Here is a 144,179-nt window from a genome sequence, read left to right on the forward strand (position 1 = left end):
ATCTGTTTCAAGGTAAATGCCGTGATACAGCAATTTATTAAGTAAAAAATCCATCTTTATATTTTATCGGTATCTTCCATAAAAACTGAAGATAGTTAATCTTGTCTTGACAACGTGACAGTTTGCACAGCCAGACCAGGATTCGAACCTGGAACCTCCCCAAAACACAAATTACCATATATAATTTCCAGTGTTGGGTTGCTCTGCCAACTGAGCTATCTGGCCAGTGGAACTGCAATATGCTAGCAAAAACATAAGATTATATTTAGATTTCTGGTTTATACAGATAAAACGGAGCGTTAAGTTGGGAAAAGAAATTGGTATGGGGATTTTCAGTAATCATTCTACTAAATCAACTACGCATTAAAGTTGGTTTACCACCTTTTTCTAATTAACCCGCTGAAATTCTCACAAAAATATTACATAAAATCCTATTTTACTTTTTAACAAGCATGGTTATAAGCAATTACAAATAAGGCGTAGAAAAAAAAAATGTTTGTTTCCGGTACTGCGGTATCTTGAATTTCACCCACAGTTGAACCTCAACAGCCTTCAGATTTTACTGATGAGGAAGGCAGGGTGTACATTTCTCTTACCCATGAAGTGAAAGAAAAATAAAATCAAAGTGGCGTCACAATTGAAAAAAAAAATTTATGCTATAGAAGGTGACAGTGAAAATTGTCCTATTCAGAACTTGAAGGCTTGTATGCTCACTGTGACCCAAATGCTGAAAAGTATTTAGTAATTAAATTTAATTTAAGGCCACGCAAAATTTGCAAACAAAAATGTTCAATTTGTGGAGTTTTTCCACGTTTATTGATTTGTGAACTGTAGATACTTTTTATTGCAATAAACAGACATATAATTAATTAAATTCCTTACCTATCGCTATCATCCATTCAAAGTTTTTCCTTGCTCCAGTTTCCAAATATATAATTTCCAAATTCCAGCTGTCAGTGTCACCGACCACCTCTGACACGTGTTTTCTTCAATCATCCTTTCAAATGAATTTCTTGAACGTTATATTCATAACAATTGAATATCTTTGATAAGAGTTACTGTTGTTAAACCACAAATTCCATCTTAACAACCTCAAAAAATTCGATTTTAATTTAATCAAGCCTAAAATTCCAGACCGTCACGATCGCGACGTTGATGTCGGCCATCTTTCTTTTGCTTTATGCAAATGAGTCGTTCGCTTGCGTCCATGACGACGAAATTAATACGCGTAACCCCAAGTACTCTTAAAGCTTGCATTTCAGTATAAAAGTTTGCATTTTTCAAATAGGAAACAAATTGAAGAAGATTTGAAAGTTGTAATTATAAGAATTGAATGATGTTTTTCTGCGGTTCACCGATGGATGAACTGTTAGGAAGTTTACACCTAATTTGCATAAACACACTTTCAGGAAGTTTACACCTAATTTTTACATAACCATACATCGATGAACCGCAGAAAAACACCATTCAATTCTTAAATAAATGTTTAATAAAAGATTAAATGGGAGTAAATAAAAACAAATAAATCATATTATACATTTTATTTTTTGTTCCATGATTTATGGTCAGAAAATGTACTAAATCGGCGAACTGAAACTGAATGTGCGTGACCCAGAAACGAAAAAGTAGTCCGTAGAATTATGAATATTAATTAGATCTAATGAATACGTGACGGCTTCATTGATAAATGAAAGTTGGTCACGTGTGCTGAAGCAGCCAATCAGAAACGCGCAAATCTATGAATTGAGTAATAGTTGTAATTATAACTGAATATGGAAGTAAAATTGGAAGATGAGATAGATATGATATATATAACGTTGGCATTGATTGCATATAATTTGCGTTTCCATATGGAATATATGCTTGCTCTGGATGAAATAAAGTTTTAAGCCTTCGTGTGAGGAAGCCATCCAGCTGGCTTACGGAAGGTCAGCGGTTCTATCCAAGCCCGCCAGTGATGAAATAATGCACAGAGGGGCACCTGGGGTCTTCCTCCACCATAAAAGCTGGAAAGTCGCCATAAAATATGACCTATAATTGTATCGGTGCGACGTTAAACCCAACCCCCCAGAAAATAACGCAAACACTTATTTACAGAAAAAAATGTAGCAACTTTTCACAAATAAGAAATTTGAACAGTACGTGGAGTAAAACATTATGTTTCAAATTGAAAACAGAAAAATTACACTCAGTAGTAAAAAAACTAGAACTGTCCATCCTAACGACTGTACCAGTTTGGGGAATCACGTGACTTATAATGGGTGCTTTCACAGAATAATGGCCGATTATTTCTCCGATTTCTCAGGAAAATCAAGGTACTTCCATTGATAAACCTTTATATGATGTTCTAATTCATATCATATATACCAAGAAAAGCTGGAAAGGCGCCATGTGAGCTATAATTCTTTCGGAGTAATGTTGAATCCATCAAATATATCAAACAAAATAGTCAATATCATTTTCCTATATTTCAACTCATTTTGATTCATATAAAGTTTAAATATTTAACAAACAGATGTATATGAATACAGTATTTGGATACCTAGAACATTGTTTCGAAACAGTCGTTAAACTATTCATTTAACATGCCTGTAAACTGATAAATACAGTTCATGTATCGTGTTTTTTTAAGCATAATATTAAATTTAATGCATTTATAAACTGAAAGAAGTAATATAACTGAGAAAACTGAAGAATGAAGGGGGTTTGTTGACATAAATAAGAAGTCTGTGGTATTTACAGTTTGGGGCAACAAAAAGAAGCTGTAACGGTAAAAAAATTACAAACGGGTTGCTTCAAAAATATAGACAGAAGGGTAGGAAGGGGTAAGCGGTAGAAAGAGTGGGGGTCGGGATGGGGGAGGAGGTTGCAGGGGAAAATAGAACAAGGAATTTGTTTGTTTGTTTTGAGTTTAACGTCGTTTTTTCAACAGTATTTCAGTCATGTAACGGCGGGCAGTTAACCTAACCAGTGTTCCTGGATTCTGAACCAGTACAAACCTGTTCTCTGCAAGTAACTGCCAACTTCCCCACATGAATCAGAGGTGGAGGACTAATTATTTCAGACACAGTGTCGTTTATGTCTGCCGATATATGTTGGTAGTTTTTCTCTGTTTGATTTACATAAACAAAAAAGACCAAATGAATTGAAACATGTCATTTTAATAACAAATGACAATATTATTATATAACTGCATAATAGTGCAAAGAGATGAACATCAAACTTATAAAATAATATGGCACTTAATACACCCATTATTATATTGTCTGCAACTATTATGCATGTAAATCAAATGTTGGGTACAACTAATCCGCCACATATTGCAAACTGCAGACTCGTACTGCTATTAGTGTGTGCCTGAACTTAATGCCATAACCTGCATTTTACAATACCGCCCAACAAAAAAAAATTATTTACAATAAATAATATTTATCAAATAGTCACGGAGAACATACGCCCCGCCCGAGGATCGAACTCAGGACCCCGCAATCCGTTGACCGACGCTAAGCGGGCGGGATGAACAAGGATGAATCCTAATCACAGTTAAACGGAAACGTAAACCAAAATAGTGCAGACATCCAAGTATCAAAGATAAACAATTACGAAAACTTACCCATAGTAAAGCACAGCAATTTGACGTCAAAAGTTAGTGTATTTGAATTTAAGTATGTAATAATAAGACAATTTATAAGCAGCATCTCATTGTTGCGATATTTGTACAGGAGATTGCATTTAATTTACACAAACACTTTGGAACTGATTTGATTGGAAAGGAGTTATGGGTCAATACAAAAAAGTTCAAGTTTAGATAAAACTGTGGAATCAAGAATATAAAGCAATATCTTTAAAAATTTGATGCAGGAAGTCAAAGTAAAAGGAAAATGATGTTGTTATTTTTTCTAAATAAATTGTTTTAATTGTAGGTTCATATTATTACTGTTTTAAGTATACCTCAACTTCAACTCTGTGGTAAAAGGCATGGACGGAAGTCAGCATTTCCACTAGCGTCCAGACCAGTCTCAATCACATCGAATCTGCGGCATGTTCATTTTTGTCGTGTTTGGCGTCCTGTGTGGTTACCACATCTTCTGTTTCATACATTTGCTGTTCGATTAACTTACTACTGTGCACATTTCTACTTAAATCTACTTTAAACTATCATATTTCTTGAGAATAGCCGATGATGAATACTAGTTCTAAAAGCTGAGGCTTTCAAATATCTAAGGTTTTCATATTTTCATAGTTATTCTGTTAAATAACAAATTTGTTATTACCTTCTACGCGTGTTATTTATTGTTTAGTTTTTGCTTCAGTTGTAAATTCAAGTGATGAAGTACCATCCATTTGAATAAAGCTACTCAGATATCAAGCTTCTAAGATTCATTCTTTTACTGGCATCATTACGTATAGTACCATAAAAGATTCACTATTATTGTCTGAATTGATTGAAATTTTAGTCATCATCTTCTTCCATTAAAACATTAAAATCCTAATGACAAAATATGTTGTTCCTTTTCTGCGATTACCATCTTGTTATGGATTAATGTTTTGTTTTGCAAATTGATACAAACTAATGAAAAGCGTTCGTAATGAAAAGAGTTGGCGATAAAAATAATTTCAAATGTCATGTATATCAATAGCTTGAACCGATGAAATAAAAAAAAAGCATTTGAGAAAGATTTCAAATATTCTGTTGTGTCACTGACGTTCTGAATGGGACCAAGCAACATTTCGCTTTATTGCCACGGTTGCCAAAATCCACCATGTTGTATAGGGTCTGCACGCGAATCAATTCCAGGCATTTGACATGAAACTGAACCTCTCTCATAATCTTCAAGCCTTTGAAGCATATTTTGTACAATTTCGGGGAAATGTTCGGACAAATCGATCTGTTCAAATGGATCGCTGTCAATATTGAACAGGCAGACGTTTTTGAGATCACTAGACTGTTTCTTTTGTGAATCTGGACCTAAAATAAATATGGCTGTTGTATCTAATCATTGTTATCATCAATGAAAGAACATTTAAATGCATTATAATGACATCAAAAATGATATTCATTAGAATAACAAAATCAATCATAGAATCCCTGGAACTAAATAGCTCGTCAAACACAAACATACCTACACATGAATTTACGCTGTAAAAGATACAATATCAGACACAGCATTTCAAACACATGCAAGTAAGATACATTTAACAATTCATCTTTACGAGAAGTGCTCAACATGTCATTGAACAATATGAATTTTACATCCGCGAAGAATGTATGAGAATGTCGAACTATGTGCACTGCACTGTACTTTTATACAAAAAATGTACTCGCGTTAATTTGTGAAAAATAAGACAGGAGAGCAAATTGCTAAGGGGTAAGGTATTATTGGTTTTAATTGTATTTAAAATTGGATCTTTCAGAAGTTCTGCAGTATTTATTTTCACTGCTTTACAAAGCAATGGCAAATACATTTAACACTCACCCTTACCCTTGAAATGTAGACTGGACTGATGTCAGTCAAGTTTTCAGCTTCATCATCCTTGAACTTCACAATTCAGTAGATTGAAGAGTTACAGTAATATTACCGAAATATAGCATATTACTTGAGTGTCTTTTCATATTGAATTTATTCAACGTGTTGAATAAAATAATAAATTTTATCAATTTTATTTAACGAGTTGAATAAATTTAATGTGGAAAGTTACAAATGCAATATTCTTTTTATCACATGTTAGCCTTTTCTTTCGAAACATCAAACATTTTACCTTTTTTTTACTACATAAACAAGTCAGTTTGACCAACGTCTTCTGTACTATAGACGACGTCGACGTCAAGCTTTATTACACTAGTGTATTATCATTTTTATTTAATGGCTTTATTACACCCCCGCGGCGTCAAACATGTGATAATTTGGAATAATATATGGTCGCTTTAGTAACACAATATTGTTTGCACATTAGCATGACATGCTCTCCAAAAATGATATATGTTGGCCATAGCTAATTTAAGGATGACTACCCGTAATAGGCCTCAATTTCACCAAAAGCGTACATACAACTTGATAATGTAAGCTTTGCATATTGACAAGTTATATAGTGACAGAACTTCTCAAAAATTTCCTTTAGATTACCTCCTTTGATGTTTTGGTTTTTCATGAGTTATCTCCCTGAAAACTAAAAAAAATGTAATTTTCTCATTTTCCCTACGGGGAATTTTAGATTTCTTTTTGATATTTGTATCAGAATCATATAATGCAGCTTTCGATCGCAAAATTTTCTCGAAACTTAAGCTCAGATTCTCATAATAAAATAAATTAGATATTTCCCATAGGCATCAATGTTAACTTAAAAACTAATTTTCTCACCCCCCCCCCCCCCCCCCGACGCACCCACCAAAAAAATGATACAATTCGAATAGCAGAATCATATAGTGCAGCTTTCTACCGCAAAATTTTCTCGAAACTCAAGCTCAGATTCTCATAATAAAATAAATTATATATTTCCCATAGGCATCAATGTTAACTGCAATACTAATTTTCTCCCCCCAAAAATGATAAAATTCGAAAAATCTCTCGGTGATACGTTTTTAATTTTTAATGTCTTTAAAGTGACTAACAATGCTAACAATATATGTATAACACCTTCCTGCAATGATTTGTTAAATCCGTATAGCAGTTTCAGAGTCCGGTAAACCTACTGTGACAGGAAGACGCATGATCAATCAGACTGACAAACGGAGCAAAGTAGGTTATATGGCGCCAGACAGGAGAACCAAAATCAATAAAACATTTATTTATTTGGGTTTTACGGCGCACCAACACAGTATAGGTTATATGGCGCCAAACAGGAGAACCAAAATTTGTAGTCCTGTTTGGCGCCATATAACCTATACTGTGTTGGTGCGCCGTAAAACCCAAATAAATAAATAAATAAATGTTTTATTGATTTTTATCATGGACCTCCGTGGCTGTGTGGTAAAAGCCCCTCATCGATGTGGGTTCAAGCCTCACTCGGGGCGTTGAATTCTTCATGTGAGGAAGCCATCCAGCTGGCTTACGGATAGTCGGTGATTCTACACAAGATCCCGCTCGTGATGACATAATGCACGGAGAGGCACCTTGGGTCTTCCTCCATCATAGAAGCTGGAAAGTCGCTATATGACCTATAAATGTGTCTTTGCAACGATAAACCCAATAGATAAATAAATATAACTTTCATCAAATTGTATAATTACCAATCTTAAAAAAACTAAGAATTCATATTGATTTCAATATAATTTCTGGCTTTTCATTTGATAGATATTGTAATACTTCAAAAACCTAAGCCAAAAAACAAATGTTAAAGCTGCCTGTAGCTTCTATTTTCATTTACAATAAGAAAAGTCAGTTAAATGTGTGAACAAGAAAAATAAATTAAGAGAGATGCTGTTTATAAATGCTTATGCACCTCTTGCACATGCCATGCAGGGAAGATGTTAATCAGCTATACCCTTCTACATAATAGTCAGTTGTATCAGCTGTAATGTACCAGTCACAGTTAAAATCAAACGGTAAAATAAAATATGCTTTAGTTATTCTATATATATTACTTTTACTGATATTTGTGTATAACTCACCCCGATTCTTCTAAACTATTTTTCGATCAAACATACGGCATTAACATCAACAACTAGCTTCCAGCTGAATTGCGTAATGACATTCGGGATCATTTTAACTGTTCTAATGTTATAAAAAAAATCATTCAAAACATGTAGCAAAATACCTAGCTGTCCAATTATAATTTTCCATGCACCTATTCTCATAGAAGATCTTCTTGTATAAGATGTATTGTTATAGAAAGGGTCAATGTTATGAAGTATTTCCTGCCGTGAACTTCGAATACCATATCTGTAAACAAAACACCAAGTAGAAATACAGCTAATGATGATACATCATATATTATCATAATCATCGTCATACAAAAAATCTAATATCTATCAAAATGCTATAAAAACGTAAGTTATTGTCTTTATGCATCAATATGCACAAGCTTTCGCTCACTTAATAGTTTTCCATTGGTCGTATCCGTCTAAATGTTTAATGCCTTTCAAATCACCACCAGCCAGACTGACGAGTGTAGGAAACCAGTCAGTAACATGCATGAGCTCATTCGAAATATAGCCAGTTCTTTTGTTGCCTATGAGAGAGCTGTGAACGAATCCAACAGCACGTATTCCCCCTTCCCATAATGTACTTTTTGTTCCTTTAAGCGGCACGTTGCTTCCTCCAACGGTTGGGTTTCCACCATTGTCTGTAACAGCAAACAAACTGTAGTAAACAGTATGTAAGTGTAATATTCAAATGATAATCAGCATGAAAATCCACATTCAAAGAACGAAGCCGCCCAATGCATACAACATTCAAAATGGAAACAGTAGTATGTGAAACTGTATGAATACAGTGACTCAGCACATGTACACAGTACCACAAACGGATGCAGTTTTAACAATGTAGTAACAAACGGACAGAAACATTAATGAGAAAGAAACACAGTAGAGTACCGTTTTGATACGGTCACTGGCAAACATACTACTTGAGAGTTTAAACTACTTAACTGGCACAAAACTGAACTCCCCAAACTCTACATCAGACAGTTCGCTTAAGCCGTTGCTAGGGAACGTGAGGGGTGTTGCACCCTTTATTACTACTCATGAACAGACTCAATAAAAAACATGGAAGAATATCCAACAGGGAGAGCACGCTCTAAAAAGGCAACCTCACAACACGCAAACACAGCACGCGGATACGATCAACACACACCACACACAAAGCAAACAAGCAAGGACAAAACAACAAAAATAAAGGAACACAGTGGGGCACCGTCTTGGAACGGTCAGTGGCATAACCACCACTGTCCACGTCTGCGTGCTGTGGGTTTCGTTTCGGGGAGGCTGTGTTTTTGGAGCATGGCTTTCCCTGTTTGATATTTGTCTGGCACTAAACTAACTCTTACCCCACCTTGTTCCACAGTCACAGGACAGTGTACATAAAAGTTATCCCCGCCAGACAAAGGCAACAAAAAGCATGTAATGTAAAACACAAGAATGCTATTATATATATATATATAGTAGAAAGAATTTATACGAACTAAATCACCACCACAATATACCAGACCAATTACGGCAAAGCGCCTAGCAGTACAAACGAACTCGCATATGCCACAGCAAGTCCACTAACCCATTAAGATTAGTTTCGATGCTGCTTTATATACGAGCCCGAATTGTACTACACATTCGTACTGGTTCAACATTTGCATATATATACTCAAATCTCTGTTTTCATGTCTCATAAATCAGTAGTGACATTTTAGTCTTTTTAACTGATTGGGACCAGAGAAGCTATATTTTTTCTCTCTGAAAGTAAACTGGATCTCGTGGATACATTGAATATATATAGAGATAATTTGCATTAAGGGATATAACTATATTCAGAACAGTTGACTTTCCCATACGTGAGATCCGCTAGGATACAAGTTCGCATTATAAATTATTATATAGTAGAGAGAATTTATACGAACTAAATCACCACCACAATATACCAGACCAATTACGGCAAAGCGCCTAGCAGTACAAACGAACTCGCATATGCCACAGCAAGTCCACTAACCCATTAAGATTAGTTTCGATGCTGCTTTATATATGAGCCCGAATTGTACTACACATTCGTACTGGTTCAACATTTGCATATATATACTCAAATCTCTGTTTTTATGTCTCATAAATCAGTAGTGACATTTTAGTCTTTTTAACTGATTGGGACCAGAGAAGCTATATTTTTCTCTCTGAAAGTAAACTGGATCTCGTGGATACATTGCATATATATAGAGATAATTTGCATTAAGGGATATAACTATATTCAGAACAGTTCCTTAAGAATTGTCATATATATAATCCTTAAGAACCTAAAACGCATGTACACAATGCCTTTACAGAGGACAGAGCAACAAGGGAAGCACCCTTAGGGGCCCGACGAAACAGGCAAGAAGACGGTTCTGGTGGGACAGAGTCCTCCACCTGTTCCGTCAGATACAGTCAAAGAGGAAAGCGTAGCATCCAACTGTAAAAGGACTGAGCACCAAACAAGCGGTATGTCTCAAAACAATTGGGTCATAACCTCTTTTAATAAAACTTAACGATTTTACTAAATACAGTTGGAAAATTGTCATGACCCAAAATCTTACGAAGTTTGTGAACCAAATCCCCATAAAAACGGGCTTTGATAAACCTTCTCACAGAAGTGTTTTTGAATTGCTATTGTATTTTGTGACCAAATCTGAATTACAATAGTAAAATTGAGCAAAGTATTTACGTAATTTATAATAACAGTAGCCCTGTTCAAGAAGCTTATTTGTAATGTATTGGTTATGTTCATTGAAATCCTCAGCATGACTACACGCTCTTGCAAACTGAATCAAATGAGAAATATATATAACATAAGATGTAGCCTGGGGTACATCCCCATCCAAATTGAGGAAACTACAATACTAAAAATTAAAATCATCCCTCTTGTCATAAATGTTGGTATGTATAAAATTGTCAGTAGAGAGGTGTAAAAGCTTGAAATAAAGCAGTAGTATCCGAGCTGTTAGTTTTATTTAACTGCAGAAACCGAGTCTGCTACTTTTTTATTGCATTCTATTCTTCCTGGGGTTCTTTCTACAGATTTTATTGTAAATCTCTGAAGTCTGAAGTAATAAACATACAATACTAACTAAAACACAAAATCGATTTAAAAAAAAAAATGACCAATATGAATATTATAAATACTAAAGTATTTTCATCTGTTACGCGGATGGTACAGACGAAAGACAAAGAATGCCCGGGTGCACGCTGATGAACAACACACGTACAAAGCAAACACACGATGACACACACGAACACATTGGGGCACCGCCGTTTGAACGGTTAATGTCAAAAACAGCAACGGGAAGCTTAAACAGGTTTATGATGCCTTTAACCTCACTCTTACCGCCAACAAGTTCCAGAGTAAAAGGACAGCTTAAATAAAATGTATCCCCACCAGATGAAACCCCAGCACGACTAATGCACATTATCCCCGACAGAACTGGCCAAAAGACAGTAATCAAAATACTAGTAGCTCAATCCCGTAGGATTTTAACAACTTTTTATCATAGATCCGTCTACCTGTTCCGTCATAAAAAGAAAAAATTCTATTGTACAGATATCAAATTGATGAGCACTAGACATCGTTGTGTCTCATCACAGTTGGGTCTTCACCTAGTTTAATAAAAGGTTACAAAAACAATGAAAAATTGCCGTGATTATATGTTCTTGTTTTTTACGAAGTTTGTTAACCACTTCCCCATAAAAATCGAATTTTAATATACATTCTCGCTGAAGTGTCTTTAAATAAATATTACATTCTGAAACCAAACCGGAATTACGATAGTAAAATGTTTGTTTGTTTTGGGTTTAACGACATTTTTCAACAGTATTTCAGTCATGTAAATGTGGGCAGTTAATTAAACCAGTGTTCCCGGTTTCTGTATAAGTACAAACCTAAAATTATTTGTAGCCGAGCCCACGGCGTGCGTGATAAGTACTTCCCCAGCATCCTCCCGTTTAAAATATTAAAGTAATAAGTCATTAGTGCCATTTTAGTAATTGAACAATTATATATATATATACACAACATACTACAGCTAAAGACTTTTGACAATTATTAATAGTCTTTACAGCTAAACAGACATTTATTAAATACATACTAGAGACCTTTTTATAACAAATCAGAAATATACACACACAGATGACATTTACATCTGAGGCCCATTAACTGCTCGGCAGACTTTAACTAAACACCTGAAACAACATTGAAGCTAGGTAGACTTGAATATACTAATACTTGATACCGTTTTACAGATGGACATATCTTTACACGAGGGTTATTATAAAATAATGATAATCGTGTCTGGGTACAGACTTCAAATTTCGTTCATACATGTATTCGCTCTTGACTACATGTACTTTCGCAGATGAGAAATCTAAGTGACCGTTGCAGGGTAATCTCCTTAGTACGGTCATAAGGAACCAAGAAATTTATTTGATAATTATTTGCGCCCATCCATTATTTTTTTCAATCTTGGAAAGAGGTAAATGTCACAAGGTCTTAGGCCAGGTGAATAAGCTGGATGGTAGTTTGTACAATTTGTTTCCATATCCTGATAACTTTTAAGGTGACTCGTGGGTTTCCTACGAAAATTTCGAAGTAAGAGATATAAGAGTAATATTTGGTATGTATGTTCTATTATTTTATTGTCTTTCATTTGGAGAAAAAAATAAAACGTTCCAAGTCCATATTTTCTTTGAGGAGCGCCCCCTAGCAGCACATGCACTATTCAAGAGAAATTGCCGTTTTTCTGTCATAACATCATTAGAATCAATGTTATAACATTTTTCCAAACTCAAGAATACAGCTAAATTCAGTTTTATTGTTTACATGTTGCGTTTTGTGAATTATTTCATTTGGAAAATGTTTAAGTAAAGAGATATCTGTAGTAGGGGTGGGGGAAAATAGTGTAAAAATCAATGTATTTCATGGCCGTTTAGCCGATATAAAATATAACGGAAGTTCTGAATTTTCAAATTTAGTCTTCTTAAATCTTTTCTGGACAAGAAAAAAATAAAAAGGGGGTTCTTCACTGCAGATTTTGTTTTTGTAAATTTACTTTTCATTTCTGTTGGTAAGCTTGATATCGCGACGTTGATGGTTCATTTATGGTGTTAACGTCACACAAACGTTTTGTTCATTATGTCCTTTATAGATACATTTTTGTATATACAGGACAATGAAAATACACAATCAAAGCACTGAGAAGACTAGTTAAACTACTTTTGATAAAAAAGCATTTTCAACTTTTATTTACCAAATCAAGGGGTAAAACTCTGCTTTTACTCTGTTAAAGGGGATAAAATAATACAGACAGTTTGCAGACCAAACCATCATCAAACAATAATATTTACAATATACCTATCCTCCTTTGAAGGAGGGCAATTAATTTTTAAATTAAAAGATGCCCCTGTCTCCCCCAATGCAGTCGTAATAGGCAAGATTTCAATAGAGGATAGCAGCGAAAGACACTAATGGTTGGCATATTCAATCACCCTATGAAGTTACAAAATTCGGGGTCAAGTGGCTCTCAAGTAAACCATTTTCCATGTTAAGGCCCCTGTGACCTTGATCTCTGATCGAGTGCGCCCAAAATCAACAGGGGTCATTTACTCTGCATGTCCAATCATCCTATGAAGTTTCAATATTAAGGGTCGATTCTCAAGTTATTGATCTAAAAAGAGTTTTTCTATCTTCAGGCCTCTGTGACCTTTCCCTTAAGACAAGTGACTCCAGAAACATTACGTCATCGAATTTGTAATTCCTATCATTCTGGATCAAATGATTTTAAAGTTATTGGTTGGAAACTGTTTTCAAAGTTCTGGTTCATGTGACCTTAACTTTTAATTAAGTGATTCAAAAATCAATGGGGGTAATCTACTTTACATTTACAATCATCCTATAAAGTTTCAACATTATGGGTCAAGTGGTTCTCAAGTTATTGATCAGAAACGGGTTTCTATGTTTAGGCCCCTGTGACCTTGACAGGTGATTTTTTTTTCAAATGAGATCTCATCTTGGTAAAAGCAGACTATGAATGTATTATACATAGATTACATAGATAAGACACTTCAGAATAGATCTTAATTAAACTAAAAGCAGCCATAAAATAATATTTACAATGAAATTAAATGTTTCATTCAATTTTAAAACAACCAAAAACAACTACTACTGTCTCCAATATCACACATGATCTTTGGGTTGCATTTAGTCATCTTTAGCTGTAGATTAATGAAATAATTGCCTCATAATCATGACAACATGCATGTTTTAGTGTTGTTATATTTTGGGATCATGGAGTCCATTCAACATAAGGTAAATGTAAAGGTCTTGATTATTATAGTGTCACCCCTATTGAAAGGGCCAGCCAGTTTGGCTTATGAGACACCTTTATTGTCCGTACCAATTACCTCACAACTCCTACCACTATGCCAGGCGCCAGGCGGATAGAAGTTGGTAACCATTCATTTAACTAGCTCGCAGCTCATGAACCGGCCTTTTCGGAATGAGTCCCATGACAAACATCCCCCGGACGAACGCTCCCTATGGGCTCGAACCTTCGACCTCCCGATCCCGAGGCGGACGCCTTAACCACTGGGCCACGGTGACCGATTACATATGTGTAACAGAGTTCCGCTTAAGCCGGTGCTAGGGGGCGTAAGAGGTGTTGCACATTTCATTACCACTAATAAACAGACTCAATCGAACCGAGTCTTCTGCTGGTTGCATTCTATACTTCCAAAGAATTTTTTAAGAATTTTATTGTTAAAAATGCAAATATTGGAAATTGAAAATTTTCTAACGTATTTGAATTGTCTCAAATGATTTCATTGCAGTCTTCCGAATCCCGCTTTTATATATTTATGTCCGAGAAAAAATCATACGCCAGTACGTGAATATTTGAGGACAAAAACACCGCGAATCTACTGGTGATTAAAAGGCGAACTTGTTAAAAATAATGTTTCTTTCGAATTGATTATACCCTTTAATGATATGTCAATCACAAACACCAGCTAGAATGTAAAATGAATTCAAATTGAAGTGCATATGTTCGTATTTTCGGGAAAAAGGTACACATTTTTTGCCCCCACCCCTCCGTTACGGCTGCTATTATTTTCTAAAGTCGTGCAAAAAAAACTGTTTGCGTAAATATTATGAAATTATCGTATCTTTCTCTATGAAAAATAAATAAGATAACACATCTACTGTTGATCACATGCAATATATTTTTCCATAAACCCATTTCTATGCTACAAACTTCGACGGATACACGGGTGCAATTTTATCATTCAGTATCGTATCGAAAAAGAACGCTAGTTAGATGTTTTCTGAACATGTGACCAAAACAAACACTTTGGTGTAGTTATAATAATAAAATTTCGATTAACTTTTCTAGCAGGAGCTGAGTTTTACTTTAATTATAGATCTAAGCGGATGTACTGTACTATTTTTGTAGGTTAGTTATAGTTCATTTTGGTCACGCGATGAAGAATTGTTTTGGTCATGTGATCAAAGCAAGCATGCTCATATTCGTACGCTTTGTTTTTGTTACAAAAAAATAGATTACGACAAATATGTACTTAAGCAATGCTTTTTGATAACGTTGAATCTAAGAAGCTTTCTGAAAGTTAAACATACTTGAATTACGTAAATTTAGTGAGGACAGGGAACTACTTGTTGTTCGGTTTCGGATAAGCGTATCGACCGTAAAAGAAAAACTTTTTTCTCTGACACCCTGCCAGTTTCATTTGAAATTTACAAGAAACCTAAATGCATAAAAAAAAACACAAGGTTTCAGCTTGATTTCAACAGTTTCTAAGGTTTTATGGCATTTTCAGTACCATAAAAGGAAGCGTCAGATTTTGTCAAAAATCGCTGTTACGACATAATTTTGAAGCAGTTACCCTAAATGCAGCCTTGGTCTGCCCAGTTTTGACATTTTCTACTCTGATCTGCATACAAATTACACATATAAACTGTTAAGTACGTTCACTTTTACCTGTGATGGCCAAAAATTAGCAATCAGTAGGCTATAAATATGCAGTTTTGAAAAAAATACACTCAAAACAGTTAAAATGTGATATTTTTGGGTTTTATCCTCGTTTTCAATGAAATTGCAATTAATTTGTCATTTTCTATTAAATTCTAATCAAAATAGCCCATTTCCACCATCATCTGGCCAGATTTCAATTTCAATTTTTATTTTACCAATGTCATCTTATAGTTTATAACACACTAAATAGTTGTTCTTTATTCTATATAAAACTGACCTATTTCCAATGGCCACAGAACACATCAGGACCCATTTTAAATGTCTGTAACCTATATTTTCTTGAAGAATGTTGTCAGTTCTCAATAAAAATCCAAAATAAAGTTTGGGTCATGTTTGATGCAAGAAAAAATATTTCAGTCAAACACACAAACTGCAAAATCAGCTAAAACTGAGACCCCAAATTATACTGGTGGTGTATAATCTAAGTTTCCAAGTAAAATTTTGTTATGTGAAAATGCTACCTACATGTCAAGCATACATCTGTCATGTGATTTTAGCCAAAACAAATGCAAAGAAATTAAGGGAAATAGCTCTACAGAGCAAACAAACTGAGGACTATTTGTATCCGCCATTATGCGACTACCACTTTTTTTCGCGCTATTTTTAGCTCACCTGTCACACAGTGACAAGGTGAGCTTTTGTGATCGCGCGGCGTCCGTCGTCCATGCGTGCGTGCGTAAACTTTTGCTTGTGACCACTCTGGAGGTCACATTTTTCATGGGAACTTTATGAAAATTGGTCTAAATTCATCTTGATGATATCTAGTTCAACTTCGAAACTGGGTCACGTGCCATTAAAAAATTGGTCATTAGGTCAAATAATAGAAAAACCTTGTGACCTCTCTAGAGGCGATATTTTTCATGGGATCTGTATGAAGGTTGGTCTGAATGTTCATCTTGATAATATCTAGGTCAGGTTCAAAACTGGGTCAACTGCTGTCAAAGCCTAGGTCAGTAGGTCTAAAAATAGAAAAATCTTTTGACCTTGCTAGAGGCCATATTTTTCAATTGATCTTCATGAAAATTTGTCAGAATGTTCATCTTGATATATACAGATCAAGTTCGAAACTGGGTCTTGTGCGGTCAAAAATTAAGTCAGTAGGTCTAAAAATAGAAAAATCTTGTGAACTCTCTAGAGGCCATACTTTTCATGAGATCTTCATGAAAATTAGTGAGAATGTTGATGATATCTAGGTCAGATTCAAAACTGGGTCACGTGCCATCAAAAACTAGGTCAGTAGATTAAATAATAAAAAAACCCTGTGACCACTCTAGAGGCAACATTTTTCATGGGATCTGTATGAAAGTTGGTCTGAATATTTATCTTGATGATATCTAGGTCAAGTTCGAAACTGGGTCATGTGCGGTCAAAAACTAGGTCAGTAGGTCTAAAAATAGGAAAACCGTGTGACCTCCCTAGAGACCATATTTTTCGATTGATCTTCATGAAAATTGGTCAGAATTTCCACCTTGATGATATCTAGTTAAATTTCGAAACTGGGTCAACTGCGGTCCAAAACTAGGTCAGTAGGTCTAAAAATCGAAAAACCTCCCTAGAGGCCATATCTTTTAATGGATCTTCATGAAAATTGGTCAGAATGTTAACCTTGATGATATCTAGGTCAAGTTCCCGAGAGGTTACTCTTTATTAGCCAACCATCTACAGATGGTTGACTAGTCAAATCGCCTTTTGTCCATGGTCTGTCCTTCCGTCTGTTAACAATTTTTGTTATGGCATCTCTACTCTGAAACTACTTGGTGGTTTTCAATGAAATTTAGCCACAATGAACTTGGTTGCGTGTGGACAGGTGAGCGATCAGGACCAACATGGTCCTCTTGTTTCTATTTAGTGTCTGTATGCCTAGATTTGTGGTATGGTAATTCTGTGGACACGCTTCGCTGCCCACAAAAAAAATGAAACCTTTTTTACTTTAATAGATTCACATTATTTACAATGGTAATTAATTTACAATCTAAGTATATTATCTAGAAATATACTTCAGTATCAGTTAAACGATTTTCTGAAAGACGCTAATTTTATTTAATTATGTTAAAATGTTATTTACTAATGATGACTAGCTATGGGCACCCTTGCCTTTTCTGTCAGGTATTAAAATTTCAGGCTGTCTAAAATTCTATAAGTCTGTCTACAAGAACAGAGTGTACATTCACATGGATACTGGCATCGCAATTAGCATTGTGTGCAACCAATATGCATCTTCTAAATTGTTTTATTCATTTTTGAAACAGTTCTAGAGCTAATTTAATGTCTGTGGACTTCACTGTAATCAATGCATGGTACATTTGTAAGCGCCATGATCTCAGTAACTCTGTAAAGAATGTATCCAGTTGGTGGTTGCTTGTCGACTTCACCATAATCAAATTAGGCCACACCAAATTGAAAATTTGTTCATCGGATTTTCTTTCTGAATAATTTGAGGCGGCGAGCGAAAAAAGATTTTTTTTTTTTTTTTTTTTTTTTGGGTTTTTGAGAAAATCAGGAGCGAGCGAGGAGCGAAGAAATATATTTGTCTTGATTTCGCTCACTATTGACTAATAAAAACCTTAAAATAGAATGTACAGCCCTTTAACATTACAAATAATACACTAGGAATTGAGAAAATTTGACCTTCAAACGCACAACATAGCAAACCCGTGAAAAAAGGTACTAACATTGGCATACAGAACAGTGTAATCAAATATCAAATAATGTATGCTTTTGAAAATGCTGTCAGAAATTATGTAATTTTCAACGACAACAATGCATTTATAACTTTAAACCATAATCATGACATAGATAAGTAATGTGACTTGAATATTTACTGCTAAGTATATTTAGCATTTTTAGCTTGACATTTTGGTCAAATATATGTAACTATTAAAGCTTTTGACTTGAAACTTAACATAGTTATTAAAATTTAAACCAGGAGAAACAATCCCCATAACTCTGATTGAATTTTGACAGAGTTATGCTCCTTTTTAACTTAGTATATTTTGTTTAAGTTTTATATAATGCCAAATAGCTCTGTTACTTTCAAAGCTTTAGATTACTATGCCCTTTTTAGTGGCAAATCTCTAATTCAGAGTCAAGCACTTAGAAAAGCCGAGCGTGCATGCTGTCTTACATACAGCTTTTGTTCTAACTTGAAACTTTCTTAAGTGATTAAATTTGTTGAAACAAAGTCTCAATTAAGGCCTGAAATGTAGATTTACTTGCATTAACTTTTTTCTACTTGAGGATTGGAAAATGTGAAAATATAAACTGGTCTGAACACAATGCTTACTCCACCCACTTTCGTATACAAATGCTGATCATTTGAACAGGAAAAGACAGAAAACAGAAAAGTGACATGCATCAATACGTTTTTACACTTACCAAAATAATGTAGATTGGTGTTATCAAATAAATTAATAATTTTTGTCATCCAATTTTCAATGAAATAATCCAATTTTTGTAGCAATTCAATTTGGTAAACTTTTGAAGAAAATGGCGTAACTGCATAAAGGGGAAATAACTTAAATGCAACTAAACATGAGTATTATGATATATTATAGAGGATGTGTGCGTATTATGTATTTATTGTGATTAAAGTAAAGTCCATTTTCGAACAATCTTGGACTTGAATTAGGCATTTCCTACCTATCCGTATGCCGATGTCGACACCGTACATAGCATGGATATTTGGGGTCGTCTCATAATAATGTGTAAGGCATAATACAAACAAACTGTTTTCTTGATCCTTTTATTATTACATGGTATTATTAATGAAAAAAAGTGTGAAATGGAACCTTTATTGTAAAATAAGACGTTTTGAAAATAAAATTACATTAACTACCTAATCATCACTAGACGAATCAAGCCCGAAATGGGGCATAAATCGTTGCATTTCCTTTTTCATAAAATCATTATAAAGTTCATGATTTTCTTTAATTAAATCTGAAAGACGCCGACGGCGCCTCCGGGGTTCTGGTGCTACCGGTGCGCCATCCGATTCAGTGTCTGATACAGCAGCCGCCATAGCGTCCCTTCGATCTGCAGCATCAGGTTGGTGGTTGTTTTGCTGGTGGGCCTGGTCAGGTGGCTCATTGTCAGACACATCATCTGGCTATTCATTTACCTGTTCCCCTGCAGTTACTGCAAGCATATTTCTAACATTTCTTCGTACGTTCTCTCGAATCAGGTTAACTTCACGCCTGAAATGTCGATATTGAATTTCGAAATATGCGAGCGTTTTATTCATACAAAACATGATATTGATTTTAGGCGGCCATTTCTGCGCTTTATAATGTTCATGATGGCTCCGTGGTAGAGTGGTCAACTCGTTTCATTCAGTTGCCTCTCAGTGTGTTGGTTCGAAACTAGGGGCAAAGGGGTTTAGGTCTTCCTTTAATGTTGAAAGACAGAAAGTCAACTTATGAGCTAGAACTGTGTCGATGTTAGTCTGATTCAAAAGCACTTTATACATGTCCTACTACATATGACATAATATTGATTAATGCTTTTGGGTTTTTCAGAGACTTGGCGATTTTTTTTCAAAATATGATAAGAAAACAACTACGAGAATGCAAAAAGATCTGGCAGATATTTGTTACATTCAGTGTAAGATCGAAAATAATTCAGAGTGTGAAACAACATTTATTTCCGCACCAGTGAAAAAAAAAGATAAGAATTTTCATATCTACATTTATTTTACTGTTAAATTAACAGCTATATTCTATAACTAGATTTTAAAACCTAACTGAAAAAGATATCGTAAAACAACAAATATTTTTCAAGTAAAGTTTTATACCTAATATCTTCATCTTCTATCACTCCCCTCGTGGCCATCAGTTTGGACAACTTTGCCGACATCCTGTCTGTCAGCTTTCTTATCGAGCCATTTCTATACAGGTCCCTTGCTGCCTGAGCAAGATGGTCGAGATTTTCTTGTACATCTTCAAGTACATCCGCCCATCTAGCTGGGTGCTCTTTATAAGCTCCGTTGAAGTAATGTTTCTTCTGAAATATATTTTCAAAATTTAAGTGAAAACTTGTAAATAATTAAGGATAAGGGATACATTTGGCATCTTAATGTGTTTGGACTTTTTGAAAGTCGACACGAAGTACACGTAATTTTGATTCGTAAATGATACGAAGTAATTTGTATACACACATGTACAGTGGTACTTTTAAACGTAGTCATTTATAGCAATATAAACAGAACAAGACAAACAGGTAAGTGAAAATATTAATTTATAGTGATATCAATTTATTTATGAGTAAGAAACTAATGTATATAAAGATAAACTTACCGCCGCTCATTCTTTTCTTGTCGGTGTGTTATTACATATAAGGTAAATGTACAACTAAGTAGAACACGTGAAAATTATGACATAAGACATATAACTTATATACGGATGCAAAGACGTATTACTATTGACATATACTTTTACAGTTGTAATGAATAGAAGACAGCGGCGTGAGTTTGTGGCATTGTTACTTGAAGACAAGACACTAATACATATGAAGGTAGGGATGTCTTCCAAATATTTTCGAACAACAGATATCAGTTTTACCAAATAACTGGCGAGACACCGGAGACCTTTCCGGAATTGGAGAACTTACTTTCAATAAATGATGATAGGGAACATGCTTTATCGATTGAAAATAGAGCTCTTTTCTTTGCTATGTGGCTGAGGACATATCCTACTAATCACATTTTGTTTAACATCAGTAAATCGACAGTGAGTCTAGAAATCCGGCGACTTATCCCGATACTCTTTGAAAAGTTAAGACATCTTGTTGATTGGCCAAGTATTGATGAGTGGCAGGCGATGCGTGGTGTGTGATCTAAATTACCTGGTGCCGTTGGTGCCATTGACGGTACATCCCATGAAATTCAGAGACCAGAGACAGAGCCGCAAGAGGAATACTCTTCTGGTCATCGGGGATATCACTGTATACTCGTACATACATAGGTTGTAGTAGATGTGTATGGAGTCATCCGGTTTATTGAAAGTGGGTCTCTTTAGGGCATCAGAATGACGCGCAACAATTTGGGCTCATGCGTCAAATTGGGACACACCTTCTTTTTCCAGAACAATGCGTTCTTCTTGGTGACAAAATTTACTCAAACAGAGTCTCTCTTATAACACCATATAGGGCTACACAGCTTGCGAGGAAGAGAGGCCATGAACGCAGAAAATGTGTTAAACATAACCAACGCATTAGAAAGTACAGAGTTTCTGTAGAACATTCTAGATATTGCCGAGTTAAAATGTACAAAGTAATAGGTTCGTTATGGCGCTATCCAAGACAGTTGTTGTCATTTATTGCAAACACATATGGTGCACTTGTTTGCAGACGTAAACAGTTAGAACTTATTCTGTAATGTATGAATTTTTATTGCTCTCTTACACTGACTGAATAAAAGCAAACAACTGACTAGATGTATATGTATGTATACGCCCTTGGATTTTCCTATGATAATTATAAATAAAACGTTTGAGAAAACCCCTACATAAGCGTCGTAATCAGAGTTCGTATCGGCATCGGAGAAGGTAGGAAATGCCTATTATAAGCATTTGTACGCTGTTACGTCCGTAAAACAAACAAGTTTTAGCTTGATTTTTTCAATGGAGCGAGCGCAAGCCAAAAACAAACAAAAAAAGTTTGTTTTTTGCGTTTGTGAAAATATACGAGCGGCAAATCCGATGAACAACATTTTAATTTGGTGAGGCCTTATGGTACATTTTTGAGCCGTGATATGCAAAATGTTGAAAGAAAATCAACAGAAAAATCTGACACCGCGCATCAAAACGCATAAATGTAAAATCCAAATTTGATGTTTGCCTATCGCAACATCTGTTCACTTTTCGCTCATTGTCACGAATATTTTTAAGTGATGTTGCTCATTGCAGACTGCTAGAGCTGGAGCGGTCTACTGCGCATGTCCTTAAGTGATTATCAATCGGAGCGCATGGCAAAAATACGCACATTGTTGCATGACAGCATGCATTTAGTGTATAATATATATAATATACTGACTAAAGGTTATGGTTAGTATTAACATGGTCACAAAATATATACATTAAAGATTCTTTTCATTCGCATTGCTTAAATCCGGTTTATACTGGAGGCTGTAATTTATACAGACGCGCCAGGTCTGCAGTGAATCAATCTTCGTTAAGAAGTATTGCAGTCTGGAAATATCCGAATTAATTCGCATCTGCATCAAAATACACTTTAACACTAAATACCAGTAAAATACTTTGTTTTCAGCATTCTGGCGATCATGCACAATATCACAGTTTCTTACAACCCTTTGTAAGCAAAACAGACAAAACTGTGCTGTGGAAGGATTACCGTAGACAAGTATTTGCAAAAAAGCACTAATCATTTCAAGAGGTTTGGTACTCATCTTTTACTCAATTGAAACATTTCCCACACCGTCATAATTCTAGCACTTGAAAAATGTATAGACAAAGACCTTCGTCTAAGGACAGGTCACTGCGGCTTCCAGTTGATCCGTGACAACGCTGTGACTAAATAAGTGCCATTATTTAAGGTGGCTCGTGGATTTCCTACGAAAATATCGAAGCATGAGATATAAGACTAATATTCGGTCTGTATGTTCTGACATCTCCTGTCTTTCACTTGGAGAAAAATAAAAACGTTCCGAGTTCACATTTTCGTTGAGGAGCGCCCCCTTGGCGACACATGCATTATTCAAGGGAAATCGCCGCTTTTCTATCATAATCGCATTAGAATTAACGTTATAACATTTTTTTTTTCAAACTCAAGAATATAGCCAAATTCAATGTTATAGCGTTTTGTAAATTATTTCATTTGGAAAAATGCTTGAATAAATAGATATCCGTAGTAGGATGGGGAAAAATAGCGAAAAAATCAATGTATTTCAAATAGTGAAAAAAATCAATGTATTTCATGGCCCTACCATACCGTTTTATTTTATACTTCGAAATTTTCGTAGGAAACCCACGAGTCACCTGAAATAATGACACTTATGTAAGTCACAGCGTTGTCACGGATCAACTGGAAGCCGCAAAGACCTGTCCTTCTTTGTCTTTACATTTTTCAAGTGCTAGACTAATGACGGTGTGGGAAATGTTACAATTGAGTAAAAGATGAGTACAAAACCTCTTGAAATGTTAAGTGCTTTTTTGCAAATACTTGTCTACGGTAATCCTTCCACAGCAACTGTTAGAGAACGTTTTCAGTGTTTCCTTAGCACATTTGGTCCTATTGTTTTTTCCCCTCGGCAAACATGTGAGGCACCCATCGAGCACAAACATTTCTTAAACCCAAGTGCCTGGTGAGAATCTCATGATTTCTCACCGGCGACACGCCAAGAAAAGAGGCCTTTTCGGTCACCGTGTACCTGAGATTTCAGTTTAGAAATAATATATCCAAAACAGTGATTTATCGTTGGCTGCGCCCTCATGATGTAATTGCTTCGCATCTGAACTCCAAGCAATTATTTTATTCAGGAGCAAACCACTGCTTGAAACAGTTCAAAGTAAATGGCTCTTCTATTTATTTCTTAGTTTTGTCCGTCTTTAGTAAATTTTAAAACACCGAAATGCATGAGATGAAACCATAGTGGTATCTCTTTTCTGATATATTCAGCACTGGAATATCATACTTCGGTTTGGAGTAGAATTGAGAGGGACAAACTTTCATCAAATAAGAATGACTCCAATTTGCCGCCGAAATTCTACAATCTAGACTTCTTGTATGTACAACAGTGAACCATGTCGAAAATACGTTTCCTTGAAAACACCTGACAGGAACAGCGGGTCTGAACAATGAACGCATGCCTCTAAACTTTTCGCAAGCAGCCCCAGTTCAACCACAAATTTCAGCGTTTTCTTAGCACATTTTGTCCTGTTGCTATTTCCCTCGGCAAATATGTGAGGCACCAATTGAGCACAAACATTTCTTAAACCCAAGTGCCTTGTGAGAATCTCATGAGTTCTCACCGGTGACATGCCAAGAAAAGAGGCCTTTTCGGTCACCGTGTACCTGATGTATTCATATTCTTTGATGTCACTGCCAGTTACTTGCGTGTCAAATGTCTAAGGAAACGCACGATTGTCATTGTGTTTAGATTGGCCCTCGTAAAATAAATGAAAATGACTGAGGTCACTTTTAGGAGAAATAGACGGACAAAATAAATACCTACCTAAACCACTTGACTGCTAGGCAGACCTTTACACAATAAAATATATATAGGCCATTTTAGAACCAGGCAGACTTTTACACAATAAATCATTGAGGCAGATTGTAAAGTCAGAAGTTCAACACAATCGTAGACGATTGGTTCTTATCATACAATCGATTATATAAAATTATTAATAAGTAGATCATCAGTCACACTTCATATTTTTATGAGGGACATGCTTTTTCACAGGAGAATTTCACTCTTGCATAGGACACAACCAAACGTGTTTGGATGCATTCAGTACTTTTGAAAAGTAGTATCTTCAAAACCAAGTAGGAATTCCAATAGGTAAAACCACGTTCTCAAAACGCAACTCACAGCACCAAAGCTTGCACACGCATATGCACGCACGCACAAACACAAAGCAAACACATAATGACAAAACAAAGAAATAGACAAACACAGTTGGACACCGCCTATGAACGGCCAATAACTAAAACACCACTAAGGAACTTACACGGATTTACTAAACATTTTTGTTTGTTTTCTTTTTTTATACATATAATACCTGTGGTAAAGATAAACAGTGTGTTTTCCCACATCCCACGCTTCTTCATAGTATCCACTATCTCACCTATGGACTCATCCATACATGACACCATTCCTATTATAATTTAGAAAAAATAACACTTAAACTTACAAACTTTAACAAAATGTTTATAGTTTTCATAAGGCAGCTCTTAGTAAAAATATAAATTTCCAAAAAAAATATTACAATAGCAAAACAAACATAAACTATGAGTGTGCATATTGCTTAAAGACCGGGGCGGATACTTCGATATTGAAAATCAAAGCTGAACATTGTAGTAAATTATCTTTAAAATTTCGTCGACAGTAATGGAGTATGGGATGATATCCAGGCTTGCTAATGTTTTGCAGAGTTTATTTTATTAGAAATTAAAACGTATAGTATGACTGATTCCGGGCCATTTTTTTAAAAATTGTACATTTCTTAGAACACTTTAAAATAGGTTGTAAGTATTCCTTTGTATCAAAGCAATCAAGTTTGTTATAAGAGTAATCATGATAGTATTTAAACAATTTTGATTAAAGTTTACGAAATAATGACTGACATGATTATAACATTAAAGGTTGAGAGTAGATTACTTAAATATTGTAAAATTTATGTGACTCGTTATTTTAATTACGTTTTGCTAACAGGTTACTAAATTGACAAAATTCTATTAATGTTCAATTTTGGCTACATATTGGCTATTCTGAGACATCTTAAACCGTTTGTAAAATTTATGTTTATACTAGTGTCTTTAAATCATTTAATTAAAATTGTATTATATCGCAGCACATTGCTAAATCCATATATATAAACTTCTGGCTTATATTTGTTGCTGGCTTTGTCTTTGTTCGGCCATTAGTTATAAAATATCTAACAGTTTACAGAATAGAAATGAAGCTACTTCTCCTTTTCACTTCGTGACACAAACAGATTCACTATATCAGCTCTACCAGAAGCCTCACACACACACACACGTACGCACACACACACACACACACATAGAACATTTTGCACACTGTGAGACTACATCTGCGGATGTCTTAAGTTGTAATTTCATACTTTTAACATGTGCAAATATTGAGCATTTTTCAATCGAGGACTAGAGTCCGTGACAAGGAGCATGTATTTCCAAATGAACTGGTTAACCTTAACCGAGCCTGCAACATTTTCATTTTCGTCTTGATGGGCGACCTGTGAAAGATCTACTTTTTCTATTTTGAAGGAATTCATAATCTAACAATATATTACTAAAGTACTTCATTGTTAGTAAACAGTATACATTCTTATAACATGTAGTCAAAAGTGACCGATTACTGATAAATCATGATGATTTTACAGCCGATTACTGATACCGATAATGATTAAATCAGGTTTGCAGTCGGTGATGTGTAATGTCGTCAGTATTTTTTGTAAAACAATGCAGTAATCAAAAACTGCACTATGCATATAAAAACCACATGATAGATTTACATTTTGACGCGACGTTAAGTCTAAATGAATATAAACAGCTTAAATAAAGCTATTCAGTTTACCTGCATACTGCCTCCTGTTTGTATCCTTAATATGGCTATACTGTTTTACGTATTTTTCTGGAACTTGCAATGGTGCATGGACAGCTTGATATGATATGTAGATGAACATCGGCTATAATAGGAATTTTATAATTGTATTTTATTGAAGCATATCTACATGTTTCTAAAGTATTTATACATTGAATATGCTAATTTCCGTTCTTTGTTTTTTTCAATCAACACCTTTTTTCAGTTAACGCATTCAATCTGAATCCCGTCTACTATACTATACAATCGTGATACGGTGTTACGCATGACATGTCTTCTGAAGAAGGGGAACATTTAAGCCAAGTTAAATTGTAATCTTTTGAAGCATGACATAGTTCTGAACCGGACATCAAGGAATTTTACTTGGCATTCGTCAATTGATTTTACTTTTACTTGGCACAAATGTACCGCATGATAAGACGACGTGTCTCAACTAACTTAAACGTTGATGGTCACATTTAGATGGCAAAGGTCATGGCTTCTTCCAGTCCGGCCTGTAACTCACAATCCATGACGGGATTTTACCCATTATAAGACGATGTGTCATATACAGACCTCTAGCTTAAATGTATAAGTCACACATTGCAGTCAAATGTTAATATAGCATGAACAGGGTCTGTATGTCTATATAATTTTTGTAAAATACGGCTCTAAATACGAAAAAGCTGAAAACAAATTACGTGTAGTAATATGTAGAAATTAAAACTCGTATCGTGCGTATTTGAAAACCAGTTTTGGGGACTATAGTATTGTGCTTTTTAGTCCGTCTGTCTGTTCGTCTATCAAATTGAATAATTTCAAACGTTGCCACCACATTTTGCACTGAAGCTATATCGACACGGACCACTGTGTCGTCTTGATAGTAGACGGTAGCAATCTTGATTATCTACAGACCAATATTTTATTAACTGCATTATTTTAACCAGAAATGCGTTCAGGGTATACACTTAAATGGCTTCGAAAGAGGCTTGCCTTGCCTTGCCTTGCTTTGCCTTGTTCTCAGTGCTTCCAAGAGAACTACTTTCCAGATTTCATTTACAACAGCGGGTGTTAAGTGCTGTTTGGCGGCCTTAAAAAGTATCCCCGACTTCATCTTAGTGTTGTTATATTTTCTGGTCCTTCGGGATCATTGATTTCAATTCATTTAGATTTAGAGATTGAATACTGCTTAAGCCGGTGCTAGAGGCCGTGGGCAGTGTTGCATTTTCCACTACTGCTCATGTACAGATTCAATCAAATCGAGTCGTCAATTTTCGCTGTTTGTCTTGTTCTCGGTTCTTTCGAGGGATCTACTTTTTTCAGATTTTGTTTGAAAATGAAAATACTGGACAAAGCGGTTTTTAATTTTTAGAAATTTACATACGAAGTTGTACTAAATATAAAATAGTTAAGGGGGAATATTTTGTATTCTATACGCTATCTTGTTAATTCTCAAAGCAACAACTTTCAATTAAAAATGTAATACAGAAGGCTATGGAACATGCTTCACATTTAAATACTCAAATAAATAATAGAAAAATATGATACGATGATGACAAGTTTTGATGATGGTCCATTTAGTCTGATATATTTTGATAATCTTTTACCTAGCATCAAGCTTTAAATGATATTTGATTTATCCTTCTCCCTTATGTAAATGCATTGTATACATGCGTATAAGGCTCTCTATCTTTCCTTCCTACAGATTGTTAAAAGGACTGCTCATGACTTTGTTTCTATTACGTGTGTTGTGGATTCATCTTACAGAAATATTAGATTATTTAACATTGTTTTATACAGTACGGAGATATATTTGGACAAGTACCAAGCTGAGAAAAACATATTAGACGAGCCGCTAGGCGAGTCCAATATGGTTTTCCCAGCTGGATACGAGTCCAAATATATCTCGTATAGTACAGTTCAATGTTAAATACCATTTTTATTCTATATCTATTTTATTTTAATTAAAGTTAAAAATGATTCACTGAATATTGTATTTCTGCCTTCCTGATTTCAACACGCATAATCAATCTTTGTATATAGAACGCCTACTTCACCCAATTTACATTCGGAACATTTTCACGCGTTTCGGGCTTTATCGTATGTTTAACATGGGACTTTTTGAACCAAAAAATACAGGGTTTTTGTACGCACGTGCGTCCAGTAAAGTAATATATTGTACGGTCACGTGTTGCAAACGAACGAGAACGACTGAATAGATAAAACAGATAAAGAATACCTTTTATTTGCACTCTCCTGTATTTCAATAATATTTTTGGTGCGGTGTGAGGGTTTATTCGCATCATTACTCGTTTTATATACTGATCACCAGTTATGTTTGGCTACTGATGACTCGGAGCTGTTGTCCCACTACGTTTTTTATTATTATTTGTTTGCGTTATAGATAAGCTGAATTTTGCATAGCATAACTTCGTTTTAATGGAAACATATTATTCTTGACAGAAGGTATACCAACGGCATAGCAAGTGATTCGATTTAATAATTAATTCTTACACTATAATACGAATTCGCAATGCATTTCGCCTTGCTTTATTGTTTGCGCTGTACAACTTTTAATTTCATCAAAGACGACATTGCACTACAAAAGAAATTTATTTACAGATAATGTGTTAATCATCATATCTGGCCAAATATGTTATTAAACAAACAGTTTGGTCTGATCATCTTTAGGACATACACTTTTCTGGCGTTTCCATTCATCGAATAAATGTAGCGCAATCTGACTAAAGAATCGAAGAAGTTTAGCGCAGTCTGACTAAAGGAAATCTCCAATTACGCTACCCTTACGAACTGAAGACGTGCTATCGATAGCCTCGTTCTGACTACCCTTTCGCTAGCCAATCAGAGCCTTGCTTTCAACATTTTGAAAGTTAAAGTAGAAGTTTAAAAATCTATATTTAGCCTGGGGTTTTCATATAATTTACAACTCTTATGACGACCACAACGCGACTACGTCCTCTTGTTTTGAGAGAAATCATGTCACGGTACGAACTTGGTAATGTAAGTTGTCAGAGAGCCGGTTAGCGCAATCGGTAGAGCACTCGCTCTGTAAGCGAGGGGTCCCGGGTTGGAGCCTCGGAATGGCTGCACATTTTTCTCACCCTTTGACAATCGACGCTATTTTGATGGTTCAGCCAAATGCTTGTTGAAACGAGTCGTCTGGTTGGTTCAAATAAAAATAGATTTGCGAAAACAAACATAGAGACCCGTACGGGGCTCTTGTGAGTTGTTCCCGACTGCGAAAATCTCTACGAGCTCGTAGAGAACTCGGGAGCTCGCTGAAACATTTTCACCGAGTCCTCCACCAGTTCAAAAAAATCCTTACGACGCTCGAACGAGTCAACGATGTCAGTACGGACGCCGTACTAGTTCTCCAAAATTCGACTAAAAACCTACTGGTACGGAGCGTTCTTGTGACCAGGGTATTTTTGAATAAATAACGACTAATTTTAGTGAATCAGCCTTATCAAATAGCGTAAGAACCACGAGAGTTATGACTTTAACGGATAAAGTTCTCCGGTTACTTGATACCGTACTCGTAGTAAAAGTTGGAAAAGAATGCCTTTGGATTTTTTTTTTGGCCAGGATAATTTCGACTACATATTCCATCACCGGAAACTGTAAATTTAAGAGTAATTTTCAGTCAAGTCACCAGGTTTTCTATCCGTCTGTATCACTGGATATTTATATCCAAAAATTGTGCATGTATGAAATACTTCCGGGATTGTACACATTTGCAAAGCACGAAAGTACACTCAACAACCTATGTATGACTTTTTATTTATTGAAATAGAATAATAATGAGAATAATAAAAATATAACAAATTTTAATCAACGTTGTTACGGCAAGAGAAATGTTGCTTTCTTAAAACGCCTTTGCATTTTAATAATTTAGCTGTGACTATTCTAACAGATACCATTGCTTAGCATAATCATCTATAAACTGCGTATCATGACATTATCAGAGTTGTTTACAAGATTTCTGGGTCCCGCTCGCGTAGCTTAATAGGGAAAGCGCCGTTCTACGGTTTGCAGGCCAAGTTCGATCCTCGGGCGGGCTGTATGTTCTTTGTGACGATTTGATAAAATACATTGTCATAAATCATACGTCCTCTGTCCCTGTTTCATGTGGGGAAGTTGGTAGTAACTTGCGGAGAACAGGTTTGTACTGGTAATGAATCCTGGAACACTTGTTAGGTTAACTGTCCGCTGTTACATAACTGAAATAATGTTGAAAAAGGCGGCGTTAAACTCGAAACAAATAAACAAAATACGATTTCTGGGGGTCACTTATAAAGGACTGGAACCAGAATTTTAGATCTTGTACGGAAAACTATTGTTTCTTACCTTTTCAAGGTCATGTCCATTTATGATGTCTTTTACTTTTGAGCCAAATAAATATGTTGAGTAAGTACCATTGTATTTCGATATGTTTGCTGGTCGGTCATTCTCCATAAGGTCGAATCCGAACATATGCTTCTCTTGGTAGTTTCCTGTCACATGCGTGTAGTAGTCGGAATGACCACTAAGAAATCCTTACAAAAGATATCAAACTTCAGTAGTATCATACCGTCAAAGAATATTCATTATTTAAGTTGTTTGCAATATGATAAAGATAAAGCAATAACAAAACATGATAGGGCGGCACAGTGGTGTAGGATTATAGCGTCTCTCACTTAGGTCCTATGTAACGGGTTCCAGATCCGCAGAGAGCGAATGTAACCAAAGTCCCTTACTTAGGAACGAGTACAGATAAGATGTCAAGGAAGCGGCTATCACACACATTTAACATTAATCTTAAGAACTGTCTCTTTTCAAATGATAAAATTTGTAAAGATCCTTTGGAAACAACAAATGGAATAATATCAAACTCTGTTAGATTGAGCCTGTTTTTGAACGGTGATGAAATGTGCAACACATCTAAAGCCCCCTAGCACCGGCTTAAGCGGAACCTTACTACATATTTAATATTAAGCAGCAATCAATTTCAATTTTATTGTTAATAGCTGGAATTTTGGCTCCATGACAATTATTAAATCCAGGTGAGTCATAGCTTCTCTGAACATTATCCTTTGCTTGTATTGTGTATGTCTCTTAATGGCTCTGACTTTTACACTGTCAGTCACTGGCACCAGAACAGAAAGAAAATACTTCTGTACATGTTATACCTTACCCCTAGGTATTCTATAAGGATCATGGTCATGAACGGGAAAATACACTAACCCGTTTCAATCGTACATTTCTCAAGTTAAACGTGCAGTTCGGTGAATAGGTACCTAGTATATTGAACAAGCGATAATTTATCTTCCAACGTGCACCAGTCACATTGTCTCAATATTCCATATTGCTGAGATTATCAACATATTTTATGCTTTCGTCAACGTTACAGAAAAAACTTGCCTGACCTTCCCTAATGAACATCTGGTCTAGAGGTCACGGCAGTGTGCACATGTTAGGCGGAACGTAAACAGACAAAAACAGAATTTAAAAAAATCAAAATTTTACACTAAAACTCGAAATGATGAATGAAATTCATGTTGTATATGATTTTTAATTTGAAATCATACATTGAGGTCTACATCTGTTCTGCTTATTTTATTCATTTTGCACATTTATGCTGCATTTTCACATATAAGCGAACACGTGTAGTAAAATGACAACTGACATACATTTTCACAACAGCCAATCAGAATGGTTTTGTAATCTAGAACGGAACTTCACCAGGGAAGGTCAAGCAAGTTTGTTTTTTTTTGTAACGTTGAAAAAACTATAAACTACGCGCTGTTTGTGTAAGATAAGAAGTATTGAAGAAATGTGACCGGTACAAAATTGAAGATAAATTACCACTTGTTTGATATCCATAATACACATTTACGGAACTGCGTGCTTTAGGTATGAAATGCGGGATTGAAACGGGTTAGTATATTTTCCCCTTCATGACCATGGTTCTTGAAGAATACCTAGGGGTAGGGTATAACATGTACAGAGGCATTTTCTTTCTGGTCTGGCGCCAGTGCTGTCAGTCAGCGCATGCGAACTTTGTTCGAATTTGTTTATTTGTTATACGTGGGCATTGATTCTGCTTATATGTTGCTTTTGTCACCATTGCATGTGTTATGGGTTCAATTCGCGGAAAAAAATGTAAATATTATATTGTTGATTTAACAATACAATGTAAGGTGTATGTAAATTAACGACAATCATCTTAAACATCAAAGTCCTGGTAATTTCTTTAAAGTTTGATTTGTTACGAAGTTTTTGACATGCGCTTTTTCTGTTAAGCGGGTAGTCAACGCAAGCGCTTGCTTCTAAATATTTGTACATGGTTGAAACTTCAAAAATCTGCACCACATTTTGATAAACAAATATTCATAATAGGTAACTTCATCGGAAAGGCAACTTAGTCAATTTATAAAAAAAAAAAACAAATATCAAAAACACCTATTTATTTATATGCAATGACGTCTTTAATAACACTTGAACCGGAGTATTTATGTCAATCAAAAGTTCGTTTATCTCTTACGTTTCAAGTACACTTTTATTTATTAAGGTTTAAATTATTTTATATTGAAAAAGCACGGAATTCAAGGTTATCCTTTAAATAAGCATGGTAGAAGAGTTTAAGTGGTATATTATATTAAGATGGCAAATATGTTTCAAGATTGTCAAACCTGTGTCAGAAACATCAAATATCAATTTGCAGGAACCATAATATATAATAGTTGTAAAGGAAAAAACGTCAAATTTGGTTATTTAAGTCAGATCAGTCTACTGCCTCTACAACAGAAAGTATGGCAGATACAAATGTACATTGGTAACAGTTTTTCCAAAAACTGTTGGTCAAACAAGTATGATCAGCGTTTCTATGGCAGTTACTTGCGGAAAACAGGTTAGTACAGGTATAGAATCCAGGAACACTGGTTAGGTTAACTTCCCACCGTTACATGACTGAAACACTGTTGAAAAACGGCGGTCAACCCAAAACAAACAAACAAACAAACGTGTAACATGAAATAAACTACAAAAATAAGCCTTTAGATCTTTATTTAAATTCTGATGAATATTATTATAAAACATTTTCGCCTACAGAAATGCTTGACATTCTTGCGACATTTTATGATACTGTACCTGGGCCAGTTTAAATCAGTTATCAACTTTTGTTTTGGAAAACAAGACATTTTACAGATTCCTGGAAAGAAGCTTCTGTCGCGAAATTGGTCCTTTCGCGCTTTAAGTGCATTTCGATAAATTGTATTAATATACAGTGGTCTATGTAATAGTCAGAGGTATTTCCGTAGGCGAGTGACGTCATACGGCCATATAAATACACACTGCGCATCCAGTTTGGGCAGATCGTCCTGGGAGCTCGAAGAGTGCACATCGAAGAGAAACTGGAGAAATAATTTATAATAAATAAGCCATAATTATAACTGGGACTTTGGTAATAAATAATGTAGGTGAGGCACCCTCATATTTGCAGCTAAGGCTCGTCCTTGCTGGGTCCTCTTGATAGCTATATTATTTTATTGGTCCGGGTCGCACTATAAGCTGATGGTTTAAGGTTATAGTGCTGAACCTTGGTAGGTCTGAGACAAGGTTTAAGACATAGTTTGAGACAAGGGTTAAAACAGTGGTTTAGGACAAAATTGTTAGGTGTTTGAGACATTTGGGTTGAATTAGTTTTAAGCCTAGGTGGGTTGTGGAAAGGTCAGTCCCTCATCCTTGCAGCGTATGTTCATACGTGTGGGGTTTCCAGTCCATATACTCATTCTAGGTCGAGTTGTTCGTGACAAGTTGTTGAAACGTACGGTTTGAAACAGCTGGTTAAAGATCATAAATTTAGGTTGTTTGAAACCAGCTTGTGTACAATAAGGACCGCATAGTAAATTGATTATCTGCTTGATTTTTAGTTAATTTATGTTTCAAATAATCATTTACAAATCATTGGTCAAACCAATCAGAAGCAAGGCAGCTTAAGGAAAATTCATTATACACGTTTTATAGTAATCAAAAGTAGATAGCTTGAGAAAAATTATATATATATATATATAGTTTAGCTATAGAGTTACGCTCGGTACACGTGACACTTCCCATGCCAAAAGATAATAGGTAAGGAAGCACAAAGCACCAACAACACAGCCCCAGAGCCACGCATTTGCATAGTAGGTCCACACCAAAAAGAAGCTGTTATGGAAAAATATTTCAGACGGGTTGCTTCAAACATCCAACATGTACATATGAATTTATACTTAATATAGATGGAGGGGAAAGAAATGGTGAGGGGCAAAATGGGGCCGGGGGGCGGAACCCGAAGGTGAAAGTTGCACAAGGACGATTATACAAGGGAATGCCATGTTCTTTAATAACAGTCGCACTACAACGTAAACCACAATAGCGCACTCATGTACCAAAGATAAACACACAACTACGATCAACTGAATAACATAGAAAAACGAACAAGCAACACATAAGAAAATATGTAACATGAAATAAACTACAAAAATAAGCCTTTAGATCTTTATTTAAATTAATGGGGCCGGGGGTGGGGGACCCGAAGGTGAAAGTTGAACAAGGACAAAAACCTTGAAAAAATATCACGAAGCACTGTGATTATAAACCAATTGCAATTCCTCGTTGATTGTGTAAAACACTGGAAAGAATGTTTAATTCTAGCATTGCCTGGTATCTAGAATCTCATAATGCACTGCCTTCTGGTAATTCCGCTCGAAAATAATTGAGAAATATAGCCATATATTCCAAAGTATTCCTTGGTCTAAGACAAAAACAAATAAACATGTATCTCTTCTGGGGACTGCGACTGGAATCGGAAATGACGTCATCAATATGGCGGCCAAATATGAAAATGTTGGTTTTTGTATAATGTCTCACGAAAGCAGTAACATGTTGCTTATATCGAATGGTAATCAAAAGACGTTTATTATTAATATTTACATTTCTAAGATAAAAATGATATTCAAACAATATATTTTACTATCTTTTCATCTTTTCCCCAACCACCTAAATAGTAAAACAATTTTCACTTTGGTATTACACCCAGTAATTTATATTTTCGACGGTTCTTTTATAGATTAAACGGTATTCTAATATGCTTGTCTCTGTTAAAACACTCTTACGTTAGAATGACGTCACGGTAAGGTGCGATGACCTTAAAGTTTTAGTTGCGACACAAAGAGCGCATCTATATTTTATCTTCTGTTTTAGATGAACGGCATATTAGAATCAAATATATAGTAAAAGAGTGTTTTAACACTTTTTATGCAAGATGGGCAGTTATACGTCGTACAAATAATTTCACTCAGGCTGCGCCTTCGTGAAATAATAAAGCCCAACGTATAACCGCCCATCTTGCATAAATAGTGTTTAAACACTCTTTTCAGTCTTTTGCTATAAATTATTTCTTAAATATTGTTATATTGTCGAACGTAGCAGGAAATATAACGTACAATCTGGGAATTGTATTACCTTGACTAGATTTGAACTAGTAACTGAAAAGCTGACTATTTATGATAATTCACTACAAATCAATGACAAACGCTTCAGAAAATAGTCTAGACTTTAAGTTTGTGTATTTTGCACGTATTGTATATCTATTCTAAATGTATAATACAACGCAAATACTGATGTTGTAATTTTCCGGAGTGGAGTTTTATTACTCAGGATCGACGTCAAGAACCGGTGTATTTTTACTGATTTCATCGTCAGTCCCATACAAACAGAGCTTTGTACATTTAAGGTATTAGGCCCTTTTTGAAGAGTATTCAATTCCTACCATAAACCTACTTTGATAGCTATTTTCAGGGGGGCGTAGGTTCAAGCCCTACTGGGACAAATATTTTTTCCTTGTTTTCCTTTTTCTCTAGTAAGTTTTTACTTCTTTCTAGACTTGTTATTGATTCATTGTACAAAAATGGGGAAAAAAAATTTGATATGCGATTTCCTGCTGTTAAAAGTGAATTTACCTCTAAAACAGAAGGGGTAGAGTTACACATCCTTAAAAATACTGAGTTACATGCGGTAAAAGTTCTCTATTTTGCCTTCATTCTTAGATTACATATTGTGGAAGAAATATAGGTAGGTTTTACTTCTGCCCCAAGGTTATTTTTGAAAGAAGTGAGCAAAGTTCAAAACATACCCGCAGGATTCGACCATAATTTTTCAATATTCGAGTTGGAATTCTGTCTGATTAAATCCGTTTACTCGAGTCACCCTAGAAAAAATGATATTGACTGTTTTTATTTTAAGTTTTATGACTGTTTACCAATAGTTTGATGTTTCTTTCATAAAAAATAATGGAATAATAAATTCTCTGAAAACGTTTTGGATAAAGGCCACCACTTTGAAATTTGTCTCTACTTGACCTTTAGGAAATACCATAAATTACACAAAATTTATAAAAAACGGCACGGTAAAAGTTTTTAAAAATTTACATATAAGTGCAAAGTGCGGTCAACTGTAAGAATATACCAAGCAAATGCTATTTTTTAAACATTACTATTAGGTGTCTAATACCTATAGTAATTTTAGAAGAGCATATGGGTCAGGTTGTAGTGTTTTTTGATTACCGGGACAAAACAATCTGTTTCTGTCTTCCATCCGTATTTTCTGGATCTGGCAAAAGAGGGTATACCTCTTTGTCATTGTCCTATATGTAAGAATGATACTGAGCCCTTTTCATGGCTTGGAGAAAGGCCGCATTTTTGGCGGAAGTTTTTCAGACTGCGCTTGTTTCCTACGAAACATTCACCTTAATTCTTCTAGTTTCTTAACGGTAGTTCCTGGCTGATAAAGAAAATAAATGTATTCTTCAAGCAAATCAAGACTTGATTGATTTAAATTAAGTTATCCTAAATTCTGAAAAAAACTTCGAGACGAGCTGCCGTAAAGGCCTTCCAACGCGACATGTTTCCTTTGCCGGCCTTTGATCTAGATTATCAGTCCAAGAGAAAGCATGAAATCTCGGTAAGGCTTCGACCTTCTAATCACGCAAGTTTTCTACAGCTGGTCCCAGTAGTATCTTCCTTAACTTAGAACCGGTACCTGTGAACAAATACGTTCATTATACACAAGAAAATGTCAACATCTGCTGCACCGCACTTTGAAGCGTCTAAAGCATGAAGGATCAAATTTGTGTTAGCATCCTCCTTTTGGGCTTGCAAGGAAGTCAGCTGGCTGATCATCATCTGATGTACCTAATGCCTCAAATATTTTCATCAGTGCATTCTTGTCTGCACAATGATGCATGGTACCATCAACAACAAACAGAGCTCATGGAACGAAAGTTAATTCGTACATGCTGATAAGTATGTTCTAGCTCTATTTCAGATCTTGAATTGTCAACAATGAGCATTCTAGCAAACAAACCTCTGACCTATTTAAGTTCTAAAACTTTGTCACCTATCAAGTTTTGTTTCCTTCAAGGAGTTTTCCCATAACTTTAGCTTGCATTTTCAATGGGTCCCCGAAGTTTGTGGACTTGTTCAAAAGACGTTCTTGAATAAATTGGTCCATATTCTGCTTACCAATTGTTGTTTTCATTTTTATTTCCTAACCGAGCGTTGGCCTTTGAAAATTGAATGTTCTCGGGCAACTAAGAAACGTTTTGTTATAGCTTTCTCATTTAACGTAATACCTTTGATACCGCCAGCTTCTTTCATCCAATGATTAACTTTGCATAAAATGGTAACATTGATAATCCTGATATTATAGAGGAATTGCTCTTGTTGATATTTTTAGTGAAGTGTATATACGTATATTGACTACACGAGTAACTTTTTACTGTAATGCATTTAAAAAAATCACCGAAGCACAAGCTGGATTTCGCTCTGGATACTCTACTATTGAATATAGTTTTGTTTTATATTCTATAATAAGTAAATACCTAAGTATGAGGCGTAAAATGTTGACTTTAAATTTGACTCTGTTCATAGATCAATATAATATACAGCACTGATTCAAAATGGTATAAAGGGTAATCTATTGAAATCAGTTGTAAGTACATTGTATTTATCATTCTGTAAAAGCATGTGTAAGAAGTAATGCATCATGTACTGCAACATTCGAATGCCCCCTTGGTTTAAGACAAGGTTGTAATATAGATAATGTTAGATAATGTAATCAGAAGTAGTGGAATTCATGGTATACAACATTTACCAAATGATGTTGAAATTTTTTTGTTGCTGTTTGCTGATAATGTGGCCTTAGTATCTGATACTGTTAATGGATTACAGAGGCATTTTAATGTCTTACATCAGTACTGTTTAGAGTGGAAATTGAAGATTAATGTTGAAAACTAAACTTGTTGTATTCAAAAATGTTGGTACTTTATCTAAAAAAAAGAAAACTGGATGTATGATGGCAAGGCCATAGAAACTGTAAATGCTTTTAGTTATGTTGGTTTAAATTTTACCTGCAGATTGTCATTGTATAAAATGTCTGAACATGTGGCACTTAAAGCAAAACAAGTGCTCGTATCCCTTTTAAAGAGTATGTATAATTTGTTATTAATGTCTTATAAAACGTTCTTTAAGATTTTTGATGCTAAGATATCTCCGGTTTTACTATACGGTTCAGAACTTTGGGGCTTAGAAGTCAGGGATTATTTAGAACGTGTTCTCGTATATGCTTGTATGCACCATGCTGCTGTTTTAGGTGATTGTGCTAGATTTCCTATGTATATCTGGGCTTCAAAGAGATGTATAAAATTTTGTATTCGTATTGTTAATATGCCTGGAGATAGATATGTAAAGAAATGTTACAATATGCTTAAACACTGGGACCATCTTGGTTATAAAAACTGGGTTACTACATTGAGAAAAAATTTGTATCGTAATGGCTTTGAATATATATGGGAGAAACAAGCAATAGATAATCCAAATGTATTCATAAAACAATATACAACAAGATTAAAAGATCAGTATCTACAAATTTGGAACGTTAAAATGGTTAACAATAAGAAACTGGTATTATATAAAGGTTTTAAAGAAAGATTTGTTTTTTAAGATTACCCTGAACCCATAAATATTGTTTTAATGTCTAGTATGAAGTGCTTGTTACTGCGTAATCTTTCACAGTTTATATATTATGCCATGAAATTACAATCTGAAATAATATCGTAACTTTATAATTATTAGGTATGCAATGTAACCTACTACAGTGTATATTTATAATGTCATGTAATTTTTGTTCAGATGTAACATCTTGTCATCACTTACGTTTTGTTTAATTATTTAGTTATGAATTACCATATTCTTTTACCTGAACATTTTGTCATGACAACATACACATATTTTATTATCTATGCTTGTATTTTACTATTGTGTATGGGCCGGTGACCTTAAATGCAAAATAAATAAAGTCTAAATTCTAACTTGTTCTAAAGCATGATCTGCTCCTAAAGCACGGAAAGCTGCTTTCGACTTATTGACAACCCAGTTTCTTTCAGAAAATTCATTCCATAATAAGGGATCTGTCTGCTTTAGCTGATGCAGTTCAGCTAAGTATAGAGTAATCATTCTTACAAAGTTTTGTCTATCCGTTGCAAAGAAATACCTCAAAACGTTTTGCAAAGAAGACAAATGTAATGCCCAGTCACTGGTCCTTACAGGTCTGATAAATTCCAACATAATTAGAACCATGTGCATATGAAATAAAAATGTTCTATGCATTAGGTTTGCTTTTTCATCAAAATATATTAGATGTTTGAGGATGTCACTTGTCTGCAGGCAATTCAAATGGTCATTTAATTCTTCTAGGACTTCATCTCTAGACAGAGACCTACATGCATTGTTTAGTGCCTCTGATTTTTTTCTCAACTCAGAATCACCATTATTTTGTTTGAAAGTACTTATCTATATATAGACAAAACAACGCAGGAACAGATGTGGTGTGAGCTTTAATTCCTCGTTTCACATGATTTCCTTCGGGAACTTGCTTAATAGTTCTTTGACCATATAGACCGGAGTGAAGCCATATGGCATCGATTCCTGAATTATGTATGTATAACACGTTAGTTCTTAACACTGCGATGACTGCATGGGGCTCCTCGGATCTTAAAACAACATCGTTAAAATAATCTCTTCTTGACATTAGCAGTTGTTGTGCTGGCTTATATAATCCATGTCAAGAGATATTACCGTCTTCAGACAAAATAGAATTCATTCTTTGCATGTGGTTAGATAGAGTAATCAAAGTAGAATATTCATCGGCGGGTGCATTTGTGTACCAATGCTTGTTAAATGCAACTTTTAGAAACAAAAATGTTGAATGTGGACCATGAAAGAGGGCCATTGGGTACAATCTTACTATCGGCATGAATACCAAAGTATGTCGCCAATATCCACGCAACTTCTTGTGGTGAGCAAATTATATCATCGCATTCAGGAAAGGATGAAAATGTGTTACAGTCTGGTTTAACATTTGCAGGAATACTGCATTCTTTGGTCTTCTTTTGAATCAATAACAAGTTCTTGGCATTGATCTCGAACTCAATCAAACATCGCTGATATATGTTTATTCCTGTTCCGTGAAGCGTGTTTTTACCATCGGGTGTATCTTCCTGGAAGTCACAGTTATCAATTGCTAAACAGCAGGACCTATCAGAGATGAAATTTCGAGGAATATACACACCGTCATTTGAAAACAAACTTTGAACAAACTCATTTGCTATTTGTGTTTTGACCATTTTGCCCCTCTTATATGTCACAGATACAGAGGTCATAGAGATAATCTATCAATTTCTTGCTTCTTAATATGGCACGAGCTTTGAGCCCAACTGACAACTGAAGTGGTCATTCTTTGGCATGATGGTTTTCTCCAATAAGGTTATTCTGTATTTGCTTTTTAGACAAACAGAAACACATGACATATTGTGCAAAAGTCAATATTCTTTGTTTAATAGTGCTGTCTACATTTTCTGTATGAACTTCATATGAATGTCCAATAAGTACCACCTAACGTAAAAGTGCGTACAACAAAGTTAGTATTATATCACCTACGAGCTGTTCAGAACTGAGAGACCCAATATACTTCCACGAACTCGATTTCTCAATTTGCTTTCACAAGTATTTAATGACAGAAAATAGGTTTTGCATTTCTGTTTCATTTTGCTTTTGCTCATACAGGTCAATTGCTCGATCCCTTTTTTCTTTGAGAGAGATATTCTTTCCGATTCGTTTTCTTTTAATGGTTTGGGATACTCTCTTCTATCATTTTTGCCTGCTTTTTATATGCCGCAGAACTACTTACACCATTTGCCTGTCGTATATTTGCGAGCGTTTAACAAATGGTCAACAAGGCTAATAAATTCAAATCCATCAGTCTGATCTGACTCAAACTGTTGTTTTATATCTGACTCTGTCCGTCCTTGTAAAACACTTCTTACATGTTTACTCAAACAGTGCTAATGATAACGGAAATCACTCGCATGAGCGATGCTTGGATCTATAGCAGTATTAAGCCTTATTCGGAGTTCATAGTTACCTGAAATTTCAACAGCTTGTTTTATTTTTGGCCGTAAAAATCTGCAGCAAACTTTATAAGGGAATACCTACATGTTCCTTTTTTTTAAACAGAACAAAACCAATAATACTTTCTAAAAGATTGAATAGAATGTCTAGTTTTAATATTTGTAGAATGAACTTCTGATATATTAGACCCACTCAGTGAAACACGTTTGTCAATGCTCGATACCCGTTTTTCATATCTTGTTCTGGCCCTTGATATCTTAAAACGATTGACCGTTTGGAGGGAGGTAGCAGTTTCTGTGCCAAGAAGATTTAAAATTTAAATATTCCTCACGCCCAAATCTCCATTTCTGTAAAACTGCCATCACCGTGTTTAGCCCTTTATTGAGAATTGCACTCAAAAGCGTTTCATGTGCTATTGGACTTTTACAAGTTCTCCTCCATGTTCTTTGCATACGAAACAGAGATCCAATATAGTTTCCATTCGTGGTCGCTTAGCCACTAAATGTGGCACATCATTTGAATACGACATATTATAATTATAATACGACTTTATACAATGACAAAGGAAGCGTATGCCTTACGCTGAACCAAACAGACAGATTATAAAAACAAGAACAAAATAGAAATTCGGAATCAAACACCACAAGATTGGAAAAAAAAAACAAATGAAAGAAAGATTAGAGTAAAGAAAGAAAATCGAATATCAACAATGATTAAAGACGGATAAAATATTCACAGATCGATCCATATGAAAGCAGACACATATACAAAGTGTACGTGTCGGTGCCTTAACCTGAACTGACACAGTCGTACAGGAAACAAGGGTATATTGATATTCGATAAGACGGAAGAACTAACAACCAATCAAAATGATTCTATTTTTAATCACAGTTGCTGCGGTGTTAAACATAAAAGTGTTTATACAGCGGCTCAAAAAAATATATCTTTAATTAGTTCTTCATACTATTTTGCATTGCCAAAATTGTACTTTTCCGAAATTATTTTTTAAACAATGAAAGTTCATCCACTACTCGCTAATTTGCTCTCGATTTATACGGCAAGAGATATATGAAAGGTATGGAGAAGATGTGCTTCCGAAGCATACCACTTGATACACGTTTGATCATATTTGAGATATATATTTTGGTTTGGTGGCAGTCTTGAAAATCTACAAATGATCAAATTTAATATTGATGATTTTGAACATTAAATTTGATGTTTACACATTTTCTGAGAAAAACCTCTTTTATATAGGTATTTCGTAGCTGCCATTGTGAAATTGCTGTGAATAGACCCCCCAGTCCCTTGTTTTTTGTTGTTTTTTTTTGGGGGGGGGACTTTCAAAGTTTAGCTACAGTGCATATAGTGCATTTGTAGGCAGTTTAGTGATTTTGTCCGGCTTGTCTAGATTAGAAGTAAGGATATATCCCTTAACTATTAAGGTATGCCAGCTGCTCGATATGGGCAGTATAAGTGAGTAAACAAATGTATACTGATAGTCATACATGGAAACCAAGAACTGAAGCAAACTATGAATTAATTTTTATGGCAAACTGATTTAATTTTCTTAAACTTTCACTGCAAAACAGAACATTGGCTATTGTAAATAACATGGTATTTGTTGGGTTTTTTTATTTGTGAACAAAGTGGTTGAGCATACTAAAAATGATACAAAACACAAATGATTGTATATATATGTTTGGATTGACATCATATCCTCTAATGGTATAAATGGTTTACTTCTTACAAAAAAGAAAGGAACCTCTCTGGCCAACTGGCTATAGCTCTTAATCAACCACCAAGTTTCAACCTCGCGTCTTTTGAGTTTTCATTTTATTTCTATGTGACCGCATCACACAAATATTCCGGACGTGTGAACAATAGTCCCATATTTATTTTTCGGCAAACGCCGTCTAAGAACGAATGCGTGACGTGCTCTAACCCGTGCCATGTGACTTAAGTTTGCAAATCAGATTACTTGATCACGTTTTACAGATAATTAATCAAAATGAAAGATTTATGTGACACTCTGCCTGGTTGGACTAGAGTGTTATTTTTCACTCATCTGATTGTTCAACGCTGAGTGAAATGTCAAAAAAACGTTTACCGTTAATGACGCTGTTTTCAGTTTAAAAGCTACGTTTCCCTCAGGTACTTCAGCAAAACTATTCATATATCTAAAAATGATAAGTAAGTCAAATAAATATAATAAAAAACCTGTATAAATTCCAACAGATATCAGTTTACAGATAGAGCTGAATACAGTTTGCGTACCACAAGAATAAGGGTGTGATTAGCCGATCGGTTAAAGTCTTCTAGGTAGAGAAGTGTCTTCAAGACCACTGCTGTAATTATTTGTCAACAAAATTGCACCCCTATGAAACCTTTTAAAAAAAAATAAAAGAGAACCACTTAAATTGTTAAAGTGCCGTGTTTAGGCTGGTTATTTGCAAAATGTTAGATAGATCATAGAATAAAACAAATGATATGAAACCTCATAAACGTCATGTCTTTTTACAATTCGCCCACCATCTTTTAAAGATAATTCTTGTTTATAATCTTGGTATTGTGCGAGTGTGTGAGCAACAGAGGACTACTGTTTTAAACCAAAACAAATAAGCAGCAAAAGTTCTAGAATAATTATGAACTTCACATTTGAAATCCCACTAGGGTTAGGGTTAGGGTAGAAATTGGAACAACTCTGGAACAAACTTAGTTTAACATAGAGTTGTGTAGGGAAAACCTTTAAAATATTTTTGTCTTGAACCATAATGCATAAAGCTTAGGTATTTGGCAGGCAGCATTGTCTAGTGAACATCTGTCAACAATGTTCAAATCATTACCGGTCTATGCACAATGAAATGTTGATTCTTCAGGTGTATCGGTTGAAATATCACTGAGTATGCACTGTCTATCAGTCCTTTCAGGGCTTTGATTCTTACCATGTCATTATATTAAAGGCCTTTTAAGAAAATAGGGGAAAAACTCGTAAAGAGTTGATTTTTGGTGAACGCATTATACAGGATGTATGTAACAGCATAATGAAAATATAGGTAAGTACCATGGTGTAAAATGCATTTCTGGGTGTGAAACGTTTAAAAATATAAATAAAACTGTAAATTTCTGGAATCGACCAATAACAATGTCAATATTTTTGTTTATGAAACAAAATTTTACATGGTTGTGGAGAATTATACTACAAAAATTTAAAGTGACTGGCCTCCAGATTGTTCGACAACAAACAAATTATTGTTTTAGATGCTAGATTTCTTAATAAGACTTTAAAACTTAATTACTGACAAACTATATGTTACGGAAACACATGAGAAGCTGCTGGTTTTTACAACATTTTACGATGAAAATCGAAAAGAGTTTGTAACGCTTCACTCTAGGTAAACTGTTGATCATAAATACCTATATTTTAGAGTCATAATTCACTAATTCAGCTATAGCGCTATTGGTTACGACGATGGAAAATGTATTTATTGCCAAGTCGGTCCGGGGTTCGATTCTCGTCGCGGTCGTCTTTTTTCTTGATTTTTAATTTTTTGAAATACATGTATTTTAGAAACAAAAACTCATATTCTAATGTTCATAATATGAACAAACTTAAATTTTAAATAAAAATTAATTTTAACCAAATCGCGAGGTCAGTACCTTTGAGCTCATGACTATTTTCGAAAAAAATCCAAGATGGACGCCAATATCCAAGATGGCCGCCGTGAAATTCTCATTACACAGGAAAATCGTTTAAGTATTTTACAAACGCAAATAAGATATTACCAGTATCATAATCGATACATATATTGTATTTCACACAAACTTCAGTCTTAAACAAATTCATGATAAGCTCCCCAAATCCAAACTGGCCGCCATAAAGTCATTTAAAGTCATTTAACAAGAACTGGAATATATTTTACTAAAATTCGATTCGCAATTGCATTGAAATCTTGTTATTACATACTGGGGATGCACCACAAGTAGCTAATAGACATGATCTATACATCGATACTACCCAATAATATCATTTTGTATTGTCACCCTATATTTTATAGCAGTCATTTACTTTTCGCAACTCAATTGTCTAAATCTGGATTGATTGAATATTCGCAACTGACTCCTTTGTAAGAACTACACGCAGAACTACCATCAAGTCCAACTTTTTTACAACTGTATGCTTTTGTTTTGCAGCCACTGGACAATCTTTAATATATGTTATGGGGCTGAGCCTTGCGTAGTTGTCACTGAGAATAGTTTGTCTCCCACTTGTTCCCATCCCCAATCCAATGAATTCAGTGTAGTTCCATACCCTTTCCAATCATGTACTTGCAGGTACACCAACTGCGAAACCGTGTCGCATCAGAGGTCGGAGGCAATTATGTGGGATCAACGAATAGTGTACATTGCTACCTTCTCGTTTAACATACTAATACGTACACTTTCGATTGTTTGACAGTGATCTCCTTTATACAAGTGTAAGAGAGCTTGCTTTCCACGTTGTACTATGTCGCCCTTTGAAACATCACTTGGTGGGCTATGAAACACAGAAGCAGCATGGCGAAACATTTCACTCTTTGCGAACATTGAGCATCTGTGAGGACAATAAAAAAATCAGCGTTTTATTCCATCACTGTTCATTTTTTCTGATTACATGTTTATAAACAGTCGCTATTTTTTATGGTTTGCTAAGACGGTTTTCTTCTTGACCCTTAATACACCTGTGGCAGTAAATCTAACTTCCGTTCCAACTGCTCTTGTGGTTCTTCGACCATGGGTATTGTCTTTCGTATTTGAACCACCACCATAACCATCAAAGATGACAGTGACATCCGTGTATCTGGATTTTACAAGTTTGACTTATTTTCTACTTTTCTCTATTTATGTCATACAAATGTTGTTAAATGTCTGGCCGTTTTCCCAAGGAATCCACTGTAATAAAATGTCATCATCCAAGACATGGTCTAAAATCTTAATTGGTATCGAGTATATTGGGAGCAGGGTTATCGTTTGATTTCACAGCATTTGCTAGGGCTGGCTTGTCTGCTTCTCGCATTTGTCTGGGTAGTTTTAAACATTGTTGGTTGATGTGTGAATAACTCATATGTAAGTTGTCATTCAGTTTTATCTGTACTTTTGTTGGCTGCACTTACTAGCCTCTGAAACAACCTTTACTGCATCTCCATCATTTTTGAATGTTGACTTGTCATTCATAGGTATGAGAGCATTTCTCTTTCTGCATGTGAGTTCGTTCACCTTTTTGCCGATCATTTTAGATACAACCCTTTCACCAATCTGTTTTGCTTGGTCAACATTGCTCTCATTAGAAACTACCCCTCCTGTTAAGATTTTATGTCATATTCTGTCTGCGGATGTCTCAAAATTGTTTTTGTACTTTTAGCATGTGTAAATTTTGAGTTCTGCTCAACCCGGGACTAGAGGACGTGGACGGTAACATGCATTCCCATTACCTTCCATGAACAGGCTCAATCGAATCGAGCCTGCAACATTTTCGTTTTGTTTTAGTCGTGTTGAGCGCCCTGTCCACTTTTCCTATCTTATAATCACAGCAGCGTTGTTTGTGCCGTGTGGCGGCCGATAAAAGTCTCCTCGTACATTTAATCAGGGCCGTTATATTTCGAACTATTCATATCGTTCAGCACGACTTTTATGTCGTGTTGTTTGTAATGTTTAATTTCTCAGCATGACCGTTTCGGCCTGGGTGGTTCCAATACTCCCGCTTTCATAGCTTTGGGTATTGTATAACCACCCCTTGGATATGGTGCCTGCTTTTTAATTTTGTCTTTTGACAGTTCCTGTGATATGCAGGCTCCATAACATCAAATCCTCTTTCTAAATTCCAGTCTGTTTAGTTCTGCCCATTGCTTTCTCGTTTAGGGCAAACTCCTTCTTTTATCTGGGGACCATACGCCACTTTTCATGGAATTACACGCTAGTATCATTGAAGGTTCCATGTGCACTGCCGTATGAACACATCTGCGGATGTCTCTAAATTGTTTTTTTTTGTACTTTTAGCATGTGTAAATGTTGAGTACTGCTCAACCCGGGGCTGGAGGACGTAGACGGTAGTGTGCATTTCCACTATCATGTATGAACAGGCCCAATCAAACAGAGCCTGCAACATTTTCGCTTTTGTCGTATTGAGCGACCTGTGAAGTTTCCACTATTTCTATTTTATATGGATTACGTTCATACAGATACTCAGAAATTACTCCTGTATCCTGTCTATCTTGCTTGCGCACTGATGCATATGTGTCCTTTTGCTGTTCACTGGTTTTGTACATTTCCCCAGATACTTTCTGTATAGCTTTGTTAATGGTGGATGTCCCTGGTCTCGAAAATACCCACACCACTCTTTGAACATCGGTCATCCCTCTTCCTCTTCCACTTGTTAATCCTCCTGGACTCTTCAAACTTCGTAAAACAGTCATTAAGCTTTGGGTTTGATTTGTATCGCATGCATTTTCACCAAGTTCAATTATACTGACTTTGCTTACAAGTTGTGCCCAAAGAATGTAAAGAACGGTAACACTGCTCTTAATAACCTCAGATGTAGCTGCCAATTGCCTGTTTGTTCCGCCTTTATGAATTCTCTGAGTAACGCAACCATTTCTATATATTGTTTCCACAACTGTGCGGTTCTACTACCAGCTGATACCTTGTTACAATATATATTATTTCTGTCCTGAATTCGTGTAATGACTTGGTTTGTGCATGCTGCCTCTATACTATTATCTCCTGCAACAACAGTGTCAAATAATGTAAGAGCAGCATCAAAGTCAGCATCTAATTGTGAAGTATCATTGATGTTAAAATTCTCATTATTTTCAGGTATTGGAGTATTGCTGACATGATTAGGCACTTTACAGCTATACTTTTACATTTCTGCATTTAATAATCACTACCATTCAACTTATTTTTAGTCTCACTGATTTCAACTTGAGTTTGAGATTCTTGATCTTCTTTCATTATGACTTTAGGCATGTTTCATATTCAATGGCATCCAATTCCTCACTCTGCTTTTCTCCGATCAGATCTAGATGAAACACCTCTTATACTACTTGTGACTGGAGGGCCATGTGCACCATACCGTGATCCCTTAATGCTCGTGCTACAGCCTTTTCAGTAAGCATGTGACTCACTGCTTTTTCGGCATATACTGTTGTGAATATATCCTGCAAACCAGAATCGTTCATTATATCTCCATATATCTTATTGTGAAATGCAACTAATCGGACAACAAACTTGCTCAAATCACTATTGGATGCTTCTGCACTGACGATCATGTTTGCATTATACCACAGAGGCTGATAAATGTCAACTTCGTATCGCTTTGTGTGATCACTGACTCATAGTAAATTGGAATATATACATGTTTCATCTATTGGATTCAGATTGATCATGGACATAATACATTTGCATTGTACCGCTCCGAGAAGTACGATCTGGTTAAAGCAGACATGTTGTCTTCCTCAGAATGTCCAACTTCGACGTAACATCATTGTGGTCAGGAAGATCAGATACTGGTCCATAACTGAAGGCTAACTTTTCTTTAGACTGTAAAAATGGACACTGATTTAACCAATCTCATTCAGTTTATTTGCTGTTACCTTCAGTCTCAGCATGATTTTACTGGCTTTTACACTTGGTGTTGTTGTTGCTTTACTCCATAAAACGTTCCGTGACCATCTGCGACAAACTGTATGAATTGACCAGGAGTATGCCCAGGTATTTCTGAATTTGTAACGGCAGCACTTTGTTAATATCTCTGTACCTTTTTATAGCTGAAGATGTTATGAAGAGTTGCAATCAGATATCTAGAGGTAAAATGGTTATGTAATTGAATACCAATGCCTAGCTGTAATGGTGCAACCATTACAGTGACTCACACAGCTTGCATGATCGCTTGACCAATTTTAGCTAATTTGGTTTCATTATCTTTACCGACAAAAACAGTATCTAAAATCCGTTTTAAAGAGTACGGTAAAATTACTATTCTGTTCACAGAATGAATATCTGATGTACTGGGATACGTGTCCTTGCTTGCTCGACATGTTCTGATGGCATTCTTAATCAGTTTTACAGCAATATCCACAATTTTCAATCTGTCACTTTCTGGATCATCATCTTTTAGAGGTTTATGGGGACATCATGTTGTATTCTTGAAACAGTTCTCCTGAATATTACAGCATTGTCTTTCTTTGGAATCACAGTTTTTACTGTTTCATCTCCAAAATGTTCTTCAAGACGATTTCGCATGTGCTTAACTCTGAAACTTTTACTTTCTCCTTCAAGATATTCGTCCATTTTTGTTACCAGTTCCTATAAAGTGTTCTGCTCATCGTCATTGTCTTCTAGATATTGTAAAGTTTTCAAACATGCTTCTTCTCGTGACAATCTTTTCGGTCTGCCACCTGCATGAAGTGATGTGCGCTTTCTCTTGACCGTATCAGGATTATCTGAAAGTTGATCTCGTCCTTTCCTAAACCGAACGCTGCATGCTTGTTGATACACAACACCAGACGCATATAAACCACATGAATATTCAACTCTCGCTTATACTTCATGCCCCCAATCATCATTTCGTTATTTGGCTATTTCATGTATTTTTCATTGACACGGATTTGTCCTTACTTGATAATATTCCTTATAATCCTTTAGTCTTGACGTTTCTGCAATTGACTTTCCGCAAAAAAGACAGTCATCTTTAAATGAGAATGCAGAACTTGTAGACATCAACTTAACTGGTTTCCTTTTTTACTCACTACTGTCTTTACGTTTTGCAGCTAACACTTAATTTGGATTTATATATTGTCTTCTACAGTTAGTGTGCACATTATGGCCTGCTTTCACACTTAATAATTCATTTCTTTCTCCGGCAGCTTTTTCAATATTACGAACTCCTTTCTCTCTCAGCTTAATTGGCCCTCCACTACCAAGTAATTCATTACAAATAACACAAACACCAATGTTAGTAGATGAAGGTTCCATGATTGTTGATAAATTCTAAATTGAACTTTTACTAGCAGTCAGTATGGGTTTTAGCATGACGCTTAGGAATATTGTAGTATTTTCATTTGCGAATATCACTTGCTAAGGGACATGAGAGGTGACAGCAGTACAGCATACATGTACCTGTGAATATAAATGTAAATTGTTAAAATACAGAAACAAACCTTATGCTGCTGAAGGATGATTTATCTTCCAGAATTTATATTTAGCATTGCAATAATACATAAAGCTAAGTTAGATTTTTTTCAAACCTTCCATGAATATTTATCAACATGCAAGTGTTACCATTCCCCCACCTCGCTCCTCCACCCAGTCATGCCCACCACCAATCATGCATCCCTCTGCACACCCCCCCCCCCCCCCCCCCCCCCCCCCCCCCATTTCATTTTTTCATTTTTCGTCAATATTTATAATCAACATGTGAAGTTTTGTTTCCTCACACGTTCACACCCTCCCTCCCCACATCCCTCTCCCAAATATATATATATCCATTCCTTTTTTTAAACATGTTCAAACCTTTAACATGAGAAGTTGTAACCGCAACCACCTTGCCCCAAGCCATGTTCAAGATATCTTACTTGATTGTGTTCTCTTAAGGACATCTGTTCTTTTAAGCTCAAATGTACATGTTAAACAGCAACACTTGGTGCCAAACCACTCAAAGACAATATTTCGTTCCAGTTAAACTTCAAGCTCACATCTCAAATAGCTAAGCTTATTACAGTAAGCATATTCCATTCAAAATAATTTCTTAAGTCAGGATCAACGTATCATACATTTATTGTGTACACTTTAAACATTTGTTTTCCGTTCAATTGATTTTTACGTATGAAATTATTTGCTTTTTAGTAACACCCTTAACTTCTTTGCCGGATATATTTTTTTGCCATTCCTCACCAGAAACCCTTTTGGTGGGGGATACCAATTAATCAAATTTGCTTGTTTTTTTTTTCTAAATTTTTAATTAGTTTATATTTTGCATATTATACTTATTTAATGTTGTGCCAGATTTGGACATCTTTAGATGCATATGTCTGTTGTTATGGGTCGATCCCAAAAATCCGCATTTGCATTTATATTTTTTTACATTTTTATCCCACAAGTAGGCATTTTGCATCATGATACCTTTCTATATTTTTCTGTATGTTGTTACATACATCTTGAATAATACTTACATAAAAATCATTTCCTTGCGAGTTTGTTCTTTTGTTTGGCATTTTGACCATATAAACCCTTTACTATTATGCATGTTCCGCATTCGGACAGCTAATTTATCTGTCTTTAACATAAAACTAAAACTTAAACTGTACGTGAAATAATTCCAAAACGACAATATGGGAGAGCAACTCTATACAGATCAGCTCAAGTGGAAAGCTCATTCTACTCGATCCTCAGAGGATTTCCAAAGTGTGTACTAAAGTTTCGACTAGAGGTTTTTCTTCGAGTCAGCCATTGGCCGTCAATGAATTTCGCTGTCTGACACCGAAATGTTAAGTTACTCGGAAGAAATCGTTGAAGTAACTTGAGATGAAATCGTATCAGCAGAATACACACCTGACGTATTGATTTGTTTTGTTGTTAAAACACTTGACGGAATTTCTTCGAGTGACTTACATTTAGCGATTTTATTGGGGTTTTGTGAAAATTCGAGGATATATTTCACATTACTCAAAGCACAAAAAATATATATTTAACGAATTATGTTAAAAAAACAACGTGTTTGTAATAAGTAATAGTATGATACTTTCTTTCTATTTTACATTATGATAAATCAAACAAAGGCTTTTCTATTAGCTTATAATGTTTTAAGAATTTTTACATGTGTGTAGCATCATTTTTTTAAATTCATTCCACATCAATCATATATAAAGCATAAAAATAATCAGCAATCTCTTCACAACAAGATGCGCGACTAAGCGACAAAATACCGCTATATTATAATGTTACCTGTATAATTACGACTGAGTTCAGTCAATTAATTAGTCGAAGTGACTTGACAAATTTCCACTATTGAAACTACAATTGTTGGTACCCCAATTAGAGAATTATTGCAATATTTTCCCTCGACGAAAAACGAAATTTGGTTTTACCGCTTGAGCAATAATATATATATATGTCCTTACTAAAATAGGCTATATTCATCATATGAAACATCCTAATATGTATAGTTAAAGACTCAATTTATTTTCATAATTAGTTTATCATAACTATTTCAATAATTAAAGGCCATTTACCTTCTAAATAATTGTCATAAGAAATAATCAATAATTAAGCTGCCGGATCGTGATGCATTTTCAGTCCTAAACAATAACATTTATAATCATAACCCCATTTAAAAGTAGTCTGAAAATTACATTTAGTGCTTATTATATATTTTCAGTTATAACAAAAAGAAGTAAGCTACTTTTCATACCAAAATATGTGTCAAAACCACGACGGGTTGGTAAATAATCAGCTTTATAGAAACCAAGATGCCACTTTCCCACCATATGTGTAGCATAGCCAGTATCTCTAAGCTTGTCGGCGATGGTAGGGTTATCAAGAGCCAAACCTGCTGGAGTTGCAGGCCATAAAACCCAATGAAGGCCTGTATGAATCTTTAAACAAAAATATTAACATCCTCATTAGTTGCCTGAAATACAACTTGCAAAGCTATTAAGTGAACAATGTAAAAGTATTTTGATATATTACTCAATTATATGTGCTACATACGGTTGCTTAATAAACTAATTTAAAGGAACACTAATGGTTTATTTTCAATAAGTTTATTTTTACAAGCCATAAAATCTTTTGACTACTACTATGTTTAGTATGTCACAGATATAGCCTACAATAACTTTCACAATAGACAGCTCTAATAATATTACGGCTAAATGACACGTAATGATTATTCTTTGATATGTGTATAAGATTGTTTGGTAATATAAAGCGCAATAAAGCACAACAATAGAACATGAATTTGATACTGTTCATGAGAGGTAATAATTTATGAAAGAACACCAAGCCCCGTATCACAGGCTTAAGTGGAATTATATTATATTGAACGAACTCTGTAATCAAACAGTTCAAAAAGAAAAACAAGATAAAAGCATCCGTTATACTGATTGGCGTTGCTCTTTTCATTACATCTTTTGATCAAATTCAATCAAAGTGTTTCCGCAATGATTTTGCTCATGAACAAATAAATAAGTGTGCTAATATCTGAGGAAAATGTGACTTCTGGTGGCATGTTTGTTAATGCTCGGATATTAGTATAAAGAAGTCCTTAGGGTCAAACAAGAAATTAAAGGGACTTTCGTCTTCTGTGGCTTCTCATTACAGTACAATGGGGTCCAAGGTCAATTTGATGCATTTACAAATAAACTATGCCGCTATGCACTCGCTACTTATACACCCGTTTAAAAAACGGGACGTTTTATGGAAACTCCCCTGGCGGGCGGATGGGCGGACGGGCGGCGTCCACAGACATTGTCCAGAGCATATCTTCTTTATGCATGGAGGGATTGTAATGAAACTTGGCACAATTGTTCACCATCATGAGACGGAGTGTCATGCACAAGAACCAGGGTCTAAGGTCAATGTCACATTTAGAGATCAAAAGTCAAATTCATATATGACTTTGTCCGGAGCATATCTTCTTCATGCATGGAGGGATTTTGATGTAACTTTGCACAATTGTTCATCATCATCATCAGACGGAGAGTTATGCGCATGTCCCTAGGTCTAGGGTCAAGGTCACATTTAGAGGCCAAAGGTCCGATACAATAATGACTTTGTCCGGAGCATTTCTTCTTCATGCATGGAGGGATTTTGATGTAATTTGTCACAATTGTACACAATAATGAGACGGAGTGTCATGCGCAGGTATTTTCTTTATAATTACTTCCCTTTGTTGTTACTATATATAGCATATATTGTAACTTTTTCATTACTAGTCGTAGGGAAAATCGAGACCACTTTTCTGTAGTATACATGCATGTTACATCCAATTTTGATGTGTATTTTGATCTATCTCTACCTTGTGAGGATTTTTGTGTGGACTTAAAAAATTTTGGATCTTTTTAAAGATTAACTTCCCTAGGTTGTTACTATAAATAACTTATATTGTAACTTTTTTAAAATTGACCGTAGGGGAAAACCAAAACCACTTTTCTGTGGTACAACATAGATGTTACTTTCAAATTTTAGGTGTATTTTAAGGTATCTCTACCTGGTAAGGATTTTTTGTGGACTTAGAAAAACAAAAACAAAACAATAATTACTAAACAACCACAAAATTAAAATTCCATTTGCAAATACAGTAGCTATTTGCTAATTTGCTATGACGGGCGTATATTGTGACATTCTTGCACTCCTGTTTCATCTAACAAACTAATTTGGTTTAAATATTGTGTCTCAACACCTTTAAGCATCTTTAAAAATAAATTGATAAAATATCAATAAAATTATCTATATGCAAAATTGCGCATTTATTATTGTCTGTATATATGAAAAAAGTGGTCTCCGATGGAAAGTCTGTTAATGCTTGACATATATGCTAATTTTATATATGAATCAACTGCACCAATATGTTTGGCTTTGTTGTATCCAAAGGTCAATGTCCTTTTAAGGTCACCGTCAGGCCAAAAGTCCAAACTGAACGTTAGAAAAGGTACTGTTAACGTATTAAAGACAGCAAAACGGCGCATATATTATAATTATAAGTGGACACTCAAAATTCATTTCATTTTTTTTGCATTTCAAGTGGCAATAAAATTTGAATGTAAGCTTTGCACTGGCTATAAAAACTGTTGACTTACAATACAGAGATATGTGCAAAAAATAATATAGTATGTTTCCAGAAAGAACTGTCAAAATAACTTTACTATCATGAATACAATCAAGTATATTAGCTCAATAAAGAGAGCACAGAACTGAGGATCACGAGGTCGTGAGTTCCATCCCCGGGCGAGGCGCATATTATCCATAACTATTTGTTCATAGACATTGTGTCAGGAAAATTTCTTCGTCCACATATGAATCTTAAGGAGATGTTGGCCACTATTTGCGGGGAAACACCTGTACTGGTAGAGAATAGATAATACACTATTCAGGTTAGCTGACTTTCGTTACATGACTAAAATACTGATGAAAACACGGCACTAAATCCCAACACAAACAAACCAAGTATTTAAAGGTCTCCCTGAAACCTGAAAGTTTTCCAATTTCTGTTTACACCCTGAAACCTGAAAGTTTTCCAATTTCTGTTTACAATGAACATGGTTGTCGAGCTTTAACAAACAATGCCATCAAGGCCAATTTCTAGGCATCGTTTTCGGATATATATATATATATATATATATATATATATATATATATAAACTTGACAATGAAAAGACTCGGCACAAGATGGAAGTCTATACATCAAATAAATAAAATAAATAAATATATTATAAAAAAGTTTACATGCTCATCTTTAAAGAAAAAGCAGTACTTGAAAACTGGTGTAAAGGTTGACGAATTAGTTATGTTCAGTAGAAATGTCACATGAATCAAATAAATGAAGTGTTTGCTTCGTAAGCATATTTAGCGTTACTGACACGTCTACTATCGGCAAAAGGTAGTTTAATTTACCAGCTAATTTGGTGCAGGCGCTTTATTTGAATGGCTGTAGGCCACACACCAGTAAATAGTTTTCCCTATATATTCTATATAAATTTGACACTTTTTTAAAGAGCTACTTAACATAGCTAGAAATTTTTCAGAGAACAAATCCTTACCTCATTCTAAAGAGTTATGATACAACTGATATAAATGAAGAGGAAAGTAGGGGTCATGTATCTTCTAAGAGAGATTTCTCTTGTCACATTTGCTTTCTATAAGATTACACTGCTAAGACCTGGAAATATTACTCATAATTAAATTGAGTTTCACTTCACCAAATACAACCTCCTTTCCCATTTTTTCAACAAAAATGTCACAAATACATCCATAATGAACTTTAAACAGAAACTGGCTTTAATTTGGACCTATGTGGCCATGCCAAGTAAACAAATTAGTGTTTGAAAACCTGTCTGTCATTACTATTACTATAGTTAGGCCTGTAACAATTTTTTCAGATCACCATATTTTATCAACCAAAAGTGAAAATCGGCAAATACAATTACCTTTGGCCATCTAACAAATATCAAAGTCAATATGGCCAAAACATATATAACACAATCATAAATGTGACAACTCAAAATACATACAAATGCATATTAAGAAACAGACAAATCTCTTAGGGCATCAGAACGCTTAACAAAAGCTTCTTTCAGATATTTAGAGATTCTAAACAAAAGACCTTTCTTATGTGTAGACATTAAATAAAATAATATATGCATATTTGGCCAGGACACTGACCCAAGACACATACGACGCATGTCAGAATACAATGTACAGCACATGAGAAAATGGTACTCTGATTCGATATTATTTTGATTACAACACTTACATAATTGATTTTCTCTCCTGATATATATTATTATATCTACCAGATTCAATTTAAAGAGGAGTATGTGAACTTTGTCTAAAACATGTAAAGTGTTTACGTAATGTATCTTTTTTAAACATCAGTTTTGTATTTCACATAATAGTCAAGTTTTGGCTTACTACTAATAGCAACATGCCAGTTTTGTATGTCAGCAAAATTTTCTTAACAATGAAATACCGATTTTTACAAGATCTATTTAATACGTCATAAACACTGCACTTTGTTATAAAGACCGGCCATGTTAATTAGTAGATCTGACGTGACCAGAAATGTTTGAGACAGGAATTTTATAGCTTTTAAAGTTTTAATTGGTCCAGGGTTTTAAAAATTAGCACAACTTGCATTGCTTTAAGTGTTTTTATACTAAAGTATGTTTTATTGCTAGTACATGTGGAAATAAATCTGTACACGTTGGTAACTTTTGCTATCTAATATGGTGTCCTAACAAAGTTATTAATATTATTACTGATACAAAACATTTGGACGGCTTATTTTTGAGTGCGGCTAATTTATGAGCCCTTTTTGCCTGTATTGAAATGGTGGCTTATTTTCGAGACCGGCTTATTTTCTAAACCGGCTTATTTTCGGTATTTCAGGGTATTAAATGTAAGTATCTAATCTACTAATTATACTATATTGAAAATACTTTAAAAATGTATGACATCGCCTTTAAATGTTAAATAGATAAAATAAGAATATTTACACATTCCATACCTGCAATGTTTTGACCTATATTTTATAGCATTCATTCTCATTTTACGTGTACTTCATATTCAACATTTTGCCTTGACAATCAAACATGCAATAGCTTTTAATGTTTTTTTTTTTTGTTTTGTTTTTTTTTGTTGATTTTTTTGTTTGTTTTTTTTATCCTTGTGTTTTTTTCTGGTTGGGTTTAACGTCGCGCCGACACAATTATAGGTCATATGGCAAGTTTCCAGCTTTGGTGGTTTGATGGTGGAGGAAGACCCCAGGTGCCCCTCCGTGCATGATTTCATCAGGAGCAGGTACCTGCGTAGAACCACCGACCTTCCGTTAGCCAGATGGATGGCTTCTCATATAAAGAATTCAACGTCCCGAGTGAGGCTCGAACTCACATCGGTGAGGGGCATGTGAGTTAATGTCAGCGACCTTAACCACTCGGCCACGAAGGCCCTACATGCAATATGTAACGATCATATCTTACTCTGAGGTATACTCAATAAAATAGATCCAATTATTCAGATAGATGCTGCAAACAGTTTTCACAAAGAAGAATCTGAACGAACACTTTGAAAAAGAAAGAGGTATTTAAGATGCTAGTTCATTAATATAATACAGGAGAAATATTGAGCCAGTAACAAGGGGTTTGTATATAACATTCGGCGGTTTCCAATTTTAAACGTAACATTTGTTTCTCTTTTTTACATTCAACAGCAGCATATTAAATTTGATATATTGTTTTGAATGCATAATTATATCTACGCCTAATCATTATTTGCTAAGGTAAAAGAACAACAAATGAAAAATGAAAACAAAAATACATTATATTTCTAACTAACACCTTTTTTTATTTTATTTTTTTATAATGCACAATAAGGAATAGTTATATTTTCTTCTGTATATACATTAGAAACTTAAGTACACAGTCAAATGTGCAAATGCGTGTAAGTGTTTGTCTTTTAATTACTTTTACTGTTCGCTGAACACTAATTCTAATTATGCTCAATTTTCTAAATCAGTGTCAAGATGTTCATCTTTAATAATTAATAAGCACGGAATCAAAATAAAGTCATATTCTTTAAGACTGCCTAGTTTTACTATAATGTGCTGCCTCCGATGCAACAGCGTTTAGAAGTCTTTTCTGAAATGGCCTATATATAAAGTTTGGCCATAACTGGGCTTGATTTACAAACTATGCAAAACAAGTTTATAGATTAGTTTTAGTTTGATCATTTTAACTTATTAACGTGGCTGATTTGTGTATGGAGGTGTGGGTGGGAGGGGCCACCTTCATGAAAAAATAATGTCTTAATTGTCTGATTTTGTCCTTAAAATGGAACGCTTTCAAACGAATTCAGCCAGGTTTTTAGAAAAATTCTGTCACCGAGATTCAGAAGTGTTCAGACTTCTTCTGAAAAAGCTCTGCCCAAATTCAGATACTTTCAGATGACATGTTCAGATATATTTTGTGTTGATTTGAGTACTGTCATGTTATCTTCTACTTTTGAAACACTTGGGCAAAAATTATCTGATTAACAACAGACAACAAATGATCACAATATAACTGGTCTAAAGCACTAGAGCTCAGGCGAGTAAAAGTAAAATGTTTATTTATAATGTGATATCAAGATCGTGAAAACTGATGACAATTGTGTCTTTACAAAACTATTGACATTTACTATCAAAATACAGATCACAAAGCACGCACTACACTAAATCATTCCTTTCTACAACATTTCAATATGAAAAGAATACACACTGCAGCTACAAATAATTATGAACAACAAAAAAGTAAGACCTACCATTTTTGCGCCAAAACATAGTGCTCTGTGAAATTACCACATAAAAATTAAAATCTTGGCTTTCTTAAAGTCTGAATTGCTCAGATTATTGTATTACGAGTGTATAACCAGAGTTTTGTCAGTATCTGGTTTTGAATTATCAGTAAATTATAAACTAAATTTATATCCAGTGTTGATATTATTGTCAGACAGGAAATTCTTACTAGTGCAAAGTCATTTGCCATTTTAGTGCCTTGGTCTGCCATGTTTGAACATGTTCAAATTTATTTTATTCCTTGTTATTTTTATTGCATTACAACTCCTTCTGCCCCTTTTCAGTGCTTTATTTTGCTTTAGCTCTGGGTTTAAAACAAAGGAAAGCGTTTTTAAAGAAAAATTATTTCTTGTATAATCATGGTTGAACATGTTTGAACAGTTTGCCATTTTTCTGATTGCTTGCTGTATCTGAACACTGCATCAGTTTTAATTTAGTTCTGGCTGGTTTAAGGCTTAAAAACATTTTTGGTAGAAAAAAAGATTATGGCATAATGATGTTTGATGGTTGAACATGTACATAAAACATGATTAGCTAATATGAGTGTGGATACAAAAACATGTTCCAGCCTGTTTTAACATATTTAATCATTTTAAAATCATGGTCAATATTTCGCTATGGGAAGTGTCCACAGTCTACCACAATGCCTAACTATAACACACAATATCCATTGTAATGCCAATAAGGTCAAACGGCAATTTAAATATAAAACCAGATGACTTTATTGTTTCATCTTGGTCTTAGAATGTTTTTCACAAATATGTCTGAAAATTCTGACAAACTCACATGACTGAAAAATTCAGTCTATTGGCACTCAGAATAAATCAGATAAAAAGGTTATCTGAATAATTCATATTTTTTGTTCACACACTTTCAAACATCTAAATAGTTAATACATCATTCAGAAATATTCAGCAAATATTCAGAAATTTTCTGACAAACTAACATGACTGAAAATTCAGTCTATGGCACTCAGAATAATTTAGATAAAACGTCATCTAAATAATTCATACTTTCTTATTCATACACTTTCAGACGTCTGAAAAGTCTGAAAAGTTAATATCTCATTCAGAAATATTCAGCAAATATTCAGAAATGTTAAGTTCCTAAAATGCTTGATTCAGAAATATTCATATAGAAGATTTTTGTGCATAAATATACAGTATGAAATCTGACAAATTCTGAAAAATTCAAACCGATTCAGACATACTTTTTCATGAGGGGGCGAGATACTGCTGTTATAGAAAAATATGTGGTTTTGTAAAAAAAGATCATTCATTCATTCTCAATAATACAAATATTCAACAGGATATTGTAATGCTACTTGTCAATAAACGGTAGTTTAAGTCTGCTCTCTGAAAATGGAACATCGTGATTTTACAAACCCATGTCAAGAAATTTAACATTATGCCACATTTGTATCAATACAGTTAAAAAATCTTCTAGCGCTCCTTTAATATCTTTATTAATATCTTTCATATGTTTTTTTAACTTTCTTACATTCTCGTATGTAGCAAAATATGTTTAAACCACATGTGCAAATTCAGCGACATCAAATGGTGATATCGTATAAGTTTTCTGTTCTACGGCCTAATCCCAATTTTTGGAAGTGTCAAAGATGCATGAAAACGAGCGTATTTCATTTAAATGTAAGAAAAGTTATTATATCTTTCCTTGCTTTTGAAATAAATCTAAATTCATTTTGAAATTTGGCCGTATATTAGTAAAAAGTCAATTATCACACCTCTGTATCATTTTAAATAATTTTGCTTGTTTTGTAAATGCACAACTTTATTATGTATTTTGTAACTTTTTAAAATATGGAAATGATCGTAAAATTAATGACATTATGTCTTAACACGATTTTATTTTGTTGAAATATTGATATGTTTTACTAAAAAAATCTGTCTAAAAATGTAAGAAATCTGAACAATGTACAATTTTGTTTTGTTTAGTATAATTATCTATTGAAGAGAAAACAAAAACTACAACCTGGTATCTGCCAGTGAGTAATTGGCCTCTTGTTGGCGTACAAACGGGTTGAACATAATAATTTTCTAGTCTGACCCCCGTCATTGCCAAAGTGTCTAGGTTTGGTGTCTTAATTTCGGAACCATGATATCCAACATCGTTAAATCCAAGATCGTCAGAAATGATTAACAAAATGTGCGGTGCCGTTTTATTACCAGCACGGTCCACTTCCTTGTGCACATGTACAATATCTGAGTTTCGTCCCCTTATTGTATTTATTTCAATCAAACTTTTATACAGTAAATACATCCACACCAGTAGTAAAATATGTTTGTTTCTCATAGTTTCGGCTCTTCTAGAAGGTATAATAATGCTAATTCGTAAATACCTCTTGAAGTATCAGTTTCTGTTTTCTAGCATGAAGAGTGTAACTAGCCTATTGATATTTCGAATGTTTGGAAATGTATAACATAGCAACCAGGATATACCAGTTTAACAAAATAGACACTACACATCACTAATTATCTAGAAGTAGTCATTGGGTAATCAAGAATTTCATATTCGTCGTAGATCTATAATTACTTAAAGATTAGTGTTTAATAACTATGCCTTGGAAATAATTCTGCGGTTTGTGGCATGAATTTGCGAACCCTACTTTACATGTACATATTGCAATATGGTACTATTAAATTTAAGCATCGTATGATTTTACACGAACATTTACACATTTTGAATTTTGAGATGATTGATTATTGGATCCATTCAAACAGAAGATTCACGTTGACAAAGAAATCATGTCAATTAACTTAGTACGAAAAATAGTGGCAAATAATGTTTATTTTTGAGATGTTATACTCTTATAGATGGAATAGTTCTGTAAAGGAATATACGTTTGTTTCAAGAAGTGGTTTCTTTACATTATTTTCTTTTGTGACATTTAGAACACATTTAATCGTCAAGTTACCGTTTAACAATGTAAAACAGGGTTTATTAAATGTTAAGCAATAAAGCATTTTCAGTATGGTTACTAGCAAAACTCGTTTAATTGCCACTGTTGAAACCTCGCGTTACAGTTACGTTTAACGTTTTATGTACATGAATGACAAAGATAGACAGGTAGGATTTCTTCTTTGTTATCTACAAAACAAAACATAATACAACAGCAGTAAATAAAATACCGCTTCCGGCACACCTTAACCTTGACCTAAACATTGCTTGTCCGAGGCTGACAGTCTCAGGGACATTTTCCGTGATCAAAACTCTTTTAACATATCTTTAGACAAGCGATTTAAGCATGCGTGTTAGAAATAGTCATTGCATGGCCTTGTACTTTACTTTAAAAAAAAACACGATAAGCAGACATTTTTCACCACGCTTTACTGAAAGTCAATATTGGACGCTTACCGTTTAGAAGAATTAAGTATAAGGGAACTTTTTACTTTTTAGCTCACCTGTCACGTAGTGACAAGGTGCGCTTTTGTGATCGCCCTTCGTCCGTCCGTCCGCAATTTCATGTGAACACGATGGAGAGCACATTTTGCAATCTATTTTAATCAAACTTGTACACAACAGTTAATAGCACAATTTCTCGGTTCATTTCGAAGACTGGCTTGAAATCAAGAGTTATGGTCCCTTAAAGGACCAACATTTTCTTTTTAGCTTTTGCAGCCATATAGAGACTTGTGGTTTGATTTGATACAAACTTGCAAACTATCTTTAATAAGAATAGATCTTGGATTCCGTGATAAATCAGATCAAATCATAGCTTCCGGAGTTACGGCTCCTGACTGACCCCTGAAAGAGCCTAAATTTGTTAAGTTTTACTTTGTGAACACGATAGAAGTGATATTTTACATACTTATACACAACTTGAGTCACAATAAACTCTCGGTTCCTTTCGAAATCCGTTTAGATTCAATTATGGGTTCTAGAGTTTCTACCCCTTATAGGGGCAAACTTTTCTGTTTTAAACTTTCAACTATAAAGAGGTTTCATTTATGCTTTGATTTGATTCAAACTTGTAAAGAATATTTCCCTTGATCTCTAGACCAAGTTTGAAACTAAGTTATGTTGGGTCAAAAATTAGGTCACCAGTCAAATCAAAGGAAAAGCTTGTTAATACCCTACAGGCCACATTTATGATGCTATCTTCGTGAAACTTGGTCAGAATGTTTATCTGTTTATCTTGATGATTTCTAGGCTGAACTTTAAACCGGGTCATGTGATATTAGAAATAAGGCCACTCGGTCAAATCAAAAGAAAAGCTTGTCAACACTCTTTAGGCCACTTTTATGGCCTTATTTTTATGACACTTGGTAAGAATGTTTATCTTGATGATTCCTGTGCCAAGTTTAGAACTGGGTTGTGTGGGGTCAAAAAGCCAGGTCTATTGCTCAAATCAAAGGAAAAGCTTGTTAACACCCTAGAGGCCACATTTATGATGCTATCTTCATGAAACATGGTCAGAATGTTTGTCTGTTTATCTTGATGATTCCTAGGCTTACCACCTTTAAACCGGGTCATGTGATATTAGAAATAAGGCCACTCGGTCAAATCAAAAGAAAAGCTTGTCAACACTCTTGAGGCCACATTTATGACCCTATATTTATGACACTTGGTAAGAATGTTTATCTTGATGATTCCTGTGCCAAGTTTAGAACTTGGTTATGTGGGGTCAAAAAACTAGGTCTACTGCTCAAATCAAAGGAAAAACTTGTTAACACTCTAGAGGTCAATATTCATCAATCCAAGGCTAAGTTTAACAGGTGAGCGATATAGGGTCATGATGAACCTCTTGTTTACTACTTTGCTCTCAGGCAGCGATGTTCGCGATAGTAGAACGTTTGCCTTGTGTACGAGAGGTCCCAGGTTCCTGGTCAGAGCTGAAGCAGCTTTTTTGCGATTTAGAATTAGCGTTAACAGTGTAAAAAGTAAAATAGAAATGTGTAAACGCCAAAAAATGAGAAAGCTGCCGGCTAGGCAGCAAGTTATAAATATTCTTAAAATCAGCGATTACTGTGTAAATGTTACTGACAATAGAAAAATGTTAATTATCGGGTCAAGTGAAAATGTTCGTATATTAAGCTTCTCGGTGTAAAAGGTACTAAAAGTAAGTTTTTGAATATGTTATGAATAATCTTAAAATAAGCGTTTACATTGTAAACGCACGTAACATCCTATTTCAAGAATGTCCAACTGTTCGTTTTCGTTTTAAGATCTTTATAAAAATCAGATGCAGGAACATGTGATGTTCTATGAAAAACCGTTAATAAAACCTGAAGTTAGGCGATGATATAAGTTACTTATTCACTTCCAATAGTATCAATCACTACAAGTCCATCATGAAATACTCAAGCATGTTTTCTCTAATACGCAGCTGGGGCAGCCTTTAATTTCAAGTTTAAAGTTTATATAGTATTTTAAACTGATAAATTAAAGTATGCTATGCAAAACAACATTTGACAGTTTTATCAAGTAAAGTCACGTTGTCAATATTATTTTGCTTTTAAGCAACATCTTTTAAATTTAAGAAACACTCCTATATTCAGTTTCTGGATAAAGCACAAATTTCTGAATTTTTATACTGCGCTTACTTCGTAGCAGTAAAAGCCATTTGCGCTAATTTTAAATGTGTCCAATTAGTAAGGATTTTCAGTTTGCAAGTTTGTCTTAAGCAGCCTTATGTAATTTTTATGACTTATTTGGGTTTTTTACGGCTGAGGTAATTTTAAATACATAGTTCATATGTCTTGTGTTGCAAGATTGTTGAAACATTTCTCATTAATAAACCAACTTTGTGTTTTCATATAAGTTCTAGTTACAAAGTCCTAGCCATCTTAATTAAACAACAACCTCAGAATGCACAAGTTATAATAACACGCCTATGGCCAGATGCCACAGCTACAAAAGGAAGATTACTATCATCAGTTAAAATTACCGTATTTTGAATTTGAATGGTAAGTTATAAGTATTTTTAATGAGTACTTTAAGCATATTCGGAACACATCTAGTATAGCGGGAACTGGAAAATAAATAATAATAACGCGCATGCGCGCGTGACAATGTTGCAAGTTCGCGAAGCGAACTCTGTTGGAAGCATTCGGTCACTTTTATAAAAAGAGCCGCTTTCTGGCTTAGATAAGTAAAAAAATATCAAAAACGTTTTATTTCACTCATTTCATGAATACATGAATAAATGAGGTGAGATTTTAACAATATATTGGAGGCTCATAAGAAAAGAATAATACAATTCAATTCTAACAAAATAAGTTGAGTTTTCACACAAACGTCTTTCATATCTAGATGTAATATGCCAGTATTACAATATAATAAATAAATATATAAATTAATTCATTCGGTCATCGGAGAGTCACGAAATGTATAATTACTGAGATGAAAATACAATATATCGTTTATCTAAGCTGTGACAATATAATTTTAACAAAATAAGTTGAGTTTTCACACAAACGTCTTTCATATCTAGATGTAATATGCCAGTATTACAATATAATAAATAAATATATGAATTAATTCATTCGGTCATCGGAGAGTCCCGAAATGTATAATTACTGAGATGAAAATACAATATTTCGTTTATCATAGCTATGACAATATAATTTTAACAAATTTGCAGTTTTAAAAACTTTTTTTTATTTCCAGTATTTGTAAGTTAAATAATAATAACGCGCATGCGCGCGTGACAATGTTGCAAGTTCGCGAAGCGAACTCTGTTGGAAGCATTCGGTCACTTTAATAAAAAGAGCCGCTTTCTGGCTTAGATAAGTAAAAAAATATCAAAAACGTTTTATTTCACTCATTTCATGAATACATGAATAAATGCGGTGAGATTTTAACAATATATTGGAGGCTCATAAGAAAAGAATAATCAATTCAATTCTAACAAAATAAGTTGAGTTTTCACACAAAGTCTTTCATATCTAGATGTAATATGCCAGTATTACAATATAAAATAATATATAAATTAATTCATTCGGTCATCGGAGAGTCACGAAATGTATATTTTGAGTGAAAATACAATATATCGTTTATCTAAGCTGTGACAATAATAATTTTAACAAATAAGTTGAGTTTTCACCAAACGTCTTTCATATCTAGATGTAATATGCCAGTATTTACAATATAATAAATAATTATGAATTAATTCATTCGGTCATCGGAAGTCCCGAAATGTATAATTACTGAGAAGAAATACAATTTCGTTTATCATAGCTGTGACAATATAATTTTAACAAATTTGCAGTTTTAAAAACTTTTTTTTATTTCCAGTATTTGTAAGTTGTTCCAATTTAAATACATTCGGATGTCTGAAGAAATATAGTTTGATTTTTTTTTCGTTCATTTGAAAACAGGTTACACTCGAAATGATAATGAAACTTGTCTCCTAACTTATGTTCACAGTTGTTGCATGTTCTTTGGTTTAATGGAAATCTTGTTCAATTTCCTGTTTCTACAGGTTACCTATGGTTTCTCGTGCTAAAAATACCTAGATATTTATATTCAATTACTATTTCCTACGTTCATTTTTGAAAAGAAAATTACAGTTAGGTTGACGTCCTTTGGAGAAAATTATTATTTTAGACTTTGAAGTATTTACTGTCAGTTTTCACTGGTCACAACATTGAGCATAAAGGTCAAACGCTTTCTGCAGGCCTGTTTCTGATTCTGATAATATAACAGTGTCATCAGCATAGAGTAATATAAAAATCATTACGAAGTCATGTAGTGCACCGTTTTGATAGCTGGGAATAGTAACACCATTTTCCGAGCTATTTTGAAGAATGAAATCATTGAGATCATTAAGATATAATGAAAACAAAAGAGGTGACATGTTCTCTCCTTGTCGAACGCCAACATAACATGTAAAAATTGCGAACATTCAGAATTTACACTAACGCACGATTTTATGGTTTGGTACATATTTTGGATTAATTTGAAACATTTGCCGTTAATATCAAGATTCAAAAGTTTTTGCCAAAGTCCGTTTCGCCATACAGTATCAAACGCTTATTTAAGATTAATAAAGGCACAGAACAATTTTCCCTTGTTAATACTTTACTGAATTAAATGATGAAGTATAAACATGTTATAAGATGTTGAATTTTTTTTCCTAAATCCTACTTGGCAGTTGTGCAAAACTTTTCTTCTATATATTTAGACAATCCTTTACTAATTACACACCTAAACAATTTGCCCAAGCAGATAAGAAGTGTAATAGGTCGGTACTTTTCTAGCTTTAAATTATCACCTTTGCTTTTGTAAATGGGATTTATGATACCAATAGTCCACGGTTCTGGAATAACTCTACTATCAAAAACAAGATTAAAAAGATTCAAGAATATACCTTTCATGATGTGATATGTAGACTTAATATGTTCGTTTACAATCTTATCCACTCCGCTCGCTTTATTATTTTTAATGATTTTATTGCAAAATCTATTTCATTTTCCGTAATTTGATTATTTATGTTATTATTAAATTGTTCATTTGGTACAATATCGTTTACGCCTTCCTCGATATTGCCGGAAAAAAAATACATTTTTGAAATAATTATACAAGTCTGTAATATTTGCTTCGGGCATACTATTTTGATTTCCCTCATTTATAACTTTCCAATATTTCCTAGGATCACAGTTTGTAAGTTTGCGTGATTTTCCATATCTCTTTTATGGGAATTTCACAGTTTGTTTATATTTCTTACTTTGTATTTTTAGATTACTTCTATTAATCTCAGTTTTCTTTAATTTATATAAATACTTAGCCCTATGGAAGTCCCTTCTAGCCTTTTTACATTGTAACCCAAACCAGTCAGACGATTTATTGCTATTTTTGATACGATGTGAATTATGATAATAACCAAAAGACTCCTGCGAACATTCTAAAAACAGTTCAGAAATTGATGTAACAACACTATCCACTGTTTCTTGGTTAAACGAATTACGTTGTTCTAGCTTCTGTAATTTATTTTGAATTTGTTGCACTTCAATTCTATCAATGATTTGAACAAAATTATTTAATTTAGCATTATCCCAGAGTTTTACAATTCGAATATTTGGTGTTGTATCATTTTAAACATAGCAGCATTCAATATAAAACGAGATACATAACGGATTATGTGCATCAAAATGCATAGGACAAAAATCTAACACTTGTAATGAACATACATTCTTAAACAAATTTGATGTACATAAGAAATAATCTACAGTACTAACATTCTTGCATGTAACTTTTCCTGGTATATCGCCCCTAGATCTTCCGTTTAAAATATACAAATTATTTAACTGTAGAAAATCTATTAATCTGTAACCATAATTATTTACTGAGCTATTTATATACACTTGAAGAGGATTCAAACTTTGCCATTTCAACATTATACTCATCATATATATCATCTAAATTTTGCGAATCGAATCTTGATCTACAACAATATAGTCGTTCAAGCGTTTAGTTCTCGAGTTTAAATCCCCAAAAAAGACATAATGCGTTATAATTATGCAAAATATTAATAAAATTGGATTGAATTTCCATAAATGGGTCCTCAGATGAATATTCTGAATACTCCGGAGGAATATAGATAACACCGCACAAAATATCGCTATCTGACTGTGAAAGCTGTTTAGAAATGCTAAACCATAAAACAAGTTTACAATCTGTTTCTTTCACTTTAACATATTTTGATACGTCTTTATCAACCAGTAAGGCGAGTCCATCTGACTTTCGTCCATTTCTAACTATAATCTTTCCTACACTTACGGTAAAAATCAAAATCGTCAGTATAATCCAAATTATCTAGTTTTGTTTCTTGCAAAACTACAATATTATACCTGTGCAGTAACTCATTAAATTCTGGTGTATACACTTTCAATTTTAAAACACATGCATTTAAAGATAGGATTTTCAAAGAAGTTTGTTCAACGGATACATCATTTGTTTTAACTTTTATCTGAATTTTCATTTATACCTGGTGTTCAACAATTTCATCTTTTCGATCGCGGCGCGGACGCATCACCAGAATTTAAATTATTGCTTACATTTTGATTTAAATCTTAATTGTTTTTCATTGTTACGCATTTACTATAACATACATTAGAAAAAAACAGGTAATGTGTGACAGGTATCACTATTTAAGTTGACATCAAAATGTCTTCCATATACATCAATATTTCCCACCTGTAAAATATCGCATAGAACATCATTATTTGAAAACGGTACACTATGATATTTGTTATTAACAAATTTGTACTTTGATCAGTCACATGCCAAAGGCAATCACTCAAAATTGAGTAAGGGTTATTACAACAATCTATAATATAATTGCTTCCTTGTGAATTTGCATGAAAAGAATTATATAATGGATACTGCTTAAAATACAGTATATTAAATATATTAAAATATCAATATTCTCGACACCCTAAATCCGCCCACACAAAAACTGATTATTTATTAAGTTGTCAGTGTAACACACTTGCACAGTTTGTGTTTCATATAGTTGAAAAGAAGGCAGTATGTTATGATAGTCCACCGTTAAAATACGCGTTGTAGAAAAATGTTTGGCCATTTAAAAAAGTGGTTATCATTACTGAAAACCCGTTATCATAGCTATCACTGTTTATGCATGAGTCTCCATGCTTGGCTATAACTGGGTTTGAGGTTCTGCTTTGGGTATTTCCGGAAGATTCAATATAGTGTCATTTCTGGTCCAAGGGTTCTCTAACCTTTCCGAATTTGCACATGATGTAATCGGGACTATTTCATCGTCACACAGCACTGTATCTCCAGATAATCAACGTCAAGAGGCGAACCTGCTTTTCTCTTTGGGTTTACAGCACTGTCAGAAAGAGCTTGATACCTTTTGGGGGTTTCAAACAATTTTTTGTTGCGCTTTCTGCTGCACTTGGGACCGAGTTGTACGGCTAAAGTAACTTGGGGGGTTCGGAGGGCGATATTGCCGGTTTTGTTCAACATGTTGCTCAGACGTTGCAGAGCAAGAATTCCCTCTAGGCTAGGGTAAGGGGTTCCTTACACCGCGATTGAGCGTATAACTCTCTGGATCGTAAATCAAATTGTTAACGTATATTTTGTCTCTAATGATTGACCCCTTTGCTCATTTTTGTGTATAGGCACGTGCTATCGGGTACAGTTTTTTCCGGCGTTCTTCAATGTCACGTGAGAAATGTTCATAGATTATATATTTGATCTGTGTTTTATTCAATACAATTCCAGCATGCCGAACTGTCTCACGATCAGAATAACGTTCAAATTTTGCCATTATGGGTCTAGGTCGCCCATTTGCAAACCGACGGTCTGGGTTTCCCAAACGGATAACTTTATCAAAATTTATTGAGGAAAAACGTTTACAGGACACGCATGGCTAATATCTGTATTTTCTTGTGTGTTATCTTTTTAAAAAGTGCGTAATACATTTTCCACTTTTTCGCGTGAATTAGGGTAAGGCTGAATGAACGCTGTTTGACCGGAATATAAATTCAAATTTTCACTATTATTGTTTACATTTAGCTGGGCTTGTGATCTTGTTCTTGGTGCATCACTTACCCCACCATCATGACCGCCATTGCTGCCTTTGTTTCCTTTGTTCGGGTTGCTATTGTTTATTATCAGTCATTATTTCCAGAAAATGTCACTTTGACCATAAATATTTGTTTTGCAATTATTTAAAACTTATTTCCACCAATATTAACACAAAACTGTATTTGTATTTTGAAAAACTCGTAGAGAGCTTAAAATGTGCGGCATTAACATCTGAGCCTCGCTTTCGACAAGTAAGTAAGCATAAAATTAACCCCAAAAGACGCAATTCTCGCCATTTTTACATTAATATTTATTAAAATTAAAAACAAATATTAATAGAATCCGAAGCCATAATGAGTAAAATCATCTTTTTTTCATATAAATGGGCGCCAATTTGGAATGACGTCATATGTTGGCCACCGGATCCATGTGTTTCCAAGTGTAAACAAACAAACAAATGTCAGCGGTCAAGCTTAGAGACGTATTTTACCTTTGACCATTGGACGGGAAAATGAACAGAGTTGAGACTCGCATGACACAAATCACACAAGTGAGATGACAAAATATCAAAACTTTCAGTAAAATACTCATTTATCAAATTATCAATTCCATGTACCTTGTTAGATTTCAATTTTTTAATAACTGACTGCAGCACTTCTATTGAAATACGACGATCTTATTCTTCAAATCTGCAGCCATTGACATCAAAATTATGGTCTCTAGCAAATGATTCTGCCTCTTTATTAATTCCGTTTGTTACGTCATTTTGTAGGCTATAAAAGTAATTATAAAAAACAGATATAGAGATGCACGCATTTTCTTTTTCTTTCAAGACAAATTCCAAAAAAATCTTTTGATTTTGAGTGCCTTAAACGTTCGATTTGTTTAATTTTATCATATTCATATTTTCCCTTTTTGTTACAAACTAGCTTTTTTATAAAAAACATTTCAAATCAAGCATCCTAAGTCTATTTTCATCAGACTTACACATTTTGAAAACTAACAAAGCTTCATGATAGGCTGATTTTTCTTCACGGCAGTCAGTATCAAACCATTCTGGTCGTTTGGAAATGTCTTTATTATATGACGTTTGTTTTTTAATTATTTTTATATTTTTACTAAACAATGGTTCAGCAACCTCGTTTGTAACATTTGTAAATATGTCAATATATGTATCAATTGACTCTTTACTACATGAAAACGTATCAACCTGCGATACTATATCATTTATAACAGGTAATTTCCCTATCAAGTTTCTTCTAAACAACATCTAAAAGTTTGCATATTAAAACATCTATATGTATTAAAGAATGTATGTTAATAAGAAAAAATGCCCTTGAAAGTTTAACAGTTTCTTAACTGTATATTATATAATATTATAATGTAGTATCCATTACCATTTGTGTATGTATATGTGTCTTTGCCATAGTATTTTGTATTTGTAAAGGCCAAAGGGAAATTATTTGTTGATCATGCCAATAAACTTGAAACTTGAACCTTGTTATAACGTGGACATAAAAGGTAATATATCAATAAACTGTTATCATCTGTTGGTTTTACATTCTCGGGTTTTCTCTTTAGCACAAAGTAATTATGTACAACGGTATCCAACAAAAATGGTTTTAAAATATCATATCACTGGTTATCAAAATTGGTACTCGTTGCCATCTCTAGACGGAAGTGATTACGTTATATTGTGTTGGCGTGTCAGCAGTTTATGTAGCACATATCATTGTGTCGTCCTTACTAAATATTGAACGTTTTGTATGCCGTGTCCGCGACAGAACGGAACTAACACTACGACATTACAAAACATGGAAAGAGACAGAACGAAAAATATCATTTTGCGTTAGCATGCGCTCCATTAATAACACAAGCGTTTCGGTGTGTAAGCGCGAGCTCCACAAGGAAACTCAATGTCTTGTTGCACAAGCACTAGACTATAAACAAGAAAGTCTAGTGTGCAGAAAATGTCTATATTCATATATTCATCCTACCAATTTTAATCAATGTTAAAAAGCTGTTAACAGGCTATCACTTATGTAAAGTCTACTTTAACACATGACTTTAAATAAATAGCCCTTCATTATACAACAAAGGGCATCAAGTTGTTATTTATAAACAGTTGTCATGTACACGTAAAATCTATTCGTGTTCGTCCGTTAGTTTCACTTTTGTGTTGATTTTTTTGTTTACCTAAAAGACTCGTGTCTATTAAAATATGTGGTTTTACGCTACTATTTGCATCCCCTCCCCATTTACTTTGAGTAAGTTTTCGTGGATCCCCTTTGTTTTGACAGCCGGAATCCTAAAACGGTACACGATTGTTTTTTTTTTTTCCTACTTGTGTGGGTGCGTTTGTATGCTTGTGAGTCTATAACGGTGCCCTACTGTTTTCTTATGTGTTGCTTGTTCGTTTTTCTGTTATTCAGTTATGAGTGTCTGCGCTATTGTGGTTTACGTTGTAGTGTGACTGTTATTAAAGAACGTGGTATTCCCTTTGTATTTCGTCCTTGTTCAACTTTCCCCTTCGGGTTTTTTATGTCTGCCCTGATGCTTATGATATAAAACCGGTAGGTAGACAGAAATACAGATAAAGGAAATCCATTGGATGTTTCCTTTCTTTTTTTCTTTTTTTTTTTTTTTTTATTTATTATATACTTGTCCAGGAGTAACTTGTAATATTTTCTATTATATATATATATATGCGCTTAAATGAACTTATGTCATCGCTTCATAACAGAAATTATCCTAAAACTATCATCCAAAATGGAATCATCAAAGCACTTAAAATTCCAGGAGAGACACTACTTCAAACACAAATTAATCCACATAAAGACATAATAACTTACGCATCTACATTCAACTTTAAAAACCCTGAACTATATACAATTATCACAAATAATTAACCTTTTACAATGTCAGACACTAAAATGAAAGAGGTACTCGCAAATTCAAAATTTATCAAAAGCAAACGACAACCACTAAACCTTAGAAAACTATTGACAAAAGCCAGATTTACAATGAAGTCTAATAAAAGCAGAAATTTTACAGTTACAAAATGCTAAAGACCAAACTGTTGTTTATGCAAACATATAAAAGAAAGCAATTGCTACAACTTTAACGGCAAAACATTTTATGTAAATGAAAATATGTCCTGTGATGAAATTTTATTTCAGAAAACACCAATGGACCATATGGTCCGTGAGGCAATTACATATAAACATATACAATGAACATGACAAACAGTTATAGAATATTCACATTGTAACAATGACAAAAGGAGAATGGACATTCAATGTTGATCTTACCTTGACAAGTAGTAGTTTTTAGAAGTATATCTTCAGCATGAATTACTAATAATTTGTAAACGTAAGCTTCTAGATAAAACGTAATAATAGTAGCCCAGACGGATCTTAACGAAAACGAAATATAAGATCTTTCTTGATATTTAAAATTGAACATGATTTATTGTGAGTTGGGCCCAAATAATTTTTCTCTCTTATTCAAAAAGAGAGAAAGAGATTCGGACTATACTTATAGCCTATTGTACTGAAGTTATACTTCAAAAAAACAAACAGAAAAGACACAATTAACATAACACAAATTGATATAACATGTAAGCATGCATATGTGACGTAAATTAGTTGTCAACATATAAACTATTTTGCCTTCTTTCAAAAGCACAGTATACATATTTTGCTAATTTTTTCTGTATTTTAACATTTTCGTTATTTAATAACGATAAGAATTTTTGCATATTTGGTGATGTAAAAGTATTATAGGTAATCACCTGCAACGAATATGGAGAATATTATATTGGCCAAACTGGCGATAAATTAATAACAAGAAGAACTATTCCCGCTCAACAAATAAGTGACCCTTCAACTAGACACATTCCACTAAGTAACCATATAGATATTTGCAGTAATAAAGATCCAAAGTTTCAAATGTTTCCATTTTTTAAAATGAAATTTGATAGTACTTCAGCTAGGTTAGCGAAAGAAAATTATTTTATAAAATGCTTTATTCCAAAACTTAACAGACTATAGTGACAGTTAAATTCTATATAATCAAGTAACAGAGACAAATAACATCAGAATTACGTCCCTTTATATTGACATCTATGTGAAGAATGATGAGCAGATAGGCGAAATTAGTTTTTTTTTTTGTTTTTTTTTAGAATTGTATACTGTTAGAAAGGCATGTGAAGCCGTTTTATTTATTTAATTTATAGACTTCCATCTTGTGCCGAGTCTTTTCATTGTCAAGTTTAAGATGTCTAGTGCTCGAGATAAGATGTCGTGCGGCCGAGTCTTTTCATTGTCAAGTTTAAGATGTCTAGTGCTCGAGATAAGATGTCGTGCGCTCGAGATAAGATGTCGTGCGTTTGAGATAAGATGTCGTGCTCTCGAGATAAGATGTCGTGCGCACGAGATAATTTAATCTTTAAAAAATAAATGCATGTCCTAAACATACCACCGTAACTATATTTTCCCTGTCTTTGAAATAAATACAAATTTGATTCGATATTTTTACGTATATCAGTAAAAAGTCAATTATCACACCTCTGTATCGTTTCAAATAATTTTGCTTGTTTTGTTAAAGTACTACTTCAATACGTATTTTTGTAACTTTTAAACAATGTTTAAAAACTGGAAATGATTGTAAAATTAAAGACATTATGTCTCAGCACGATTTGATTTTGTTGAAGTATTGATATGTTTTAATAAAGATATCTGTCCAAAAATGTGAGAAATCTGAAAAATATACACTTTCGTTTTGTTTAGAATAATAATCTGTTGAAGAGAAAAGAAAAACTACAACCTGGTATCTGCCAGTGAGTAATTGGCCTCTGGTTGGCGTACAAATGGGTTGAACATAATAATTTTCTAGTCTGACCCCCGTCATTGCCAGAGTGTCTAGGTTTGGTGTCTTAATTTCGGAACCATGATATCCAACATCGTTAAATCCAAGATCATCAGCAATGATTAACAAAATATGTGGTGCCGTTCTATTAACAGCACGGTCACTTTATTGTTTAAAAACTTTATTGTGCACATGTACACTCTCTGAGTTTCGTCCCGTTATTGTGTTTATTTCAATCAAACCTTTATACAGTAAATACATCCACACCAGTAATAAAAAATTTTTGACTCTCATAATTTCCGGCTCTCTTAGAAGGTACAATAATGCTCGTTCGTAAATATCTCTGGAAAAATCAGTTTCTTTATTCTAGCATGAACAGTTTAACTAGCCTATTGATATTTTGGAAATGTATAAACTGACAAGGATAAAACAGTTGAACTATGCATGAGGAATAATTCTGCGGTTTGTGGCAAGAATCACAGCTAAAAGTATTGCTTTACGGCATGATTAATATATTAAGCATTGTGTGATATTACACGAACATTTACACATTTTGTTCTTTGGGTTGATTCAATATTGGATTAATTCAAACAGAAGATTCACGTTAACGAAGAAACCATGTCATTTAACTTAGTACGAACGCAAATGAAAATGTCTTAATAATTTATCAACAATAGTGACAAATAAAGTTTATTTTTGAGATGTTATACTCTTATTAATTGAAAAGTTCTTTAAAAGAATATAATACCTTTCTTTCCAGAATTGGTTTCCTTACATATTTTTATTTTTGTGACTCTAGAATAAAGAATTTTCATTTCAAACACACTTAATCGTCAACCTGTAATCTTACACATTAAGCACTAACAATTTAACACAAGTATAAAATGACGAGGTATCGCCAACATTAAATCGCCCCTATTGGATCTACGCACGTATTGAATGTATAATATATTGACTAAAGGTTAGGTTAGGCCTAACATAGGTTTAATTAGTGATGTTCCGATTGTCGCCGACAATCGATTGTCGATCATTTAATGAACCAAAGTCGCCGACATCGATTATGGACTTGCATAATCGATTATAAGACACTTAAGCGAGTTAAATGGCCTATTCGGGAGTTACGTATCTTTTTGGTGACATTTCCTCTTTAGGTTCATTTCTTTTCAACTCTTCAAAACGGATCAAAATAATAAGGTAGCAGGGTACACTTAGATTCGAAAATTTTGGGCACGGCCAGGCTTACATGTAGCGAGTCGCAATATTGCACTTTCCTAATGTGCAGAATCAGGGTGGCCATTTTATAAATTGTGTGCATGTTTTGTGCTTTTAATTAATGGCAAGATCAGGACTCTCATACAAGAATACAGACAGTTATCAAAACGAAAATTTTACACATTCCATTAAAAAAAAGCATGCCAAAATCATCAATTTTGCACTTTTTGAACAGCCTGCAATGATCCCGCTGCAGGAACAATGCCCAATCGTATTGCATTTCTCAATTTAATAGTCCCTACTGAACTACAGGATATAAACGGAATGGGGGCCCATTCAGCTCGTTTTTTTTTCTCACAAAATAGCGAAAATGTTCCTGAGTATCAATCAACAAGCACAGAACCCTTCCGTGATTTGAATTTCCCGCGCCAAGGTGACTCACCGATTCATACAAAGATAGCAGCAGATAGTTTTACAACTTACATCAGAATTTTACATGTATCGACTGTTTAAATTTTCTAAAGAATTAACAATCATTATCTCTCACCTTAATTTACAGACATCCAAAATCACGAAGTTCTAATTATAACAAATATTGACGGGGGCCAAAATTCGAAGTGTACCCTGCTACCTAATGCAATCAAAGCTATATTCCCCTATTCAGGGAAGACTATACCACCAGTGTGGAAGTAGTTTGGATTCTACAAGATATGTGAAGGTGCAGCAGTGAAAGAAAATTAAAAAATGGGGAGTGTCGTTTGCGGTAAAGACCGCAAATAATGGTACCCCACCCACTTTCGTAATATACGTGTCGATTTACCTCATGCTTTCAATTAATATTGTGCTTCTAGACTTTTTAATATACAGCTGTAGATGTGTAATTTTATAATCAAGAAAGTGATATATAGAAAATTAGAAATAACAAATGGAGGGCATTGAAGTTTAAACCAATAAAATGTACTAATAGGAGCAAAAAATGCATTTTATTGAGGGGTTACGTCTGTCAGCATGGTCAGTTTCTCAGGAACTCCAGATAGTCCCACAGACGTTTGGGTGCAAATCATATAGATATGCCACATTATACCTCAATAAATAAAAGATACTTTTTAATTATATTAGCCACACTGATATCTGCATACAAGGGATAAAACTTCACACACAAATTACATCACTCCTGCTAAATAAATGCTAATTTTTATTAGAAATACAGTTCGTCAAGTGAGCTAATGGTTAATAAGTTACTGAAGTTCGGTGTTAAAGTGAGATCAATTAAGAGATAATTTATAGCAAATGAGTGTTTTAACATGAGGGCACAGCCCGAGTGAAATTATTTGTACGACGTATTACCGTCCGAGTGTATAAATAGTGTTAAAACACTGTTTTGGTATTAATTATTTCGATTCTAATATGCCCTTAATCTAAAACAGCAGATAAAATATAGTAGCGCTCTTTCTTGGTCGCAACAAAAACATTGACGTCAACGCACGTTAACGTGTTGTCATTCTAGCGTAAAAGTGTTTTAACAGAGAAAAGCATATTAGAATTTCCGATTAATCGCTCGGAAGGCATTCTGATTATATCTGATTAATCGATTATCCTTATGCTGTTCGATTATCATCACAAGGTTTAATAGAGGACATTCAATGCGTGCGTATGCTCAATGCGGGAGATTTAATGCCGACCATTATGATGGCACATAACGGATTGTATCTCGTTTTCAACTTACCATTTACAATGTTTATTAAAGTTTAAAAGGTTGATTAAATCTTAAGCAAAAAGGTACTTTAAGTATGGTTACCTGCAAAACTTAATCCTCTGTTGCCACTGTTTAAATCTTGCATTAAAGTTACGTGGAATGAATGACTTAGATAGACTGGTATGATTGTCTCCTCATTATCTATAAAACAAATCATGTTACAACAGTAGAAAAGGAAATACCGCTTCCCGTAAACTTTAACCTTGACCTTAACATTGACTGTTGGAGGCTTACAGTCTTGGGGACATATTCCTTGAAAAAAACAATTTGTCCTATCTTTAGATAAGCATAGGTCACTAGGTCAATGTAAAGGTCAAAGTTTATCTCCTTACACAAACATATGCATGCGGTCCAAATTTAAAGACTGTAGCTTGAGAAATGAGAAAGAAGGTCACTAGGTCAATCTAAAGGCCAAAGTTCATTTCGGAACACAAAACTATGCATGTGGGGCAAATTTGAAGCCTGTACCTTCAAAAATGTGAAGGTAAGCCACTAGGTCAATATCAAGGTCAAAGTTTATTTCGGTACACAAACCTATGCATGTGCTTCTAATTTGTAGCCTGTAGCTTGAGAAATGAGAAAATAAGTCACTAACTCAAAGTTCATTTCTGTACACAAAACTATGCATGTGGTCCAAATTTGAAGGCTGTAGTTTGAGAAATGTGAAAGTAGGTCAGTATGTCAAAATCAAAGTCAAATTTCATTTTCGAATATAAAACTATGCATGTGGTCCTAATTTGAAGCATGTACATTCAAAATTATGAACGTAGGTCACTAGGTCAATGTCAAAGTTTATTTCGGTACACAAACCTATGAATGAGGTCCAAATCTGAAGCTTGTAGCTTGAAAATGTGAAAGTAGGTAACTAGGTCAATCTCAAGGTCAATGTTCATTTTGGAACATGGTCCAAATTTGAAGCCTGTAGCTTGAGAAAAGAGAAAGTAGGTCACTAGATAAATCTCAAGGTCAAAGTTCATTTCGGAACACAAAATTATACATGTGGTCCAGTTTTGAAGACTGTACCTTGAGAAATGTGAAAGTAGGTCACTAGGTCCAAATCAAGGTCAAATTTCATTTCAGAAAACAAAACTGAAATAAAATTTGAAGCCTATATCTTCAAAAATGTGAAAGTAGGTCACTAGGTCAATGTCAAGGTCACAGTTTATTTCGGCACACAAACTTATGCATGTGGTCCAAATTTGAACCTGTAGCATGAGAAATGTGAAAGTAGGTCATTAGGTCAATATCAAGGTCAATTTCATTTTGGTACACAAAACTATGCATGTGGTCCAAATTTGAACGCTGTACCTTCAAAAATGTGAAAGTAGGTCACTAGGTAAATATCAAGGTTAAAGTCATTTCGGTACACAGACCTATGCATGTGGTCTAAACTTCAAGGCTGTAGCTTGAGAAATGTGAAAGTAGGTAACTATGTAAACAAGAGGGCCATGAAGGCCCTGTATCGCTCACCTGACCTATTGACCTAAAGATCATCAAGTTTTACATTCTGACCAAGTTTCATTAAGATATGTTCATAAATGCGGCCTCTAAAGTGTTATAAAGCTTTTCCTTTGATTTGACCCGGTGACCTAGTTTTTGACCCTACATGACCCAGATTCGAACTCGACCTAAAGATCATCAAGATTAACATTCTGACTAAGATTCATGAAGATACAGTCATAAATGTGGCATCTAGAGTGTTAATTAGCTTTTCCTTTGATTTGATCTAGTGACCTAGTTTTTAACCCCACCTGACCCAGATTTAAACTCGACATGTAGATCATCAAGATTAACATTTTGACCAAGTTTTATGAAAATACTTTATAAATCTGGCCTCTAGTGTTAACAAGATTTTCCTTTGATTTGACCTGGGGACCTAGTTTTTGATACCGGTTAACCCAATATCAAACTCGTCCAAGATTTAATTGAGGGTAACATTCTGACCAAGTTTCATTAAGACTGGACCCAAATTATGACCTCTAGTGTGTTATCAAGCTATCGATAATCAAGATTAACATACAGACCAAGTTTCATTAAGATATGGTCATAAATATGACCTCTACAGTGTAAACTAGCTTTTCTTTTGATTTGACCTGGTGACCTAGTTTTTGACCCTACATGACCCAGATTCAAAATGAACCTGGAAATCATTAAGATTAACATTCTGACCAAGTTTCATGAAGATACAGTCAAAAATGTGTTAACAAAGAGTGTTAACACGTTTTTCCTTTGATTTGACCTAGTGACCTAGTTTTTGACTCAACCTGACCCAGATTTAACTTTGCCCTAAAGATCATCAAGATTAACATTCTGACCAAGTTTCATGAAGATACAGACATAAATCTGGCCTCTACAGTGTTAACAAGCTTTTCCTTTGATTTGACCTGGTGACCTAGTTTTTGACCCCAGCTGACCAAATATCAAACTCATCCAAGATTTTATTAAGAGTAACATTCAGACTAAGTTTCATTAAGATTGGGCCAAAATTGTGACCTCTAGAGTGTTAACAATCTATTCATTTGATTTAATCTGGTGACCTAGTTTTTAACCCCAGATGACCCATTATGGAACTCATCCAAGATTTTATTAAGGGTAACATTCTGACAAAGATTCATTAAAATTGGGCCAAAATTGCGACCTCTAGAGTGTTAACAAGCTTTTGATTTGATTTGACCTGGTGAACTTGTTTTTGAACCCACATAGCCCAATATCCAACTCGTCCAAGATTTTATTAAGGGTAACATTCTGACCAAGTGTCATTAACTTTGGGCCAAAATTGTGACCTCTAGAGTGTTAACAGTCAAACTGATGACGACGAACCAGAAGCCTGTACTATCAAAAATGTGAAAGAAGGTCACTAGGTCAATGTTAAGGTCATGGTTTATTTCTTACAAAAACATATGCATGCGGTCCAAATTTAAAGACTGTAGCTTGAGAAAAAAGAAAAGAAAGAAGGTCACTAGGTCAATCTCAAGGTCAAAGTTCATTTCGGAACACAAAACTAGGCATGTGGTCCAAATTTGAAGCCTGTACCTTCAAAAATGTGAAAGTAAACCACTAGGTAAATATCAAGGTCAAAGCATATTTCGGTACACAAACCTATGCATGTGCTTCAAATTTGAAGGCTGTAGCTTGAGAAATGTGGAAGTAGGTACTAGGTAAAAATTAAGGTCAAATTTCAAATCAGAACAAGAAACAATGCATGTGGTCAAAATTTGAAGCCTGTAGCTTGAGAAAGTAGAAAATAAGTCAATAGGTCAAAGTTCATTTCTCTACACAAAACTATGCATGTGGTCCAAATTTGAAGGCTGTAGTTTGAGAAATGTGAAAGTAGGTCAGTATGTCAATATCAAGGTCAAAGTTCATTTCGGTACACAAAACTATGCATGTAGTCCAAATTTGAACGCTGTACTTTCAAAAATGTGAAAGTAGGTCACTAGGTAAATATCAAGGTTAAAGTCATTTCGGTACACAAACCTATGCAAGTGGTCTAAATTTCAAGGCTGTAGCTTGAGAAACGTGAAAGTAGGTAACTATGTAAAAAAGTAGAAAAGTAGGTCACTAGGTCAATGTCAAGGTCACAGTATATTTCGGCACACAACCATATGCATTGATCCAAATTTGAACCCTGTAGCTTGAGAAATGTGAAAGTAGGTCATTAGGTCAATATCAAAGTCAAAGTTCATTTCGGCACACAACCATATGCATGTGATCCAAATTTGAAACCTGTAGCTTGAGAAATGTGAAAGTGGGTCATTAGATCAATATCAAGGTCAAAGTTTATTTCGGAACACAAAACAATGCATGTGGTCCAAATTGAAGGCTTTAGCTTGAGAAATGTGAAAACAGGAAACTAGGTCAAAATCAAGGTCAAATTTCAATTCGGAACACAAAATTATGCATGTGGTCCAAATTAGAAGCCTGTACTATCAAAAATGTGAAAGTAGGACACTAGGTCAATGTCAAGGTCAATGTTTATTTCCGTATGCGGTCCAAATTGTAAGACTGTAGCTTGAGAATGAGAAATAAGGTCACTAGGTCAATCTCAAGGTCGAAGTTTATTTCTGAACACAAACCTATGCATGTGGTTCAAATTTGAAGGCTGTAGCTTAAGAAATGTGAAAGTAGGTCACTAGGTCAATCACAAGGTCAAAGTTCATTTCGGAACACAAAACTATGCATGAGGTACAATTTTCAAGCATGTACCTTCAAAAATATGAAAGTAGGTCACTAGGTCAATATTAAGGGCAAAAATTATTTTGGTACACAAAACTATGCATTTTGTCAGATTTTTTCATCTGTAGCTTCAGAAATGTGAAGGTAGGTTACCAGGTCAAAATCAAGGTCAAATTTCATTTCGGAACACAAAATGATGCATGTGGCCTAAATAAGAAGACTGTAGCTTGAGAAATGTAGGTAACTAGGGCAATCTCAAGGTCAATGTTTATTTCGGAACATGGTTCAAATTTGAAGCCTGTAGAATGAAAATTGTGAAAGTAGGACACTAGGTTAATCTTAAGGTCAAAGTTCATTTCGGAACACAAAATCATACATGTGGTCTTATTTTGAAGACTGTACCTTGAGAAATGTGAAAGTAGGTCACTAGGTCAAAATCAAGGTCAAATTTCATTTCAGAATACAAAACTATGCATGTGGTTAAAATTTGAAGCCGATATCTTCAAAAAATGTGAAAGTATGTCACTAGCTCAATGTCAAGGTCACAGATTATTTCGGCACACAAACCTATGCATGTGGTCCAAATTTGAATCTGTAGCTTGAGAAATGTGAAAGTAGATCATTAGGTCAATATCAAGGTCAAAGTTCATTTTGGTACACGAAACTATGCATGTGGTCCAAATTTGAATGTTGTACCTTCACAAATGTGAAAGTAGGTCACTAGATAGTTATCAAGGTTAAAGTCATTTCGGTACACAAGCATATGCATGCGATCCAAATTTAAAGCCTGCAGCTTGAGAAATAAGAAAGAAGGTCACTAGGTCAATCTCAAAGTCAAAGTTCATTTCGGAACACAAAATTATGCAGGTGGTCCAAATTTGAAGCCTGCACCTTCAAAAATGTGAAAGCAAACCACTAGGTTAATATCAAGGTCAAAGTTTATTTCGGTTCACAAACCTATGCATGTGATTCAAATTTGAAGGCTGAAGCTTGAGAAATGTGAAAGTAGGTATAGGGTAAAAATTAAGGTCAAATTTCAAATCAGAACAAGAAATTATGCATGTGGTCCAAATTTGAAGCCTGTAGCTTGAGAAATGTGAAAGAAGGTCAGCATGTCAATATCAAGGTCAAAGTTCATTTCTCTACACAAAATTATGCATGTGGTCCAAATATAAAGGCTGTAGTTTGAGAAATGTGAAAGTAGGTCAGTATGTCAATCTCATGGTCAAAGTTCATTTCGGTACAAATAACTATGCTTGTGTTCCAAATTTGAACGCTCTACCTTCAAATATGTGAAAGTAGGTCACTCGGTAAAGATCAAGGTTAAAGTCATTTCGGTACACAAATCTATGCATGTGTTTAAATTTCAAGGCTGTAGCTTGAGAAATGTGAAAGAAGGTAACTATGTAAAAAGGTAGAAAAGTAGGTCACTAGGTCAATGCCAAGGTCACAGTTTATTTCGGCACACAAACCTATGCATTGATCCATATTTTGAAACCTGTAGTTTAGAAAATCTGACAGTATGTCATTAGGTCGATATCAAGGTCAAAGTTCATTTCGGAACATAAAACAATGCATGTGGTCCGAATTTGAAGGCTGTAGCTTGAGAAATGTGAAAATAGGTAACTAAGTCAAAATCAAGGTCAAATTTCAAATTGAAACAAGAAACTATGCATGTGGTCCAAAATTGAAGCCTGTAGCTTGAGAAATGTGAAAATAAGTCAATAGGTCAAAGTTCATTTCTCTACACAAAATTATGCATCTGGTCCAAATATGAAGTCTGTAGTTTGAGAAATGTGAAAGTAGGTCATACGTCAATCTCAAAGTCAAAGTTCATTTCGGTACAAATAATTATGCTTGTGTTCCAAATTTGAATGCTCTACCTTCAAAAGAGTGAAAGTAGGTCACTAGGTAAATATCAGGGTTAATTAAAGTCATTTCAGTACACAAATCTATGCATGTGTTTAAATTTTAAGGCTGTAGCTTGAGAAATGTGAAAGAAGGTAACTATGTAAAAAAGTAGAAAAGTAGATCACTAGGTCAATGTCAAGATCACAGTTTATTTCGGCACACAAACCTATGCATTGATCCAAATTTGAAACCTGTAGTTTAGAAAATCTGAAAGTAAGTCATTAGGTCGATATCAAGGTCAAAGTTCATTTCGGAACATAAAACAATGCATGTGGTCCGAATTTGAAGGCTGTAGCTTGAAAAATGTGAAAATAGGTAACTAGGTCAAAATCAAGGTCAAATTTCATTTAGGAACACAAAATTATGCATGTGTTTCAAATTAGAAGCCTGTACTTACAATAAAGTGAAAGTAGGTAACTAGGTCAATGTCAAGGTCAATGTTTATTTCCGTAAACAAAACTATGCATGCCGTCCAAATTTAAAGACTGTAGCTTGAGAATGAGAAAGAAGGTCACTAGGTCAATCTCAAGGTCAAAGTTCATTTCAGAATACAAAACTATGCATGTGGTTAAATTTTGAAGCCTATATCTTCAAAAAAATGTGAAAGTATGTCACTAGGTCAATATTAAGGGCAAAGTTTATTTCGGTACACAAACCTATGCATGTGGTTCAAATTTGAAGGCTGTAGCTTGAGAAATGTGAAAGTAGATCACCAGGTGAATCTCAAGGTCAAAGTTCATTTCGGTACACAGAAGTATGCATGTAGTCAAATTCTTCATATGTAGCTTGAGAAATGTGGAAGTAAGTTACTAGCTCAAAATCAAATTCAAATTTCAGTTCGGAACACAAAACTATGCATGTGGTCCAAATTTGAAGCCTGTACTTTCGAAAATGAGAAAGTAAGTTACTGGGTCAATCTCAAGGTCAAAACTTATTTCTGCACACAAAACTATGCATGCGGTCCCAATTTAAAAACTGTGGCTTGAGAAATAAGAAAAAAAGTCACTAGGTCAATCTCAATGTCACAATTTATATCGGAACACAAAACTAGGCATGTGGTCCAAATTTGAAACATATACCTTCAAAAATGAGAAAACAGGTCAGTAGGTCAATGTCAAGGTCAAGGTTTATTTCCGTACACAAACATATGCATGCGGTCCAAATTTAAAGGCTGTAGCTTGAGAAATAAGAAAGAAGGTCACTAGGTCAATCACAAGGTCAAAGTTCATTTCGGAACACAAAACTATGCATGAGGTACAATTTTCAAGCATGTACCTTCAAAAATATGAAAGTAGGTCACTAGGTCAATATTAAGGGCAAAATTTATTTTGGTACACAAAACTATGCATTTTGTCAGATTTTTTCATCTGTAGCTTCAGAAATGTGAAGGTAGGTTACCAGGTCAAAATCAATGTCAAATTTCATTTCGGAACACAAAATGATGCATGTGGCCCAGATAAGAAGACTGTAGCTTGAGAAATGTAGGTAACTAGGGCAATCTCAAGGTCAATGTTTATTTCGGAACATGGTTCAAATTTGAAGCCTGTAGCATGAAAATTGTGAAAGTAGGACACTATGTTAATCTTAAGGTCAAAGTTCATTTCGGAACACAAAATCATACATGTGGTCTTATTTTGAAGACTGTACCTTGAGAAATGTGAAAGTAGGTCACTAGGTCAAAATCAAGGTCAAATTTCATTTCAGAATACAAAACTATGCATGTGGTTAAAATTTGAAGCCGATATCTTCAAAAAATGTGAAAGTATGTCACTAGCTCAATGTCAAGGTCACAGATTATTTCGGCACACAAACCTATGCATGTGGTCCAAATTTGAATCTGTAGCTTGAGAAATGTGAAAGTAGGTCATTAGGTCAATATCAAGGTCAAAGTTCATTTTGGTACACAAAACTATGCATGTGGTCCAAATTTGAATGCTGTACCTTCACAAATGTGAAAGTAGGTCACTAGATAGTTATCAAGGTTAAAGTCATTTCGGTACACAAGCATATGCATGCGATCCAAATTTAAAGCCTGCAGCTTGAGAAATAAGAAAGAAGGTCACTAGGTCAATCTCAAGGTCAAAGTTCATTTCGGAACACAAAATTATGCAGGTGGTCCGAATTTGAAGCCTGCACCTTCAAAAATGTGAAAGCAAGCCACTAGGTTAATATAAAGGTCAAAGTTTATTTCGGTTCACAAACCTATGCATGTGATTCAAATTTGAAGGCTGAAGCTTGAGAAATGTGAAAGTAGGTATAGGGTAAAAATTAAGGTCAAATTTCAAATCAGAACAAGAAACTATGCATGTGGTCCAAATTTGAAGCCTGTAGCTTGAGAAATGTGAAAGAAGGTCAGCATGTCAATATCAAGGTCAAAATTAATTTCGGTACACAAAACTATGCACGTGGTCCAAATTTGAACGCTGTTCCTTCAAAATTGTGAAAATTGGTCACTAGTCAAAATCAAGGTTAAAATCATTTTGGTACACAGACCTATGCATCTGATCTAAATTTCAAGGCCAAATTTGAAGCCTGTACCTTAAAAAGTGTCAAGGAAGGTCAATAGGTCAATATCAAGGTCAATGCTTTTTTGGTACATAAACCTATGGATGTGGTCCCGATTTGAAGGGTGTATCTTGAGAAATGTGAAAGTATTTCACTTTGTTGAAATCAAGGTTAAATTTCATTTCGGAATACAAAACTATGCACGTTGTCCAAATTTGAAACCTGTACCTTTAAAAATGTGAAAGTAGGTCATTATATCAATCTCAAGATCAAAGGTTACGTCGGTACACAAACCTATGCATGTGGTCCAAATTTCAAGTATGTAGCTTTTGAAATGTGAAAGTAGGTCATTAGGTCAATCTCAAGGTCAAACTTCATTGCGGTACACGAAACCATGCATTTGGTCCAAATTTGAAGGATGTAGCTTGAGAAATGTGAAAGTAGGTCATTAGGTGAAAATCAAGGTCAAATTTTACTTCGGAGTACAAAACTGTGTAAGCGGTCCAAATTTGTAGCCTGCACCTTCAAGACTGAGGCAACTAGGTCAATATCAAGGTCAAAGTTCATTTTGGTACACAAACCTATGCATGGGGTTCAAATTTAAATGTTGTAGCTTGAGAAATGTCGAAGTAGGTCACTCTGTCAAAATTAAGGTTAAATGTCATTTTAGAACACAAAATTATGCATGTCGTCCAACTCTGAAGCCTGTACCTTCAAAAATGAGAAAGTACGCCACTAGGTCAATGTCAAGGTCAATGGGGTATTTTTTCGGTACACAAACATATGCATGCGGTCCAAATTAGAAATGTGTACCTTGTGAAATGTGAAAGTAGTTCACTATGTTAAAATCAAGGTTAAATTTCATTTTGGAATTCAAAATTCTATGCACGTGGTCGTAATTTGAATCCTGTACCTTCAGAAATGTGAAAGTAGGCCACTATGTCCATCTCAAGGTCAAAGTTTATTTCAGTACACAAACCGGTGCATGTGGTCCAAATTTGAAGCCTGTAGCCTGAGAAATGTGAAAGTAGGTCACTAGGTCAATCGCGAAGTCAAATTCATTTCCGTACAAAAGCTATGCATGTAGTCAGAATTAGAAGCCTGTATTTTCAAAAATGAGACAGAGGGTCCATAGGTCAATGTCAAGGTCACAGTTTATTTCAGTACACAAACATATGCATGCGGACCTAATTTAAAGACTGTAGCTTGAGAAATAAGAAAGAACGTCACTAGGTCAATCACAAGGTCAAAGTTCATTTCGGAACACAAAACTAGGCGTGTGGTACAAATTTGAAGCCTGTACTTTCAAAAATGTTAAAGTAAGCCACTAGGTCAATATCAAGGTCAAAGTTTATTTCGGTACACAAACGTATGCATGTATTTCAAATTTGAAAGCTGTAGCTTGAGAAATGTGAAAGTCGGTACAAGGTAAAAATTAAGGTCAAATTTCAAATTGAAACAAGAAACTATGCATGAGGTCCAAAATTGAAGCCTGTAGCTTGAGCAAGAGGAAAATAAGTCAATAGGTCAAAGTTCATTTCTCTATACAAAATTATGCATGTGATCCAAATATGAAGGCTGTAGTTTGAGAAATGTGAAAGTAGGTCAGTATGTCAATCTCAAGGTCAAAGTTCATTTTGGTACAAATAACTATGCTTGTGTTCCAAATTTGAACGCTCTACCTTCAAAAATGTGAAAGTAGGTCACTCGGTAAAGATCAAGGATAAAGTCATTTCGGTACACAAATCTATGCATGTGTTTAAATTTCAAGGCTGTAGCTTGAGAAATGTGAAAGAAGGTAACTATGTAAAAAAGTTGAAAAGTAGGTCACTAGGTCAATGTCAAGGTCACAGTTTATTTCGGCACACAAACCTATGCATTGATCCAAATTTGAAACCTGTAGTTTAGAAAATCTGACAGTAAGTCATTAGGTCGATATCAAGGTCAAAGTTTATTTCGGAACATAAAACAATGCATGTGGTCCAGATATGAAGGCTGTAGTTGAGAAATGTGAAAATAGGTAACTAAGTCAAAATCAAGGTCAAATTTCAAATTGAAACAAGAAACTATGCATGTGGTCCAAAATTGAAGCCTGTAGCTTGAGAAATGAGAAAATAAGTCAATAGGTCAAAGTTCATTTCTCTACACAAAATTATGCATCTGGTCCAAATATGAAGTCTGTAGTTTGAGAAATGTGAAAGTAGGTCAGTCTGTCAATCTCAAAGTCAAAGTTCATTTCGGTACAAATAATTATGCTTGTGTTCCAAATTTGAATGCTCTACCTTCAAAAGAGTGAAAGTAGGTCACTAGGTAAATATCAAGGTTAAAGTCATTTCGGTACACAAATCTATGCATGTGTTTAAATTTCAAGGCTGTAGCTTGAGAAATGTGAAAGAAGGTAACTATATAAAAAAGTAGAAAAGTAGATCACTAGGTCAATGTCAAGGTCACAGTTTATTTCGGCACACAAACCTATGCATTGATCCAAATTTGAAACCTGTAGTTTAGAAATTCTGAAAGTAAGTCATTAGGTCGATATCAAGGTCAAAGTTCATTTCGGAACATAAAACAATGCATGTGGTCCGAATTTGAAGGCTGTAGCTTGGAAAATGTGAAAATAGGTAACTAGGTCAAAATCAAGGTCAAATTTCATTTAGGAACACATAATTATGCATGTGTTTCAAATTAGAAGCCTGTACTTACAATAAAGTGAAAGTAGGTCACTAGGTCAATGTCAAGGTCAATGTTTATTTCCGTAAACAAAACTATGCATGCCGTCCAAATTTAAAGACTGTAGCTTGAGAATGAGAAAGAAGGTCACTAGGTCAATCTCAAGGTCAAAGTTCATTTCAGAATACAAAACTATGCATGTGGTTAAATTTTGAAGCCTATATCTTCAAAAAATGTGAAATTATGTCACTAGGTCAATATTAAGGGCAAAGTTTATTTCGGTACACAAACCTATGCATGTGGTTCAAATTTGAAGGCTGTAGCTTGAGAAATGTGAAAGTAGATCACCAGGTGAATCTCAAGGTCAAAGTTCATTTCGGTACACAGAAGTATGCATGTAGTCCAAATTCTTCATATGTAGCTTGAGAAATGTGGAAGTAAGTTACTAGCTCAAAATCAAATTCAAATTTCAGTTCGGAACACAAAACTATGCATGTGGTCCAAATTTGAAGCCTGTACTTTCGAAAATGAGAAAGTAAGTTACTGGGTCAATCTCAAGGTCAAAACTTATTTCTGCACACAAAACTATGCATGCGGTCCCAATTTAAAAACTGTGGCTTGAGAAATAAGAAAAAAGTCACTAGGTCAATCTCAATGTCACAATTTATATCGGAACACAAAACTAGGCATGTGGTCCAAATTTGAAACATATACCTTCAAAAATGAGAAAACAGGTCAGTAGGTCAATGTCAAGGTCAAGGTTTATTTCCGTACACAAACATATGCATGCGGTCCAAATTTAAAGGCTGTAGCTTGAGAAATAAGAAAGAAGGTCACTAGGTCAATCACAAGGTCAAAGTTCATTTCGGAACACAAAACTATGCATGAGGTACAAATTTTAAGCATGAACCTTCAAAAATATGAAAGTAGGTCACTAGGTCAATATTAAGGGCAAAATTTATTTTGGTACACAAAACTATGCATTTTGTCAGATTTTTTCATCTGTAGCTTCAGAAATGTGAAGGTAGGTTACCAGGTCAAAATCAAGGTCAAATTTCATTTCGGAACACAAAATGATGCATGTGGCCCAAAAAAGAAGACTGTAGCTTGAGAAATGTAGGTAACTAGGGCAATCTCAAGGTCAATGTTTATTTCGGAACATGGTCCAAATTTGAAGCCTGTAGCATGAAAATTGTGAAAGTATGACACTAGGTTAATCTTAAGGTCAAAGTTCATTTCGGAACACAAAATCATACATGTGGTCTTATTTTGAAGACTGTACGTTGAGAAATGTGAAAGTAGGTCACTAGGTCAAAATCAAGGTCAAATTTCATTTCAGAATACAAAACTATGCATGTGGTTAAAATTTGAAGCCGATATCTTCAAAAAATGTGAAAGTATGTCACTAGCTCAATGTCAAGGTCACAGATTATTTCGGCACACAAACCTATGCATGTGGTCCAAATTTGAATCTGTAGCTTGAGAAATGTGAAAGTAGGTCATTAGGTCAATATCAAGGTCAAAGTTCATTTTGGTACACAAAACTATGCATGTGGTCCAAATTTGAATGCTGTACCTTCACAAATGTGAAAGTAGGTCACTAGATAGTTATCAAGGTTAAAGTCATTTTGGTACACAAACATATGCATGCGATCCAAATTTAAAGCCTGCAGCTTGAGAAATAAGAAAGAGGGTCACTAGGTCAATCTCAAGGTCAAAGTTCATTTCGGAACACAAAATTATGCAGGTGGTCCGAATTTGAAGCCTGCACCTTCAAAAATGTGAAAGCAAGCCACTAGGTTAATATCAAGGTCAAAGTTTATTTCGGTTCACAAACCTATGCATGTGATTCAAATTTGAAGGCTGTAGCTTGAGAAATGTGAAAGTAGGTATAAGGTAAAAATTAAGGTCAAATTTCATATCAGAACAAGAAACTATGCATGTGGTCCAAATTTGAAGCCTGTAGCTTGAGAAATGAGAAAGAAGGTCAGCATGTCAATATCAAGGTCAAAGTTAATTTCGGTACACAAAACTATGCAAGTGGTCCAAATTTGAACGCTGTTCCTTCAAAATTGTGAAAATTGGTTAATAGTCAAAATCAAGGTTAAAGTCATTTTGGTACACAGACCTATGCATCTGATCTATATTTCAAGGCCAAATTTGAAGCCTGTACCTTCAAAAGTGTCAAAGAAGGTCAGTAGATCAATATCAAGGTCAATGTTTTTTTGGTACATAAACCTATGGATGTGGTCCCGATTTGAAGGGTGTATCTTGAGAAATGTGAAAGTATTTCACTTTGTTGAAATCAAGGTTAAATTTCATTTCGGAATACAAAACTATGCATGTTGTCCAAATTTGAAACCTGTACCTTCAAAAATGTGAAAGTAGGTCATTATATCAATCTCAAGATCAAAGGTTACTTCGGTACACAAACCTATGCATGTGGTCCAAATTTGAAGTATGTAGCTTTTGAAATGTGAAAGTAGGTCATTAGGTCAATCTCAAGGTCAAACTTCATTGCGGTACACGAAACCATGCATTTGGTCCAAATTTGAAGGATGTAGCTTGAGAAATGTGAAAGTAGGTCATTAGGTGAAAATCAAGGTCAAATTTTACTTCGGAGTACAAAACTGTGTAAGCGGTCCAAATTTGAAGCCTGCACCTTCAAGACTGAGGCAACTAGGTCAATATCAAGGTCAAAGTTCATTTTGGTACACAAACCTATGCATGTGGTTCAAATTTAAATGTTGTAGCTTGAGAAATGTCAAAGTAGGTCACTCTGTCAAAATTAAGGTAAAATTTCATTTTAGAACACAAAATTATGCATGTCGACCGACTCTCAAGCCTTTACCTTCAAAAATGAGAAAATACGTCACTAGGTCAATGTCAAGGTCAATGAGGTATTTTTTTCGGTGCACAAACATATGCATGCGGTCCAAATTTGAAGTGTGTACCTTGTGAAATGTGAAAGTAGTTCACTATGTTAAAATCAAGGTTAAATTTCATTTTGGAATTCAAAATTCTATGCACGTGGTCCTAATTTGAATCCTGTACCTTCAGAAATGTGAAAGTAGGTCACTATGTCCATCTCAAGGTCAAAGTTTATTTCAGTACACAAACCGGTGCATGTGGTCCAAATTTGAAGCCTGTAGCCTGAGAAATGTGAAAGTAGGTCACTAGGTCAATCGCGAAGTCAAATTCATTTCGGTACAAAAGCTATGCATGTAGTCAGAATTAGAAGCCTGTATTTTCAAAAATGAGACAGAGGGTCCATAGGTCAATGTCAAGGTCACAGTTTATTTCAGTACACAAACCTATGCATGCGGTCGAAATTTAAAAACTGTAGCTTAGGAAATGAGAAAGAAGATCACTAGGTCAGTCTGAAGGTCAAAGTTCATTTCCGTACACAAAACTATGCATGTAGTTCGAATTGAAGGATGTAGCTTGAAAAATTGGAAAGTAGTTCACTAGGTCCAAATCAAGGTCAAATTACATTTCGGAACAAAAAACTATGCATGTGGTCCAAATTTGAAGCATATACCTTCTAAAATGTGAAAGTAAGTCACTTGCTCAATATTAACATCATAGTTTATTTCCGCACAAAAACCTATGCATGTGGTCGAAATTTGAAGGCTGTAGCTTGAGAAATGTAAAAGTAGGTCACTAGGTCAATATTAAGGTGACAGTTTATTTCGGTACACAAGCCTTAACATGTGGTCCAAATTTGAAGGCTGTAGCTTGAGAAATGTCAAAGTTGGTCACTATATAAAAATTAAGGTCAAATTTCATTTCGGAACACAAAACTATGCATGTAGTCAAAATTTGAAGCCTGCACATTCAAAAATGTGAAAAATGGTCACTAGGTCAATGTCAAGGTCAAAGTTTATTTCGGTACACAAAATTATGCATGAAGTCCAAATCTAAACCCTGTACCTTCGAAAATGTGAAAGTAGGTCACTAGGTCAATCTCAAGGTCAAAGTTCATTTCGGTACAAAAACTATGCATGTGGTCCATATTTAAAGCCTGTAAGTTGAGAGCTGTTAAAGTAGGCCACTATGTCAATCTCAAGGTCAAAGTTCATTTCGATACACACAATTATGCATGTAGTCCAAATTCTTCAGATGTAGCTTCATAATGTGAAAGTAGGTCACTAGGTCAATGTCAAGGTAAAAGTTCATTTCGGTACACAAACCTTTCAGTGTGGTTCAAATTTCAAGCATGTAGTTCGAGAAAAATGACAGAAAGTCACTAGGTCAAAAGGTAAAATTTCATTTCGGAATACAAAACTATGCACGCGATCCAAATTTGAAGTATGTACCTTCAAAAATGAGAAAGTAGGTCACTTGATCATTTTCAGAGTTAATATTTATTTCGGTACACAAACCTATGCATGAATTCCAAATTAAAAGCCTGTAGCTTGAAAAATGAGAAAGTAAGTCACTATGTCAACTTTATTGTCAAAATTTATTTCGGTAAACAAACTTATGCATGTGCTTCAAATTCTTCAGATGTAGGGTTAGAAATAAGGAAGTAGGTCACTAGGTCAAAATCAATGTCAAATTTCAATTCGGAACATAAAACTATGCATCTTGTCCTAATTTAAAGCCTGTACCTTCAAAAATGTAAAATTAGGCCGCTAGGTCAATCTCTATGTCAAAGTTTATTTCCGAACAGCAAACTATGCATGTGGACCAATGTTGAAGGCTGTAGCTTAAGAAATGTCAAAGAAGGTCATTATGTAAATATTAAAGTGTGATTTCATGTCGGAACACAAAATTATGCATGCAGTCCAAATTTGAAGACTGTACCTTCAAGAAATTGAAAGTTGGTCACTAGGTCAATGTCAAGGTCAAAGTGTATTTAATTACACTATGCATGTAGTCCAAATTTGAAGCCTGTACCTTGAGAAATCTGAAAGTAGGTTTCTAGATCAAAATCAAGGTCAAATTTCATTTCGGAACACAAAAAGATGTAAAAGTAGGCGACATGGTCAATATCAAGGTCAAAGTTTATTTCGGTATACAAACCTATGCATGTGACCCAGATTTGAAGGCTATAGCTTGAGAAATGTAAAAGTAGGTCACTTTGTCAAAATTAAGGTCAAATTTCATTTCGGAACACAAAGCTATGCATGTAGTCCACGTTTGAAGCCTGTACCTTCAAAAATTTTGAAGTAGGTCACTAGGAAAATATCAGGTTCAAAGTTTATTTCGCTACACAAACCTATCCATGATATTCAAATATCAAACTTGTAGCTTAAGAAACGTGAAAGTAGGTCACTAGGTCAATCTTAAGGTCAAAGTTCATTTCGGTACAACAAAGTATGCATGTAGTCCTAATCCTTTAGCTGTAGCTTGAGAAATGTAGAAGTAGGTTACTAGGTCTATATCAAGGTAACATATCATTTCGGAACACAAAATTATGCATGTGGTCCAAATAAGAAGCCTGTACTTTCAAAAATAAGAATGTCAAGGTCAAAGATTTCCGTACACAAACCTATGCATGCGGTCCAAATTTAAAGACTGTAGCTTGAAAAGGAGAAAAAAGGTCACTATGTCAATTTCAAGGTCAAATTTCATTTCGGAACACAAAACTATGCATGTGGTACTAATTTGAAGCCAGTACCTTAAAAACATGGAAAATAGGTCAATATTAAGGTCAAAGTTTATTTCGATACACAAACCTAATTTTGTGGTCCCAATTTGAAGGCTGCAACTTGAGAAATGTGACAGTAGGTCAATATGTTATAATCAAGGTTATATTTCATTTCGGAATACAAAAAAAAGCATGTGCTCCAAATTTGAAGCCTGTACGTTCAAAAATGTGAAAATAGGTCAATAAGTCAATATCAAAGTCAAGTTTTATTTCGGAACACAAACCTATCCCGTGGTTCAAATTTGAAGGATGTAGCTGGAGAAATGTGAAAGTAGGTCACCATGTTAAAATCAAGGTTAAAAATCAGTAGCCAGTACTCTCAGAAATGTGAAAGTAGGCCACTAGGTCAATGTCAATGTCAAATTTTATTTCGGAACACAAAACTATGCATGCGGTTTAAATTTGAAACCTGTACCTTCAAAAATGAGAAAGTAGGTCACTACATTAATGTCAAGGTCGAAGTTCATTTCGGAACACAAACCTATGCATACTGTCTAAATTTAAAAGCCTGTAGCTTGAGAATTGTGAATGTAGGTAACCAGGTCAATCTTAAGGTCAAAGTTCATTTCCATACACAAATCTATGCATTTGGTTCAAATTCTTCAGATGTAGCTTGAGTTTGTGGAAGTAGGTCACTGGGTCACAATCAAGGTCAAATTTCATTTCGGAGCACAAAATTTTGCATGTGGTCAAAATTTGAAGCCTGCACCTTCAAAAATGTGAAAGTCGGACACTAGGTCAATCTCAAGGTCAATGTTTATTTCCGTACACAAACCTATGCATGTGGTCCCATGTTGAAGCCTGTAGCTTGAGAAATGTCAAAGTAGGTCATTATGTGAAAATTAAGGTCAGATTTCATTTCAGAACACAAAATTATCCATGTTGTACAAATTTGAAGCCTGTACCTTCACAAATGTGAAAGTATGGTTACTAGGTCAATGTCAAGGTCAAAGTTTATTTCGGCACAAAGAACTGTGCATGTAGTCCACATTTGAAGCCTGTAGCTTGAGAAATGTGAAACTAATGTTCTAGGTCAAAATCAAGGTAATCATATTTCATTTCGGAACACAAAATTATGCCTGTGGTCCGAATGTGAAGCATATGCTTTCAAAAATGTGCAAGTAGGCGACTAAGTCAATATCAAGGTCAAAGTTAATTTCGGTACACAAACCTATGCATGTGACCCAAATTTGAAGGCTGTAGCTTGAGAAATGTCTAAGTAGATCACTATCGCAAAATTAAGGTAACATTTCATTTCGGAACACAATATTATGCATGTAGTCCAAATTAGAAGCCTGTACTTTCAAAAATAAGAAAGTATGTCACTAGGTCAATGTCAAAGTCAAAGATAATTTCCGTACACAAACCTATGCATGCGGTCCAAATTTAAAGACTGTACCTTGAAAATGAGAAAGAAGGTCACTATGTCAATTTCTAGGTCAAATTTCATTTCGGAACATAAAACTATACATGTGGTACAAACTTCAAGCCTGTACCTTCAAAAATGTGAAAATAGGTCAATATCAAGGTCAAAGTTTATTTCGATACACAAATCTACGAATGTGGTCCAAATTTAAAGGCTGTAGCTTGAAAAATGTGAAAGCAGGTCAGTATGTTATAATCAAGGTTATATTTCATTTCGGAATACAAAACATTGCATGTGGTCCAAATTTGAAGCCTGTACCTTCAAAAATATGAATATAGGTCAATAGGTCAATGTCAAGGTCAAAGTTTACTACGGTGCCCAAACCTATGCAAGTGGTTCAAATTTGAAGCATGTAGCTTGAGAAATGTGAAAGTATGTCATTGTGTAAAAAATAAGGTCAGATTTCATTTCAGAACACAAAATTATGCATGTAGTCCAAATTTGAAGCCTTGAGAAATGTGAAAGCAGGTCAGTATGTTATAATCAAGGTTATATTTCATTTCGGAATACAAAAAATTGCATGTGGTCCAAATTTGAAGCCTGTACCTTCAAAAATATGAATATAGGTCACTAGGTCAATGTCAATGTCAAAGTTTATTTCGGTACAGAAACCTATGCATAAGGACCAAATTTGAAACCTGTAGCTTGAGAAATGTGAAAGTAGGTCTCTAGGTCAAACTCAAGGTCAAATTTCATTTCAGAACAGAAAACTATGCATGTTGTCCAAATTTGAAGCCGGTACCTTCAAAAATATGAAAGAAGGCCATTAGGTCAATCTCAAGGTCAAAGTTTATTTCGGTACACAAACCTATGCATGTGGTCCAATTTGAAGGCTGTACCTTGAGAAATGTTAAAGTAGGTCATTATGTAAAAAATAAGGTCAGATTTCATTTCTGAACACAAAACTATGCATGCAGTCCAAATTTGAAGCCTATACCTTCAACAATGTAAAAGTTGGTCACTAGGTCAATGTCAAGGTCATAGTTTTTTTTAAGTACACAAAATTATGCATGCAGTCCACATTTGAAGCCTATAGCTTGAGAAATGTGAAAGTAGGTTTCTAGGTCAAAATCAAGGTCAAATTTCATTTCGGAACACAAAACTATGCATGTGGTCCGAATTTGAAGCCTGTGCTTTCAAAAATGTTAATGTATGCCACAAGGTCAATATCAAGGTCAAAGTTTATTTTGGTACACAAACCTATGCATGAAGTTCAAATTTGAAGCCTGTAGCTTGAGAAATGTGAAAGTAGATCACTAGGTCAATCTTAAGGTCAAAGTTCATTTCGGTACACAAAAGTATGCATGTAGTCCAAATTCTTCAGCTGTAGCTTGAGAAATGTGAAAGTAGATTACTAGGTCAATATCAAGGTAACATTTCATTTTGGAACACAAAACTATGCATGTGGTCTAAATGAGAAGCCTGTACATTCCAAAATAAGAAAGTGGATCACAATGTCAATGTCAAGGTCAAAGATAATTTCCGTACACAAACCTATGCATGCGATCCAAATTTAAAGACTGTACCTTGAAAATGAGAAAGAAGGTCACTATGTCAATTTCTAGGTCAAATTTCATTTCGGAACACAAAACTATGCAGTACCTTCAAAAATGTGAAAATAAGGCAATATCAAGATCAAAGTTGATTTCGATTCAGAAACCTACGCATGTGGTCGAAATTTGAAGGCTGTAGCTTGAGAAATGTGAAAGTAGGTCACTATGTTGTAATCAAGGTTATATTTCATTTCAAAATACAAAACAAATTGCATCTGGTCCAAATTTGAACACTGTACCTTCAAAAATGTGATAATAGGTCCATAAGTCAATATCAAGGTCAAAGTTTATTTCGGTACACAAACCTATGCATGTGGTTCAAATTTGAAGGCTGTAGCTTGAAAAATGTGGAAGTAGGTCACCATGTTAAAATCAAGGTTAAATTTCATTTTGGAATACAAAACTATGCATGTGTTCCAAGTTCGAAGCCAGTACCTTCAAAAATGTGAAAGTAGGTCACTAGGTCAATATCAAGGACTAAGTATATTTCGGTACAAAATCCTATGCAATTGTACAAATTTGAAGCATGTAACTTGAGAAATGTGAAAGTAGGTCACTACCTCAAAAGTAAGGTCAAATTTCATTTCGAAACACAAAACTATGCATGCGGTCCAAATTTGAATCCTGTACCTTCAAAAATGAGAAAGAAGGTCACTATATCAATGTCAAGGTCAAAGTTCATTTCGGTACACAAACCTATATATCCTGTCCAAATTTAAAAACCTGTAGCTTGACAAATGTGAAAGTAAATCATTCGGTCAATCTCAAGGTCAAAGTTCATTTCCGTACACAAATCTATGCATGTGGTTCAAATTCTTCAGATGTAGCTTAAGAAATGTGGAAGTAGGTCACTAGGGCAAACTCAAAGTCAAATGTCATTTCGGAACACAAAATTATGAATCTGGTCCAAATTTGAAACCTCTACCTTCAAAAATGTGAAAGTAGGCCACTAGGTCAATCTCAAGGTTAAACTTTATTTCCGTCCACAAACCTATGCATGTGGTCAAAACTTGAAGTATATAGCTAGAGACATGTCAAAGTAGGTCACTATCTCAAAATTATGGTCAAGTTACATTTCGGAGCACAAACCTATGCATGTAGTCCAAATTTGATGACTGTATCTTCAAGAAATTGAAAGTAGGTCATTAGGTCAATGTCAAATTAAAAGTTTATTTCGGTACACAAAACTATGCATGCTGTCCAAATTTAAAGCTTGTAGCTTGAGAAATGTTGAAGTTGGTCACTAGGTCAATCTCAAGGTCAAAGTTCATTTCGGAACACAAAACTACGCTGGTAGTCCAAATTCTTCAGATGTAGCTTCAAAAATGTAAAAGTAGGTCACTAGGTCAATGTCAAGATCAAAGTTCATTTCGGTACAAACTTATGCATGTGGTTCAAATTTGAAGCATGTAGCTTGAGAAATGTAACAGAAAGTCACTAGCTCAAAAGGAAGCCAAATTTTATCTCGGAATACAAAACTATGCATGCTGTCTAAATTTGAAGCCTGAGCCTTCAAAATTGAAAAAATAGGTCAATATGTCAAAATCAATGTCAAATTTTATTTCGGAACACAAAACTATGCATGTTGTCCAAATTTGAAGCCTGTACATTCAAAAATGTGAATGTAGGCCACTAGGTCAATCTCAAGGTCAAAGTTTATTTCAATACACAAACCTACGCATATGGTCGAAATTTGAAGGTTGTAGCTTGAGAAATGTGAAAGTAGGTCACTATGTTATAATCAAGGTTATATTTCATTTCGAAATACAAAAAAAATGCATGTCGTCCAAATCTAAACCCTGTACCTCCAAAAATGTGAAAGTAGACCACATGGTCAATATCAAGGTCAAAGTTTATTTCGGTTCACAAACCTATGCATGTGGTTCAAATTCGAAGCATGTAGCTTGAGAAATGTGAAAGTAGGTCACTAGGTGAAAAGTAAGGTCAAAATATATTTCGGTACACAATCCTATGCATGTGGTTCAAATCCGAAGCATGTAGCTTGAGAAATGTGAAAGTAGGTCACTAGGTCAAAAGTAAGGTCAAATTTCATTTCGGAACACAAAACTATGCATGCGGTCCAAATTTGAATCCTGTACCTTCAAAAATGAGAAAGTAGGTCACTACATCAGAGTCAAGGTCTAAGTTTATTTCGGTACACAAACCTATATATCCTGTCCAAATTTAAAAACCTGTAGCTTGACAAATGTGAAAGCAGATCATTAGGTCAATCTCAAGGTCAAAGTTCATTTCGATGAATGTGGTTTAAATTCTTCAGATGTAGCTTGAGAAATGTGGAAATAGGTCACTAGGGCAAACTCAAAGTCAAATATCGTTTGGGAACACAAAATTATGCATCTGGTCCAAATTTGAAGCCTCTACGGTACACAAACCTATGCATGTGGTTCGAATTTCAAGCATGTAGCTTCAGAAATGTGAAAGTATGTCATTCTGTAAAAATTAAGGTCATATTTCATTTCAGAACACAAAAATATGCATGTTTTCCAAATTTGAAGCCTGGACCTTCAAAAATGTGAAAGTAGGCCACTAGGTCAATCTCAAGGTCAAAGCTTATTTCCGTACACAAAACTATGCGCGTAGTCCAAATTTGAAGCCTGCAGCTTGAAAAATGTGAAAATCAAGGTCAAATTTCATTTCGGAACACAAAACTATGCATGTGGTCCAAATTTGAACCTTGTGCCTCCAAAAATGTGAAAGTAGACCACATGGTCAATATCAAGGTCAAAGTTTATTTCGGTTCACAAACCTATGCATGTGACCCAAATTTGTAGCCTGTAGCTTGAGAAATGTAAAAGTAGGTCAATGTGTCAAAATTAAGGTCAAATTTCATTTCGGAACACAAAGCTATGTATGTAGTCCACGTTTGAAGCCTTTACCTTCAGAAATTTGGAAGTAGGTCACTAGGTAAATATTAGGGTCAAAGTTTATTTCGGTACACAAACCTATCCATGATATTCAAATATCAAACTTGTAGCTTGAGAAACGTGAAAGTAGGTCACTAGGTCAATCTTAAGGTCAAAGTTCATTTCGGTACACAAAAGTATGCATGTAGTCCAAATTCTTCAGCTGTAGCTTGAGAAATGTGAAAGTAGGTTACTAGGTCTATATCAAGGTAACATATCATTTCGGAACATAAAATTATGCATGTAATCCAAATAAGCAGCCTGTACTTTCAAAAATAAAAATGTCAAGGTCAAAGATAATTTCCGTACACAAACCTATGCATGCGGTCCAAATTTAAAGACTGTAGCTTGAAAATGAGAAAGAATGTCACTATGTCCATTTCAAGGTCAAATTTCATTTCGGAACACAAAACTATGCATGTGGTACAAATTTGAAGCCAGTACCTTAAAAACATGGAAAATAGGTCAATATTAAGGTCAAGGTTTATTTCGATACACAAACCTATGTTTGTGGTCCCAATTTGAAGGCTGCAGCTTCAGAAATGCGAAAGTAGGTCAATATGTTATAATCAAGGTTATATTTCATTTCGGAATACAAAAAATTGCATGTGGTTCAAATTTGAAGACTGTACATTCAAAAATGTGAAAATAGGTCAATAGGTCAATACCAAAGTCAAATTTTATTTCGGAACAAAAACATATGCACGTGGTTCAAATTTGAAGGGTGTAGTTTTAGAAATGTGAAAGTAGGTCACCATGTTAAAATCAAGGTTAAAAATCAATTTCGAATACAAAACTATGCATGTGGTCCAAGTTTGAAGCTAGTACCCTCAGAAAAGTGAAAGTAGGTCACTAGGTCAATGTCAAAGTCAATGTTTATTTTGGTACACAAATATATGCATGTGGTTCAAATTTAAAGCATGTAGCCTGAAAAATGTGAAAGTAGGTCACCGTGTTAAAATCAAGGTTAAAAATCAATTTGGAATACAAAACTATGCATGTGGTCCAAGTTTGTAGTCAGTACCCTCTGAAATGTGAAAATAGGTCACTAGGTCAATGCCAAGGTCAAATTTTATTTCGGAACACAAAACTATGCATGCGGTCCAAATTTGAAAACCTGTACCTTCAAAAATGAGAAAGTAGGTCACTACATTAATGTCAAGGTCAAAGTTCATTTCGGAACACAAACCTATGCATACTGTCTAAATTAAGCCTGTAGCTTGAGAAATGTGAAAGTAGGTCACTAGGTAAATCTTAAGGTCAAAGTTCATTTCCGTACACAAATCTATGCATTTGGTTCAAATTCTTCGGATGTATCTTGAGAAATGTGGAAGTAGGTCACTGGGTCACAATCAAGGTTTAATTTCATTTCGGAGCACAAACTTTTGCATGTGGTCCAAATTTGAAGCCTGCAACTTCAAAAATGTGAAAGAAGGACACTAGGTCAATCTCAAGGTCAATGTTTATTTCCGTACACAAACCTATGCATGTGGTCCCATGTTGAAGCCTGTAGCTTGAGAAATGTTAAAGTAGGTCATTGTGTAAAAATTAAGGTCAGATTACATTTCAGAACACAAAATTATCCAAGCAGTACAAATTTTAAGCCTATACCTTCAAAGTATGGTTACTAGGTCAATGTCAAGGTCAAAGTTTATTTCGGTACAAAAACTGTGCATGTAGTCCACATTTGAAGCCTGTAGCTTGAGAAATGTGAAATTAATGTTCTAGGTCAAAATCAAGGTAATATTTCATTTCGGAACACAAAATTATGCATGTGGTCCAAATTTGAAGCCTATACCTTCAAAAATTTGAAAGTTGGTCACTAGGTCAATGTCAAGGTCAAAGTTTTTTTTAAGTAAACAAAACTATGCATGTAGTCCACATTTGAAGCCTATAGCTTGAGAAATGTGGAAGTAGCTTTCTAGGTCAAAATCAAGGTTAAATTTCATTTCGGAACACAAAACTATGCATGTGTTCCGAATTTGAAGCCTGTGCCTTCAAAAATGTTAATGTAGGCCACAAGGTCAATATCAAGGTCAAAGTTAATTTTGGTACACAAACCTATGCATGATGTTCAAATTTGAAGGCTGTAGCTTGAGAAATGTCTAAGTAGGTCACTATCTCAAAATTAAGGTAACATTTCATTTCGGAACACAATATTATGCATGTGGTCCAAATTAGAAACCTGTACTTTCAAAATAAGAAATTATGTCACTAGGTCAATGTCAAAGTCAAAGATAATTTCCGTACATAAACCTATGCCTGCGGTCCAAATTTAAAGACTGTACCTTGAAAATGAGAAAGAAGGTGACTATGTCAACTTTAAGTTCAAATTTCATTTCGGAACACAAAACTATACATGTTGTACAAATTTCAAGCCTGTACCTTCAAAAATGTGAAAATAGGTCATTATCAAGGTCAAAGTTTATTTTGATACACAAATCTACGCATGTGGTCCAAATTTAAAGGCTGTAGCTTGAAAAATGTGAAAGCAGATCAGTATGTTATAATCAATGTTATATTTCATTTCGGAATACAAAAAATTGCATGTGGTCCAAATTTGAAGCCTGTACCTTCAAAAATATGAATATAGGTCAATAGGTCAATGTCAAGGTCAAAGTTTACTACGGTGCACAAACCTATGCATGTGGTTCAAATTTGAAACATGTAGCTTGAGAAATGTGAAAGACGGTCATTGTGTAAAAATTAAGGTCAAACTTCATTTCAGAACACAAAACTATGCATGTAGTCCAAATTTGAATCCTGTACCTTCAAAAATGAGAAAGTAGGTCACTACATCAATGTCAAAGTTCATTTCGATACACAAACCTATATATACTGTCCAAATTTAAAAGCCTGTAGCTTGACAAATGTGAAAGTAGATCATTAGGTCAATCTCAAGGTCAAAGTTCATTTCCAGGCATGTGGTTTAAATTCTTTAGATGTAGCTTGAGAAATGTGGAAGTAGGTCACTAGGGCAAACTCAAAGTCAAATGTCATTTCGGAACACAAAATTATGCATCTGATCAAAATTTGAAGCCTCTACGGTACACAAACCTATGCATGTGGTTCAGATTTCGAGCATGTAGCTTGAGAAATGTGAAAGTAGGTCATTGTGTAAAAATTAAGGTCAGATTTCATTTCAGAACACAAAAATATGCATGTTGTCCAAATTTGAACCCTGTACCTTCAAGAATGTGAAAGCAGGCCACTAGGTAAATCTCAAGGTCAAAGTTTATTTCCGTACACAAACCTTTGCACGTGTTCCAAAGTTGAAGGCTGTAGCTTGAGAATGTCAAAGCAGGTCATTATGTAAAAATTAAGGTTAGATTTAATTTTAGAACAAAAACTATGCATGTAGTCCAATTTGAAGCCTGTACCTTCAGAAATGTGAAAGTCGGTCATTAGGTCAATGTCAAGGTCACTAGATCATTTTCAGAATCAATGTTTATTTCGGTACACAAAACTATGCATGTAGTCCAAATTTGAAGCCTGCAGCTTGAGAAATGTGAAATACGTTTCTAGGTCAAAATCAAGGTCAAACACTGTGCCTCCAAAAATGTGAAAATAGACCACATGGTCAATATCGAGGTCAAAATTTATTTCGGTTCACAAACCTATGCATGTGACCCAAATTTGAAGCCTGTAGCTTGAGAAATGTAAAAGTAGGTCAATGTGTCAAACTTAAGGTCAAAGCTTATTTCCGTACACAAAACTATGCGCGTAGTCCAAATTTGAAGCCTGCAGCTTGAAAAATGTGAAAATCAAGGTCAAATTTCATTTCGGAACACAAAACTATGCATGTGGTCCAAATTTGAACCTTGTGCCTCCAAAAATGTGAAAGTAGACCACATGGTCAATATCAAGGTCAAAGTTTATTTCGGTTCACAAACCTATGCATGTGACCCAAATTTGTAGCCTGTAGCTTGAGAAATGTAAAAGTAGGTCAATGTGTCAAAATTAAGGTCAAATTTCATTTCGGAACACAAAGCTATGTATGTAGTCCACGTTTGAAGCCTTTACCTTCAGAAATTTGGAAGTAGGTCACTAGGTAAATATTAGGGTCAAAGTTTATTTCGGTACACAAACCTATCCATGATATTCAAATATCAAACTTGTAGCTTGAGAAACGTGAAAGTAGGTCACTAGGTCAATCTTAAGGTCAAAGTTCATTTCGGTACAACAAAGTATGCATGTAGTCCAAATTCTTCAGCTGTAGCTTGAGAAATGTGAAAGTAGGTTACTAGGTCTATATCAAGGTAACATATCATTTCGGAACATAAAATTATGCATGTAATCCAAATAAGCAGCCTGTACTTTCAAAAATAAAAATGTCAAGGTCAAAGATAATTTCCGTACACAAACCTATGCATGCGGTCCAAATTTAAAGACTGTAGCTTGAAAATGAGAAAGAATGTCACTATGTCCATTTCAAGGTCAAATTTCATTTCGGAACACACAAACTATGCATGTGGTACAAATTTGAAGCCAGTACCTTAAAAACATGGAAAATAGGTCAATATTAAGGTCAAGGTTTATTTCGATACACAAACCTATGTTTGTGGTCCCAATTTGAAGGCTGCAGCTTCAGAAATGCGAAAGTAGGTCAATATGTTATAATCAAGGTTATATTTCATTTCGGAATACAAAAAATTGCATGTGGTTCAAATTTGAAGACTGTACATTCAAAAATGTGAAAATAGGTCAATAGGTCAATACCAAAGTCAAATTTTATTTCGGAACAAAAACATATGCACGTGGTTCAAATTTGAAGGGTGTAGTTTTAGAAATGTGAAAGTAGGTCACCATGTTAAAATCAAGGTTAAAAATCAATTTCGAATACAAAACTATGCATGTGTTCCAAGTTTGAAGCTAGTACCCTCAGAAAAGTGAAAGTAGGTCACTAGGTCAATGTCAAAGTCAATGTTTATTTCGGTACACAAATATATGCATGTGGTTCAAATTTAAAGCATGTAGCCTGAAAAATGTGAAAGTAGGTCACCGTGTTAAAATCAAGGTTAAAAATCAATTTGGAATACAAAACTATGCATGTGGTCCAAGTTTGTAGTCAGTACCCTCTGAAATGTGAAAATAGGTCACTAGGTCAATGCCAAGGTCAAATTTTATTTCGGAACACAAAACTATGCATGCGGTCCAAATTTGAAAACCTGTACCTTCAAAAATGAGAAAGTAGGTCACTACATTAATGTCAAGGTCAAAGTTCATTTCGGAACACAAACCTATGCATACTGTCTAAATTAAGCCTGTAGCTTGAGAAATGTGAAAGTAGGTCACTAGGTAAATCTTAAGGTCAAAGTTCATTTCCGTACACAAATCTATGCATTTGGTTCAAATTCTTCGGATGTATCTTGAGAAATGTGGAAGTAGGTCACTGGGTCACAATCAAGGTTTAATTTCATTTCGGAGCACAAACTTTTGCATGTGGTCCAAATTTGAAGCCTGCACCTTCAAAAATGTGAAAGTAGGACACTAGGTCAATCTCAAGGTCAATGTTTACTTCCGTACACAAACCTATGCATGTGGTCCCATGTTGAAGCCTGTAGCTTGAGAAATGTTAAAGTAGGTCATTGTGTAAAAATTAAGGTCAGATTACATTTCAGAACACAAAATTATCCAAGCAGTACAAATTTTAAGCCTATACCTTCAAAGTATGGTTACTAGGTCAATGTCAAGGTCAAAGTTTATTTCGGTACAAAAACTGTGCATGTAGTCCACATTTGAAGCCTGTAGCTTGAGAAATGTGAAATTAATGTTCTAGGTCAAAATCAAGGTAATATTTCATTTCGGAACACAAAATTATGCATGTGGTCCAAATTTGAAGCCTATACCTTCAAAAATTTGAAAGTTGGTCACTAGGTCAATGTCAAGGTCAAAGTTTTTTTTAAGTAAACAAAACTATGCATGTAGTCCACATTTGAAGCCTATAGCTTGAGAAATGTGGAAGTAGCTTTCTAGGTCAAAATCAAGGTTAAATTTCATTTCGGAACACAAAACTATGCATGTGTTCCGAATTTGAAGCCTGTGCCTTCAAAAATGTTAATGTAGGCCACAAGGTCAATATCAAGGTCAAAGTTAATTTTGGTACACAAACCTATGCATGATGTTCAAATTTGAAGGCTGTAGCTTGAGAAATGTCTAAGTAGGTCACTATCTCAAAATTAAGGTAACATTTCATTTCGGAACACAATATTATGCATGTGGTCCAAATTAGAAACCTGTACTTTCAAAAATAAGAAATTATGTCACTAGGTCAATGTCAAAGTCAAAGATAATTTCCGTACATAAACCTATGCCTGCGGTCCAAATTTAAAGACTGTACCTTGAAAATGAGAAAGAAGGTGACTATGTCAACTTTAAGTTCAAATTTCATTTCGGAACACAAAACTATACATGTTGTACAAATTTCAAGCCTGTACCTTCAAAAATGTGAAAATAGGTCATTATCAAGGTCAAAGTTTATTTCGATATACAAATCTACGCATGTGGTCCAAATTTAAAGGCTGTAGCTTGAAAAATGTGAAAGCAGATCAGTATGTTATAATCAATGTTATATTTCATTTCGGAATACAAAAAATTGCATGTGGTCCAAATTTGAAGCCTGTACCTTCAAAAATATGAATATAGGTCAATAGGTCAATGTCAAGGTCAAAGTTTACTACGGTGCACAAACCTATGCATGTGGTTCAAATTTGAAACATGTAGCTTGAGAAATGTGAAAGACGGTCATTGTGTAAAAATTAAGGTCAAACTTCATTTCAGAACACAAAACTATGCATGTAGTCCAAATTTGAATCCTGTACCTTCAAAAATGAGAAAGTAGGTCACTACATCAATGTCAAAGTTCATTTCGATACACAAACCTATATATACTGTCCAAATTTAAAAGCCTGTAGCTTGACAAATGTGAAAGTAGATCATTAGGTCAATCTCAAGGTCAAAGTTCATTTCCAGGCATGTGGTTTAAATTCTTTAGATGTAGCTTGAGAAATGTGGAAGTAGGTCACTAGGGCAAACTCAAAGTCAAATGTCATTTCGGAACACAAAATTATGCATCTGATCAAAATTTGAAGCCTCTACGGTACACAAACCTATGCATGTGGTTCAGATTTCGAGCATGTAGCTTGAGAAATGTGAAAGTAGGTCATTGTGTATAAATTAAGGTCAGATTTCATTTCAGAACACAAAAATATGCATGTTGTCCAAATTTGAAGCCGGTACCTTCAAGAATGTGAAAGTAGCCAACTAGGTCAATCTCAAGGTCAAAGTTTATTTCCGTACACAAACCTTTGCATGTGGTCCAAAGTTGAAGGCTGTAGCTTGAGAAATGTCAAAGCAGGTCATTATGTAAAAATTAAGGTTAGATTTAATTTCAGAACAAAAAACTATGCATGTAGTCCAATTTGAAGTCTGTACCTTCAGAAATGTGAAAGTCGGTCATTAGGTCAATGTCAAGGTCACTAGATCATTTTCAGAATCAATGTTTATTTCGGTACACAAAACTATGCATGTAGTCCAAATTTGAAGCCTGCAGCTTGAGAAATGTGAAATACGTTTCTAGGTCAAAATCAAGGTCAAACACTGTGCCTCCAAAAATGTGAAAATAGACCACATGGTCAATATCGAGGTCAAAATTTATTTCGGTTCACAAACCTATGCATGTGACCCAAATTTGAAGCCTGTAGCTTGAGAAATGTAAAAGTAGGTCAATGTGTCAAAATTAAGGTCAAATTTAATTTCGAAACACAAAGCTATGCATGAAGTCCACGTTTGAAGCCTTAACCTTCAGAAATTTGAAAGTAGGTCACTAGGTCAATATCAAGGTCAAAGTTTATTTTGGTACACGAACCTATGCATGATGTTCAAATTTGAAACCTGTAGCTTGAGAAATGTGAAAGTAGGTCACTAGGTCAATCTTAAGATCAAAGTTTATTTCGGTACGCAAACGTATGCATGTAGTTCAAATTCTTCAGCTGTAGCTTGAGAAATGTGAAAGTAGGTTACTAGGTCAATATCAAGGTAACATTTCATTTCTGAACACAAAATTATGCCTGTGGTCCAAATTAGAAGCCTGTACTTTCAAAAATAAGAAAGTAGGTCACTAGGTCAATGTCAAGGTCAAAGATAATTTCCGTACACAAACCTATGCATGCGGTACAAATTTAAAGACTGTAGCTTGAAAATGAGAAAGAAGGTCACTATGTCAATTTCATGGTCACATTTCATTTCGGAACACAAAACTATGCATGTGTTTCAAATTTGAAGCCAGTACCTTCAAAAATGTGAAGATAGATCAAAGTTTATTTCGATACACAAACCTACACATGTGGTCCAAATTTGAAGGCTGTAGCTTGAGAAATGTGAAAGTAGGTCACTATGTTATAATCAAGGTTATATTTCATTTCGGAATACAAAATTTTCATGTGGTCCAATTTGAAACCTGTACCTTCAAAAATGTGAAAGTATGTTACTAGGTCAATGTCAAGATCAAAGTTCATTTCGGTACACAAACCTATGCATGTGGTTCAAATTTGAAGCATGTAACTTGAGAAATGTGAAAGTTGGTCACTAGGTCAAAAGTAAGGTCAAATTTCATTTCGGAACACAAAACTATGCATGCGTTTCAAATTTGAATCCTGTACCTTCAAAAATGAGAAAGTAGGTCACTACATCAATCTCAAGGTCAAAGTTCATTTCGGTACACAAACCTATGCATACTGTCCAAATTTAAAAACCTGTAGCTTGAGAAATATGAAAGCAGGTTACTAGGTCAATCTCAAGGTCAAAGTTCATTTCCGTACACAAATCTATGCATGTGGTTTGAATTATTCAGATATAGCTTGAGAAATGTGGAAGTTAAAATCAAGGTCAAATGTCATTTCGGAAAACAAAATTATGCATGTGGTCCAAATTTGAAGCCTGCACGTTCAAAAACGTGAAAGTAGGCCACTAGGTCACTCTCAATGTTAAACTTTATTTCCATTCATAAACCTATGAGTGTGATCCAAATTCCAAAGTCTGTAGCTGGAGAAATGTCAAAGTAGGTCACTAACTCACAATTATGGTCAAGTTTCATTTCGGAACACAAAACTATGCATGTAGTCCAAATTTGATGCCTGTACCTTCAAAAATGTGTAAGTAGGTCACTAGGTCAATGTCAAAGTAAAAGTTTATTTCGGAAAACAAAACTATGCATGTACTCCAAATTCTTCAGATGTAGCTTGAAAAATGTGAAAGTACGTCACTAGGTTAATGTCAAGGTCAAAGTTCATTTCGGTACACAAACCTATGCATGCGGTTCAAATTTTAAGCATGTTGCTTGTGAAACGTGAAAGAAAGTCACTAGCTCAAAAGGAAGGTCAAATTTAATTTCGGAATACAAAACTATGCATGCGGTCAAAATTTGAAGCCTGTGCCTTCAAAATTGAGAAAGTAGGTCACTAGATCATTGTCAAAGTCAAATTATTTCGGTACACAAACCCATGCATGCTGTCCAAATTAAAAGCCTGTAGCTTGAAAAATGTGAAAGTAGGTCACTAGGACAATGTCAAGGTCAAAGTTCATTTCGGTACACAAACCTATGCATGTGGTTCAAATTTGAAGCATGTAGCTTGAGAAATGTGAAGTAAAGTCACTAGGTCAAAAGGAAGGTCAAAATTCATTTCGGTATACAAAACTATGCATGTGGTTCAAATTCTTCAGATGTAGCTTGAGAAATAAGTAAGTAGGTCACTAGGTCAAAATCAAGGTCAAATTTCATTTCGGAACACAAAACTATGCATGTGGTCCAAATTTGAAGCCTGTGCCTTCAAAAAAAGCAGGCCACTAGGTCAATCTCAAGGTCAACGTTTATTTCCATACTCAAACCTATGCACGTGGTCCAAATTTGAAGGCTGTAGCTTGAGAAATGTCAAAGTAGGTCACTTTGTAAAAATTAAGGTCAAATTTCATTTCGGAACACAAAACTATGCATGTAGTCCAAATTTGAAGCCAGTACCTTCAAAAATGTGAAAGTTGGTCACTAGGTCAATGTCAAGGTCAAAGTTTATTTCGGTACACAAAACTATGCATGTAGTCCGAAGCTGAAGCCTGTAGCTTGAGAAATGTGAAAGTAGGTCACTATGTCAATCTCAAGGTCAAAGTTCATTTCGATACAAAAAAAATATGCATGTAGCCCATATTCTTCAGATGTAGCTTGAGAAATGTGTAAGCAGGTCACTAGTTCAAAAGCAAAGTCAAATTTCATTTCGGAACATAAAACTATGCATGCGGTCAAATTTGAAGCTTCTACCTTCAAAAATGAGAAAGTAGGTCACTAGGTCAATGTCAAGGTTAAAGTTTATTTTGGTACACAAATCTATGCATGTGGTCCAAATTTGAAGCCTGTAGCTTGAGAAATGAGAAAGTAGGTCACTAGGTCAATGTTAAGATCAAAAATCATTTCGGTAAACAAAATTATGCATGTGGTCCAAATTTGAAGGATGTAAGTTGAGAAATGTGAAAGTAGGTCACTATGTCAAAATCAAGGTCAGATTTCATTTCGGAACAAAAAACTACACATGTGGTCCAAATTTGAATCCTGTATCTTCAAAAATGTGAAAATAGGTCACTAGGTCAATATTAAGGTCATAGTTTATTTCGGTACACAAACCTATGTAGATGGTCAATATTTAAAGCCTGTAGCTTGAGAAATGTGAAAGTAGGTCACTAGGTCAGAGTTCATTTCAGTACACAAAACTATGCATGTGGCGAAGGATGTAGCTTGAACAAAAAACTACACATATGGTCCAAATTTGAATCCTGTACCTTCAACAAGAGGGCCATGAAGGCCCTGTATCGCTCACCTGACCTACTGATCTAAAGATCATCAAGATTAACATTCTGACCAAGTTTCATGAAGATATGGTCATAAATGTGGCCTCTAGAGTGTTAACTAGCTTTTCCTTTGATTTGACCTGGTGACCTAGTTTTTGACCCCACATGACCCAGATTCGAACTTGGCCTTAAGATTATCGAGGTTAACATTCTGACCAAGTTTCATGAAGATACAGTCTTTAATGTGGCCTCTGGAGTGTTAAACTTTTTCATTGATTTGACCTGGTGACCTAGTTTTTGACCCCACCTGACCCAGATTTAAACTTAACCTAAAGATCATCAACATTAGCATTCTGACTAAGTTTCATTAAGATATGGTCATAAATGTGGCTTATACAGTGATAACTAGCTATTCCTTTAATTTGGCCTGTTGACCTAGTTTTTGGCCCCAATCTGTCCAAATTAAAGTTGACCCTAAGACATCAGGTTTAACATTTCGACCATTTTCATTACTGAATATGGTCCTAAATGTGGCCTATAAAGTGCTAACTACTTTTTCTTTGAGTTGACCCGGGTGACCTAGTTTTTGACCTTCACATGACCCCATTTTCAACCGACCTAAAGATCATCAAGCTTAACATTCTGGCTAACTTTCATGAATAAAGTTCTAAATGTGGCCTCTAGAGTGTTAACAATCTTTTCTTTTGATTTGGACCAGTGGACCGTAGTTTTTTGACCCCAACCTGACCCAATTTGAACTTGACCTAAAATTCATCAAGATTACCATTCTTACCAGTTTCATGTAAGATACGGTCATAATGGGCCTCTATAGTGTTTACTATCTTTTCCTTTCCTTTGATTTGAGCCGGAACCTAGTTTTTGACCCTACATGCCCCAGATTTCAAACTGGACCTAAGATCATCAAATTAAAAGTCTTACCAAGTTTCATGAAGAAGCATAATATGGCCTCGACTCTCCAGTGTTAACAAGCTTTTCTTTGATTTGACCTGGTGCCCTAGTTTCTGACCCCGATACCCACTAATCCGAATCTGAACTCGTCCAAGATATTTTGAGGGGTAACAAGTACAAACGGCTGGTTCCACAGCGCTGATTAAACTGTACGGGAAAGAATGTTTGCAAAATCTAAGATACTGTGGTTTTCAATACAAACCTAGGCGAGCATTTGGGTTACTGTTGTATAATCATCTTGATTAACTTGAGAGTAGTGCAATTGATATTACAGACTATAGATGGTGACAAATACATTGTGTTTGCTCATTGCGTAAGATAGACAACGGCAACATAATAGATTTACTCCGGAATCGGTCACGTCAGTATTTCCCAGGTTCATGGAACGCGCTATGGGTACATTTACACCAAACCATCTATAAACGATTTGCCCTATGTCAAAATATTTAAACTAGCACATGAACACAAATTCAGCCTTATTTATACAGAACTATTTGAATCCAAATTTGAATTTATAAGGTTATGGACAAGAAGATTTTTTATGTTTTTCCTATATCAGTCTATATAAACATGTGATCCCCGGGCGTGTCAATATTTTGACCCTACGGTGGGATACGTTGAACAACTTGGTAGAGAACCACTAGAATGAGGCTACCTACAAAATCGTAGCCCTATACTTTGTGGTTTTGGACAAGAAGATTTTCAATTTCCAAAGTTTTTCCCTATATAAATTATAAGTAACCATGTGAAAACCCCTCCTCCCGCCGCCCCCCCCCCACCCCCTCCCCCAACCCTCCAAGGGCGGGGCCATATTTGACCCCTATGGAATAATTTGAACATCTTGTAGACAGGACCACTAAGGATGTCACATACAAAATTTCAAAGAAGCCTAGGAGCCCTTGGGTTTGGACAAGAATATTTTTCAAAGTTTTTCCCTGTGAAGTCTATATCAACCATGTATCCCCGCGGCGGGGCGCACTATTTGACCCCTATGGAAATATTTGAACATCTTGGGTAGAGGACCACTAGATGACTACAATATACCAAATATCAAAAAGCCCTAGGCCCTGTGTTTTTGGACAATAAAGATTTTCAAATTTTTCCCAATATAATCTATGTCGATTATACAAATAAACAAAGGGCCATAACTCACTCGTGGTTTGAACCAGTCTGATTTTCAGGGGACAAAACCAGGGTATCAAACAATCATTCCTGACCAAAGTTTTGTAAAAAAAACAGTAGTTTCTAGGAGATGCGATAACAGTTTTAATATGGAAGTATGGAAAGGACCCTCGGACGCGAGTGATTTGAATAGCCCACCATCACAGACGGTTGGGCTAAAAGAGATAAAGTGAAAGTGCATCAAAACTTAAACAAATATGTGGTGGAGGGATACGGACGCGACGCGGACAAGTAATGTAGCTGCCAATACTTCAGATAGTTGAGCTAACAAACCAATCTAAAATCTTTATTGTATTTCTTTCACTTGTTTCAAAAACTTGGAACGCAATTTGGTCTGCCATTACACTTGAAAGACAGGTCCAAAAGTTTGAGATTTCCAACTTTCTATCTCAATTATCATATGTGTATATAGTTCATGTTCATGCAGAAATTACATTAAAGCACTGAAGAATATTTTTGATAGGAGTTCCTGATTATTTATATATGTAATTCATATTCTTCCGCAAATTAATTCCTTACCTGCGAAAAATATCTTTAATATAATACTTTTTATACTGTGAATTAATCAGTAACACCATTTTAAAATGCCACTGAAAAACGTGGAATAGAACAGTGGGATTTGGTAAGAAAAATAAAGATAACCTTGCATTTTCATTCGGATATTCTAATTTTACCTGCAATAGAATTCACACACAAAATGTGCCAGCACGGCGATCATTACAGGTCAATACCAAGGCGAGCGGCCTTCCCCTTAAAAAGGTTACCATGAAGAGCTATTTTTTCAAAATAAGGTCATAATTAAGACCGTACAAAACTGGATATAAGTTACTCACCAGAGGAGGACATTGAGCATTTGACCCTTTTTTCTGACCAAGTATGATGAACATCCATTTGTAGTTCATTAAATCTAATCTTATGTCTTTTCTATTTTTGTTATGACAACCTTAGATTGAGAAAGATCCAACCAAGTGTGTTAAAAAAACAAGTCTGGCCAATCCAGTTAACCAGAAATATTTGTTTCAAGTTTTTTCTCTGGTAGCCTATATGCAGTCGATTTAAAGCATCTTAATACTAGAAAATTAATGTGTCACAGACATGGATGCCCCGCAACATGAGAAAGGTCACGGGCATGGTACTGCTCACAAACTAAAAGAAGGACCCTTGGCCCTATTTATTAACAAAAAAAAATATTGTAAGAAACCCTTGGCCCTATTTATTAACAAAAAATATATTGTAGGAAAACAGAAAATTTAGTAATCTGTATATGTAGTGAAAATTGGCTAAGTTCAACCAAGGACTGTGACCTTGACCTTTGAGCTAGTGAAATGGTTTTGAGCAAGACAAATCGTCTATCCATGCTTATCACGTGTCAAATAATCTGAAATCGGACCATGGGTGTCAAAGTTATTGCCCGGACATGAACACCACCCTTTCCCAAACACACAAACACACACACAGACAGGAGTAACACTATATCCCCCCCCCCCCCACCATTTTATGGCGGGGGCATAAAAATTGAGAAAGGTCCATCAAGTAACACTACAGACCATGTATATTGAAAATCTTTCAAGTGTTCATGAAAAGAAGTTGTTTAAATAATTTTTATATTTCTAGCTGTGGCAACCTCTAGTTAGTGGAACCATCCGATGCAACACAAGTACGCTATGGAACAAATTTGGTGATGATCAATAAAGCGGTTCATGAGAAGTTGCATATAGTTTTTCTTTGTGTTTTTACTTCAGCTGGTCCCTAGGAGTGGCTTAGCAGAATGACTTGAACATATTTGAGATACTACAGGCTATCTTAGGTGAATATCAACTGGTTCATGATAAGGGTCATTTTCTACTTTTAACGATAGTGGCCCTTGAAAGGATCAAGAATTATCATTTTGAAACAAACCTGAGAGAAACTGATACAAGGATAATACAGAACAAGTTTGGTCAAGATAACCCAACTGATATGAAGAAGTTGTTTACATGTTGTTTTTTTCTATTTTTAGCTCTGGCTACCCCTGAAAGGTACCAAGTGGACCCATATGGAAAAAACTTTCAGACAGGACCTTGCATGAAGATCCATGCAGTGGTCCCTGTGAATAGTTATTCAAAAGTTTTCTTCTATTTTTAGACATGATGTCCCCTATTTTCAGATCTGATGTCCCCTAAAAGGGGCTAAGTAGAACCAGAATTGTTTCCAAAGGACACATATGCCCCAGCCTACTTCACCATCCTCTAAATATCTAAGTTTTTAGTTTCACATGAAGGATGTATGACTAAAAGTTTGAAGCAAATTGTATTCAGATAAGGTTGTGCATCTGAGTAACTTTGAATCCATTCTCATGAGTTGAACACACTAAATTTCTTCACTTTGATTTCTTTTGTGAAATTAAGAAAGGGCCATAATTCTGGAAAAAAATAAACACAGAAAAAAGTTCATTATTCATGGTAATCTCCACATCAAGGTCATCTGTGAAACCTTCAAGGATATCCAAGATTTTCTTCTATATTCTATATAACTGCGGTAAAAGTAGACACAACAAAATTTCCTTTCGTTATGGTCATCTGCACATCAAGCTTGTTCGTCTGTAAAAGTTTGAAGCATATCCTTTCAATAGTGTTTTTAAGGTTTTTTTGACCTTTTGGTACAGAATGAAACCAGGAATTTAACCTTTAGCTTGCTGGCAGCAATTGGTTTTGCCGTTACGACCAGTGCAGACTAAGATCAGCCAGCACATCTGTGTGGGCTGATCATGGTCTGCACTGTTCGCTATTCAGTTAGTAAATGTTCAGTGAACACCCCTTCAAATAATAAATGGAATTGCCCAAATTGAATGATGGACCATTCCATTTTAGAAATTTAGCAGGGTAAAGGTCAAACATGCTAATTAAAAGAATATGTCCATGCAGACACAAATTGACAAACAGATACTCTTGAGCATCAGCCATTTCATTTCAGCAGAAACAATATCAAAATGTTTTCAAGTATTTTTGCGAATGTTTTGGAATCACTGTTGAGCATGAATTTCAGGCAATGAAATCAACATAACTAGCTGTCAAAATGTTGATAACATTTCACAGTAGGTTCATGATGTAAAACATTATCACTGAAAAAAAATGTTTGAATATAGAAGAGAAATAGGTATATGATCACTTAAACAAAACATTATCCCATTACACAGAATAATAACAAATGACTTTATTCGGCAAGAAATCACAGGATCATGTATTTTCTTCAATTATTATGTAAACAATATTACATGTACAAGTAATGCTGTGATGTAAGTGTAATACTTACACAGAGCAGTACAAAATGTAAATAACACAAATAATTTTCTTAAACAAGTATAGCTTTAAACTCAAATAAAACACATTTTTTCAACCTTTTTCATGTTTAATTAAATTCTTGCAAAATTAGGACAACATTCATGAAACTCCCCTATTAAGGATTTAGGTCACTTGTGTTTTTGATGACCATTTTATTCAAAACTTGCCTCTGTGTTGCAATCAAAGTATTCAGTATATCTCTTTGATAATAACTTGCTGAAAGACGAAGATTTACACATAGTGGTTAACCATTATCATGCTGGACACAGTTGATTCTACCTTTGCGACCAGTGTAGATCATGATCAGCCTGCATATCCATGTGATCTGATCAAGATCTGCACTGTTTGCCATTCAGACAATATATTTGGTAATCACCCCTTTAAACATTTAATGGTTCTGTCCAAACTGAAAAATGGACAAGTTCATTATAGATATTTAGCAGGCTATGGGTTAGTAAAAGTTCTTTAGTCTGCAAAATTATTTTCCTTATTTCTGGGATAATACGAGGCACCACTGGATGAAGACTAGACACTGAAATGTAGATCAACAAGAATGAATGAGTTGGGTTTTACGGCAAATCGACACAAAAAGGTCATATATCGCCGAAGATCAACAAGAGATGTTTGTAGAACATGTATACCCCACATGATGGGCTGTCCTATTTTCAGTCCTGTTATCACTATGACCTTGACCTTTGACCTACTAATCCCAAAATGACAGGGATAATCTATTTCATAAACCCAATCATGCTATCAAGTTTGAATGTTCTTGGTAAATTGGTTCTCAAGTTACTGAGCTGAAACTATTCGCTCTACCGTCAGACAGATCGATACAACCAACATGTGCAATATAATATACCCCTGCTTCTTGAATGGGTGGCATAAATATTAAAATCCTTCTGATAACTACAGAAATGTTATTTATACCATTAACAGATATAATTTATAATAGTTATCATATTTAATAATAAGACTTTGTCACACAAAAATGACTACTTTTCTGTTTACCTTTGCTTAACTGTTTACAATTTTGCAAATACAAGTATCTATTTTATAAACGAAATACTTGTATTTATCATTCATGTAACAATTAAATTCCATTTACTAGTATTCTCATATAGACATGTTTGTTTTTTTAGTTTTTATCATGCAACAGCCAACTTTTCAAAATTTCTCTCACAATTGCTCTTTCTGTCATTCAATAAGTAATTTAGAGTTGTTTCCCTTCTTACAGACTCTTCTGTTCTAAGTTACAAAAATTAAACAGTGGTATCACACTAATGGTCAGTCTAATACATAAATAAAAATTTCTGTTCTGCGGCATGCGCTTTTGTCATTTCATTACATCTTTTAATCGTGTTTCACATTTTTAAACCACATTCTTAGGCCATCATTCAGACGCGGATGTCTGACTGGTCATTATCATCCCTGTCAATAAACTGCAGAAACATTTCGTATGATCCAGTTCCATCTGTAATTCCTTTAAAACACACCATTAAATTTCTCAGTCTTTTTTCAGTTTCAAATTCTTGAACTCGGGCTTCCTTCTACCAGAAAACCAAAATGGTATCCCAACAGAAGAAGTGTTTTCTGATATTACTTTTCCTTGTTCCTTCTCGTAAGCTTCATAGTTAAGAGTGTTCTCCGTCATCTCTGTTTGGCCACTCTCTCCAAAGAAATCCGGGTATTCAAACATGTCTTTTGTCTGAAAAAAATAACAAAAACAACTTCATATACTGTGAAATCATTCATTTTCTTGAAGTATTAATTTTTGTGATTTCGCGGTTGAGTCAGTCCAGGAGATTTAATCCCAACAAACAAGAAAATGCCCATCCCATGATTCATTTTATGTTCAAAAATTGAAAACCACGAATTAAGATTCCCATAAACTGCCGTTTTGACCAAAACAACAAAATTCATGCCCAAGAAAATTAAATGATTTCACAGTTAAAACGTAATCATCAGAATTCGGTTATTTTTGGTAGTTCTGCATGTTTGAAACAAATACTGTTCTACAATATAGATTTTATTAAATATTTTTCAAAGCATCTTTGTATCTCAAAGAAATTCAACCAATATAATAGATATGACTGTGTGCCAAATTGTTCATTAGATCTGAAGATATTGGTCCTCCAATAAATTTTCAAAAAGGGCTTTTATGGTAAAATCACACAGTTTTGTGTATAAAAGAAGTTCCACAAGTAGAACTAGAAGACGATTTTGCAAAAAAGTGCATGTCTCCCCCAATGCATGGTCGTATAGGCAAGAAGTCAATAGGGGGACAAGCAAAAGTCAAAGAAGAGACACTGATGGTTGGCTGCAATAGGAATCACCTACTTGGCATGTCCAGTCATCCCACTAAGTTTCAACATTATGGGCCTAGTGGTTCTAGAGTTATTGTTCAGGATCCTGTGACCTTTACCTTTGATCAAGTGATCCCAAAACCGGTTTCAAGTAATTGATCGGAAATGGTTTCCCATGTTCAGGCCCCAGTGACCTTGAACTTTAACAGAGTGACCCCAAAATCGAAAGGGGTCATCTGCACTGCATGACTAATCATCCTATGAAGTTTCAACATTCTGGGTCAAGTGGTTCTGAAGTTACTGACACTCTTCACATCAGCTGGAGTTCTAATATTTTTACTTTTTTAGCTCACCTGAGCACGAAGTGCTCAAGGTGAGCTTTTGTGATCACCCTGTGTCCGTCGTCCGTCGTCGTTCGTTCGTCCGTCAGTCGTCCGTCTGTCGTCGTCAACAATTTGACTGTTAACACTCTAGATGTCACAATTTTGGCCTAATCTTAATGAAACTTAGTCAGAATGTTACCCTCAATAAAGTCTTGGATGAGGTCGATATTGGGTCATCTGGGGTCAAAAACTAGGTCACCAGGTCAAATCAAAGGAAAAGCTTGTTAACACTCTAGAGGTCACAATTTTAGCCCAATCTTAATGGAACTTGGTCAGAATGTTACCCTCAATAAAATCTTGGATGAGGTCGATATTGGGTCATCTGGGATCAAAAACTAGGTCACCAGGTCAAATCAAAGGAAAAGCTTGTTAACACTCTATATGTAACAATTTTGGCCCAATCTTAATGAAACTTGGTCAGAATGTTACCCTTAATAAAATCTTGGACAATTTCGATATTGGGTCATCTTGGGTCAAAAACTAGGTCACCAGGTCAAATCAAAGGAAAAGCATGTTAACACTGTATAGGCCATATTTATGACTGTATCTTCATGAAACTTGGTCAGAATGTTTACCTTGACGATCTCAAAGTCCAGTTTCTGTGTCATGTAGGGTCAAAAACTAGGTCACCAGGTCAAATCGAAGGAAAAGCTAGTTAACACTTTACAGGCCACATTTATGACCATATCTTAATGAAACTTGGTCAGAATGTTAATCTTGGTGCTGTGATTCTTTGTGACAATGTAAATGAAGCTTGATATAATTTCAAAAATATTTTCATGTCAGTGTTAGATAATCTTGCACCAATTAAAGAAATTAGAATTAAACAAAGGACTGAGCCTTGGGTTACACCAGAGATCTTAAACTGTATAAGGGACAGGGACAAGGCTTTTCATATGTATAAAAGCAACAAATCTGAAGATAATTACAATTGTTTCAAAGTGTTAAGAATTAAAGCACAAAGTATGATTTATAATGCAAAGAAGAATTACTTTACTACTAGTTTAGAAAATAACAAATCAGATTCTAAATCTCTGTGGAAGTCTTTAAAGCAACTTGGTTTACCTTCTAAGAAAAGTGTCTCATCATCTAGTAATATTGGTTTGAAAGTTGATGGGGATATATGTTTTGATTTTTTTAACAGTTGCAGAAAAGTTTAATTCTTTTTCTACCACTGTGGCATCAAAACTTGTTGAAAATCTGCCAAAATGTTCTTTTAAATTTGGAAAAAAAATTGTAAAAAAATTTTATGCTGCCAAAGGTATTTTTTTTTTAATAGTTTTTCATTTAGTATTGTCTCAGAGAATACAATTCTGAAGCATTTAAATAAACTCAGTGCTAATAAGGCCACTGGATTAGATGGTATTCCCTGTAGGTTTATTAAGGATAGTGCTTCCATTATAGCCTGTCCCTTGACACACATTTTAAATCTGTCCATTATTCAGGGCATAGTCCCAGATGACCTGAAATCTGCAAGGGTTATTCCTCTGAACAAGAAAAATGACAAAACTGATGTTGGTAATTATAGGCCTGTGTCCATTTTATGCATTCTTTCTAAGATATTTGAAAGGGTTATCTACGACCAAATGGGAGGTTATCTGAATGATAAGAAACTTTTGTATGGTTTTCAGTCTGGCTTTAGACGTGGATTTTCCACATACACTTGTCTAATCCATTTGCCGGATTTTAATAAATTTCAGATGGATCAAGGTAACATGGTAGGCATGGTGTTATTAGATTTACAAAAAAGCGTTTGACACTGTCACCCATAGTATCCTGTTAATGAAACTGAATGCCATAGATCTAAGTTCTGATGCAATTAGATGGTTCCATTCTTACCTCTCTGATAGGCCGCAATTAGTAGATGTATCTGGTGTCCATTCCAGACAGGCTCCAGTTACATGTGGGGTTCCTCAAGGGTCCATCCTTGGGCCCCTTTTGTTCTTAGTTTATGTAAATGATATGTCAGCTATGTTAATAACAAACTTCTATTATATGCTGATGATTCAGGTATTCTTGTCTCTGGAAAAGACATCTCACATATTGAAACTGTTTTATCCAGTGAACTTAAAATTGTAAGTGAATGGCTTGTTGATAACAAGTTTGTTTTCTCTACATCTTGGAATAACAGAGTCCATTCTTTTTGGATCAAAACCCAAGTTAAGGCCTCAATCAAATTTGAACATTACATGTAATGGTACAAGTATTAAAGCTACTAATTCAGTGAAGTACCTTGGGGCAATCTTGGACCAGAATCTATCTTGTGATGAAATTGCAAGATCTGTGGTTTCTAAAGCAAATGCCCGTCTGAAATTTTTGTATCGTAAGAGTAAATTTCTGACTCTTCACACCAAGAAACTGTTGATAATGGCTCTTATTCAGTGTCACTTTGTTTATGTTTGTTCTTTCTGGTATTTCAGTTTGACTAAATACTGGAAAAACAGGCTTCAAATTACGCAAAACAAGATTATTCGGTTTGTCCTTGGTCTTGATAGTATGTCTCATGTTGGTCCTGAGCAGTTTAGGTCCTTGAACTGGTTACCAGTGGTTAAAAAGGTTGAACAGTTAACTCTCTGTCATGTGCATAAAATAAAGATGGGTAAAGCCCCTGAGTACATGAATGATAAATGTGTACCCCTTAGCTCCATACATGATCGATGCACAAGGTCTAGAGTAACTGCTTTCCCTAGTCAGGATTCCAGTGTTGGTTATTTGTATACTGATACTGGGCGGTTCTCATTGCCCAAGGTTGGAAGCTTTGGCAAAAAGACTTTTGCCTTCAATGGTATTGCTTTGTGGAATCACATTCCCCAGGATCTTAGATATATTACTTGTCCTTCTAAATTCAGACATGCCATCAAAATCCAATTAATGACCAGTTAGTTTTCAAACTTTCTTATTCCATTTTATCTAGTCACTTTTCTGTTGTGCATGAAATATTTCTGTTTTTTAATACTGACCTATAGGTGTCTAATACTAAAATACTGTGATAGTAATATGTGACATTAAATACTGTGATAATACTTAAAACTAAATTATCTGTGATACATTTGATTTAAAGGTTTAATATGCAACTTATTGTTAAAACAAATACATGACTTTCTGTGTCATGCCGCCAATAACAGGGACCACAATGGAAATAAGGGGAACTTTTGTTTCTCTTTTTGTGTTATCCCTGGTATTGGTGTGCATTTCATGGTTTAGAATATATGTATGATTGTATTAGTCTGCTTGCCACCATATTGTTGTTATATATCATGCATCTGTTTTATTGCCATGTTTAATAATTGATATGTGTACAATTTTACTAAATAAAATCTATCTATCTATCTATCTATCTATCTATCTATCTATCTATAGGTCAAGTTAAAATCTGGGTCAGGTGGGGTCAAAAACTAGGTCACCGAGTCAAATCAAAGGAAAAGCTTACACTGCGAAAAATATGTGCATATACGGGAGTATACGGTCCCGTATATGTCTAATATACGAATATCATATAAAAGGTATCTTTCCTGAAAATATGATCCAAACCTACGCCTTAAACATACTTTTGGACCTTGACAATCCCTAACTTTGAATACTGACAAAAACTGTTGAAACGTATTTATGCTAAGTATGAATGAAAGGATCCATGTGAGAAAAACATGAATGTCCAATTAAAGAATACGGGATTCCCGTATATGGAATGTTCCATATAGGGGAAAAATGTTTCCGTATACGCCCGTATATTAGGAGTATACGGAATGCGTACACTCCCGTATACGGAACCATTTTCCGCAGTGTTAACACTCTAGAGGCCACATTTTTGACTGTATCTTCATGAAACTTAGTCAGAATGTTAATCTGGATGATCTTTAGGTCAAGTTCAAATCTGGGTCATGTGGGGTCAAAAACTAGGTCACCGGGTCAAATCAAAGGAAAAGTTAGTTAACACTTTAGAGGCCACATTTATGACCATATCTTAATGAAACTATCTTGATGATCTTTAGGTCAATAGGTCAGGTGAGCGATACAGGGCCTTCATGGCCCTCTTGTTTATGTTTTTATTTTGAATATTTTACATCAAAACCTATCTACAGTCAAAATCAACAGTACGGGACCTAATCACACATTTTCAGTGAAAAACAATTTGTCTTAAAAAAACATAAAAACTGAGTACCTGTACATTGGAAATGATTTGTGATACAAACTTATTGACATAAGATTTTTGCAAAATATTCTTATAAATAACCAAAAACATTGTGCAGAAAATAGTAAACTGTTGCAATGCTTTAGAAATAATGCAAAAATTTGATACTGTGAAATCATTTCATTTCGTGGGCAAGAAATTTCGTGGTTTTGGTGAAAACGGCAATTTTGTGGGGAAATGAATTCGTGGATTACAACTTTTGAATATAAAGTGAATGGGGATTTTACTTATTCGTTGGGATTAAATTTCGTGGATTGACTCAACCACGAAATCCACGAAAATTAGTCCCCTATAAAATAGGGTTATTATAACAGTATCTTGATCTGCAATGTGGTATTTGGCCTCAGTTCTATAAATAGGGCACATGAAAACTTCACTCAGTTCTCTTTTAACATTGATAAACATTGAAGATTTCGTTCGATAACAAAAACAACTAACAAAAAAGTGGAGGTATATAATAAAAGTGTCCTTATAACAGTTACTGTAGCTAGAACTGGGATTTTGTTGATTTTGCAAGATCTGATCACACTCTGCACAATTTTTTTTAGGCTCTCGTCGACTTTGCAGGTGTGATCACACTCGGCGCTTGCATGCCTCGTGATATCCGATCTGGCAAAATCCAGTCAAGTCGAATCCAGCATTCCAGACTGATTATTATTATAACAAAAGCGCCACCAAGCGGGGCAATATACGCCCGAAGGGTTACATCAGAGGATGGCAGTAAAATTTAAAGAATTTGACTGTTGAAGCCCAAAGGACAGGAACAAGAAAAAGAAAAACATCCAAAAAGAAAAGTCCACAAAAGAATTCTTACCAGGTTAAGTTATGTCAAAATACATCTAAAAATTGGATGTACCATCCATGCTGTACCACAGGAAAGTGGTCTTGTTTTTCCCTACGGCCAATAATAAAAAAGTTTCAAAATAAGCTATTTATAGAAACAAAAAAGGGAAGTAATACAAAAAATTTATTGCAAGAGAACAACAAGAGATCACAGAGTGATCTTGGCGCCCACCATTGAGCTATTTTTGATTGCTCCAAATTTCAAGACTAGCTCAAGGTCAAAATCAAGGTCAAATTTCATTTCAGTACTCATCATTGTGCATTTGGTCCATGCATGTGGTCCAAATTTGAAAGCTGTAGCTTGAGAAATGTGAAAGTAGGTCCAATTATTTGTTAAAATTATGGCCCTTTTTAACATATAAATTTTGTGAAATTTAAGCATGTAGACATTTTTGTCAGACAAAATGTTTTCAAGTTCTAAACACATCCTTGCATCATGAGATTACCTCATATGACAGGTTTGATTAATTCGGCAAACATTTTGTTAACTTTATGTCCCTATTGCACTGAAAATTTTGCATGTAAGCAGGTTCTTCAGGAACCATTGTTCTGATTTTTATTCATTCTCTCCATAAGTTCGTTCTTAATAGTTTTAATAGTTTAAAAATTAGTTGGATTCAAAGTCATTCAAAGTCATTTTTCAGCTTTTGTTATAGCAAATCTTCACATTTTAGAGGATTTTTTAGATGGATTAAACGATAAATTACAATAAAACAAGATACATGTACATGGCACAAGAACAAAACACTCTATCATGAGTTATTTAAAGATTAGGTCCCTTTCCAAACTAAAGTTGTCTTATTTCTTTTTCAAAACAAGCCTATAGGTATTAATCACATTCAGTGATAGCTCAAGTTTCATTTCATCCATTCATCTTATGTATTTCTGACAGTCATAATTTGTTGATCCTATTGTAACATTAAAAGAGCTATAGATAATTGACAAATGTCCTTTATTTTGTTAAATATCTATATATAGGATACATATGCAGACCATTTCATTTACACTACATATAAACATTTGGATGGCATGGCAACAAAAGCATTTTGAACTAGTGGATTTTTTATTTCTCTAAAATAGACCTATTGTTTTCATATTACAAGGTTAATATAAGGTTGCATTTTATTAAGCGAAAAACAGGCCGACACTTGTTAAAAATGGTTTTAAAAGAAACATGTCTATGATAAAACCAGACTTAGCTAGTTTAATAAGCATTACATTTTTCACTTCATAACGTCATTTTGTGATATCATTATAGAATATTGTCCTTTCTATTTTAGGTCAGACATCTATTTTTGTAGTTGCTTTTTTGCACATTACACTGTCTAAAGGAATTCGTACATCTGCAAGGAATTTATACATAGTCAAAGGAGACAACTTATTGCATTTTGTGAAATTTAATCAAGAAAACGATTTTAATATATAAGTTATATTCAGTTGATTCTCACCAAGTCTGCACTTCAGTCACACTACACTGTATGGCGTTTACGGACGCCCATCGTATAGAAAAAGAAATGAGACAAAAAGGTATCCGGTGATGAGAGGCACCCTCGCTGCTGTTTTATTTTTTCCGTTTTATGCGCCCGTACACCGATCACGTGAGCACCGAACAACAGCGCACAATGACCGCAAGATCAACGCACACATACAGGACGAACAACGTTCAATTAACGGATATTACAGTACTAGTAACGGATTTGTACCGCGTAAAACGTAAGCGCAATGCATGAAAAGCTGACAAAATGTTCTTGTTAATTATCGTCCTTCGAACATATGTCATATCCGTTGCATGTCCGGTAGTAGTCCGGCCGTGAATCAGGTCAACCGGACAAGAACTGATGCGAACCGGACAAGTACAGAATAGGGAACACACGAGTAACGATGTCACAAACTGACATACGGGCCTCATTGTATCTGTAGTTTAAATACAGGTATTGCATCATCTTTTTGTAAATTTTTGAGTTATTGTCAGATTTCACGCATAAAATACCTTTCATGTTTTTCTGTATTATATAATTTAAATTTACATGTAAATTTTATTAAATTCGGTTCAGTAATAAGAAAGTTGATGTTTTATAAACTTCAGTAATTCATGTTTTTATCCCCAAAACCACTATAACGGGCCTTAAATTGTTCTATTCAAATCCGCGCGAAAGTTGTCAGATTTCCCGGCTATATCGTGATTCCCGTGGAAATACAAATAGTCAGAGCACACGCATAAGCCGTGAGTCCCATGAAATTTAGTATTTGGCGGGACATTACCCTACAAATAGACTGGGCTAGATATGCCTAGCGCACACCACATTTTGACATTAGACGAATCTACGTCAAATTGATTTTTCTTGTTAGAAATTTATGCTCGATCAATGTAAGAAGTTTATTTGTTAGATTTTGTATCATTTTTGAATTACGATTTTTATTTAGTAAATTTTTTTTCATTCTACAGAATTTTGTAACAGATTTACTTTTCGGCATGTGGTTTTGGCTTGTTTCGGTATGTCTGGACTATTTATTAAATTGTTCAGGCTTTTGTAAATTATTTCGAAAGAGGTTTCTAAAAGGTTTCGTTTATGTAAGCTGTAAGATTTGTACTGAAATTTGTGTAACATGATAATTGTAAAGCACTCTTTTTCAAAAAAATATGTCAAACATATCGTTGTTATGGAACGCCGATACTGCATTGCATTGCAATGTTAAATCTACGTGGCAAGTCTAGTACCAAGTATGTAATATGTTAGTGTAATTTGAAATTATTGTGTGCCAGTCTATAGCACATCTGAACAGTGTCCGTTTTGTTGAATGGAAATTGGTTTTATAGTCATGCTAGCTTTTGTATAACGTTACTTCGCATTGAATTGTGTTAATTTGTAGTTGTAAATAATAGCTGCAGTTTATCATTTCCTATCTATAATTTTTCATCATAAACTTTTCATATCTTTTCCATACTTTAATTTTAGACTTTTAAGTTATTAATTCTAGAAATAATGGAAGTAATAAGTGACGTATTTTAATCACGTGACGTATGAACTTAGTAGCACATACATTTTGTATAAGTAGCACGTATTATTTATGGGAGCCTACGGAGGTATGATGTACCCAAAGGAGCAGTTTTATGCCCTGACTTATTTGTTTTGCTATGGTGCTTACCATATGTTATATATTTTAGCTTCTTCCGCCAGACGACTTTTACCTGGTATTGATGTCACAACCCGGAAGTACAATACCCGAGGTTATTTGTCTTCATTCGCTTGGATGTGATTTTCCCAGCGCAGAGCTTTCGTCCATGGTTGTGCCGTAAACCGAAAGACGATGACTTTTGTGATCACTGAAGTCAGCTCAGGGATCCAATCACCTACCATCATTAGGGAGCCAAAACGGAGTCAGCGTATTCACGGTTTATAAAGGATTTACTTGAAGATATGTTGTATTTTTTGTGCTACTTAAAGATCGTATTAACGGAAACAACTGTGCCACGTCACGTTTAAAACGGAACTGTCAGTGTTAGAACTTTATATCTAGGATACTGACTCAGATTATTTTCTTTCTTTCTTATAATCAGATTTTTTTTTCATTTATCATTTATTCATTGTATATAATCATTTTATGTCAATACAATTTGTAAATATTGTAAAGGGTGTTGATTTGTTCTGATAGTTGTTGTCCCCGGTACGTCCATCCTGTCACAAATGGTGTCAGAAGTTGGATTGGTCGACCGGACACAACAGCTATTCGAACATTATTAACACTCATTAAACTGCAGCAATAATTTGTAAAGATTCCTCTTGTTTTGTTTAATTGTTGTTTCACATGTAATAGTTTTATTCATTTTTCAGAGTGACGTCTTACCTCAGACAAGACAAGACAGATCCATAGCTTCAGCTAACCAGCTTTAGTGGTCACAGATTGATAGACAGTTGTATACGATACTTGGATTCTGGGGTGAGTTCGTTCCTTTTATTTTTCTTTTGGATTTATTTTGTGTCACTCTATGATTAAGTCACCATATATCTGTGCTGAGAGTGACCGCCCGTGACAAGGAGATTTATCATACTCTTATTCACTCTTACTTGTGCGTCGCCCTACTTCTCTCAGTGATACTATTATTTACTAGTGTACTGTATACATACTAGAAACAGTATTTTAATTGGTGTGTTAGCAAGCTTGTTTACTTGCATATACTTTTACCTACTCTTATGTTTTAGTGCTTCACAGTTGTGTTATACCTACACTTTATCTTAGGATAAAGCACTTTGGTTTATTTTTGTTTTGTTTGTTACACTAAAGTGTTATCACCAGTTACAGTTGATTATTTTTTGCTAAGGCTAGGGTATTGTTACAGCCTACTGTCACTGCATATTGTTGATTGTTGCCTATGCAACCTTGATTGACACATCGTATTGTTGCGCAACATAGTGTATTATTTTTGTGAGGACGTTTGTGTAGTATATACGTAGAGTATAGTATTTTGTTTTGGCTTCAGTGGTAACTGTAGAGCCTTAGTGTAAACTAGTGTAGTCTAGTATTCCCTCACAATTGTTTAATTAGTGTCTCAGGTTGTTATAGTAGCTGTTTTACGTGTGTTGTTAGTGTTAACATAGTGTAATCATTTAAACATGATAGTGTAGTAGAGTTTACGAAGGTAGGACAGAGTTAGGTTATGAAGAGATGAGTTACGTAACTTTGTTAAGGAGAGCAGGCTAAGGACGTGAGGAAAGACTTAGTAGATTAGAAGCAGAGAAAGATAGGTTAGAAGCAGAGAGAGAAAGAGAGAAGGAAAGGTTAGAAGCAGAGAGAGAAAGAGAGAGAGAAAAATTAGAAGCAGATAGGGAAATATTTGAGTCAGAAGCTAGACTACAGAAGGAAAAGGTAGAATACGAACGTAAGTTAGAACTAGATAACTATGAAATGGAAAAGGAGAATTTAATGTTAGCTAGGAAGTTAGAAACAGAGAAGGAGGAAGCAGAAAGTATGAAATTAGAAATAGAGCATAAGTTTAAGAGAGATTAGAAATGATGAGCAAGAAAAGGTAAAGGTTAGATGTCTCCCCTTGATGAGAAAATTATTCATGGATGCGTACTTGATGTGTACGACAGTACGCTGTTGCGCAGGATTGGGACAAAGAGATATGGTCACCCAATTTACCGTTCCTTCTGAAAGGTACGGCAAGAGAGGTATTTGATAGGCTTCCGTTAGAAGACCGGAAGGACTATCATAAATTGAAAGCCGATTTGTTACGTCAGTTCGAACTCACTGACGATGGCTATAAGAAAAGTTTAGAAACTGAAAGGCCCGTGATAACGAGACCTTTGTTGATGTTTTTTAGCCAGAATAAGTAGATATTTAGATGGTTGGCTTAGATGGTGTAAGGTAGAGAAAACTTACGAAGGATTGTTAGATTTTATTCTTAGGGACCAATTCTTAGATGTATGTAACAGAGAATGAATCGAATTGAGTAGTAAGAGGTTAGTTAAAGCTAGGGATGTAGAGAAGATGCAGATTTGTTTGCAAAGACTCGTGGAGGTCCCAAGTATGTCGTTAGAATCGAACAATAAGGGCCGAAGCCATAAACCATTGAAATACCTCAGAGACAGTATCCTAGTAGTCGTATGTAGTCACTAGTAATAGAGGCAGTAGTAATGGTGCAAATAGAGGCAGAGGTTATCAACCCTTTGGTGTACTGAAGTGTACTAATCGTGGTCGTATAGGGCATAGCTCATATTATGTAGGAGCGGAATGTACGGTAATAGTGCTAATGCAGCACAGAGGTAGAGGTAGAGCAGGAACAGGAAAGTAGTAAGGGGAGAATAGAAACAGTAAAGGAAATAGAAATAGAGGTCGAGGCCGTGCCGATATAGGAGTAGAGGTAGAGGAAGAATAGAGATAGAGATAGGAGTAAGTCAAATAGGTCAGAGAGTGGAAATGTATTATAGAACTCAGTGATGTTGAGGAGTTAGGTATGCTTAGTGTAAGTACATGTCCCAAAAAACCCCGGGGTACTTGTAATGGTAGGATGTAATCGCTATGCGAGATACAGGTTGTAATGGTGTGATAGTGAGACGTGACCCTAGTTGAAGCAAGTCAGTTTGTAGAGAAAACCCGTAGATGTAAGTACATAGATGGGAGTGAACATAGGCTAGATGTACCTAGAGTAAATATTGATTGTCCGTATTTCAAGGTACAGTAGAGGCGTTGGTTGTAGATAACCCTACCAATGATGTTATAATTGGTAATGTAGAGGGAGCTGAGAACCTCAGTTTAGTAGTTTAGCGTCAGCAGTAGAAACTAGAGCGCAAGCCAAAGTTAAAAAGCAAGTAAAGCTTAAAGTTCCGTCTCAGATTTTAGATATATCTAGAGAGGAATTCTTAGAAAAGCAACAGAAAGATAGCACTTTAGATTTGTGTAGAAAGAAGGCTGAGGAAGGTACGATTAAGCAGTGTAGAGGTAAGGGTTCAGTTAGGTTTGAGATTAGGAATAAGTTGTTATATAGAGAGTATACCGCCCAGAATTTAGACAAAAGTAGACAGTTGATTGTACCTTAGAGAAACTGTACTGAAAGTTGCACATGATTCGTTACTGTCGGGTCATTTAGGAGTAAGGAAAACTAGTGATAGGGTATTACGTGAATTTTACTGACCAGGAGTAATTGCAGAGGTTAGGAGGTGCTGTCAGTCATGTAGTATTTGTCAACGTACTATAGCTAAGGGTAGAGTAAGCAAAGTTCCGTTAGGAAAAATGCCTTTGATTGATACTCCGTTTAAGAGAGTTGCTGTCGACATTGTTGGTCCGATCAAACCTATGACTGATAGGAAAAAACAGATATATTTTGACTATGGTAGATTATGCTACTAGATATCCGGAAGCCATAGCACTACCTAGTATTGAAACTGAGAGGGTAGCAGAGGCATTAGTAGATATGTACAGTAGATAAGGAGTTCCAGAGGAAATGCTTACAGACTGTGGATCGCAGTTTACGTCAGACCTTATGGCAGAAGTTAGTAGATTATTGTCATTAAGGCAGTTGACTACAACACCGTATCACCCTATGTGTAACAGCTTAGTAGAGAAGTTTAACGGTAGTTTGAAGCAAATGTTGAAGCGTATGTGTAGCGAGAGACCTAGAGATTGGGATAGGTATTTGAATGCCATGCTGTTTGCTTACCGTGAAGTTCCACAATAAAGTTTGGGTTTTTCTCCCTTTGAGTTACTTTACGGCAGAACAATCCGTGGACCGATAACTGTGCTAAGAGAGTTATGGGCTGGTAAGCCGGAGAATGATGAGGTTAAAACCACTTACCAGTATGTTATGGATTTGCAAGAAAAGTTGGAGGATACGTGTAAGATAGCTCAGCAACAGTTAGCGAAAAGTAGTGCTAGATACAAGAAGTATTACAATAGGAAGGCTAGAGATAGGAGGTTTAAGGCAGGTAGTAAGGTACTTGTATTGTTACCTACGAAACATAATAAGTTGTTGTTACATTGGAAGGGTCTTTACGTAGTAGTAGAGGTAATAAATAGACTAGATTACAGGATAGATGTAGACGGAAAGTTGAAAACGTTTCACGCAAACATGCTGAAACAGTACTGTGAAAGGAAGGATGATAGTAAGTCTATACTGATAAGGGTATATTAAATAAGGTTGGAGCAGCTATTGTAGAGGAGGTTCATAGAGATTATGATAGATTAGATCCGAATGAAAGTAGTGATGCGTTTTCGAGTAGAGTAGAAAAGGATATAGTTCTATGTCCTATAAAGCAGGGTACAGAAACGTACAAAGATGTAGAGGTAAATCCAGAGTTACGAGTAGAATGTAAGCAGGAAGTAGTAGATTTGTTAGAAAAATTTTCAGATGTACTGACAGATATTCCTGGAAATACCAACTTAGTTGAACATGATATTCAGTTGTCAACTACAGATCCGATAAGAGTAAAGGGTTATCCTATTCCTTTTCATTCGCAGCCAGTAGTGAAAGAGGAAGTAGATAAAATGTTGGAGTTGGGAGTAATCGGACCATCAAATTCTCCATTTTCCTCCCCTATTGTCCTCATAAGGAAAAAAGATAACAGTATCAGGTTCTGTATAGATTTTCGCCAGGTCAACAAACTGACGGTTTTCGATGCTGAACCTATGCCAAACATGGTGGAGATGTTTTCAAAACTATATAAGTATAGATATTTTTCTAAACTAGACTTGAGCAAAGGTTACTGGCAGGTCTCTTTATCTGAAAAGGCAAAACCCATGACTGCTTTTGAAACCCCGAAAGGTTTGTTTAAATTCCGTAAGATGTCCTTTGGATTAGTTAACGCACCTGCAACGTTTTGCAGACTGATGCGGAAGGTTTTGAAGGACCTTGGGCACTCGGATAGGTTCATAGATGATATCCTGGTGTATACAATCACATGGCCAGAACATGTAATACCTCTTACTGAGTTGTTAACCAGACTAAGAGAGGCTAATTTAACAGCAAAACCGACTAACTGTTTTATAGGTTTTCAGAAGTTAGAATGTTTAGGGCATATGATAGGAGATGTCCAGACCCTTGAACCAGTTCCAAATAAGGTACAGGCCATACAGAATGCCGAAAGACCGAAAACCAAGAAGGCAATACATTCATTCTTAGGTGTAGTCGGATTTTACAGAAAGTTTATCCCAAATTTTGCCGTCATTGCAGTACCACTCACAGAATTGACGAAAAAGGGTCAGCCAAATCTTGTAGAGTGGGGTGAAAGTCAAGAAAAAGGCTTTCCAGACTTTGAAGGCTAGCTTAATGGGTCCACCTATTTTGAAGTTGCCAGATTTAGATCAGACTTTTGTATTGAGAGTAGATGCTTCAGATGTAGGTTTAGGCTCAATATTGCTTCAGGAAAGTGATGGAGAGAAATTACCGGTAGCGTATGCTAGTAGGAAATTACTACTTAGGGAGCAAAATTACTCAGTGATAGAGAAGGAGTGTTTAGCGATAGTATGGGCGGTATTTGTTCGGTAAAGACTTTGTATTAGAGACAGATCATCAGCCGCTCAATTATTTGAATAAAGCGAAACTTAGCAATTCCAGGCTGATGAGATGGGCTTTGGCATTGCATTCATATAGGATCAGTATAAGAGCAATACCTGGTAGAGAAAATGTAGGCGCAGATTATTTGAGTAGAGTGTAGACAGGTGGCTATATTATATGGTGTACAGACAGTGACCGTGTATTTTTTTTTTTTTTTTTCAGTATGTCATTTTGTTTTCATTTAAGGTACTTCCGAAATTGAAAACTTGGTGGTGAATTTCCAAGCATGAAAAATGTAAATGTGTTTCTTATAAAATCACAATAAATATCATTTACATGTTTGAGACGTCTGTAATTTATCAAATATTGTTGTTACTAACCTGTTAACTTTTACTACCACCAAAAATGTCACAAAAATACAGTAAATTTTTGGTTAGATCAAATTCTATTATACTTGCATTAATTTACACACAAGTCCTAGTATTATATAGACCAAAAGTGACTTTAGTGCAAAGGAGCCTTCAAATGTAAATATTACGACATATACGAGTAGATCCTGAAAAGCCACGAGGTCGGTTGCATGAAGAACGGCAACCATTTTGCTTTTCCGACACAAATCTGACACAGACTTCAAGACAAGATCATACATTAACTACAACACATTGCGTAAAAAGACAATAGTTTGATTAAAAAGTATTAATAACCATATTAAATGAGCCATTTCATTATTGATGACATCGCTTGATCTTTCTTATTTCCGTAATAGTATACAGCGATAGCTTCTATGTTTACATTTCACATGTCTCTCCCGGAAGATGAAGGCGATTAACATAGCTGTGCTACATACGCCGATCATCGTTCAGACGTGTTCTACATCTTTCAGTACAATATGCAAATGCAGTATTAGGTTCTTTTAACGTTTTCATGTTTGGCACCAATCAATTTTATAAATAAATTATCTGTATACAAAAATAAACGATAAACTTTAGAACTATTTTAAGTGTAAGCATAATTGTTATGCGTTATTAGGTTTCACATGTGACATTGGTTAAACTCGATTCTTCGTCACGGGATTCGGTGCTTCTAAGACCCTAAAAAGTTCATTATGGTTGAAGCGCTCATAGTACAAGTAATGGGAAGTGTCGGAACAGCGTGATAACTTTTGGCTGTTTTCGTCAGATAAATAGATAGATTAATAAAATAAGTCATCACAATAAGCCAAATGAGTGAGGCTATAGCACAGAAGCACGTGCACTCTAAATTTAATTGGTGCCTATTATATGGGTACCCAATAAAGAAGTTAAAAACTACTATTTCTAATCCTGAAACGGAAAAAATATTAAAGACAAAAATACTATATAATGCTACATTGAAAAGCTCCCTTCGTTGCCGTTACGCAATGGTATTTTTACCAGGACACGCTGTATAACAACCAAAATGTCAAGTTCTGTAAAAATATAGGCTACCTTGCTGCCGTTTACACATACAGTATTTAGTAAATAGTAAACAATCTTATTCTGCGTAGTCTACAACCTTAAATAACTTTCATTCAAATTCAAAGACGCTAAGTTTGGCATAGCTTATCTAAGTACTGTCGTTTTGCAATAAAAATTGCCGATCGTCACAGTTTTTCAAGTGTCTATGGACAAGTTGTCATATTTAAATTTATATCCATAGTGTTACGCCAACATAGGGTATGAAAACAGATTTTTTATAAAAAAAAAATATATTGCGGCCATATTTGGGCACCAAGACTGGACAAAGAGCTATAAAAAAATGTATTTGATACTTCTTTGGACTGGACAAGCACTTGTGGGCTACAGCTCTCGCTGTGTTCCTCTCGTAAGAAGTCAGACTGGAAGAAATCTGATGGCGACTATAATCTCTCGGCCTTGTAGCTGAAATAAACCATTTTTTCTGTATGTTACCTATATACTTAATAACTTCAACACAAACGGCTCGTTTCCACAAAGCCAATAATTTTAGTTCCACGCGGCGCCGTTTATTTCACTTAGTGCATCCAACGGATATCTGCGTTGAACAATCAAGTACGTCTTTTGAAAATGGCGGCCGGCAGAGGCTGATGACTTATAAACAACTTTTCTGATAAAAGCAGGTAAGATTGTGTGACAGCGATCACATTAATTACAAGCGTGTTATGACATGGTGATCGATTTGACACATTACTGTAATAATTATCACATAAATAAATATTACAAGATGTTAATCAAGGCTAGGAAATGTTCAGCTACTTTGTTTATGTTGACGAGGTCAAAGTGCTTGTTTTTTTTTTCATTTAGTAACTTTTTTGAAAATTATTTTAATATTGAACTGGTGAATGAAACTTCACTTCTTTTATCCTAGGTAAGTATTGTTGAAATTAGAAAGAAAATTAATGAAGTAAATTTATATAATATGAAATTAGGTGCTAACTATAATGCGGAAACCCAGAGTTTTTACTTCTAGGGGTAACTTCCATATATGAAAAATAAATTATTGCCACTCTATGTATCGTACTTTAGTAGGCCATTTTCATAACTGCTATATTTGTATTCAATCAAGTACGTCTGGCAGTAAATTCCCAGGTTGCTAAAATAGTAGGAAAAAAAATAAAGATTATCAAAGTGGATGAAAATTTAATTTTAATTTAGGTGATGTAAATTGTACTTAACATATGAATGTGCTTATAACATATGAATGTGATATCTTAAGGAATAGTTTATGAAGAATTTTTATAGAGGTGAAATTCTAATAAATATTATTTAAAACTACTTTAGCAGAGTATATAATGTTTCATTTATATACCTCAGTCCTTATGTATGGAGGTAATTGTATAGTTCATCCTTGTGGCATGGCATGGCATGGTTTATGCAATAGGTATATTTTGGAATAGTGCTAATTTGACAGAAGAAATAAGGATGTAAAACTTGCTATTTTAGACCTCAAATATTATAACTCTAACACTTAAGATTTATTAAGTAAACAAATTAATGGGCCTTACAGTTAGTGACTAACATGTCACACACCGTTGAACATAATTAAATGTAAAAATAATACGAACAAGTAACATTACGACAATTCTTTAACTACATATTTAATATCTTCTTGTAGAAGAATAAAACAGTTACAAGTAATTATTTACACGTTTGAAGTTCCATGAACTTTCATCATTATCACTTTCAGATACACTTTCATCAAAAGAAAGTTAGTCTTTTTCTATAGACTAACAGAAAAAACTAAACCATTTTTTTCTTTAGCTGGAATCGGCATGAACACCATCATATAGGCTTTTTAGACACCGTTCTTATCTTCTCTTTAAATTTACCATTTCTGCCTCTTTTTTGTTTTTAAACATAAAAAGATCTCTGTCCCATCTAACAGAATGGCATTTGTATGTCTTATTTAAAATCAGTCTCAGATTTTGTATAAAAGGGATAACGAAGTTTACCTTTTAAAAGTCTGAATACTTTGTAAGAAAAGCTGGTGGAATATTTTTAGAAATAAATATTTTGAATAACCATGCCAAGGAATACCCTGTAGAAATAAGGGGTCTCTCTGTTGCTGACAACGATAATGCAGTAGACGACAACGATTTTTGCAGACGTCCATGGAGACTGGAACGGATTTTTATTAAGAATATCTTTGTTATTGGGGTGCTTTCTGTACATAATTGAATGAGCGTCGTATGACGTCGAGCGTAAAACTACAGTAAACCAGTCAAATTTTTCTCCGTTCTGTATTATCTAAAAGCTTAACGCAGTCTCAACGCCATAAGCGCCACGATAATTAAGATTTTTAAAAATGGCGGCGTCCAGGGCTGGAGACGAAATGTAAATTGCATGGTATAGATAGATTTTCTATATTTTCTATTTTGTTTTCAGTATTTTTTCATTTATTTCACATACATCATACACGTTGTCTAAAGGAGCTCCAAGCCCTCGCGGGGCCTTCGGCCCCGCTCGGGGTTTCCGCATATAAAACACAGGGAAAAAGCAAGCATATGTTTTGTGAATGAAACACAACACATGTATGGTGTGGTGAAATGACTAGAAATTATCCAGTTATAAAGTTTCTAGCGGATATTCCTATTTATGAGCTTTGATATTTGTGACATTGTGTTTACGTGCACTGTGGTTTGAAAACACTGCTTTTCCTTAATTAAAAGTGTCGCGAATGTATTGAACTGTTCAATATCATCAATAATGGGAAACAAGAGAAATGTTGGCAGTAAAGTAATAAAAACATTTGGAAAACCTGGCGGACATCAGTGCACTTATGGTCAGCAATAAGTATCATGATTTTCAGGAAAAGAAATCAACTACATTTGCTACTATTTATGTTTCTAGATCAACTCATTCAAAGGCTCATCGTGACCTTTTGTGACCGCTCATTGTCTGTTGTGGGTCGTCCAGCGTCCGTCGTCCATAGATCTGTCAACAATTTCTACTAAAATCTTCAAAACAACACAGAATATGTACACCAAACTTCACAGGAATTATCTTTCAGTGGCCCCCTTTAAATTTTTTCAGAAAACTTATTACACACAGAAAGGGGGGTTTTAAAAATCTGCTTGTCCAAAATCACAAGGCATACAGACTTGGTTTTTGGCGTGTGACATCATGTAATGGTTATCTATGAATATTGTTAAGTATGCCCCTGGGGTGAAAACAGGCCCCGCCCCAGGGGCTGTAAGTTAGTTTTACATAGACTTAAATAAGATTTTTTTTTAATCTTGTTTGTAGGAAAACAATTGGTGCTGTACCAATATTGTTTAAGTTACTACTCTTTGGTGAAAAAAGCCATCCCACAGTGATGCCCCGTAGACCCTTGTTACTTTATTGTACATTTTGTCATACATGTACATACACTAATTCAGACTATTGTTGTAACTGGAATTCAAAACAGCACGCTTAAATAACAAGTTGCAACATGTCCACAACTCAGGTGTTGTGATATCAGAGGTTGTGTTATCAGTACAAATGTAGGACATCCTTTCAGAATCAGCAGTGAAATATTAAGAACAACATTCTGACCATCTATTTTAAAGCTTTACAAATTACATGATCAATCACTTGCCTATGTAACGTATATGTTTGAAATGTATAGAGTAACGTCACAAGATACACTGTCAGGGGTTGTGGCAAGTATTAAAACTGTGATGTATGGCAATCAGGGCTTTTTTTTCATTACAGCTAAGCTTTGGAACTCCCTCACAACAATAAGGAAGCAGAAACACTCGCTGTTCTCAAAAGCTTCCTAGAAATATTATTTGTAGCACACTTTGCATACATTTTTAGTTGCTCTTTAAATTGAAATATTTATTAATCCTCATCTTGCACATCATATAACAAAACCTGTAACTTTTGCACAACATTTTATTAGCTCACCTGTCACATAGTGATCACATTTTGTTCCTTGTCCGTCCATCGTCCGTCCATTCTTGTGAACACAATACAGACCACATTTTGCAATTAATTTTAATCAAACTTCCACACAACTTGTATTGGCATAATATCTCGTTTCCTTTTTGAAAACTGGATTAATTAAAAAACTGTAGGGGTTTGATATGTGGGCTTATTCAATATCAAGCTTATAGGAATAGTTGATCATGCTGTGTTATGGTCCAACTCTAAGTCACCAGGTCAAACCTAATGATATTCTTGTAAACATGTTAGATGCCACATTTATAATCCTATCTTCATGAAACTTGTTTAAAAATGGTTATCTTGATTAGTTGTAGGCCATGTTAAAAACAGGGTAATTATGGTATCAATACTAGGTCACCCAGTCAATTCAAAGGAAAAGGTTTTTAGCACACCTGAGAGCCAAAGGGTCAGGGTGAGCTAATGTGATCACTCACCGTCCGTCGCCCGTCCGTCAACACTTTTCTTTAAACAACATCTCCTCCTAAACCACTAAGCCAATTTTGATGAAACTTCACAGGGATGTTCTTTAGATGATTGTTTTTAAAAATTATTCAAAGAATTGAATTACGTACAGAACTGTGGTTGCCATGCCAACCAAAAGGAAAAACTTTAAAAATATTCTTGTCCAAAACCACAGATCATACGGCTTTAATATTTGGCATGTAGCATCATCTAGTGGTCTTCTATCAAAATTATTCAAATTATCCTCCTAAGGTCAAATATGGCCTCGCCCTGGGGGTCACATGGTTTACATTGACTAATGTAGGAAAAACTTTGAAAATCTTCTTGTGTAAAACCACAAAGCGTAGAGCCTCAATATTTGGCATGTAATATCATCTTATGGTCCTCTATGAAGTTTGTTAAAATTATGCCCTTGGGGTAAAAAGAGGCCCCACCCCTGGGGTTCCAAATTTTACATAGAGTTATATAGGAAAACATTTTTAAAACTCTTCTCTTCTGAAACCGCAAGATGTATACCTTTGATATTTGGCTTGTAGCATTGCCTTATGGTCCTCTACCAAGATTGTTTAAATTATTACCCTGTGGTGAAAAGAGGCCCCAACCCACGGGTTCCAAGTTTTACATAGACTTGAATAGGAAAAAACTTTAAAAATCTTCTTGTCTGAAACTACAAAGCCTAGGCTTTTGATATTCCGTATGATACATTGCCTAGTAATCCTCTACCAAGATTATTCAAATTATTACCCTAGGTTGAAAAGAGGCCCCACCAGAGGGTCCCAAGTTTTAAATAGACTTATATAAGGAAAAACTTTAAAAATCTTCTTGTCTGAAAGTTCAAGGTTTAATCCTTTGATATTTGGTATGTAGCATTGCCTACTGGTTCTCTAACAAGATCGTTCAAATTATGCCCCTGGGGTGAAAAGAGGCCCCGCTCCGGGGGTCACTTGTATTTGTTATATAGGAAAAAAATACTTTAAAAATTATGTGATAATATTTCCTATACTGTTTAATTTTAATTACTTGATGACCCCAAGTAATTAGGGCTAATTTAGGGGTCAGTTGAATGTGACCTTGACCTATTGAAATCGTGACATGCTGACGTACTTCTTGGTTTTTGAAGTTACAGTATAGATATTTGGAGCACCTGTATATTTTTGTGCCCACCATGACTGCTGGTGACATATAGATTTGGTCTTGTCCGTCCATCCGAGAATTTTATGTCGCACATAGCTCCAAAAGTATTTGACATAGAGTCACGAAACTTTACAGGAATGTTTGTCAGCATGTGTAGTTGTGCACCTGGGGTTTCGCGTCCAGATTCATTCAGTCCTGTAGGAGTTACAAGGTGAGCTTTTGTGATCACTCCTCGTCTGTCGTCTGTGCGTGCGTGCTTGCGTCAACAATTTCTTGTCTGCACGATAGTGGTTTATTTTAACCAAACTTGCACACAACTTGTATCACCATAAGGTCTCGGTTCCTTTCTTGAACTGGCCAGATCCCATTATGGGTTCCAGAGTTATGGCCCCTGAAAGGGCCAAAATTAGCTATTTTGACGTTGTCTGCACAATAGCAGCTTTATTTATGATTTGATTTTTACCAAACTGACACACAACTTGTATCACCATAAGGTCTGGGTTCCTTTCTTAAACTGGCCAGATCCCGTTATGGGTTCCAGAGTTATAGCCCCTGAAATGGCCAGAATTAACTATTTTGACATTGTCTGCACAATAGCAGCTTCATTTATGATTTGATTTTAACCAAACTTGCACACAACTTGTATCACCATAAGATCTTGATTCCTTTCTTGAACTGGCGAGATTCCTTAATGGGTTCCAGAGTGATGGCCCCTGAAAGGGCCAAAATTAGCTATTTTGACCTTGTCTGCACAATAGCAGCTTCATTTATGATTTGAATTTAATCAAACTTGCACAAAACTTGTGTCACCATAAGATCTCGGTTCCTTTCTTGAACCGGCTAGATACCTTAATGGGTTCAAGAGTTATGGCCCCTGAAAGGGCCAAAATTAGCTATTTTGGCCTTGTCTGCACAATAGCAGCTTCATTTATGATTTGATTTTAACCAAACTTGCACACAACTTGTATCACAACAAGTTCTTGATTCCTTTCTTGAACTGGCCAAATTCCATCATGGTTTCCAGAGTTATGGCCCCTTAAAGGTCCAAAATTTGCTATTTTGGCTTTTGCAGCCATATAGAGACTTCATTTATGGTTTTATTTGATACAAACTTCCAAAATATCTTCAACAACAATAAATCTTGGATTCCATGACAAACAGATCCAATTGTAGGTTCCAGAGTTATTTTATATCTGATTACCTCCCCTGATTGTAATCAAAATGGATTTATATCAGTAAGTACTTATAGGACTTCTTTGAAATTTCATTATTGTCATTAGTTGGTCTGAGACAATCAGGGTAGATAACTATGGACTGATTTTATATCAGATTACCTCCCTTTCTTTCAAATTAAAATGGGTATATCTCCTTAACTAATGAAGATACTGATCTCAAAT

General features: G+C 34.9%; 1 protein-coding gene across 1 annotated transcript; it reads right to left on the minus strand.

Annotated features, from left to right (window-relative positions):
* Positions 1-2,559: 2,559 nt before the first annotated feature.
* LOC123565016 (arylsulfatase J-like) lies at positions 2,560-63,184 on the minus strand. The gene is made up of 8 exons (XM_053541064.1): positions 62,564-63,184; positions 53,936-54,119; positions 31,355-31,542; positions 26,981-27,092; positions 25,443-25,538; positions 8,034-8,283; positions 7,756-7,880; positions 2,560-4,969 (listed from the first exon to the last, which is right to left on the minus strand). The coding sequence occupies exons 1-8, from the start codon at positions 62,882-62,884 to the stop codon at positions 4,737-4,739; spliced, it is 1,509 nt and encodes a 502-aa protein (XP_053397039.1). The 5' UTR covers positions 62,885-63,184; the 3' UTR covers positions 2,560-4,736.
* Between the last annotated feature and the right edge of the window lie 80,995 nt (positions 63,185-144,179).

This window comes from Mercenaria mercenaria, chromosome 4 (assembly GCF_021730395.1).
Source record: "Mercenaria mercenaria strain notata chromosome 4, MADL_Memer_1, whole genome shotgun sequence".
Lineage (NCBI taxonomy): Eukaryota > Metazoa > Mollusca > Bivalvia > Venerida > Veneridae > Mercenaria > Mercenaria mercenaria.

What these genes read in the sequence shown, in the direction of transcription:
- LOC123565016 (XM_053541064.1), bottom strand. Translation starts at nt 62,884, where the DNA reads ATGAGAAACAAACATATTTTACTACTGGTGTGGATGTATTTACTGTAT. An exon ending in TACTCACTGGCAGATACCAG is followed by an intron (nt 54,120 to 62,563) that starts GTTGTAGTTTTT and finishes TTTTGTTTAAAG; the next exon opens with ATTCATACAGGCCTTCATTG. An exon ending in ACTGTTTATCTTTACCACAG is followed by an intron (nt 8,284 to 25,442) that starts GTATTATATGTA and finishes TTGCTGTTACAG; the next exon opens with ACAATGGTGGAAACCCAACC.